Source organism: Saimiri boliviensis, chromosome 11, assembly GCF_048565385.1.
Source record: "Saimiri boliviensis isolate mSaiBol1 chromosome 11, mSaiBol1.pri, whole genome shotgun sequence".
Classification (NCBI taxonomy): domain Eukaryota; kingdom Metazoa; phylum Chordata; class Mammalia; order Primates; family Cebidae; genus Saimiri; species Saimiri boliviensis.
Window position 1 is genome coordinate 8180204 of NC_133459.1, and position 141418 is coordinate 8321621.

At 53.4% G+C, this 141418-nt stretch overlaps 1 protein-coding gene across 3 annotated transcripts; it reads left to right on the plus strand.

Annotated features, from left to right (window-relative positions):
* Window positions 1-12003: 12003 nt before the first annotated feature.
* Window positions 12004-91576, plus strand: SPSB1 (splA/ryanodine receptor domain and SOCS box containing 1). 3 transcript variants are annotated; one of them, XM_039474430.2, is made up of 3 exons: window positions 12004-12204; window positions 78616-79456; window positions 91164-91576. In XM_039474430.2, the coding sequence occupies exons 2-3, from the start codon at window positions 78763-78765 to the stop codon at window positions 91289-91291; spliced, it is 822 nt and encodes a 273-aa protein (XP_039330364.1). In that variant the 5' UTR covers window positions 12004-12204; window positions 78616-78762; the 3' UTR covers window positions 91292-91576. The 3 variants fall into 3 exon arrangements, with proteins under 3 accessions (XP_039330364.1, XP_074236124.1, XP_003927968.1); XM_074380023.1 differs by lacking the exon at window positions 12004-12204 and adding an exon at window positions 36242-36322; XM_003927919.4 differs by lacking the exon at window positions 12004-12204 and adding an exon at window positions 59363-59774.
* Window positions 91577-141418: the final 49842 nt, after the last annotated feature.

Genomic DNA, 141418 nt, shown 5'->3' on the forward strand with positions numbered 1-141418 from the left:
CCTGGCAGGGGCACTGCCCACCCTGGGGATCAGCACAGAACGTCCTGATGGAAAAGATGCTTTGGCTGGGAGCAGAAAGGTTAGGAAAGCGCTGCTGTGTGGCATAGGGCCAGCTGCTGCTCCTCTCTGGGCCTCGGTCTCCTCACCCACAAGCAGAGGAACTTGGAGCTCTGCTCTCTCAGGTTCCAGTGGCTCTGATGGGATGTGATGCCTGTGACATTCCCAGGGTCCAAGAGGAACTACGGCTACTTGACAACCTGGAAGCCTTCTGGAAGTTCGGGGCTCTCTCAATGCAGAAATCAAGGCTCACGGAGGCAGTTAGCAGCAACCCAGCCCCAGGCCAGGACCTGCTCAGTGTGCCCCCTCCGCCCTGGCATTGTGCCCTCCACACTGGCATTGCCGCCTCTGCACTGGCATTGCCCCCTCTGCACTGGCCTTGCCTCCTCCACCCTGGCATTGCCCCCTCCGCACTGGCATTGCCCCCTCTGCACTGGCATTGCTGCCTCTGCACTGGCATTGCCACCTCTGCACTGGCATTGCCCCCTCCGCACTGGCATTGCCTCCTCTGCACTGGCATTGTCCCCTCCGTGCTGGCATTGCCCCCTCCGAGCTGGCCTTGCCTCCTCCACACTGGCATTGCCGCCTCCACACTGGCATCATCCCCTTCGCACTGGGCACTGGCATCGCCCCCTCCGCACTGGCATTGCCTGCCAGCCCGGGTCCCACCACCACTGCACACTCCCGCCTCCCAGCCCAAGCCCCGGGGCCCTCTGGGAGGAGGCGGCACTTCCCTCGGGGTCTTCGCTGCAGCTCTGCACCCTCCCTAGCTGCCCCAGGAGCCAGATGACCCTGCCAAGCTGCGGAACCACCGTGCACCTCCTCAGGCCGACCGGAGGAGCACAGGCGGATGGGCAGATGCAGCTTCCAGACAGGGCTCAGCCCTCTCTCGGGAAGTGCCAGCTGCCTGGGTGGTCTGGTATCGGAATGAAATCCAGAGGCCAGAAGGAGCCCAGGGTTCAAATTGCCACCAATTTCCTGAAAGTTCCTCTAGAGCTCCAGGCAAACCCAGCAGTTGAGTGCGGAAAAATAACAGACCCTCACTTAAAACCAGATGTCAGCCTCTGTCTTGAACCAGCCCAGGGAGACAGAGGGCCCGTGCTCCCTCCTTTTCCTCCTCCTCCCGCTCTTCCTCCCGGTCCTCCACCTCCCAGTCTTCTCCTCCTCCCCTCCCCCTCCGTTCCCCCTCCCCCCAACCCCCCTCCTCCCCTCCCCCCCACCCCCCACCACTTCCTTCTCCTCCTCTTCTCCCCATCCCCACTCTGCAACCAGGTCAGCCACCACCTCTGGCCACACAACAGACCCTCTGCAAAGGAAACAACTTCTTAGCTGGCACCTAAAAATATTGACTGCTTTTCTTTAAATAGAAAGGAAAATCAGCTCACTCCACCCCAGTGCTGCTCTTTCTGGATTCTGAGTGGGCACCCTGGGACCTCACCCAGACTTAGCCGCCCCCTCGCTGAGCCACTGTGGCTTGGAGGGATGGAGCCATGTCAGGATGGAGGAGGGAGGGGGGCTTGCCAGCTCCTGAGAGAGGTCCCCTCGCAGGGTGGGAGTGGAGCTGACCGGATCTCCCAAAGCCCCATTCATCCAGAGAGGGATGGCCTCTGATCAAGGACTGGGGTGTCTCTGTGGCACATATATATCAGAGGACAAGGCAGTCATGGCTACCAGATGGCCCACAAAACAAGAAAAGTGACAGGGGCCAGGAACAGTGGCTCACGCCTGGAATCCCAACGCTTTGGGAGGCCGAGGCAGGAGGATTGCTTGAGGCCAAGAGTTTGAGAATAGCCTGGGCAACATAGAGAGACCCTATCTCTACCAAAAAAAAAAAAAGAAAAGAAAAAAAGAAAAAGACAAAGCTAGCTGGGCATGATGGCATGTGCCTGTAATCTACAGGCACTGATTGGGGAGGCTGAGGCAGGAGGATCGATTGAGCCCAGGAATTGGAGGCTGCAGTGAGCTAGGATTATACCACTGCACTGCAACCTGCCTCTAAAAAAAAGAAAGAAAAGCAAGGGGGTGACAGGGAGACTCTGATGCCTCAAGTAGCCAGGCCTGGCCCGGATGCCCTGGGTTGACGGAGCTTCCCCCGCTCCAGGTCCCCACTTGGACCTGCCTGAAAAGCAGTCGGTGGACAGTGGCTGGGGCAGGAGCATCTCCTTCTGGGTTGGGTGCCAAGGCTGTGAGCTCCGCATGAGAGGAGAGGCCCCTGGGCCCAGTGGCTCTGCTCCCATGTCTGTGGCTGGCCTCATGAGGGCCCTTGAGGCACATGGGAAAGAGCTCACGCAGGCCCCTGCAGCTGGGAACCCCAGCTTGATAATGAGGCGCCGCCATGCAATGGGAACTGGGGAGAGACCCCAACGCCCTGGCAGGAGCCATCTCAAACTCAGACTGTTAGGGGAGAGAGGAAAGAGGGAGCCCCGGGTTTGGTGTGCAGCACCCACGTTGGAGAGCACAGATGGGTCTGAAGTTTCTGGGCGATGATGCCCAGGAAGCTGGTGAGAGGGTGGCCACTGGGGCGGGAAACGGGGATTCCTTTTATACTGTCGGAATTTCCCTTTCTCGATTTCGTTTGTGTTTTAATCCAATAATACATGCTGCTCAGGTCTGAATGTTTGTGTTCCCCACCCCCCACCCCCCCAAATTCCTCTGCTGAAATCCTCATCCCCAAGGTGGTGGTATTAGGAGGTGGGACCTTTGGGGGGTGATGAGGTCATTTTGGTGGAGCTCTTAGCATGGGATTTAGTGCTCTTGGCCCCAGAGAGCTCCCTCGATCCTTGAACACACAAAATTACAGCAAAAAAGAAGCCAGACCACAAGGAACACCAAATCTGCCAGCACCTTCATCTTGGACTTCCCAGCCTCCAGAACGGCGAGAAATAAAATTTCTGTTGATTTCTCTTTTGCTTATAAGCTACCCAGTTGATGGTATTTTGTTACAGCAGCCTGGATGGACTAAGACACATGTGAATAGTTTTTAAAATGTCACAGTGCTACAGGTAAACAAACAACAAAACCCAACCACGTCCTACCCCACCCCTTCACACACCCAGCTGCCACACCCAAGAGGGGACTTTTCTTTTTAGCTATTTACTGCTGTGTTTCTCAGTAGCCTGCTTATGCTTCTGTTTCATAATCTTTTCATTTTTGGCATCACCTAAATGTCTAAAATCTAACAGACCACATAGAATAATGGTGAAGATGCTGACTTCTGACCCAGATTACCTGGGTTCAATTCCAGGCACTGCCACTTACTAACTGTGCAACTCTGAACAAGTCACTAATCCGTGCCTCAGTTTTCTTATTTATGACACAGGATCGTAGTATCTACACCATAGGGCTCATGTGAGGATTAAAGGAGTTGACACATGTAAGTACTTATTCTGTGCTTGGAATATAATAAGTTCTCAACTAACTGTTGGTGCTATTATTATTATTGCTATTAACTTCCATGTATGAGAGATGAGGAGTCACATTCTTCTTCCAACTTCATGGTATGGTTGTATTACAACTTTTGGTTAAATAAATATTCATTGTATTATTATGAGTATATAAATATCGTTTACAGCTGAGCCATGTAGTATACTATGATTACATTTCCTTTCTAGTTTATTTTTTATTTTGTTTTTTTTTTTCTGTATTTAATTATTGCCTTACCTTTTAATTTCCTAACATGAGTTTTTCCCTCTGAATCCCTGACAAAATTGTGACTTTTCTGTCAATATAGCCAAAATATAAGATCACCCGTTGATTCCACTTCTGGAGCCTGTTGACCTCCTCCTCCTCCCCAGTGTGGTGCCTCTTTGAGCAGGGCTCTAGCATGGCCAAGGGCCAGTCTGAACGGGCACCCAGATCCTGGGTTTCAAATATCTCTCTCCAATAACAGGAATCAGGGCTCCCTGGGAAAATGGCAGGTTCCAGGACTCGGGCAGGGAAAGGATAAAATGAGCCTGGAACATCTTGCTGTGTAGAAAAGGAAATGCACAGAGAATAGTGGAGACTTGTCAAAAGGACGTGACAAAAGTCAGCTGAAAGGGACTCCCACTTTTAAAGTGGGCACAGTTTGAGCATTAAAATAAGTGATGATGGGAATGGACTATAATCCTGTGAAGTAGGAGGGCAAAGGTTTGCTCGCGTGGGTGCTAATCACCCAGTACCTCTGGGCTGCCCATGCACGGGTGCTAACGAGGGTCCCACGGTTTCCCAAGTGTCAGTTTCTACAGGAAGGTTAGAGAAGCACCCCCAGGTCACACCTGCGGGAACACAGCCAGCGTTCCTGCAGCGCAGGGGGACTGTGGTCAGTGACATCTGGGCCAGGAGATCGGAAAGGCCAAAGAGGGGTTTGCTATGGGTGCTCTCCCTTCTTACCTCATTTTACAGATGAGAAGTTTGAGGTACAGAGTGATTAGTGACTCCTGAAGTCCTGGTGGAGCTGGAATTGGACCCCGGTGTTCAATGCCTGAGTCCACTTAGCCGCCCTGCCTGTGAGTTACCTGCATGGAAGAAATCATAACCAAAATAATGGACTCCCGTAGGGGCTGGGGGCTGAGTTTAAAAAATGTCTTTACAACTGTGGGACGTGCAGGATCCAAAAAGTGAGAGTGTTTGACAGGGAACCTAGTCTCACTAAGGCAAAGGGCAGATCAGCAAAGGTTACGTGAAAAAGGGATATTTAAGCTGTGACCTCGATGAGTCGAAATTACCCAGGTTAGAAGGTGGTACAGAGTCTAAATACAGAGCAAAGAGAAAGCACTGGATCAGAGCAGCGTGGTATGAAGGCTCAGCCGGGAATCAGTGGATCAGAGCAGCGTGGTATGACGGATCAGCTGGGAATCAGTGGATCAGAGCAGCGTGGTATGAAGGATCAGCCGGGAATCAGTGGATCAGAGCAGCGTGGTATGAAGGATCAGCTGGGAATCAGAGGATCCCAGGTAGAAAGGTGTGTGACTCGGGGTGATAGAGGAGAGCCCAGGGAAGCCATGAGGAGAGTGAGCAGCAGACAGTCCTGTCCCAGGGTCCCCTTCTGTGGCCAGGGCAGGGCCAGCATGTCACCCCATGGTAAGGTGGACAGGCACTCGTACACCCTTCCACGGGAGCCTAATGCTAACCTTGGCAGGGTCCTCCGGAGACATTTTCCTGAAGGCCACCTTGGGGGTCAGACCTCCAAACTCACAAGCTTTCATTCCTCCAAGTTCTTCACCTGCTGACTCTTCATTTCCCCTTGACCAAGTTTGCGCAAGCAATGTCCCCATTTGCTCAACAAATACTGTTTTGGGACAGTGGAAGACGACATTATTGTTCAAATATTTACTGTCCCCCCGGCCCAGTGAGCAGCATCCTTCTCTACCCCATTGCCCGGGGCTCGACCATGGGACTTGTTTTGCAAAGCCACTGGGAAGTGAACAGATGAGACAGAAGCAGACTTGAAATGCACTCGCTCCCACGAGCTTTCCTTCTCCTCCTCTACCCTCACTGGCAGAGCTTCTAGGCTTCCCACTGCCCTTCCGCCCAAACCCCAGGACAAGCACATGCAGAGCCGCTCTGTGTGTCAAGCCCAGGCAGCGCCTACATGCCAAAGCAGCCACCCAGTCAAGCCCAGGGAGACCAGCTCAGCCCTCTCCAGCAACCCTGCAGAAATGAAAGTGAGAACAAATGATTTAAAGCCACTGAGTTTGGGGATGCTTGTTACACAGCAATGAATGACTGATACAAGGGACTACCATGGATTGAGGTCCCACCCAGCTAAGCCTTGGGAGTTCAGCAGGAAGCAAAGGCAGACCCTCATGAAATGAAGTCTGGCGAGAGGCAGATTAATGAAAGAATCAGACAAGTAAGTGTGAAAATCACCCCCGTGATGAGTGTAATGAGGGGGGGTCCATGGGAGAGCGTGCCAGGAGCAGTGAGCAAGTCAGACCGCAGAGAGGCTGTGGCCACATAAGGTTTTTGGACTCTATTTTAAGAGCAGTGAGTAGGGGTCCAAGTGATTTTGTAAAGATCATTTCTGCTGCGGAGTGGGGAACAGATTGGGAGGAACCGTGAATGCTAGGAGGTGGGTGAGGAGGCACGGCGGTCAACCAGGTGGCACGCGGCTGACAAGGTCACGCTGAAGGTGTGGGCGGGTCTGTGCTCTCTGCGAAGCCTCTAGGGGAGGAGGCTTCCTTGCCACTTTGAGCTTCTGATGGCTGTTGACGATCGCTGGCATTCTTTAGCTTGTAATGCGTCACTCCAATCTCTGCTTCTCACCTCTGTGCTTCTATGTTCGAATCTCCCTCCCCTTACAAGAAGGACACCTGTCATTAGATTAAGGCCTGCCCTAATCCAGCATGGCCTCATCTTAACTTGGTTATGTCTGCAGATACTGTATTTCAAATAAGGTCGTATTCACGGTTTCCAGGTGGACATGAATTTTGGGGACACACTCTTCAACCCAGTACAGAGTAGCGTGGGGTGGGGGGCAGAGGGGGTGACAGGGCGGGCAAGTGTTGGGGGTTACTTAGGGGGAGAATGAAGGCAATGTGGGTGGGGAGCCACTGGTGGGCCACCTGGTGCCCTGTTCTTTTCTTGACCACCTCTGACCCCTCTGTCTGACCACAGAGCCGCTCCTTAGAGCCGCTGTCTGCTCATTTCTTTGCTGTGTGGTCAGGCTCGTCCCTGACTTGCACAGATCTTTTCTTTGGCTATTGCTCTGCCTATGACCCTCACAGGGGCTGTGAAGGCAGCACCTAGCCTTTTCTTTACCACTTGGTACTCCTGGGTGCTCTGCCTCCAGAAGAGTGACGATCTGACCCAGGCCAATGTGCAGTCTGGGCTTTGAGTTCAGGGGTTCAAGTCCTGGCCCTACCACTTACTGGCTTGGCAACTTAGGGAAATCTGTAAATGCTTTGTGTCTCGGTTTCCACACCGTAGAGTGGAGATAATCACAGAACCCACCTCTTCGGAGGGTCCATGAGATGTTCCCTGTACCATACAGAGCACGGTGCTTGGCACATAGCACTCAATGAAGTTTAGCTTTAAAAACATCTATTGTCATTCTATGCGTTTGGATGCCTTAATTATTTCTTTTTCCAGCCTGATATACCCTGAAAAGAAAGATTCAGGACATCCCCACTGAAGAAGCCCTCCCAGAGCTGGAGTCACTAGGCTCTCAGCTGGAATGTGCCAAGCTCTGTGCAGAAGGGTGGCAGGAGAGGCTGGGTGTGGTGGTGGCTCACACCTGTAATTCCAACACTTTGGGAGGCTAAGGCAGGCAGCTCACTTGAGCTCAGGAATTCGAGACCAGCCTGGCCAACATAGTGAAACTCCATCTGTAGTAAAAATACAAAAATTAGCCAGGCATGGTGGCAGGTGCCTGTAGTCCCAGCTACTAAGGAGGCTGAGGCAGGAGAATCTCTTGAACCTGGGAGGTGGAGGTTGCTGTGAGCTGAGATCATGCCACTGCACTCCAGGCTAGGCGACAGAGTGAGACTCCATCTCAAAAAAGATGGGGTGGCAGTACTGATGCTCCAAGCTCCTGGGGGCATTTTTCCAGGAGTGAGGCAGAATAGGAGCTGACTCACTGTCCTTCTCCAACCCGGTCCCTCGTGGGATCAACGCTAACTTTAAAACCTCCCAGCACAGAGCAGGTCATACAACTTACAACTTACACCCAATAAATGCTTGCTGAATGAATGAGGGAGTTGACCCTCTGGCTGGGGACGGGGGCATCCTGAGATGAAGAAGGAACAGAGAAACTGGACCTGTCAGTTTGGACTCTGCCAAGGTGTTGACCAAACACAGCAAGCCCTGTGGTGGGGAACAGGAGGGTGAGGGGTGTCCATGACTATTGGAAGTCTCTGATCTGTTATTTGAGACGGAAAGGTGACCTTTCTAGAATATTTATACAGAGTCTTAAGGTTTGAACTGAAGCCACTGAATGTAGGTCTCTATCCCTCTCTCTCTAAGTTTAAAAAAAAAATAGACCACAGGGTAAACTTATGTAAAATGATGATTTGTTAACACTGTTACCCTCTGGAATGATCTCAATTATTGTTTACTATTGGTCTCTTGCAGTGAAATGGAAATTCTCTAAGGCCCATAGCCTGGTCTATATTGTTCACCGCGCTCTCTCTAGCATGCGGAACAGCACTGTTCCATATTTATTCATTAGGTTCCTAAATTTGTAATAAAAATTAATACTGGGGGACCAAATAATAAATACTTGGAAGGGTTTTACTTTGACTGTTTAACGGAGTTTTAGTATATTAATACTACTAAAACTAATTAATTATAATGTATATTTAAGATATCCCATGGATAAAAAATACTGAAATGCTGTTAAAAACAACTGGTGAAGATTTAAGATAGGCACCAATATCACAGCCTGCTCATTATTATTTCGCTGTTTCTGAAGAACTTCGCAGTAGTCATTGTCACAAACCCACGATCATTTCTTTATTAATTTTTTCTCAAGGTCATAGAAATTCTTTCCAAGCCTGTTTATCATCTAACTGTTCATTTAAATCTTCCCACAACTTTGCTCTGAATCTTATCCTTTATTCATGGTTAACGTCTGATAGAGCTATAGCGCAATACCATGCTTTGCCAGCAGGTGTCGCTGTCTGACAAGCTGTGATCTGGTGTGAGCCCTACAGTAGGTTAGACCAAATAATCTCTGAAATGACTCAAAGCACTAAATTAGGGAATATTGTGAGATCAAAATTCTTTAAGAAGTCAGGTGTGATGGCTCATGCCTATAATCCTAGTATTCTGGAAGGCCGAGGCAGAAGGATCACTTGAGCCCAGGAGTTCAAGACCAGCCTGGGCAACATAGTAAGACCTCGTCTCTACTTTTTGTTTTTAAATTCCGTAACATACAAAGCACTCTACTTCCATTTTCCTTCATGAGATAACTAAGGATGCATAATACACGCAAATTGTATTAATATGCTCCAGTGTTCTTTATGGTAGAACTTGCTACAATTCTGTGTTGCAAATCCCAGGTTTTTGGTTTTTGTTTTCATCTACTATCTTGACAGGTCTCAAAATCCTTGATTTCATTATAGCACAATTAATTAATTGTGCTCAATTAATGTTTGTTGAATGATTGCAACCACCTCCCCAAATTCTGGGGAAACATGTAGAACAGTTCTACAGATGAGAACAGGACATCTCAGAAAGGTTAAGTAACTTGATCAAGGTCACACAGCTGATGAATGGCATAGCTGGGGGTTGCACTGAGTTTGTCTATTACCAAACCTTTACACATTTGCTCCAATTAGCAAAAGGGACTCAGAGAAGATGGGATCCCTAACCCTCGTGAGGGCAGCAGAATTCTGCTCTTAAGCTCAAGGCTCAGAACCATCATCAGAAAAAATAGTTGCCAAGTCACCTTCTAACAATTTCTCCTCACCATTTCCATGACACAGATTAAAGACATGAGCAAACTGTGCTCATGGAAGTGATGAAATGTGTGTGGGGGTGGAGTTGGGGGTACTGGGGGTGGCACCACTGGGAGCCCAGAGCCACCTCCCTCCCGACTCACCCCTGCAGTACACAGATCCTTGTAGAAGTCCTGAGTCACCCTTCTGATTTTTGGATAGTATCTATTAGCTTATGCCACAGTGTTGCAAGATTATGTATCTTTTTTTTTTTTTTTTTTTAAGAAACAATAGTATCAGAATCTAGGGCGATTATGGGCCCTTCCAACTCACAACCTGGCCTCCAGCATTGCTCAACACTGCCCCAGGCCACAGCAGTCACTGCCGGCTACCAGCTTTCTATCATCCAGTCAAACTGCCCAGCATCCTGGAGGAGAGGAGGCCCACTCCCCGGGGTTTCTTTTGGAAAATTTAGGTCAGCAGGATCTAATTATTCAACTGGATCAAAGCTGAGATTTCAATATTAAAGCCAAAGGCGGTGGGGTTGGGGTGCTGAAGCCTTTTTGTCGGGAGCTCCTTCAGGGCCCTCACATCAAAGCCGGGTCTCTAGCTCCAACGTGTCCCAGTCTGGCCTGGAAGCTTCCCACATGCAAGAGGTGGGGCCTGGAGGAGTCCCCCTTAGGAAAGCTGGCAACACCATGGCCCCAGGCCACGTGGCCGTAGCCCCATGAGATGACAGTGCCTGGTAGAGGTCACACACACAGTAAATAACCCACCAAACAGTGCTTCTCTTCCAAGGAGGAGAAATGAAGCCATCAGAGGCAGCTGTGATTTGCAGCAATGACTGCCCTGGAGCGCACCCCATGGGCCTCTCCCAGAGTCTGTCCCAGGTCTCCCAAGTCAACAACAGTTCTCAAAATGCAGAGTGGCTGGAGGGGTCATGTGCTCTTTTAAAATTATTAGTAGTACTTTTTTGTTGTTATTTTGGAGACGGGGTCTCACTCTATGACGCAGGCTGGAGTGCAGTAGTGTGATATTGGCTCACTGAAACCCCCGCCTCCTGGGTTCAAGTGATTCTCCTGCCTCAGCCTCCGGAGTAGCTGCAATCACAAGCATACACCACTACACTTGGCTAATTTTTCTATTTTCAGTAGAGACGGAGTTTTGCCATGTTGGCTGGGCTGGTCTTGAATTTCTGAGCTCAGGTGATCCACCCACCTCTGCCTCCCAAAGCGCTGGGATTACAGGCATGAGCCACTGTACCCAGCCAGTTATTATTATTATTATTAATTATTTTTGTGCAGAATCTGTCTTGCTGTTGCCCAGGCTGGTCTTGAACTCCTGGGCTTAAGTGATCTGCCTGCCTCGGCCACCCAAAGTGTGGGGATTACAGGGATGAGAGCCACTACATCCGGCCTCAAGTGCTGTTTTAAATGGGACGCACCCCTGAGCTGCTGGCCGTGGCTACCACCTGACCAGTCTGGATTCAACGTTCCTAAACCGCTGGAACCTGGAAAGTCAGAATGCCCACCCAGGCCCACCCAGCTCAGGGAAGTCGTGGAGTCTCCATATGCCTATTCTGGGTTCAAACAAAGCTAAACTAAACTGATTTTCAGCATCGTAAGATGGGAAGACATCAAACTTTGTAATCTCACAGTTTAGTTGGGTTCCAAGCTCTGGCCAGCTGGCCTCGGGCCAATCACCATTCCCGCACCTTTACAGCGAGTGTGACATGAGTCCCACCCTCACCGTGTTGGGTTATAGTAAAGATCCAATAACTACGGAAGCTTCCCCAGAAAGGCTAACTACTCACTCATTTCAATGGACTTCACACAGCGAGAGGTGGGGAAGGCAAGGGGATTTCGCTCTCAAAACAGTCATTTCTTTAAAATCTTCCCGGTCCCAAGTGATTGTTCGGGGAAGGGGAAGGAAAATTCCTCGGACGAGCTAGAGCCACAGGACAAGTCCTCAGAGGCCTGGACCTGCTCAGGGAGCGGCCCCGAGTATGCCAGGCGCCAGCGCCCTCAGGGGCTCGAGGTCCGAGGCCCCCCTTCCCCGGGAAACCGAAACGCGCGGTGCCCAAACAGCGCTGCGGGGAGGCTCCGGGGACCACCGGCGGCTGTCCACCCGTCCCCGCTGGGCATTTCACAGGAGGCCGACGAGGCCTTGCTCCGGGGCTACTGGGACCCACTCCCTCAGTCTCCGTGAAGATTTCTCCTCCTAGGAAACCCCCGCCCCCACTCCAGCCTCCCGCGGCTGCCACCCAGGCCCCGGGCCACGCGTTTCCCAAAGACGCCTCCGCAGGGACCGGAGCTTCGGGCCAGCAACGCCAGGGCGGCCGCTCCGGAGACGGCGGTGGACGCAGGGGACAGAGGGGGCGGCCGAGCGAGTGCCGGACACGTGACGCGCTCAGTCCCGGCACCCCGGCGCCCCCAGCGCCCCGCGCAACCCCCGCCGCCCCTGCAGGGCTGAGTGGTCCGCGCACCCGGGGCGGGGGCGGGGGCGGGGCGGGGGCGGGGCGGGGGCGGGGGCGGGGCGGGGCAGGGTAGGGCCGGCCCCGCCCACCGGCGCGCTCCTCTTTTTTCACTTTAAAGCCGTCGGTGGCTTTTTCTCCTCCGCACAGAAGTCGCGCTCGGGCAGCGCGCACGCTCGCAGCAGGAACCAGGCTCCAGGCGCCGGCGCCGGGGCCGCGGGGAGGAGGCGACTTCGCTCCCTGCGGCGGGCGCGGCCCGGGCGCCCAAGCCTCATCGGCCTCGGAGAGCGGCGGCGGCGGCGGTCCCCAGGCGCGGTAGGCGGCGCGGGCCACCTGGGACCCGGCGGGTGGGCGCGGGAGGCCGGGCGGGGCGGACGCGGGGATCGCGGCGCCGGGGGACCGAGTGGGTGGCGCAGGGCCGGGCGCGGGGAGCGGGTGGGGTCCGGGGTGAGGACTCGGGGCGCGGCCCCTCCCGCGGTGGCTCCGGGCGCGCCTCCCTCGCCGCGGCTCCCGGGGGAGGGGCCCGGCCTGCCCCGCGCTGTCGCCGCTGCAGGACGCGGGGTCCCGGGGCGAGGCGCGGCGGGGGGTCTCGGGGCGCGGAGACGGTCGCGCCGAGTTGCGGTCCCGAGGAGGGGCCGGGGCGCTCCGGGGCCGCCGATCCACCTCGCTGAGCCCGGGGGCCGCGGGACGCCGCTCGACTGAGTTAGTTTCGCTTTTCCCGACAGTCCCTGTCGGGATCGGCGGCCCGGCCCAGTCGCCCCTCAGGGCGCCCCCCACCCTCCTGCAGCGCCTCCCGCAGGGAGCCCGCCGGGGACCCCCGAGTGCCGCCCTCCCCGCCGCCCCGGAGCCGCAGCGGCTGCTGCCAGCAGCGGCGGGAGAGCCGGAGGGTTGTCAGGAAATCGATTAAATCAGAAAAACAAGCGCGGCCTGGGCCCGTGGGCGGAACCGCGGGTGGGTCGCCGTCCCGGCGTGTGCGGGGCTCGCGGGCGTCCAGGTTCCGGCGAGGACTGGACGGGACGTCCCGAGGGCAGGGTGCGGGTCTGCAGGAAGAGCGGGTGTCTGTGAGCCGGTCTGCGTGTGTGTGTGCGCGTGTCTTTGTGAATATGTGTCTGCGTCTGACTAGTGTGTCTGTGTATGTGTGTCTATCTCTGAGTGAGTCTGTGTGTCTTTGTCAATGTGTGCCTGTGTGTCTGTGTGTGACTAATGTGTGTGTGTCTATGTGTCTCTCTGTGTATGTCCTCGTGAGTGTGTGTGGTTATATGTCTTTCGGTGTGTGTCTCTGCACTTTGTGTCTCTGAGTGTGTCTGTGTGTCTGTCTCTACAAATGTGTGTCTTTGTGTATGTGTGTGCTGCCGTGCCTTTGTGTGTCTGCAAATGTGTGTCTGTGCATGCCTCTCAGTGTTCTTGTGTGTTTCTCTGGTGTCTTTGTGTGTATGTGTGGGTATCTGAGTGTGTGCGTGTGTCTCTGTGTGTGTCTGCAAGTGTGTGTGTCTTTGTGTGACTCAGTGTGTTTTTGTGTGTCTCTGAGTGTATCTGTGAGTGTGTCTGTGTCTCTGTGTGTGTCTGTGAGTGTGTTTATGTGTTTCTGTGAGTGTATCTTTGGGTATGTGTGTCTGTGAGTGTATGTGTCTCTGTGGGTGTCTCTGTGAGTGTGTCTTTGGGTGTGTGTGTCTGGGTCTGTGTGTCTCTGTCTTTGTGTGTGTGTCTCTGTGTGTGTGTCTGTGAGTGTGTGTCTCTGAGTGTGTCTCTGTGGGTGTCTCTGTGAGTGTGTCATTGGGTGTGTGTGTCTGTGTCTGTGTGTATGTATCTCTGTGTCTTTGTGTGTGTGTGTCTCTGTGAGTGTGTGTAGACCATCCAGGAGGGTCGCTGGTTCCTGGGTACTGCTGCTCATGGTGATTTCTTTGCTTGGTTCTGGAAAGCCAGCTATGTGGGGCCACGGACACCCCACTAGGGAAGCCCTGCTGTGTCCCCGAGGAGAGCACAGGCTCCTTCTTCCTCTCTCCATTTCTCTGAAAATGAACTGCATGGTTTGGGGGTGAGTTGGCAGGGGCTGCTTCCTGAGTGAGTAACAGTTAATTAAACACTCCAGTCTGTAGCATCAGAAACTGGTCATAAGTTGAGTTTTAACAGGTGTTCGTGGTAAAAACGCCATCCCTGATGGCTAAGGTTTGGTGTCCTTGGAAGCATTTTCTCGTTGGGGGGGCTGGGCCCACAACTTCATCCGGCATTGTGAGATGTGAGGAGAGCAGTAACCAAGGAAGGGCCGTGAGGGCCTCTCCCTTCTGCCCTGTCTCCCTCTTCAGACCCCCCTCCCCAGTGATGGAAAGCCCTGGTGTAAGCATGAGCAGCACAGGGGGTCTCTCCCCACTGAGGAATCTTGGAGTCAGGGAAGCTCTGTCTTACTGTCTAGGCAAACCTGTCCTTTCCTAGCAGAAGCCCAGAGAGGGTGGTTGACTTACCTAGATTGCACAGCCAGGGCTGTAGACCAAGACTCCCTAGTCCTGAAACTGTTGCTGTTGGTTACTGTCCCCAGCGCTGAGGTCATGGGCCAGGCGCTTCTCGTCTCCCCAGCTGTGAAGTGATGGGCTGGATTAGATCATTTCAAGCGTTCCTCCTGCTCTCTTGCGGCTGCTTTTCTTCTGCAGGGAACACTTTAGACCAGGCGTCCCCAAACTTTTTACACAGGGAGCCAGTTCACTGTCCCTCAGACCGTTTGGGGGGGGGGGCCCACATTCTGTGCTCCTCTCACTGACCACCAATGAAAGAGGTGCCCCTTCCTCAAGTGCGGCGGGCCAGATAAATGGCCTCAGGGGGCCGCATGCGGCCATAGTTTGGGGACGCCTGCTTTAGACTAATGCAATCACTTTACAAGTCTTCCTCTCCTGGCCTGGCTACCACCCTAGCAGCAGAGAAAACAAAAGCGGTAGCACATTGACCCTGTGGCTCAGACAGCCCCAGTCAGGGAGCAGGCCCAGTGCGGGCTGCAGAGAGGCCAGGTCCTGGGGAGAATCCGTGGATTTCAGCGCTTGTAGGAAGGAGTGGTCCTGCCTGGGGCCCTGGTGAGGTCACTTTGGAGCTGGGTGAGGCCATTTCTTGGGCTGTTCCAGTAAGGCTGGATCCGCCCTTCAGTGGGTTCCTCTGGGCTGCTGCAAAAAACTCACCCCCTTGGAATCAGCACAGATGTTTAATTTCTCCACCAGAGCTGGGGAATGGGGCAGGGGCCCAGCTCGTAAAGGCCAGCGCGGTCCTCCCACCCCATGGGGCGTGCAGTACTCCCTTCCTGCACCTGCCCCTCCTGGGTGGATGGAAACTTGCCTGCAGACACATTTTCAAATTTAGCAAAACCTCTGATTCTTGTGGTGTCATGAGTTTGTCTGGGCATTTTGCATTAATTTTTCTCAAGAAATAGGTTGTGGCTGGTGTGTATGATTCAGTTTATCTTTTTTTTTTTTTTTTTTTTTTTTTTGAGATGGAATCTCACTCTGTTACCCAGGGTGCAGGGCAATGGCACGCTCTTGGCTCACTGCAACCTTTGCCTCCCAGGTTCAAGCAATTCTCCTGCCTCAACCTCTCAAGTAGCTGGGATTACAGGCGCCTACCACTACTCCCAGCTAATTTTTGTATTTTTAGTAGAGATGGAGTTTCACCATGTTAGTCAGGCTGGTCTTGAACTGCTGACCTCAGGTGATCCGCCGCCTCAGCCTCCCAAAGTGCTGGGATGACAGGTGTGAGCCACCTTGCCCAGCTCAATTTATCTTTTTCTCCAGAAGAGTTTTATCAGATGAAAGCACAAGGTCAGGTACGGGTGTGCCTCAGTCTGCCCAGGGGTGTATTATCCTCTCCCCAACCCCCAATACTAGATCCATGAAATCCAGATTCTAAGAGACTTTGATTTTGGACTTTCAGTGAGTGCTCTCCCCTCCCTCAGTTATCTGATAGCATCTCTCCCAGTCTAGAGTTCAAGTTCCACTGGCAGCCAGGTGCCAGGCTCTGTGCTACAGAGTGCTTTATGAATGTGACTTTGTTTGAGTTCTAAGCATAATAACAGTGGGAAATGGTTTCATGGTTTTGCGGTGCACGTGGGTACTGGCTCTGATCTGAGTCCTTGACGCATTGACTCATGGGCTTCCTGAGGACCCTGGGAAGTGGATTCTGCCTCCGTGCACATTCTCATGAGGCTTGGAACGGGCAGGCAACTTGGCTAAGGTCTTGCTGCAAGGGAACGGTAGGACCAAAACTTGGATCAGATTTGGCACCCAAGCCTTTCACCAGTCAGTTTGTCACCTTAGCCTTTTCTTCAAGAAGCATGTGCTTGCCGGGCGCGGTGGCTCAAGCCCGTAATCCCAGCACTTTGGGAGGCCGAGGCGGGTGGATCACGAGGTCAAGAGATCGAGACCGTCCTGGTCAATATGGTGAAACCCCGTCTCTACTAAAAAATACAAAAAAAAGTAGCCGGGCATGGTGGCACATGCCTGTAATCCGAGCTATTCAGGAGGCTAAGGCAGGAGAATTGCCTGAACCCAGGAGGCGGAGGTTGCAGTGAGCCGAGATCGCGCCATTGCACTCCAGCCTGGGTAACAAGAGCGAAACTCCGTCTCAAAAAAAAAAAAAAGAAGCATGTGCTCATTTTTTTTTTTAATGAATTTTTTTTTTTTTTTTTTTTTTTGAGACAGAATCTCGCTCCGTCGCCAGGTGCCAGGCTGGAGTGCAGTGACGCGATCTTGGCTCACTGCAACCTCCGCCTCACGGGTTCAAGCAGTTCTCCTGCCTCAGCCTCCTGAGTAGCTGGAACTACAGGCATGTGCCACCACGCCCAGCTAATTTTTGTATTTTTAGTAGAGACTGGGTTTCACCATGTTGGCCAGGATGGTCTCGATCTCTTGACCTCCTGATCCTCCCGCCTTGGCCTCCCAAAGTGCTGGGATTACAGGCGTGAGCCACCGCGCCCGGCCATGACATTTTTTATAATTATGAAAAATGTCAAACAGATCAAAGTCAGAAGCACAGTATAATGAGCCCCCAAGTTTCCTCACCTTGCAGACACACACATACACATACTCACATGTGCACATATCTGCTCATGCTCACAGAATACATGTGCATGTGTATGCACACATATACACACATGTCCATGCACACATACACATGCACACGCATATGTGCACACATACACAAATGCACACCCTACATATACACACACACACATGCTGGATTATTTTGAAGCAAATCCAAATGTCAAGTCATCTGCAGCTTCTTCCTAAGAAGCGTCAAGTCTCAGAGAGATTGACTGTGGCTCTCTGTGGGGCCAGAGTTGGGAGAAGCACATCCCTTCTGACTTGGGCTCGAGGCTCCTTCCTTGCCCGGACAAAGGGAGGCTAGCAAAACCCAACAGCTTATTGGGGGATCTGTCCTTCTGCCAACCCCCTAGAACCTCTGGGAAGCTGCTTGCTTGCTTTGTGTTTTAAAAGCTCTGTTCATTGCCCAACATTAAAAATAAATGAGTCCAGTGATCATGAGACAGACCACATCAACAACAGGCTTAGGCTCTTGGGGCCTTTCTTGGAGATGGGAAGGAGAATCCGCCAAGGCACAGCCCAGCCTTGCCCGCCTTTGAGGTCCAGACCTTGTGCAATGCACGCGTGGAATTTGTGGCAGGGCTGGGTGTTGGGGGCTGTGGCTGTGAGAACGGTTTGTCAGCAAGCGCTGGATCTGACCTGAAGCTGAGCCTGACTCTCTTGAATTTACTGCGTAGGCGATGGGTAGAGGAGTCCGAGAGCTTCTGCCACCCTTGGGCTTTCCTTGGAAAACCAAGGAGGTGTTGGGTGATTTTAGCCCAAGATGAAGAAAGTATTAGGATGCAAACTCCACACTTGAGAAATGACTGCTGAGTAGGAATACGGGATTCCAGGGTGGGAAAACCAACCTGTGACAAGGGCTTCACAGGTGCCCCGGTTGTGAGCACCCTTTGCCAGATGGTCTTGAGTGTGGCCGATCTGGTCACACCCTTTCCGAGGTCAGAGTGAGGGGTTGCACTCCACTCCAAGAGAACCACCTGAGTTTTCTAATCTCTACAAGCAGACACCAAGGAAACATGTTGGAGTGGATATTAGGATGTGAAAAAATGGTGGAAGGAACACGAAGTTGGATCTGGCTGAATTTACTGATAACAGGGCCACTAAGCAGAGATTCTGCACTTAATGCTGTAGCTCAGGGAGTTAAGAAAGGATCTGTTTGATTGGTTGGCTGAGACATGGATCAAAAGATGACCCACTGTGAGTGAGTTGGAGTTGCTGGGTCTCCTTTGGTTTAATGTAGAGTTAGGGATTCATAGGCTTAGGTTTAATGTAGCGTTAGGGATTCATAGGCTTAGGGACATTAGGATGTTGGAGTGGGTTTATCACTTCAAAGCTGCTCACCCACAGTGGGAAGATTCAGAGGACAGACGTTTCACCAATACTTTGAGAAACAGATTTGTGAGGGGGCCCCGTGATCCCTGAAGAGCTCTGTGATCCAGCCCTTACAGCAGGAGCTGCAGTCACTCAACTGGAAAACTCAAATGCAATAGGAATAATTGCATCTGGGAGTGCAGGGGCCAAGTGGCAGTACTCAGCCATCCACAGCAAGGTGAGTGTGGTTACCTAGTGGACAGCAGAGGCGAAGCTGCAATCAGAATAGTCTGACTTGCGTGGATCTGTGGCATTGGATAGTTAATCATGGTGTTCCTAGAAGTGAAATAGACAGGAACCCTATGAAATTCTTACTTGATCTGTATAAGCAGAAAACTTACAGGTCAAATGAAAAAAAAAAAAAAGTCCAACTAGAATAATTAAAAGAGAAAATCACAGCCCTCAATCAACTTCCCAGACTTGAGCCAGTTTACACAACTAAGCCCTTGAATTAATTAATTAATGAATTGGGGGCTGGGTTCCCTTGAAGAAGGAGCTCAGTACACTACAGAAAATGAGTGCTATTAGTCTTCCTCCTAGCCTTCCCCAAAGGGACCTGTGGCCTTTTACCAGAGAGAATATGCATTGAGGAAAGGGAAATAATTGGACTTTTCAGAAATGGCAGGACACTGAACTGACATTGATTCCAGGAAACCAAAAACATCACTGTGGCCCACCCGTCAAAGGAGGGGGCTCATGGAGGTCAGGTGATGAGTGGAGTTTTAGTGTCTGACTCGTGATGGCTCCAGTGGATCCCTGAACCCATCCTGTGGTTATTTCCTGGTTCCAGATGCGTAATTGACACACTTAGCACCTAGCAGAATGCCCACACTGGTTCTGTAACTTGTACAGTGAGGGCGATTATGGTGGGAAAGGCCAAATGGAAAGCATTAGAGTTGCCTCTGCCTAGGAAAATAGTACATCAAAAGCAACATTGCATCCCTGGGGGAGACTGCAGAGATTAGCGCCACCATCAAGGAGTTGGAGGATGCAGGGGGTGGTGATCCCACCACATTCCATACTCAACCCTCCCATTAGGCCTGTGCAGAAGACAGATGGACTTTGGAAACTGATCGTGGATTATTGTAAGCTTACCCAAGTGGTGACTCCAAAAATTAACACATCTCTGGTCCCTGGTACTGCATGCAGCTATTGATCTGGCAAATGCCTTTCTCTTTATACCCGTCCATAAGGCCTACCAGAAGCAGTTTGCTTTCAGCTGGCAAGGCCAGCAGTGCACCTTGATGATCTTGGCTCACGGGTTATCAGCTCTCCAGCCCTATGTCACAGTTTAGTTCACAGCCATCTTGATTACCTTTCCCTTCCCCAGATATCATGCTGGCGCTGGGTGCGGTGGCTCACACCTGTAATCCTAGCACTTCTAGCATTTCAGGAGGCTGAGGCAGGAGGATCACTTGAGCTCAGGAGTTTTGAGACCAGCCTGGGCAACACAGTGAGACATTATCTCTACATTTTTTGAGACAGAGTCTCGCTTGATCTTGACTAACTGCAACCTCTGCCTCCTGGGCTTAAGTGATTCTCATGCTTCAGCTTCAGTAGCTGGGACTACAAGTGTGTGCCAATTTTTGTATTTTTCTTTTTTTTTAGTAGAGAGAGACGAGGTATCACCATCTGTATAAAATTTTTTTTTAAATGCCAGACATGATGGTGCATGCCTGTGGTCCCAGATGCTTGGGTGGCTGAGGTGGGAGGATTGCTTGAGCCCAGGAGGTCAAGACTTGCAGTGAGCAGTGATTGTGCTCCTTTACTACATCCTGGGCAACAGAGCAAGACCCTGTCCCCTCCCCCCACCCCACAAAAAAATAGATATTTTATACTGGTCTATGACATTGATGTCATTATGCCGATTGGACCTAGTAAGCAAGAAGTAGCAACCACTCTGGACTTCTTGGGAAGACATTTACGTGTCAAGTGATGGGAAATAAATTCTACTGAAACTTAGGGGCTTTCTCCCTTAGTGAAATTTCTCAGGGGCTGGTAGTGTCAGGCCTGTCAAGGTATCCCCTGTAAAGTGAAGGATAAATTGTTACAGCTTTCCTCCTACAAGCAAGAAAGAGGCAGGATGCCTAGTGGGCCTGTTTGGGTTTTGTAGGCAACACGTTCCTCGTTTGGGTGTGTTACTCCAGCCCATTTGCTAAGTCACCCTCACGCTTCTAGTTCCGAGCAGGGCCCGTAGCAGAAGACTCTGCAGCAGGTCCGGGCTGCTGTGCAGGCTGCTCTGCCACTTGGGCCCCCAGCAGATTCAAGGGTGCTTGAGGTCGGTGGCAGACAGGGAGGCTGCTGAAAGCCTTCGGCCGCCCCCTGTAGGCGAATCGCAGTGCAGGCCTTTGGGAAGTTGGTCCTGCCGTCATCCGCAAATCACTTCATTCCTAGCACAAACGTAACGTTTGACCATCGGCTGTGAAGTTTCCCTGTGACCTGAGCTGCCCATCATGAAATGGGTGTTATCGACGATCTGACCCACCAAACCATACGCTGGGCATGTACAGCAGAATGTTCAACATCATCGAGTGGAAGTGGTACATATGGGATCAGGTCTGAGTAGGTCCCAAAGGCACCAATAAGTGACATGAGGAAGTGGTCCAAAGGCCCATGGCTCTTACTTTTGCCCACTGCCTTCTCTCTCCAGCCTGTACCTATTGTCTCATGGGGAGTTCCTTATGATCGGTTGACAGTAGAAGACTCAGCCTGGTTTACAGATAGCTACGATGCTTCTGCACCATATGTGGGCACCACCCAAAGGTGGACAGCTGCAGCACTGCAGCCCATTGCTGGGACACCTCTGAAGGACAAGGGTGAAGGGAAATCCCCCCGGGCGGAGATTCAGGCAGTGCACCTGCCTGTGCACTTTGCTCAGAGGAGAGATGGCCAGATGAGGGATGATACACTGATTCATAGGCTGCGCCCGATGATTTGGCTGGATGGTCAGGGACTTGGGGACTTGAAAAGAATGTGATTGAAAATTGGTGACAAAGAAGTCTGGGGGCCTGGCATAGTGGCTCACACCTGTAATTCCAGCACTTTGGGAGGCCAAGGTGGGAGGATCGCTTGAGCCCAAGGAGTTTAAGACCAGCCTGGGCAACATAGTGAGACCCCTCCTCATCTCTACAAAAATAAAAAATTAGCTGGGCATGGTGACTCCCAGCGACTTGGGAGGCTGAGGTGGGAGGATCACTTGAGCTTGGGAGGTTGAGGCTGCAGTGAGCTGTGATTGCGCTAGCCTGGGCAACAGAATGAGACCCTGTATCAAGAAATCCAACCAAACAAAAAAGAGATTGGGGGAAGAGGTATGTGGATAGACCTCCTGAGCGGGCAGAGGACATGTGTGTGGGTAGGATGACCGAGGTGGGCACTAGTCAGCCTCTTTCCTCCCACCCCTGTCATCACCTGATGGGCTAGGAACAGAGTGGTCGTGGTGGCAGAGACAGAGGCGATGTGTGGGCTCCGCAGTGTGGACTGCCACTCACCGGAGCCAGCCTGGCTATGGCTGCCACTGGGTACCACTCTCCCAGCAGCAGAGACTAACACCGAGCTCCAGTATGGCTCCATTCCCCAGGGTGATCACTTCACCTGGTGGAAGGCATGTTGGATGCCTTCTGTTTTGGAAAGGGCAGCGTTTTGTCCTCACTGGAACAGGTACTTGTTCTGGATATAGACTCATCCTCCCCGCACACGGTGTTTCTGCCGAAATCACCGTCCACGGATTCCCAGAACACCTTACCATGCTGTCCACATAGCACCGCCTCCAAGGAGCTCACTTCACAACCACGGAAGTGTGGCCATGGGCTCATGCGCAGGGAATTGGCTGGTGAGCACGAGCCTGCTGATTTCACCTCTCATGCTAAGTGGAACTAGGCCCTTGTTATTGCCTTTATTTGGAAATTAAATCTATTGAAGAAGATGCCAGCAGATGCCTATGGGTGCCAGTTGATAACGGGTGAACTCGTGATGATTGATTTTGGATGTCAACTTGACTAGATTAAGGAATACCCACACAGCTGGCAAAGCACTGATTGTTCTCCATGCTTCAGCACACACTGAGCCCGTCCCTTTTCTGCTGAAGGGGAAACCCAGTGGTTTGACATTGCATGGAATGATCTGGCTGCCCCAGGTGTGTCTGTGAGGGTGTTTTCAGAGGACACTGGCATTTGAGTCACTCAGCTGGATGGGGAGGTCTGCCCTCCATGGGGGCAGACACTGTCCAATCAGCCGGGGGCCTGGATGAAACGAATAGCTGGAGGAAGGGCAAATCCCGGCTCTCTGTCCCGGAGCTGGGACGCTCTTCTCCTCCTGCGCTTTGATGTCCGAACCCCAGGTTCTCTGGCCTGTAGACTCTGGGACTCGTACTAGTGGCCCCCCAGGTGGTCTCTGGCCTGGGACTGAGAATGACCATGATCCCCACCATCCAAAGCAGCTGACTTGAAAGAGGAGCACTGGAATCTTTTGAAGTTCAATTACAACAGCAGCTAAGTGACAGTAATACTAAGTGACAGTACTTTGTAGGACTGGGGGCAGGCGTCTTCCGAAGGCTGTATGTAGTCTGTATCAGCATCCAGTATTTGGTGCTGGTTTCTTCCATAGCCAGGATTCACGGGTCCAGGAATCAAGGGGAGGAAATGGGGGCGGCATCACATATCCTCACCCCTAGGAACCCACTAGCAAAATGTTTGCTTCCTGTTCCTGTGACTTTGTGCTCTGCTGGCCTAGAGGTCTTGGTTCCAAAGGGAGGAATACTTCCACCAGGAGACACACAACAGTTAGTCCACTGAACTGGGGGCAAGGCTGCCACCTGGCCAGTTTGGGCTCCCTGTGCCTCTGGGTCAGCAGGCCGAGAACGGCGTGATAGCGTTGGCTGGGGAGATTGATCTGGACTGGCAAAGGGAAATTGATCTGGCCTGCTCTGCAGTGGGGGTAAGGAAGAGTTGTCTGGATTACAGCATAGCCCTTAGGGCATCTCTTAGTATCACCGTGCCCCGTGATTAAGTCAATGGGAAGTGACAAGGGTATAATCCAGGCAGGACTGTGAATGACTCAGACCCTTCAGAGATGAATGTTTGGGTCACTCTGCCACTTAAAGAACCACAGCCAGCTAGGATGCTTGTTGCAGAGGAAAGGAACACAGAACAGGAGTAGAGGGAGGTGGTTATAATAAATACCAGCTACAACCCTGTGACCAGCTACAGAAACGAGGGCTGGAATTGCCGGGAGTATTTCCTCCCTATCTTGTTCAGAATATAGTTGTCTGCGTTTACATGTATATTAGGCAAATGTCTGTTTTCTTACCTCTCTTACTCCTTATTCTTAGAACGTGTGTTGAGTTTATAGCAGTGTTTAAGCATTCATTTTACATCATAGTATTTCAGTTATCGAACACTGGGGAGAGAGGTGTGAACCCTGGAGGACCGTACCTCCTCTCTGGAGAAGGGATCCGTGTGTCTTTGGTGGGATGAAGGACAGTAGTATCATGCTAGGCGGAACTGTGACCTTATTGCCTTGGAGGTTAAGTATGGTTTAAGGAGATGCCAGTGGGTGCCTACGGGTGCCAGTTGTTAAGGGGTGGACCTGCAATGATTGATTTTGGATGTCAACTTGACTACTAGATTAGGGAATACCCAGAGAGATGGTAAAGCATTGATCATTCTCAATGCTTAGTACACACTGAGCCCTTCCCTTTTCTGCTGAAAGGGAAACCCGGTGGCTTGGCATTTGCGTAGAGTGATCGGGCTGCCCCAGGTGTGTCTGTGAGGGTGTTTTCAGAGGACACTGGCATTTGAATCACTTGACCGGGTGGGGAGGATCTGCCCTCCATGGGGGCAGGCACCGTCCAATCAGCCCACGGCCTTGATGGAACAAAAAGTTGGAGGAAGGATGAATCCTAGTTCTCTGTCCCAGAGGTGGGACGCCCTTCTTCTCCTGTGCTCGGATGTCAGAATGAATCCATCCCTTCTCATCTCTCTCTCTCTCTCTCTCTATTCTATGAGTTTATGTCTCTGGAGAACCCTGGCTAATGCAGTTATGGATGCCTTAAGAATCTAGTGGGGAGGAGGCTGGAGCTGGAAGGCCAGAGAGGTGGCGGTTCGCATCCCTGACCTGCCAGTTGGGATGGGAGCTGGTGGCATCTCCAATGTGGGGTGATAGGCTTTGGTAACTAGTTGAACGTGAGGTGCAGAGAAGGGTGAAGAATTGCAGGTGTCTCGGGTTCCCAGCTAGTTTGAGGGTCATCATGAATGATGACTTACAGGCTGGGGGACTGGGTCCACGGAGGTGCTTTGAACCTGTCCCAAGTGGAAGTAGTTTGAGTGGACGTGTCTGGATGGCAAAGGGCCTCAACGCTCAAGCATCCTCCCACCTCAGCCTCCCTAGTACCTGGGACTATTGGTGCACACCAGCATGCCCAGCTAATTTTAAAATTTCTCTTAGAGACAGGGAATATATTTCTCTGTATTTCCCAGGCTGGTCTTGAACTCCTGGGTCCAAGCGACCCTCCCAAAGTGATAGGATCGTGGGCGTGCGCCATGCACTCACTCTCTATCACTTTGGTGCTGTCCTCCCATCCCAGCTTCCAAAGCTCTGGCCACTCCCTGGGCTGCGCCTGCCCGCTGCACCGGACCCATCTGGCTTTGTCTTCCCCGCAGAGGCCTCTCCCACCTCTCCCTCCCACCCTCGTGGCCCATCTGCCCCCTCAGGAGCGTCCCTCTCCTCCCTTGTAGCCTCAGCCACTGTCACCTGTTTTCTGCTGACGCTGCCTCACACATTCTTCGTGCTGCCCGGTCCCTCCTCGGCTGGCCCGTTCCCACCAGCTGACCTGCGTCCCTCTCATTTCACTTTCCAGAAACGGATCCCCTCACACCTCCCCTCTTCCCAGGGGTGTCCCCATCAGCAGGCAGCCCTGCCATCCACCGTCCATCCTGTCACCCCAACATGTCTACCCTCAGCCATGCCAGGGACACCTGCTGTTGTGGGCAGCCCAATGACCCGCAGGCTCCAAGAGGGCAGGACCCAGCCACGTGGCTGTTGTTCACCGCTGAGTCCCCGGTAGTTAGGGCCACAGTGGGTTGTCCCACGCCTGTTGGATGAGGGAGCAACAGCAAGGCTGGTGGCTTAGTGGATCCCAGCAGGGTCTGGGAGAGTTCGATGTGGGCCCGGGTGTGAGTGCTGGGGGTGGGGATTTCCCGTCACAGAACTAGACTGCCAGGTGTTCGTTCTCAGACCAGACTTCTTTCGTGACCCTGTAGGAGGTCAGGAACTCCGAACAAGCTTCATTCTCAGGAGCTGTTACTGGACCACATGGCATTCATGCGTTCATTCAAACATGTGCTAAGCACCTACTATATGCAGCCAGTCTGCTGGGGCCGAGGATATAAAGAATGAGGAAGGTTTTGTTGTCTAGTGGGTGAGACAGGCCCGTCTCTGCTGATGACAGCGCTCAGGGCATCAGAGGACATTGGTGGTGGGGTGGCCAGGTGGGAAAGGCGGGATGGGTGCTGGGATGTGGCCAGAGTAAGCGCAGAGAGGCAGGAGGGCCCACAGATGTGGCGACATTTGTGCGACTACAAGTAACATGGGAGAAGGGTTTGTGGTTTAGGGAACGAAGTCGTGTTGGGGACAGAGCAGTGGTTTTGGGGAATCAGCCACCAGGCTGGGTCCCAGCCGTGCTCCTGCAGGGGAGGGACCAAGCCATGGGGGCTCCTAAAGGGTGAGCCTTGCCCTTGGCCCCATGGGGCAGGGACTGAGGGCACCCGGGCGATTGCCTGTTGCCATCGACCGCCTTCACCCTTTTCAGCCATGTGGAGGGATGGCCAGGCCCTGGTCCTTCCTTGCCGCATCCTGCAGCGGTCGGCTTTTCTACTCCATGGTTTTCTGCTCCACAGACAGCATTTGGGGCACAGCAGAGCTGGGGTGGGAGGCCATTTGTGATGCCCAGCCTGGGGGAGGTGGGGATGGATGGAGCAGAGGGGGCCGTGGGAGATGCATGGACTGGGGTCTTTCTGTAGTGGGGTCAGTGACAACAGCCACCAACCTGACATGGCGTATCTGAGCACGCTTCCAGGTCCTGTGCATGCATGAAGTCATTCAGTCCCCATAATGTCAGTGATACCTACAGGGTAGGAACTACCCATGTTACAGATGAAAAAACTAGGATGGGCTGTGCTTACCCCTGGCTCATGCCTGTAATCCCAGCACCTTGGGGGGCTGAGGCAGGCGGATTACCTAAGGTCAGGAGTTCGAGACCAGCCTGACCAACATGGAGAAACTCCATCTCTACTAAAAATAGAAAATTAGCCAGGCACGGTGGTGCATGCCTGTAATCCCAGCTACTCGGGAGGCTAAGGCAGGAGAATCACTTGAACCCAGGAGGTGGAGGTTGCGGTGAGCCAAGATTGTGTCATTGCACTTCAGCCTGGGCAACAAGAGCAAAACTCTGTCTCAAACAAACTAGAATGACTCTAAGGGAAGAGCTGTAAGCTGAGCCCCAGCAGCCTGGCTCCTGGTCTTACGCTTCACCACCATTCCCTGCCACAAAGAAAGAGCAAGGAAGAAATGAGTGACCCAAGAGACAGGTCAGCAGAGCAGATGTCACTGTGGCCGGGTAAATAAGATACAGGGGGCTGTTGAGAGTCAGAGTGGTCCCGGGTATATGGGGATTGGTGTCTGAACTAAATGGAGAGAAAGTAGAGTCAGTTCGAAGATGTTCTGGATATACAGATGTGCTCTGTGACATTGGCTAATTAGGGTATCTTTTTTTTTTTTTTAAATGGAGTCTCGCTCTGTCACCCAACTTGGAGTGCAGTGTCCCAGTGTCAGCTCACTGCAGCCTCTGCCTCCCAGATTCCAGTAATTCTCGCACCTCAGCCTCCCGGGTAGCTGGAATTGCAGGCACATACCACCATGCACGGCTAATTTTTGTATTTTCAGTAGAGATGGGGTTTCACCATGTTGGCTAGGCTGGTCTCGAACTCCTGACCTCAGGTGATCCGCCTGCCTCGGCCTCCCAAAGTGCTGGGATTGCAGGCATGAGCCATCACGCCCAGCTGTCTTTCTTCAGTTGAAGTGAAATTCACATAATATAAATGAGCCATTTTAAAGTGAACAGTTCAGGAGGGTTTCGTACATTCACAGTGTTGCGCAATTATCCTCTCTGTCTAGTTCCAAAATGTCTTCATCCTCCCTAAAGGAAACCCCCTCCATATTAGCCATCACCCCCCATCCTCCCTCCGCAGCCCCTGGGAACCAGTCTGTGTTCTGACTCAAGGCTTTGCCTGTGCTGGACAGTTCGTACAAATGGAACTATACATTGTGCAGCCTTCTGCGTCTGACTTCTGGCTAATTAAGTTTGGCGTGGAAGATGGAAGCATCTCCTAAGTGGAAGCTGGATTTCCTGTCCTGGATTCGTCGTAGGCCATATGAAGGTGGGATGGAAGAGTCAGATCCAAACAGCTTGTCTAAGAGGTTGGCTGGGAAACACGGGCATCTGTCTTTTTCTCCATATCCCTCGTCACCAGAGACTCAGCCATCATCCTCTTGCTGCCAGCGATCTTGTTGTTTATTTTTAATTTTTTCCTATCGATCTTTTTAAAATGACACCTGTTGTCAGCTCCCTTCTGGAGCCCATCAGCAGTTCCATTGCTCTTACGGTGACGTGGTCTTTGGGGTGCGTGTGGCCTCCTCCCAGGCCCACCCTGCGCCACCCCCTCCTCCCCAGGGTCCACCTCAACTGTGGTGCCAGATGTGTCCCCATGGGGACCGACCCTGAGGCTGGGGGTCTGTAACTCATGCTCCTCCTTCTCTTGTGGGAGCAGGAGCTGTTTCCAGGAATGGTTGCTGACAGTGTTGGCCATTTGGTGCCACTTCCAAACCCTGTTAACCCATCTGGGACCAGAACTTCAGCTTTAGCAAGGCAATCTCTTAATTCCTTTCCTTCCGATGTTTTCCAAGACGTATCAGACTCCAAAGGGGGTGGCCTGCCTCTCACTGAACACAGTGTGGCAGAAGTGTGCTTAGGAGCTTCCTGCCAGTGCTCTCAGGGTAGTGATGCAGTTGCCCTGACTGGTGGCACCTAGCAAGGGGGCCGTTTACCCTGCACCCACTCTTGGTAGGGTCATGGGCACTCCAGCAGTGGGTCCTCCATGCCCGGGGTCCCCTGGAGCCACAGTGCCCTGACCGTGGGTGGGGGAAAGGAGATGGGGGGTTGCCCCAGGCATGGGAGAAAACCTAAGCTGTCATCCGCTGAGGGACGACTGGCCCCTTCCTTGCTGGAGCTCCCGACAACTTGTTCCTGCCCTTTCCCTCCCATGCTGGGGCCGGCGTTTAGTTTAGGGTGTCTCAGATCCCATCTGCTGTGAGTGTGATTTCTGCCCAAAATAGTCCTCACATGTATTGACAGGCACTCTGCTTGCCACCGCAGATGGGTTTTTAACCCCTTCAACAATCCTGTGAGTTAGATGTTACCTCTCAGTTTACAGATGAGAAAGAAGAACTTTTTTTGAGAGAAGTTTTCTGCATTTCCGGAGGTGGCGTGTCTCCCTGGATGCTGGAAGGTGGGCCTGACCCCACCGCCTGGGTTTTTCCTACTCTGACAGTGGAGCATGCCAGCCCTGTTGATTGGGCACCTGCTATTGCCACACACAGCCTGGGAGGTGTGTGACGCACCTCTAGGTCCCTGAGAGCCTATGGCCCAGCAGGTGTGTGCAGTAAACATGAGCTCACTGCCAGGGGCTGGGCGGGCACCAGACCATCGTGGGTACAGAGGGCCTCCTGGGGCCATCAGGAGCGTTCGTTCTAGACTGGGGGGGTTCATGGTAGGGGCCAGGAGACTGGCTGCTCCGAGGAGGACCGGGAGAAGGCTTCAGAGCTGTGTAGCAGGGAGGGCATCGAATACCAAGCCCAGGGGTCGTGGGCACAGGGTGTCTTCGCACTTCCACACCAATCACCTCCTGAGTTGTTAATGAGATGTTCAGATAAGCTAGACTTCCCCCCTCAATTCCTGTGTGCCCCCCTGCAGTGTGTGTGTGTGTGTGTGTGTGTGTGTGTGTGTGTGTGTGTGTATGAGAGAGAGAGAGAGACAGACAGACAGACAGACAGACAGACAGGGTCTCTCTGTCACCCAGGCTGGCGTGCAGTGGTGTAGTCACAGCTCACTGCAGCCTTGAACTCCTGGGCTCAAGCAATCCTCCCACCTCAGCATTCTGAGTAGCTAGTATCATAGGTACGTGTCACCATACCTGGCTAATTTTGAAAATTTTTCGTACAGACAAGGTCTTGCCATGTTACACAGGCTCTCCCTTGCATTTAAAACATGGTAACCAGGCCTTGCACAGTGACTCATGCCTGTAATCACAGCACTTGGGGATACCAAGGCAGGTGGATCACCTGAGGTCAGGAGTTGGAGACCAGCCAGGTGTTGGTGCATGCCCGTAATCCCAGCTACTTAGGAGGCTGAGATAGGAGAATCGCTTGAACCCAGAAACAGAGGTTGCGGTGAGCCAAGTTCATGCCATTGCACTCCATCCAGCCTGGGCAACAGGAGCAAAACTCCATCTTTAAGGAAATAAATAAAAACACAAAAATTAGCTGGGCGTGATGGTGCATGCCTGTAATTGCAGCTACTTGGGAGACTGAAGCAGGAGAATCGCTTGAACCCAGGAGGCAGAGGTTGTAGTAAGCCAAGATCGCACCATTGCACTCCACCGTGGGCAGTAGAGTGAGACTGTCTCAAAAACAAGCAAGCAGACAAAAACAACTAGAAAATGTGGTCACTGGGGCCCTGGCTAGTCTCCTTGGGGACTGATTCAGCTTCCTAATCCTTTTGTTTGGTTGTGCCTGGGGCTTCCCTGTCCCGACTACTATCTGTCGTCTTGGGGATATGGCTGTGGGTCTGCCCGAGGTCCGGAGCTTCTGGCTGGGGTGATATTGCCTGTGGCCCTGAATCTCTCCTCCGGTGGGGATGGTGAGGGTCCCTGTGATGATGCTGCTGCACCTGCCATGGGAAGGCCAGAGTCTAGGGCCATGCTGATAGGTCTTACCTCTTGAGTCGATCCCAGGAAGCCTCATGCAAACTCAAGATTAAGCACAGGATTCAGGCAATGGTGGTTTTTGTGAGGGCAAGGCATCTCATGTCAGGTTCCTGGGGCACCTTCCTGGATTTCTAAGGGTTGAGCTCCTGGATAGATCAAGAAGACCTGAGGGGCTGGGCACAGTAGCTTGTACCTGTAATCCCAGCACTTTAGGAGGTAGGGGCAGGTAGATCACTTGAGGCCAGGAGTTCGAGACCAGCCTGGGCAACATGGTAAAACCTCATCTCTACTAAAAAGACAAAAAAAAATTAGCTGGGTGTGATGGTGCATGCCTGTGGTCCCAGCTGTTCTGGAGGCCAAGGCAGGAGGATCACGTGAGTTTGGGAGGTTGAGGCTGCAGTGAGTTGTGATCGCACCGCAGCACCCCAGCCTGGGCAATGGGAGTCAGACCTTGGCTCAAAAAAAAAAAAAAGACCTGGGCAGCAGCATAACTTTGTCGCCTCATTCTTCTGCAGATAGGGTTCGGGGGAGATTCTCAAGCCTTTCCCCTGTGCAAGGGTCTTCTCATTTGGAGATTTTAAGAAAATGCCAATGAGAAAGGTCGCCTTGCATTTTTGAAGCTTGGAGAAGTCATCCTAAGGGAGCAACAGCGTCCTTAATTTATTCTAATTCTGTCATATATAAATTATATGTAAATGTCAGGGATCTTCTAAAAACACTTCTCCATCTTTGGAAAAATGGAATGTTCAAGAAGATCTTTCCCCTCTTCTTGGCCGGGCGCGGTGGCTCACGCCTATAATCGCAGCACTTTGGACGGCCAAGGTGGGCGGATCACGAGATTGGGAGTTCAAGACCAGCCTGACCAACATGGTAAAACCCCATCTCTATTAAAAATACAAAAATTAGCCAGGTGTGGTGGCGTGCGCCTGTAATCCCAGTTACTCAAGAGGCTGAGGCAGGAGAATTGCTTGAACCTGGGAGGTGGAGGTTACAGCGAGCCAAGATTGTGCCACTGTACTCCAGCCTGGGTGACAGAGCGAGACTCTGTCTCAAAAAAAAAAAAAATCTATATATATTCCCCCCGCCTTCTTCTGGTTGCATCCTATCAGGCCAGTTTTGAGCTGTTCACTGTGAACAGATCCTTTCTTTCCCCACTTGTAACCTCCCAGGCTCCCTGGAAGCCACATCCCCCGGACCCCCATGCCACTCTCAGGGGCGTCTAGACAGCTCGGGATAAAGGTTGTTTTTTTTTTTTTTTTTTAGTGCCTTCACCATTCAGCCAGTATTCCCTGAATGCCCGCTCTGTCCTGGCTGTCCCGGTGCCCGCGCTGAGAGAGCCATGCCCAGACGGCCTACCCAGGAGGCCGCGTCTGAGCCGAGTGCTGATCCATGACTGGGGTTTCTTTCTTCCCCGTCGTGAGTCTCGGCATGGCTGAGGCTTTGCTTTGCTGTCCGCATTCATGGAGATTTTTGTAATGGAAAATTTCAAACACAGGCCAGAGTAGAGACAGTGGTATCCTGAACCCCATGCCCCACTTTACCCAGCATCAGCAGTTATTCATTCCTCTCAACACGCACGGGATGTCGTCTTTTCTGGAAGGACTGAATCGGGCTTAGAAATAACATCACAGTCCTGGAAAAGGGTCGGACTTGAACCAACCCTTGAACCAGGGCACTTTTACTTTTATCTTTTGGCTTTTTTTTGTGTGCGGGGCAGGGGAGCATTCTGTGTAGGATTTAACTGCGCTGCTTCTGGTGAACAGCGGGAATAGATCGGGGTTGGCACCCAGGATGTTTCTGCCATGATTGCCGAGTGGTAGACATGAAACGTGGCTTTATCCACCACGCTTTGTGTGTTTGGAAGGGGACCTCTGTTTTCTTCCTGGAAAGGTGGGTTTGGTGCATCCATGGGGGGTATGAGTTTTCTTGGTGGCACTGAGCCCCGTTTCAACCCTGCCAGATGAAATAGCTCTGCTCAGACAAAGCAGAAAAATGGGACTGGTTTCCTCTCCTTATGCCAGTGGCCAAGTATTGAGATACAGGAGCCCTCATGCGGATGATGTTTTTCTCTTGGTGTAACCATTCGCCCTGCCTGTCTCTGTCACCCAGGCTGGAGTGTGGTGGCATGATCATAGCTCACTGCACCTCAACCTCCTCAGGCAATCCTCCTTTCTCAGCCTCCTGAGTAGCTGGGACCATAGACGTACACCACCGTGCTCAGCTAATTTTTATTTTATTTTATTTTTATAATTTTTTTCAAGACAGAGTCTTGCTCTGTCACCCAGGCTGGAGTGCAATGGCATGATCTCAGCTCACTGCAGCCTCTGCCTCCTGGGTTCAAGCGATTCTCCTATTTTATTTTTTAGAGCTGAGGTCTCACTGTGTTGCCCAAGTTGGTCTCAAACTCCTCCTGGGCTCAAGCAGTCTTCCCACCCTGCCTCCCAAAGCTCTGGGATTACAGGCATGAGCCACTGTGCCCGGCCTCTTTTATGAGACAGAGCAGGGAGTCCCTGACCTGCCTGAGTCTTGTAGTCAGGGAAAGCTAACAGGGTGCTTCCCTAACGGCCCTGTGGAGGTGTTATTCACATGCTACGTGGTTCACCTGTTGTAAATGCGATCCCGATGATTGGTGCACACATGTGTTCAGGCAGCCACGGACACCGTCCTGGAATTCATTTCTTCTCCCTACCTCAGCATACTCTGCAGGCGGGGACTGGGGGAGGGCCACATTCTCCCAAGCTCCCTGAGTGCTGATGGTAACACAGGCATGTGCCAGCATGGAGTTTTGTTGGGTGAGCAGCTCATGAGCTGAATTTTGCGATGATTGGGTGACATGCATGGGCTCATTAAAGTGGCACAGTTTTGGATTTCTTCGTTTTTGTTTTGTTTTTTATTTTTTTTATTTATTTCAGCCTGGTCAGTCTTCCTGCAAGTGCACCGTTTTGGAAGGCACCTAGGGAAGGCTCTCTGGTTGGAATTTGGAGCTCCACCTCCAAGGTGGACGTAAGGTTACCACAGGCAGTGTGTGCCGACCGTCCAGAGTCGGGCCCAAGGCCATGTGTCCACCACAGACACATCTGACTGCTGCACAGAACCCTGTGGAATGGGGATTATCATGCCCATTTTACAGATGGAAAAACCAATGTTAAAAAAAAGTCGAATGTCTTGCCCAGGGCCGCACAGCAAGAAGTCAAGCTGGATGCAGACCCAGGCAGTCTGGGCTCCGAACCACTGCCCGCGTGGCCTCTGAGTGGGAACAGGCTCCTAATCTGGGGTGGGGGGGATGCTGGGGTCTAAGTTCTGGGAAGGGGGGCCCAGGTTGCTCGGGAGAATTTTCTGATGGAGAAAAGCCTCAGCCAGGCAAAGGAGAGGGCATGGGAGGGTGTCCGGGGAGGGAGGGAGTGAGCTCAGGCAGGAAGGTGACATCGAACATTCTCATGAAGCTGCAGCAGGGGCCAAGGCCTGGCCAGTCCAGCCTGCCCGCTGTCCTTCAAGGGCTAGCCCTTAGCAGGTGCTCAGTGAAGGCTGAATGAACGGAGGAGTGTTATTGGAGAGGCAAGATGGCTGGGGATCTCTAATCTCATGCTTTTCACTATAGGAGCAAACAGGACAATTGGCTGGGCATGGTGGCCCACACCTGTAATCCCAGCATTTTGGGAGGCTGAGGTGGGCAGATCACTTGAGGTCAGGAGTTTGAGACCAGCCTGGCCAACGTGATAAAATCCTGTTTCCACTAAAAATACAAAAATTGGCCAGGTGTGGTGGCAGGTACCTGCATGTAATTCCAGCTACTTGGGAGTCTAAGGCAGGAGAATCGCTTGAACCAGGCGGTGTGGGGTTGCGGGGGTGGAGGTTGCAGTGAGCTGAGATCACACCACTGCATTCCAGCCTGGGCGATAGGGTGAAACTCCATCTCAAAAAAAAAAGTGGACAAGACAACTGGCAAATGCCTCCAAATGCCCACCTGGCATTTTCAGTGTCTCTGCTGGGCTGGGAGTAGATCTGGCTGCTGAATCCTTCCTCCCTCCCACCCCCAAGTATGCAAGGCAGCTGCCTGGCTCGAAAGCTGGAGGGCCCTCTGTTCTGTGGGCAGCTGTCCTGGTACCTTCCTGATGGGAAGACGGGCACCGGGCTGCCCGCTTGTGAGCATCTAGACCCTGACTGCCCACCGGCCTTATGCGGATCCAGTGGGCTGAAATCTACACAATGAGGCCGCCTGGTTCATCATCAAATGGAAAGAGAGGCAGGTTAGCGAAAGGGAGGGCAGGACCCCAGATATTTGCCTCTGCTCTTTGTCTAGTAAATCACACAAAGAATTGCAGAAAGTGACAGTCTCATCCCTGAGTTTCCCTCGGCCAGCTGGGGCGAAGGTCTTCTTACACTGTCTTGTTTTTCTCCGGGAAAAATGAGCCTTAAGTGTCAGACTTGAATTACCTTCCCAAGGGACATTTCCTGTGGCTATTTCTAGTGGCAAGTGGCTGACGTTATGCCCCTAAATAAAATTAGGATTTTAAACTGGATCACAAACTCGGATGCTCCCAGGGGTTGGGAAGGAGGCACAAATGGGGGAAGCAGCTAGTGGGAGGCTACAGGGCAGGGAGAAGACTGCGGCAGAGGAGAGCGGCGTGTCCTGCATGCGGGGTGGCCTCTCTTACCTGGGGGACTGGAGCCCTTGGCACTGTAGTATCCCTTTTGAAGCCAAGAATCCAGACTTTTTAAAATGCTGGCAGATAATTCAGTGGGTTTTTTGTTTGTTTTTAAAGACACAGCATTGCACTGGTTTAAAATGAAACATCTGTGGGATGAATGTCCGCTCTCTGTAGAGATGAGGAGGCCGAGGCTGAGCAGCACAGTGGGAGTCACTCAGTCAGTAGGGCTGGGACGAGAGCTCTACCTGCCGGCACCCGGCCTGGCCCTCTGTCTGACTCCTTATGCCGCATCTCGGGCAAAGCAGCAGGGCTAGGAACCAACACAGCAGACTCCACAGCAACAAGAGGCCCCATGTTGGCTCCAAGGGACATGGCCCCATGCCAGTCGTGCCCACCCACCTCAGCTCTCCCACAGGAGGGCATCTCACCAGCAGCCAGGACTTGGTGGCTGCCTTTTGGGTGCCAGGTACAAAGCACCTTGTGTCATCTCTTGGAGTCCTTACAACACCACACACACACCTGGTGGCTTCTGCTCTCCCCATTTCACAGATGAGGAAACAGAGACCTGAACAGGTTCCGGTCACATGAGGGGGTGGGAGTTGAATGTGAACGTGACTCCAGAGCCACGGTTTCTAACCAGCGAGTGATTCACACTCGGAGGCCCAGGCGAGATGTGCGTGGCACCGTCGACCTGAGGCCAGTGACCTTGCCCTCCGTCCGTGGGATGCAGCCTCATTTTGACCCTCTACCAAGGTGTCACGTGCAGCAAAGAGCACTGAGTGGGGAGTCGTTGGGGGCTTCAGGAGCACAGGCAGCCCCACCTCCAGAGGGACTGCGCTGCTCACAAGGTTGCTGACTAATTCTCTTCGCAAACGGTTCAGTTTCACATGCTTGAGTTTCCAGTAACTACGTGGGTGGATTTGTTTCATTTAAGGGGAAAACAAAACAAAACAAAACATGGAGTTTTCTTTCCCAAGAAGAAGGCTTGCCAATTATGGGTTTCACGCGTGCGGCTCCGGGCATCCTGGTGCAGTTCCGCAGCCAGCCGGGCCTCTTGGCAGATGGGCTCGGAGGTGGAAATCGCTTAGTCATTTGCAAGCCAGGACCAGGTGCCCAAGGTCAGGGAGGTGGTGGGGCCGCAGCGGCACGGGGATCCCCGGGTCCTGCTGCAGGAACCGCGGCAGTCCTGTGTTCTTAACTGACCCAGGCCTGCCCTGGGCTGGCAGGGGATGGGGACCTGGGCAAAGAGGAAGGTATCAGGTCACACAGGCAACCCTCCCTGCCGGCTAGTCGCCTGCTTCGGGTGAGTTGGAGATGGGGGTGTCCCTTGGCATGTGCCAGACTGTGCTAAGGGAAGGGTGAGGGACAGCTTCCGGGGGACGAGGGCAGGGTGTGTGTGCACATGTATTTATGTGTGCGTGCATGCGTGTGTGCATGCATGCGTGTGTGTGTGTGTGGGGGTGTGTGTGTGTGTCCAAACAGGCCCAACCAGGGGATACTGGCACTCAGCAAGCAGAGCAGACTTTGATGGGCACGTAGAGCAGGGTCCTAGGGTGCCACTGCTGTGCCAGGCATCATCCCTTGAGGTACCGGGTGGTGAGGGGTTGGGAATGATCGAAGTGGGTTGGGGGGCTGCCATTTACAAAAGGCTGGAGCATTTTGCTGCCTTAGGGCCCACCTGTTCTTGCCGCCTCGGGCACAGGTACAGGCAGCCGCCCGTGACTCTTGGATTCCCATGGAGCAGTGCAGGCCTTTTTCAGCACTGCGGCTGCTTCTCCAGAGGAGACCCACCCGGAAGCGGCATTGGGTCTGGGTCTGCGGGCCGGAGCAGCTTCAAGCCCAGCTGGGGAGGTGGCTGGCCTTCTGTCTCAGTACTCCCGACTCCCGTGTCCTGGCCGGGCCATGTGACCTCCGAGCTTCAGTCTCCATCTGCGAAAAGGGGGTGTGAGTGCCCGGGGGGGGGAGAGAGTTCTCCTGATCACACTCTCAGAGATACCAGGCCTGTGGTGGGGCCAGGCCTTATGTCCGATGCTCCTTTCTGCTTCCGAGTGGAAACACGCTGTGGAATTGAGAATCCTTAACCTGACCTGTGAGGGTGTGCTTCCTGCGCTCTCTGGAAGGAAAGACAGAACTATCACATAATATATCCTACTAGGCAGAGGGTGGTAAAGGTGATTAGAGACCAGCAAGGTTCTGGCCTTGGGGATCAGGGTTTACTCTCAGCAGGTGAATCTGGGAAGACTTCCTGGATGAAGTGATGCCAAAATTGGGCCTTAGGATGTGTGAGCACTGGAGAGGGAGGAGGAGGGGAAGAAAAGAAGGAATGTCACTGGTGGAAGGTGACATGTGTGTGCAAAGCCACCCAGAGCTTTGATGATACCTGGAATATACTAAGTGCCTGTTAAAAGTCATCACAAAGTCAGTCCGACTCTAGGATTTGGGTTAGGTATCCGGAAGAAGGGATGTGTGGGGGGACGTGATAGAGAATTTCAGACCACCAGGCGAGAACGGACAGGTTTATTTGTTTGTTTGTTTGTTTTTGAGACAGGGTCTTGCTTTGTCACCCAGGCTGGGGACAAAGATCACTGCAGCTTCTGCCTCCCAGGATCGAGGATCATCAGACCTTAGCCTCTTGAGTAGCTGGGACCCCAGGTGTGCCCTGCCACACCCAGCTAATTCTATTTTATTTTATTTTTTGTAGAGACGGGTTTTGCCATGTTGCCAGGCTGCTCTCAAACTCCTAAGCTTAAGCAACCCACCCTCCTTGGCCTCCCAAAGTGCCGGGATGACAGGTATGAGTCACTGCGCCTGGCAAGAAAAGACAGTTTCAGAGCCTTATGTAGGTGATTTCTGGTGGCGAGGGAACCGAGTTTTGTTTTTTTTGTTTTTTTTGAGCCCCTGCAGATTGGCTGGTCGCTTCAGTGGGAGTGTCTTGCTTCCTTGGCCTTCCATTCCCTTGGCCAGTTTGTTACAGGCCGCTGTGTGCCAGGCTCGGCCCGAGCATCCGTGGAGCCAGAGGAAGCTGGGCGGACAGTGTCGCAGCAGGTGGGGAGAGGAAGCAGCTTCCCTCACTCCCCCTGCTGTGCAGGTCAGGGAAGCTCGGTGATTGTTCTGGGAAGCTGCAGCTTGGTGAGAGATCACGTTTCCTGTGGCCCAGTGAGGGCGGGGCCCTGGGGTCTGGGCTGACAGCGGGCAGTGGTAGAAGGTGGGCGTGGGCACCCGGAGGCCTGTGATGCCCCCAGATCCTCCCCTAGGGACGCAGCCGGCAGCAGAGCAGTGACAGGTCCCCTGCCGCTTGGGTCTCTGCCCGCCCACGCCTCCCTCGCTGGTCGTTCTCTCTGGCCAGTGCCTTCTTGCTCATTCTTGGCAGACACTATAGAACCCTGCCTGAAGCGCAGCATCCAGGCTGCCTTGGGGACAGACAGAATGGGGACAGCATCCTGTCCTAATGCCCATGGAGCCACCCTGCCATGTTCTTCCTTGTCCCCAAGGCCACCCTCCTTCCTCCACGCCCAGGTTTCTAGCATCCAGGGAAGACCTGCGTTTGGAGTCTGGCTTCCGACCTGGATCCTGGACAAATTACTCAGCCTCTTTGCACCTCAGTTTCCACCTATGAGAGTGAGAGTGAGCCATCTGTAAGAATGGGCGTGAGAATTACCTTGCAGAATCGTGCAGGATGGACCAAAGCCAGATAGTGTGGCTGGTGCCTCGAGGCAGCTGTTCCCACCATTCAGAGGATTGCTCTTCTGTCTGTTCAGCAATTCAGGCAGCTCACTCAGATCAGGGCCTCTGCCACTACCAGTGACGTAAATTCAAAATCCCCCATGAGGAAACAAAAATGTGCAGCCACCCTCCAGTCACCTTCAAAATGAAGGCTCTGGACACACAGCAGGACAGGGTCCCTATCCCCAAGGACTGACTGCGTATAGTGGGGGACTATGAGCCATGAGCTGGTGAGTATAACACAGGGTGCCAAAGGAGGAGCCCAGCCTGGGGTGTCCTGCAGCGAGTCCTAAAGATGAGGCAGGGCTGGGCATGGTGGCTCACACCTGTAATCCCAGCACTTTGAGACTTTGAGGCTAGAGGATTACCTGAGGTCAGGAGTTCGAGACCAGACTGGGCAACATGGCAAAACCCTGTCTCTACTAAAAATACAAAAAATTAGCCAGGTGTGGTGGCACGCACCTGTAATCCCAGCCACTCGGAGGCTGAGGCGGGAGAATTGCTTGAACCTGGGAGGAGTCGGAGGTTGCAGGGAGCTGAGATCGCACCACTGCACTCCAGCCTGGGCGACAGAGTGAGACTCTGTCTCAAAAAAAAAAAAAAAAACAAACAGCAACAACAACAGAGAAGGTAGGACCTGGGAGGTGAGAGGGCCAGGGGGTGGCACAGGGAGGGCACCAAGACAGGCAGTGTTGCGAGCTGCGGGTCAGTGTGCGGACATGTGCGCCGCCTTGGCCATGCCATGTTGCTCGCTGAGGCGGGGCACACCCCCAGTCCGGCTCAGGTCAGGTGCTTTGCTCCTCCTCCTCCTCCTTCTTCTCCCTCCCTCCTCCCCTCTCCTCCCTCTGCGATCTCGAAGTACCGGGGTGGGAGGAGAGGCCCCTAGGCTCTGCTGTCCCCATGCCCTCCTCGTGGGACTCCTCGGCCACTGCTGTTCCCCCTGAAGTCAAGTGGAAGAGGTGAGGAGCGCGTGGGTCTGGCTCTCCGGCCTCACGTGTGCCGTGTCTCCTGGTAGCTGATGTTCCTTTCTGGCTGATGCAGAGGATGCTGCAGGAGGCCAAGCCTGCCCGTCTGGCCTGTCCGGCCCATCCAGATCTGCAACGCGGAGCAGCCCTCAAAGGTCCACTGCAGTGAGGGGAGGGCATTGCAAGGAGTTGGCCTGGGGTGGCGGGGTGACTGGTTCGATGAGCCTTTGGGTGAGCACTCACATCCACACCTACTGTTCCTGTGGCCACTGGAGCTGCTGGCCCAGCCACCCTCTACCTGGTCCAGGTGGGAAGCAGCCTCCTCGGACCTGCCGTGTGCCCAAGCATCTAGCTCCAGACCTCCTGGGAGGACCATGGCTGGCCCCTGAGCTGGCCACCCACAGATCTGGTCCCTGGGGTCAGAGGCAGGACCCTTGACTTCTCAGAGGGGTGGAGGGGAGTCCATGCTTTGAACCCACTGGGCCAGGTGACTCCTGCTGTGTGTGCAGCCAGACTCACCTGCTCAGGGCCGGCAGCCAGGGACCCTAGGTGTCTAAGCGTCTGCTTCTCACCAGCCCCACCCCCCAGCTATAGTTTCTTTTGCTTTCCTCCTAAATTTGCATGGCAGAAACTTCCTTCTACAAATATTTGCGGAGCGCCCACTGTGTGCCAAGCATTGTTCTAGGCAGGGGTTGTTCAAGACAGACCGCAGGGCGGCCAGCAGCCATGACTGCGACTTGGACCAGGACTGCCCTCTGTGTCTGCGTCACCTCCTCCTCCCCAGCCAGATGGCTTAAAGCTCCAGGGGGCTTTGCCTCCTTTCACCTTTCCTCCCCCTGCCCTGCCCCAGGTGTGTGCAGATGTGGGGTGACCCCATTGCCCCATTTGATTGGGAAACCACTTGCCCCACATATCTAGTCGTTTCCTAGACATTGCTGTATCCTGGTGACTTAGGGTCCTGACTGCACCCTGGGCTCACCTCTCTGGGCTCTGGCTGGCACGACCTTCCTTTTGAAGGTGCCTGGAAGGTGGCCCCGCGTTTTGTTTCCTCGCGGGGGATTTTGCATTTATGTCACTGGTGGTGGTTTGGAAGCCACAGCGTCCTGTGCCGGGTTTAGCAGGATAGAGTTAGAGTGAGCTCTGGCCATAAGAGGCTGGCCTGGGCCGGGCACGGTGGCTTTCGCCTGTAATCCCAGCACTTTGGGAGGCCGAGGTGGGTGGATCCCAAAGGCAGGAGTTCAAGACTGGCCTGGCCAGCATGGTGAAACCCCCATCTCTACTAAAAATATAAAAAATTAGCCAGGCGTGGCGGCGTGCCTGTAATCCCAGCTACTTGGGAGGCTGAGGCAGGAGAATTGCTTGAACCCGGGAGGTGGAGGTTGCAGTGAGCCAGGATTGCCCCACTGCACTCCAGCCTGGACGACAGAGTAAGACTCTGTCTCAAAAAAAAAAAAAAAGAAAGAAAGGCTAGCCGGATGGGGAGCCTCTCCCCAGGCTCCAGTGGAAGGCCCCCCCCCCGCTTCTCAAAATGCTCCTGAGTCCCTGGTTGCCACTCTCCGGGCCAAGGCAGTGGGAGGTGCTCTGCGGGGGATTCTGGCTGGAAAAAGCAGCCGTGTAATTACAGGTACTGCAAATAGTGCTGTTTCCCTTTCAGCCTTTTCCTCCTCTCCCCGCCACCCCCAAAGAAAACAACCACCAAAAAATCCCCCAAAAATACAAAGCTGGAAAAAGCTCTTAAACCTTCTTAGTTTAGTCTGCCGAGGCGTCCCAGGCGGTGGGCCTGAAACATTGACATTCTTTGGGCTTAGCTGACTCCGGCGAGCGTCGAGTTTCTGGGTTGGTGGCACATTCAGGGTGAAGTAAGAGCTCCTTACAGAGAAAGCACGTGTGTGTGTTGGCGCTCTAGATGGCCCGATGGCAGGGGTGGGCTCCAAGCTCCAGGGCCCTTTCTTGGGAGAGAGCAGATCCTGTGGGATTTTACATTAACTTGTCCTGACCTGTTGTTCATCACCTTGGTGCCCGATGAGAAGTGTCTCAGCAACTCTGTTCTCCAGACCTTTACTGAACACTTACTGTGTGCCAATGATTCAGCTCAGAATGGGGAAGAGGGCATTTGAGAGGCTGATGAGTCAGTGAGGGAGTCACAGCTCACTAATGCTGTGTTTCTTCACATCTGAAACCTGGCGACCGTGAGCTTCACCATCTTTTTTTTTTTTTTTTTTTTTTTTTTTTTTTTTTTTTTCTCAAATATGCTGCTGATTGTCACTGTCATGTGCCCTTGACTCCAGGACCAGCCTGATGGCAGAGATCTTAAGATGTGGATCACATGACTTCGAGCCAGCGGGGGAGGAGGACTCTGAGAGGCTGGGAGGCTGGCCGGGGGCACCGCAGAGGTCGCAGAAGCTCTTCAGTGGCAGAAGCATCTTGGGTGGTGTTTTATAGGCAGAGCGGGGCTGGGGAATATGACAGCAGTGAGGTGAATACGCAGAGGCGCCATTGACGAGTGATTCTGCTCTGGGCTCTCCAGTCACCTCTAACCTTATAGGGGACAACCACGATGTTGCTTTTACAGATGAGCCACAACACCCCCCAGTGGATGTGTACCTGGGAACCACCCTGGGCAGGTGGTATAGATCCATGCACTCCCTGAGCACCCATCCTGTAAGAGGCTTGAATGGCTCTTTATTAACCACCCCTAGTCCCGGGACTTAGCTCCTGGTGGTCGAGGCTGGCTCCCTCTTTGTCTTGGACTCCTCTCTGTGGCTTCTCTTTAACCAGCACTTAAAAATGCACCAGGCTGAGTGGGGTACCAGCATTATCTCGTCTCATCCCCACATCGTCCCACTGAGATGGGGTTAATTTTCCTGGTTTGCAGGTGGAGAAACTGAGGTTTGGAAAGTCTCTCAGGTTATAGCCAGGTAAGGGCAGAGCCGGGATTAGAACCCAGGGTTGTCAGCTCCAAAGCCTGCGCCTGTCTCTCCTTTCTGAACGTTTTCAGCAACTCTCTTTTGTTATTCCCGTCCTGAGAGACACCTGCTCACCTGCATGGCCTGTTGCCTACTGGGCTCTTGGCCAGAGGCACTGAAAGCCCTAATCTGATTGTTCATTGAGGAGAGATGGCATCATGATGAGGGCTTAGGATTTGTCGCTGATGAGTTTTCTTTTGGGCCTCTGAAAAGTGGCATCATTGCCGGACAGAGGTGGGAGATGGGCTGGGGAGAGTCAGGCCAGGACCACCTGCAGGTTCCACTGTGATTAGAATATTCTGGAGGCTCAGGAGAGCCAGCACACAAGGTGGCAGGTGTCGGAGAGGGACAGTGACTTGGAGATTGGGTCTTGCTCTGACCGATCTGATGGTCAGCGGAGGGAAGCACCGCCCTAGGTCACCAGACACCTCCAGCCCGCACCCACTCCACCGCCGGATGCTCTTCTCAGACTCTTTCTTTTGTTGTCTAGCTGCGTCAGACGTCTGGGCTCGCAGGGAGGTTCCTGAATGGGCCTTGGAAACAGGTCACTCCCTTCCCGTGCCGCCAGCACTGACCCAGATGTGACCTTCCCCGCAGTGACAGTGTCTGGCTGTCACTCTTTGATGCTGGTGGTAGACAGGCTGGGTGGCCACCCCTCCCCAGCTCTGGCCTTCGAGGACTCTGCCATCTCCACAGCCGCCTGCTGGACGTTCCTTCCCGCTGCCGTGCTGGAGAGGGGTATCCACGGGGCCTCTGTCCCAGCGCTTGGCCTTTCCGCTCTCACGGAGTGCCCTGGCTGGGCTGGCAGCTTTGAGGGTCTGGATGAAACAGACTAGTTCCTGCTGAGCCGACGGGGGCTGTGGCTCTACTGGGCCCCTCTCTGGCCCCAGCCCCTTGGCACGGCGCCCAGCAGTGGGTATGCCCTCTGTGGGGTCTCTGGGGACTTCCCACGTCGCCCCCTGGCTGGCTGTGGAGCCTCCCTCGGGGTCGTTGGCAGAGATCTCAGGGGATCTCAGGGTGCTCACCCTGGCGCTGGGTACCAAGGCTGACCTTGAAGGTCAGAAGCCAGTGGTGGACCGTGCTGCCCTCATGGCGGGGCCTGGAGCCCTGTCCACACGCAGGGGCTTCATTGGAGCTCAGTGTTTAGTCTTCATGGAATCCAGATGTGAACAAAGCGGAGAAGGGAGGATGCCAGACGCGCCTGCCCGCATGGAGACAGTCTCACCCGTGGCTGCCGGCGCATCTGCAGGCACCGAGAGCCCATGCTGGGCAGATTCTGGGGCTTTGGCCTTTGGAGGGCCTCCAGGTGACTGGCCCTCCGGGCCTCAGGGAGGCGATGCCATGTCATTCTGCTGCTAGTTTCCAGGGTGGTAAGAAGTACATTTCTACTGCTGCCGTCCACGGATGGCAGGGGCTGCATCAGGTAGGACCTTGGAACCAGGGTCTTCTCCCATTGCTTCCTCCTGGATCTGTCCTCTCTGTGGCCCATGCAAAATTCCAGGGGTCTTTTCCTGCAGGAAAGAGAGCCAGGGTGCAGGCCCCAAGGAGGTGGGACATGCGCAGGTGACTACCCAAAGCTCTCCTTGGCAGCCCAAACTCGGGCAGAGGAGCCCGTCCTGGGGGCAGCGAATGTCTCTCCGTCACAGTCACACCTCTTTTCCTTTTCTTTTTTTGAAACAGTCTCACTCTGTCTCCCAGGCTGGAGTACAGTGGCACGATCTCAGCTCACTGCAACCTCCGCCTCCCGGGTTCAACAATTTCTCTGCCTCAGCCTCCCAACTAGCTAGGACTATAGGCATGTGCCACCATGCCCGGCCTATTTTTGTATTTTTCGTAGAGACGTGGTTTCGCCATATTGGCCAGTCTGCTTTTGAACTCCTGACCTCGTGATCCTCCCGCCCCAGCCTCCCAAAGTGCTGGGATGACAGGCATGAGCCACCACACCTGGCAGTTCACACCTGTTTTTCTAGGTTTTTCAGTCCATATCTTTTTTGGATGCCAGGGTGGAGACCCATATTTCTGGTAGCTAATCACTTGTTTTTCTCATCCAGTAAGTGGGCGCCTCTGATGCAGCTGGAATGGGCCCCAGGTGGGAGGGACTTTGTCCTTACCACCACATGGAGCCAGCACATAGTGGGACTCACAGCTCTTGGCGACATCAATTAATTGTGTCCCGATTAGCTGCTGGCGGTGTGCCGTCTGCGGCTCTGCACTGCAGCGAGATCCGCCATGATCCTGTGGCGCAGCACGTGGTAGGTCCTCAGTGAGGCTGTGATGAGGACTGGGGGGCAGTGTCTGGTGCCTGGTGCAGGTCCCTTGCTGTCCTCCATGGTGTCTCTCTGTGCCCAGCCTCTGGAGGGTGGGTAGAGGGCTGTGGGTCCGGGACTCGGTGTGTCCGATGAGGAAACCAGCTTGGGTAGGGAGGGGAGTCAAGACAAAAGCCTGGTTGTGCCCTCGGAGAAAACCCAAACCTGGGTTTCCCTGAGGCTGGAACTGCCAGCGCCCGGGCTGTCTTGTTCCCATAAAGGGTACTTTGTGTGTGGCTCCTGGCGGGAGGCGGCGGCCAGCCAGCGTCTCCTGGAGCCCAGACTCTCTCTGGGAATGAGCGCAGCCACCTCCGAGCTACAGCTCGCTGTGACGAAAACCCCTGTGGCCCTGGACTTCTGACACCAGCCAGACAGTTGTGTTTGGGACAAGCTTGTTCCTCGTGCCGTGGAGCCAACATGGTCTTGTCAGATCCAGACCAGACACATTCTTTTTTGGAAAACGGAGTGGGGTGTGAGAGCGGGGACACCCGGCCTGGTGGGCTGGTGGAGCGGGGGCACTTACTCGCTGGCTGCTGCCTCCTGAAAGGACAGCCGGTGTGGGCCCAGTGGCTGCACTCGCTGGAAGCTGGGACCCCAGAGCTTAGCACGTGGAGCTAGACGAAGCTTCCTCTGCTCCCACTGCAGGCTGGGCTTCCCCCAGCCGGGGCACTGGGCCTCCAAGAAGACCTGTGCTCTGCCATCCGGCCTGAGCCAATGCCCCTGTCCCCCACTTCTGCCAGTGCAGGTGGAGAACTGTCTCCGCTCCCTGGGTCTCGCCAGCCCTGCATGCTGGGGACAGTCTGGGCTGTGTAGGATTGAGCTCTTGCCACCTCTGGGGACTGAGTTCTCAAGGAATGAAGTCCCTGGAGGGCTGACCTGGGGCAGGAGAGCTTTGGATCCAGTGGGGAAGGTTCCATAGCAGGTCGGAGACAGAGAGATGCATGCCTGCCCACCTTTTCAGGAAAGTGATGTGGGAGACCCTAGGCCCTGCTTTCATGGGAGTGGCGTTTCTGCAGAGCATGGTGGTGTGGGCAGGTGGCACCGTGGAACAGAGAGTCATTCAGCAGGCACGTACCAAGCACTGACTCTGTAAAAGGCCCCGAGACACAGAACAAGACCGAGTCCCAGCCCCTGTGCTCTCATGGGGGACGGGCCTTAAGTAGATAACCAAGTTAAAGTCACTGTAAAGTTCCGTGGGGAAGCTCAGAGTGTGGCACGGGGGCAGAGGACGTTTGCCACTTGGGCAGTATGGCTGAAAAAGGCCTTGGTGACATGGTGACCTCGGAGCAGAGCCCTGAGGGAAGTTGGGGAATGGCCACTTGGGGCCTCAGGTCCTGTGTACCCAGAACCAGGCAGAGGGCAGAGATCATGAGGCAGGATGCTCGGTAGGTGCCAGGAACAGCGGGAAGGCCGGTGGTGCAGGGGGTCATGGGGGAAGGGGCTGACAGAGTGCCCTGGGTCCTGGCCAGGAGGAATGTGGGCTCCCTGAGGTCAGAGTGACCTGTCCCACTCCACCCCTGCATGTCCGTGAGTCCATCTGTCCCCTGGAGGTTGGCTGGGCCGGCTGCTGTGTGGGGAGGTCAGGTGGAAGGCTCTCAGTGGGGCTGAGTTGACTCTTCCTGCCTTTTATTGGTTGGGGCTTTAGTGCTCCTGAGACTTTTTGAATAACAAAGAACTATCCCGCAGGACCCTGGGAAAGGTCTGCATTTCTTCCCAGCACCACCCTGAGGGCTGGGCAGGTTGCTTTTCTGATCCTCAGTCTCCCTGTGCGGCGGAGATAGAGACCCCCGGGGCCAGTCAGACCTGACCCCGTGGAAGCTCTTGGAGTCCCTGAAGGGGCCGCAGAAAAGTCAGTGGGCAGTGTCGGAGGAGTCCCCTCACACTGTCTGGGCACAGCGGCTAAAGGTGCGACCAGAGGGGACGTGGAGGCGGGAGGTTCACCTCCAGACCACCAGGGTTGCTGTCTGCATGTGGCCGAATGTTCTCCCTGGTGGTCGGGCTGGGTGGGCTCCAAGTAGGAGGTGGGGTGAGAGTCTGAGAGCCCCAAGGAACTGGGGGGCCACAGGCCTTGCGGTGGTTCCTGCGCCACCTTCCAGAAGGAAGCCACTGAGGCTAAGCCACCCTTGGTCAGCTGCCTGCAGAGAAAAACAGCCGTCTTCCCTCCCACTGGCCGAGCAGACATGAGGGAGGGAAGCTCGCTGCTTCCAAGGGGCTTCCTCGTTCCTGCAGTTTAGTCTGCGTTGGATTATTGCCTCTGAGTCAAAACACAAAAATTCCCCTGGATGCACAAGGGTGTTTGCTGCCAGGGGAGCAGCTGGCGCCTTTTTTTGTGGCGGTGGTTGGGGGGGACCCTAACACCTTCTTTCCTGCTTACAGCCCTTTCCAGTCTTCGAGATTGGAGAGGAACCTGGTCCCAAGAATCCCAGCCTCCTTGCACTGGGGGGTCACGGCTTAGGGGCAGATGCTCAGGGCGGGCATTGGGATGGTTCCTCATTCTTAAATGCATCTCCTGTCGTTTCCCGAGGAAGAGACGAGCACCACCCCCTATACCCACAAGCAGCGCTTCTGAGGGTCCCTGGTGGTCCTCTAAGCCCATAGCCTCCAGAGCGGCCACTCATAGGAAAATCCACCCCCGTGTGGGCAGAACATTGGTAGCTATTTTTATCTCATCTAGTTTCATTTCTATTTTGGGGATGTGTGTTTCGTAATGTATATAATCTATTGATACAGAAGCATGTGAGTATCACATATGCATGAGTGTGTATGTCTTCGGCGGGTACGTGCTTAAAAGTCAATCGCCAGTCACGGAATGATAGCTGCTGGAGATGAGGTTCTGGTGTGTAAAGGGAAGGGGGTGTCACCGGGGTCTGGGAAAGGCTGCACCATGGGGAATGCACCTTACAAGGCAGAGCAGGCAGACGGGGAGGGGAGGGCAGAGTTGGGCACGGGCTGGGCAGACAGCGGCATCTGGGCACTTGTCTGTGTTTGAAGAGCAGCTGGCCACCCCGGTGCACCGGATCCAAGCACTTGAGCCCCTGTAGGGCAGTCTTGGGGGAGTTTCGGGGAGGGATTTGACCCCTGTTTCTTCACCATTTCCCAGGGTCTCAAACACCGTCAGCACACTTTAAGGGCGAGACAGTAACTATTGAGGCTTGGTAGACCGCATGTGTCTGCCGAAACGACTCAGCTCAGTTTGTAACATGAAAGCAGCCACAGACAACATGTAAACCGTGAGCCTGGCTGTGTGCCAATAACGCTTCACTTCCGGAAGTAGACAGTGGGCCACGTTTGGCCTCTGGGTGTAATTTGGCCAACCCTGGTCTAGATTTAAGAGGACGGGCCCTAATGGGGCCTAGGACCAGCCTCAGTTTCTCACTGAAGTGCAGGCCCCTGACTGGATTCGTGAATGGAGTGCGCCAATCACACTTAGGCTTTGGGAGGATTTCGGGGGCATGGCGTGGACTTTTCAAGAGTTTGCTTAGCTGGAGCAGGTGATGAACAGCCATTATGTCACATGGCAAACATCTCAGCTCTGCCACACGCCTTGACACCCCCTCCTTTAGAGCCAGATGAACGTGCTGTGTGGAGGATTCTGAACAGGGGCCAGGCGAGGAGGCGGAGCCTGGCTCGTCAATAGAATCTTGAAGCCGCTGAGCCCAAAGACATTGGGAGGTCCCCCAGACTGTCATCTGTCACCGTGTTTGCAAAGATGTGCTCCAGGAAGAATGGCCCCTGTTCTTCAAGTTTGGGAACTGCTGCAGTTGAACAGAGCCCTTGAGTTTCTGCCCTGCAGGACTTCCCAGAGCCTTTAAGAGGCTGATGCGCTTTGTGACTCTCTAGAAGGGGATAAGTGTTTCCCCCGACTCAGAAATGATTTCAAGTGCTTTAAGACTCTGCCAAGGCCACTTTGGGGAAGAGCTGATTTCTTTCAAAGCTTTATTTTCTAAACAGGGACTCTAAGGCCCAGAGAGGTAAACGTCTCATTCGGGGTAACCCAGAGGCTGACGAGGGAGTTGGGATGAGCGCCGAGCTCCCGCTGACTGCCTCCCTTCTGGCCTGGGAGAGCCAGGGAGTTGACCCCGGGTTGCAGGTGCTGGGTTCTAGGTAGTGCTTCTGGGCACATGAAGATGGTTTTGTCCCAGGAATACCCTGCATCCTTTCACCTAAAGCCCACTCTGTGTTGGGGCTTCCCAGCACTGCTGTGGCACTGTGGCCATAGGACAGGGGAATTGTCCGTGTGGGGCCTGTGCCGGGCATTGCTGGGCGTTTAGCGACATCCCTGGCCCCCACCCACCCGATGCCACCCCAAAGTGTGACCACCAAACATGTCTCCAGACATTGCCAAATGTCCTGGAGTAGAGAAGGGAGGGTGGTAAAATCACCCTAGTTGAAAACCACTGCTCTGGCCAGGCGCGGTGGCTCACATCTGTAATCCTAGCATTTTGGGAGGCTGAGGCAGGCAAATCACAAGATCAGGAGATCAAGACCATCCTGGCCAACATGGTGAAACCCCATCTCTACTAAAAGTACAAAAATTAGCTGAGTGTGGTGGTGTGCGCCTGTAGTCCCAGCTACTTGGGAGGCTGAGGCAGCTGAATCAGGAGGCAGAGGTTGCAGTAAGCCGAGATGACGCCACTGCACTCCAGCCTGGTGACAGAGCGAGACCCCGTTTCTAGAAAAGAAAAGAAAACAAAACAAAACCACTGCTCTGCCCTGATAGGGGTGGACCCTGTACTTGCTGGAATTTGCCAGCCAAGGGCAGAAAGACTCGCCAGAGCTCTGGCCGATGTGGGGGGTGGGGTGGCGGGGAAGGCCTCCCAAGGGGGAGACTTGAAGACACCCGAGGGCAGTTGTATGAAGCAGTGCAGGCGGGTCAGTCTGCATGGGGCTCAGGTGCTGCCAGTTGAGGGGTTTATGGGTGGGGGGAGACGCAGCTGGAGAGGGAGGAAAGGCGAGATCCTGGATGGGTGGACAGGGGTGGGAATCTCAGTCTAGGAACTTCATGCTGAGGGCTTGAGGCAGTGATGGGGACGTCAGGGGAGGTGGCACACGGTGGTGGGTAGGTCAGGTGAGAGGGTCCCAGGAAGGGAGTAGGGGAGAGAGCATTTGGGAAGATGGGCAGGGCTGCCAGTCAAAAGATAGTGCTGGATAGCTGACCAACACGGGGAAACCCCATCTCTTAAAAAAAAATGCAAAAATTAGGCATGGTGGCACGCACCTATAGTCCCAGCTACTCAGGAGGCTGAGGCAGGAGAATCCCTCGAACCAGGATGGGGAGGTTGCAGTGAGTGGAGATCGCGCCACTGCACTCCAGCCTAGGTGACAGAGTGAGACCTCGTCTCAAAAATAACAACAGCAGCAATGACAAAGGAAGTTAGAGCTGGAGTCCGGGAGACCTCCCAGACCTCCGCCTTGGACAATGGCGGTGGACCGTGGAGATGGTGGGCCTGGGTGTGGAGGTAGAAGAAAACACTCTGTGGGTAGTGTGACTCTACAGACACTTCTCAAAACTTTGGTACTGTGAGGCTGTTGGAATCTTTTCTGGGACTGATTCCTAGAGCCCAGGGAGAAAACCGCTGTGGATCACAGGACAGTGGGTCCAGAGTGGCTCAGGAGCAGGTGACCACGCGTTTTTGCAAAGAGGAAAAGGGAACCGTGACCATCTGCATGGGTCGCTAGCCTCCATTCCGAGGACACAAGGTGTCTCTTCTCACTGTAGTTTGTTGGAGATTGGTGGCTTAAATAATTGCTAGTCCTTGCTCATCGAGAAGAATCTGAATGACACCTGATATGTACACATAAAGATGTAACAGGCCAGCATGGTGGCTCAGCCTGCAATGTTAGCACTTTGGGAGACTGAGGCGGGCAGATCACTTGAGGTCAGGAGTTGAAGACTAGCCTGGGCAGCAGGCTTAAACCCGTCTCTACTAAAAATACAAACTTAGCCAGGTGTGGTGGCGCATGCCCATAATCCCTTCTACTTGGGAGGCTGAGGCAGGAGAGTCATTTGAACCCAGGAGGCGGAGGTTGCAGCCAGCCAAGATCGTGCCACTGCACTCCAGCCTAGGCAACAAGAGCAAAACTCCATCTCAAAAGATAATAATAATTACTATTATTATTATAAAGATTTGCCAATCTCTCACTCCTACCACCGAAGGAAACCACAGTAATATCCTGCCAGCTGACCCTGTGATGCGGATATGCGTATCCCTAACTTCACGACACGTTCAGGGGAGTATTTTGGGTTTGCCTATCCCCTTCCCTTCCTCCTCTCCTTTCCCTCTCCCTTCCCAAATTGATGTCCTTCTGAAATTCCTTTAAAAATCGTGGTAACATATACAAAAACATAAAATTTACCATCTTAACCATTTAAGACATGCAGTTCAGTAGTGTTGAGTACATTGCTGGATCATTCCATCGTGAGTTTTTTGAGGAACCACCCGACTGTGTCCAGTGGCTACGCCATTTCGCATTTCCATCAATGATACGCAAAGGTTCCAGTTTCTCCACATCCTTGCCAACACTTGTAATTTTCTGGGTCTTTTTTTACATAGTTAAAAAAAAACAACAACATAAACCTTCTATGGAAGGATGATGCGTCCAGAATAATGTCACACCCCCTGCCAGCTCCGACCCATACGTCTGCATCTTGGGGATGCCACTGTTTTATTAGACTGGGCTCTCCTTTCACGTTCTCTCCTGCTCTTCCTGCTGAATGCTTGTGGAAGTGTCTCCGGGCTCACTGATGTGGTTCCACCTTTTTAATTGCTGCGTAACGATGGTTCGTGGTGCCGACGTATCAGTGCGATCCGCCTGAGTGACCTTCGGCGATGCACTTGGTTTGGAGTGGCAGGAAGTGGCCGCACCTCTATCGTAAACACCCATTGATGGATCTCCTTCTGCTACTGGTGCGCTCGTTCTTTTTTCTTTTTTTTTTTCTTTTTTGAGATGGAGTTTCACTCATTGCTCAGGCTGGAGTAGGGCAGTGGCGCCATCTCGGCTCACCGCAACCTCTGCCTCCTGGGTTCAAGCGATTCTCCTGCCACTGCCTCCTGAGTAGCTGGGATTACAGGCACACGTCACCATGCCCGGCTAATTTTTTGTATTTTTAGTAGAGACAGGATTTCTTCATATTAGCCAGGCTGGTCTCGAACTCCTGACCTCAGGTGAGCTGCCTCAGCCTCCCAAAGTGTTAAGATTAGAGGCGCGAGCCACCACGCCCGGCCGGCGCTCTTGTTCTTACAGGCTCATGCACCAGGGGTGGAGTTGCTGGATCAGTTGCCCATTCATTTCCCCAAAGCTGTGGGGTTCAGATCCCACAGCCACGAGGGTACTTGTCCTCCACTTCCTGTAGGCAGAAGACACCGTCTCTGTATTGACTGTAGCCACCGGGAGAGTGCAGCGTCCACACCATCTCACTACTGCTTTTCTTTTCTGTCCCTTTGTCTCCATGGGAGGTTGAGCTGCTTTTCCTGCAAGTTTACTTACTGTTTGTATTGACTTTTTCTCTGTATTGTCTGTTCCAATCCTCTGGCTATTGTGCAATAAAAGGACCAAAGCCAAACGTGTCAAACTGTTGACAGCTTGAATGTTAAAAATGTGTGAAGTTTTTATACATGTTTGAATTACAGATTTTCAAAATTAAACCCTCAGCCAGGCGAGTTGGCTGATGCCTATAATCCCAGCACTTCAGGAGGCCAAGGTGGGAGGACTGCTTGAGTTTGAGACTAGCCTGGGCAACAGAGTGAGACCCCACCTCTACCCCTCAAAAAAAAATCTCAATGATTTTAGGAAAACTTGTTTGAGTGTGCTGAGATGTAAGAGACTTGGAGACCCTTCCAGTGGCCTCGCCAGTGATGACTTGGGCGATGAGAGTGAAGGTGGGATTGAGCAATTATGGAGGGAGGAATTTACAACATTCGGCTAGGCACAGTGGCTCACACCTGTAATCCCAGCACTTTGGGAGGCTGAGGCAGGCGGATCATGAAGTCAGAAGATCAAGACCATCCTGGCTAACATGGTAAAACCCCGTCTCTACTAAAAATACAAAAAATTAGTCGGGTGGTGGTGTGTGCCTGTAGTCCCAGGTACTCGGGAGGCTGAGACAGGAGAATCACTTGAACCAGGGAGGCGGAGGTTGCAGTGAGCCAAGATCGCACCGCTGCACTCCAGCCTGGGTGACAGAGCGAGACTCCATCTCAACAACAACAACAACAACAGCAACAACAAAACACTGGGCACTAATGTGGGAAGCCAAGGAGGAGGAATCCAGAGAGATGAGTTTGAATCTGGGTGAACTGGAAGTCGGTGACAGAAATTGGCAGCAATGTAGAGGCTGGGAGGGGGCTGTTTAGGCTACAGGGGATGTGTGAGTCGGGGGCAGGGTCACCGCTGGGAAGATGCTATTTGATGGACGGGTCAAGTTCACAGGCAACAACCCCCGGGGTCACGAGAGCAAAGGAGCCCACGGAGGGAGGCCCCTGTACAGGGAGAGACCCCCCAAAACATCTGTTGTGTAAGGAACAGGAAGAACGGCAGAGGAGCTGCGACAGAACCTTAGAGAGTGAGTCACATACTGTCACGAAACTGGGAGCATTTCAGGTCAAGGGCATGGTATTTTCAGACACAGTCGAGAGGCAGAGAGGAAGGATGCTTGTGTTTTGGTCCCGTTCAATTGATCGATTAGGAGGTCATGATCTTGGAAGAGCATTTTTCCTGCAGGGGCCAGGTCTGAAGTCAGCTTGAGCTGGTTCTGCAGCCTGAGCGCAGAGGGTGATGGAGACCACACGAAGTGTGGTGGACGCAGGAGAGGGCATCGGCCGCGGGTGGTCCTCCGTGGGTGGTCCTGGCACCTTGGACCCATCCTGGGCTCCGTGGCTGAGGCTCGGTTTCAGTGCCCTCGTCCAGCAAGTGCTGACTGAGCTCCTGCCCTCGTGGGCTGTGTCAGGCACCAGCAAACCCCCAGGGTCCAAGAATCGGCCTCCCAGGTACAAACTGCAGAGGAAAATGGCGAAAAACATGGAACCACCTTCTTCGGTGGGAACCTTGGTCCGCCCTCTTCAGTGTCTGCTCCCAGAGGGACCAGCACAGCCCGTGCCACCTCCTAGACAGCAGCCCTTCCGCACTTCTTAGCCATTTAGGGCTTGCTCTTATTTGCATTTATCTCCTTTTTCAAGTCCACCTCTACTTCCAGCTTCTTTTTTTTTTTCTTTCTTTTTTTCTTTTTCTTTTTTTTTTTTTTTGAGATGGAGTCTTGCTCTGCCGCTCAGGCTGGAGTGCAGCGTTGCAATCTCTGCTCACCGCAACCTCCACCTCCCGAGTTCAGGCAATTCTTTTGCCTCAGCCTCCCAAATAGCTGGGACTGCAGGTGCATGCCACCATGTCTGGCTACTTTTTGTATTTTTAGTACGGACGGGGTTTCGCCATGTTGGCCAGGATGGTCTCAAACTCCTGACCTCAGGTGATCTGCCCGCCTCAGCCTCCCAAGGTGCTGGGATTACAGGCATGAGCCACCATCCCCAGCCCTCCCTGTCAGCTTCCTGAAGCCTGCTGTGCACAGCCTCCTCCCGTGTAGGCTGACCCTCAAAGCGGCCCGGGGAAGAGCACAGTCTTTTTTTATTCCAATGGTAAGGAAAGAGGTTGGCAAAGAGGCCCAAGGAGCCTACGAGCCAAATAAATAGTGACATTCTCCCTCTGCCCAGCTAGTTTTCTTCTGCAGCGTGGCTCCTGGGGAAACAGCTCAAGGTGGAGAGGACCTGGCTGCTGGCCAGCTTAGAGGCGGGGGGGCCTGGCGGGGGTGCTCGGCTGCATTCCTTCACACTTTTCCGCATTTGTCCCAGTAGCGTCAGGACAGAGGGACTCCTTTCATCACCTCATCTTCATGCCTTGGGTTTTTATTTTTTTAATAAAACAAAGCATTTTCAATTGTAGCAAATATATATAACATCAAATTAACATTTTATTTTATTTTTTAATTTTGTAAGACAGCCTTGCTCTGTTGCTCAGGCCGAGTGTGGCGTGTGGCGTTGGCTCACGGCAACTTCCGCCTCCGGGACTCAAGCCATTCTCCTGCCTCAGCCTCCCAAGGTGCTGGGATTGCAGGTGCCTCCCACCACACCCAGCTCATTTTTATATTTTTGGTAGAGACGGGGTGGTTTCACCACATTGGCCAGGCTGTCATCTCTAGAACCTCCTTATCTTCCCCACTGGAAACTCTGCTTGTTAGTCACTCCCTCCCCGTTCCTGCTCCCCATGGCCCCTGGCAACCACCATTCAACTTTCTGTCTCTGTGGATCTGATCGGCTTAGGCACCTCACGTAAGTGGAATCATGTAGTATTTGTCTTTTTGTGACTGGCTGACTTTGCTTCGTGTAACATGTTCAAGGTTCACTCATCTAGCATGTCAAAACGTCCTTCCGTTTGAAGGCTAATAGTTCATCGAGGGACGGGCCCCATGCTGCTTCTCCGTTTGTCTGTCCATGGACACAGGTTGCTTCTACCGTTCAGCCAGCGTGAACATGCTGCTATGAACGTGGCTGTACAAATGTCTGTTCAAGGCCCTGCTTTGCATTTATTTGAGCGTATACTCAGAAGGGGCTTGACTGGGTCATATGGGTGATTCCGTCTTGAGTATTTTGCCATATTGTTTTCTACAGGGCCTATAAAACGCACCATTTTGTAAAATGGTAGATTTTCATTGGGTAATAATCTTTAAGGTATCTTTGTGCTTTAAAAGAATGTTGTGGAGCCAGGAGTGGTGGCTCACCCCTGTAATCCCAGCACTTTGTGGGGCTGAGACGGGCAGATTCACCTGAGGTCGGGAGTTCACGACCAGCCTGACCAACGTGGTGAAACCATGTCTCTACTAAAAATACAAACATCAGCCAGGCGTGGTGGTGAACACCTGTAATCCCAGTTACTCGGGAGGCTGAGACAGGAGAATCACTTAAACCTCAGCCTGGGAGGCGGAGGTTGCAGTGAGCCGAAATTGCACCACTGCACGCCAGCCTGCGTAACAGAGCGAGACTCTGTTTTAAAAAGAAAAAGAAAAGAGAGAGAGTGTTTTGGGGCCCGGTGCAGTGGCTCATGCCTATAAACTCAGCTCTTTGGGAGGCCAACCCTCCAAGGTGGGAGGGTTGCTTTAGCCCAGGAGGTCAAGACCAGCCTGGGTGAGATCCCATCTCTACAAAAACTAAAAAACTAGCAGGGCATAGTGGTGCATGCCTGTAGTCTCAGGTACTTGGGAGGCTGAGGCAGGAAGATCACTCGAGCTCTTAAGCCCAGGAGGTTAAGGCTGCAGTGAGCCATGATCGTGCCACTGCACTCCAGCGTGGGTGACAGGGAGGGACCCTGTCTGTAAAAAACAAGAGAGAAAGAATGTTGTGGTTCTCTGGTCCCTTGGTCGGTAGCTGGAAGATGATCATTGGAGTTAAGACTTTACCCTCCAAAGGCCGGGCGCGGTGGCTCAAGTCGGTAATCCCAGCACTTTGGGAGGCCAAGGCGGGTGGATCACAAGGTCAAGAGATCGAGACCATCCTGGTCAACATGGTGAAACCCCGTCTCTACTAAAAATACAAAAAATTAGCTGGGCATGGTGGTGCGTGCCTGTAATCCCAGCTACTCAGGAGGCTGAGGCGGGAGAATTGCCTGAACCCAGGGGGCGGAGGTTGCGGTGAGCCGAGATCGCGCCATTGCACTCCAGCCTGGGTGACAAGAGCGAAACTCCGTCTCAAAAAAAAAAAAAAAAAAAAAAGAATTTACCCTCCAAATGTCATGTGTGCAGTAATAATAGCCACCCCTAATGCATTAATACATATCAAGTACAGAGTACTCAGAGGTATCCCATGCAGAGCGAGAGCTGCATAAACATCGGCACGGTTTGAGGACCTACTGTGTGCTGGGAACTGTAGACTCTTTGTGTGTATTCATTATCTTCTTTGATGCTCTGCAGGGTAGGCGTTTATTGTTCTTGTCTCTGCAGGTGAAAAATGAGCAACGCTGTCTCATGCTCTTGGTTTGAAGTGTTATTTCTTGGGTTGTTAACTCACTTTGAATTTTCTATTTACTTAAAACAAATTGTCTAATTTTTCCTCCTGGTTCTTTACCTACTTCCCCCAAAGCAAAAGAAAGTACGAGGAGTGAGGGATCATCTGTCTGTGTGCATTCAAGGGAGAGTCTGGGGCCGGGCAGGGGCAGGAGGCCACTGCCTGAGTTCACCTGCAGCGCTGGGCTGGTGAGGACGCAACTTCTGGCCGACTCGGGCAGGTCCCTCACTCTGAGACGATAAAAGGGCATCAGTTGCTGTGTTCAGGGAACCACTGCCCTCGCTGCCTTTTTATTAGGTGGTGACACTTCACTGCTCCCTGGAAAGAGGGGGGGCCAGCTCTCCATCTCCATCTATGGTTCTTTCTGTAGTCCCCATCCAGAGACCCAGGGTGGTGCAGGTGAGTTTGGGGAAAGAGCCTTCCGACCCGCCACCTCCCCATCTGGTGCCCACTGGTCCCCCGGAGGGGCTGCTTGGCAGCGCTGGGGCCTGACTCCCTATCGTGGCATCAAGGCCCTTGGCATCCGGCCGCAGACCCTGCTTCTCGCTCTCTCTCACGTCATTGTCCCAGGTGCTCCTGGCATTCTAAGAAACTCCTCCATCAGTTCTGCTTGTCCTAGTGGGAAGAGGTGACGAGGGGCCTACGTGAGAGGGGAAGGGGGCTTTTCTGGTCGTTTCCATCTGGTTATCCCAGAAATGATCCATTTACATTCCCAGCACATGGAAGTCAGGATCTGAGCCTCTAATCCCTTGTATGAGCTCCAGCTCCGCGGCCTCACCCCTCTGCGGCCGAGGCAGAGTAGAGGGCAGGAGTTGGCCCTGACGTCCCTCTAAGAGGACAAGGATGGAGGGGGGCTCAGCAGGGGGAAGGAGAGGGCTCCCCACAATCAGGGGAGGGGTGTGGCCAGGGCAGGCACGTCACACCTGGCCAGCCACCTGCCCACCTAGTCAGTGAACCTGTTCACTTGTTTTAACTTTAAAGCCTCTATGGTTTGGGGACAGGAAGCCCTCTTTGAGGGGATGGGAGAACAAGGCCAGGATTGGGGTGGGGGAGAGGTGCAGCCCAACCTCACGCCCCAGCCCTCTGCAGGCTTTTCTCCCCTTCGGCTGTGAGTGCTGCGCCTCCAGCCTTGCTGGGCTGGGGTCCCCACTTAGGTGCCTCTCTGGGGGTAGCACCTGCTCAGAGCCTCAGGCCACCCTCCTGATGGGGACACCCTGGCCACGAGGGCCCTGAGCCAACAGCCATGGAGGCTGCGGAGCCGCCAGTGAGGATGAACCTTCCCCTCCCTGCTCCGTTCCTTCTCTTCTTGCTCCACCGCTCTGTCTCTGTCTCTCTCCTGGAAGGGCCCCTGAAGCCAGCATGGGGAAAACGGGCCCAAGAGTGCCTTTAGAGGCAGGGTGGGGTGACTTAAGAGAGGGACCTGGCGCCTCTTCCTGTGCATAGTGCTGTGGATCTGCTACCAACACTGTCCAGGTCAGCAGCCTGTCTCTCAAAAAAGGCAGGGATGGAGACACTCCCACCTCCCCAGCTGTGGTGCAGGGAAGAGAGAGCATGGCTTGAATTGGCGCCTAGAAGACACTGAGTCCTCAGAGGTGGGAGGGGCCAGCATCTCTCCCTGTAGGTCCCTTGTCCCCTCTCTCCTCCCCCACCCCAGACCTGGATACATGGAGGTAGGTGGGTGGGGTGGGTGGGGGTGTGTCACTCTGCTCTTTCCTACCCTGTTTCCTCAAGCTTCTGCTCATGGAGACCTGGGACACAGCCAAGGCCCTGGCTGTGGGCTCCCCCGGACCCCTTTCTGGGGTGTCCCTGCCCAGGGGAGACCCTGTCCCGAGAGAGGAGGTTGGTGACTCTCTGGGGGCTCTGGGTGTGCTGTGACAGGAGGCATTTGGAGATCCATCTCCAGGCTATCCTGGCTGTGCCTAAGCCCCGCCCCCCCCGCCACCCCCCACCCAGGACAGCACTTGCAGGGGGCAGGGGGCACAGCCAGATGCTGCTCGGCCGCTCTCCCGCCAGCGCGGCCTCGCCCAGGAGAAGTGTACTTTCTCCTTTGCTGGTGAGTTTCTGTTCATTTCAGGACAAGTTGCCTGGGAACTAGAGAGTCGGTCACAGCTGGAAAAGGGGCTGGGAAGGGAATCGGGCCGCCTTTGCCTTCGAGTCTGGCCCTGCAGGCAGGGCTGGGGTCTTCAGTGCCCCCTTTTGAGGTCTGAGGTGGTGTCACCTCCTCTGCTGGACTTCGTGGCCGTGAAATGTGGGTGGCGTGGGCCACGATTCTGCCTTTGGGGGGCTCCCGCCTTGCTCTGCTGTGCTTTCCTGACTGGGACGAGGGGGTCTTGGGGTTTGGGGGAGGGTGCAGCAGCCGCAGGGCAGGAATGCATATACCCTGGCCCCGTTCTGGAGGACTCTGGAAAACCCGGCCGATTACCTTGTAATTGTTCCCAGCAGCGAGGAGCGCGTCTGGGCCGGGAGCGGCCTTCAGTGTTTGTTTTGCCTTCTGTGTTCTCCAGGCCAGTGGTAACCAAGGGCCGCTTCCCCTTGGAGACGGCGGAGCTCGCTCGGGCCAGGGCTGACCCAGCCTGGGCAAGGCAGGCCTGGGGACCCGGCAGGGAGGCCGCCCTACAGCAGGGGCTCCGGAGGTGCTGCCCGCGCTCCTCTTCTGTCATTGTCCCCCCAGCGGCGAGGACCTGAGGGGCTTCTCTCCTGGGTCTTTTCCCAGGCGGTTGCCTGGAACACTCGAGGACTCCGGATCCTCTGGTAGGTACCCGGGAGACGGTGAGAATGCGCACTGCCCAGCTACATGTGGGTGGTCTCGGGCAGGTCGTGGACTCGGGGCCGTGACTGATCGCCAGGCCAGATTCTGGCAGGACCCAGGGTCCCGAGGTCATTCCGGGGCAGGTTTGGAGCTGAAGGAGAGGTGCTCTGAGACGGCCGCAACGGAGGCCCACCTGGGAAGGCTCCGTGGAGGAGGGGGTCCTGGAAGATCCCACACAGATGGGATTCCCATCAGATGGGATTGTTGGAAGTGAAAAGAATGTCGTTATAACGCGTGTGGCTCTTAAGGACTAGCGGGGCTGGTGTGGCTCCTGGTGTCTAAGGGACTTTTGGAGCAGCTGAGAGGGCCTGTCCGGGGCTTGGAGGGTGGAGAGCGGGGAGCCTGTGAGGAAAGGAGGGGCCTCCAGCAGGGTGGCCCTACCCTCTTCCCAGCAGGGACTTCCCAGACCCCGAGGGCTTCTACAAGGGCTGGGCTAGGGGATCAGCAGCCCCGCCCCCCCGCTCTGGTGGCCCTGGCACAGGACGGGAGGCTGTCCCCTCCTTCCATGACACAGGTCGGCCTCTAGACGTGGTTGATTGAAGTCAGTCGTGTTTCGGGATTGGCTCGGAGAGGGATGGAAACCCCTCGGCCTTCTCCTGTGTTTTCTCCAGCCCCCACCTTGGGAGGATCCCCACCGACAGCCCTGACCCACCTGGTCATGTGGGTCACCCGGGGGTCTGGGGCTGGTGCCCTTTGGGGGCAGTAGCCTGAGACTCTGCATTTCCAGCAAGCTCCCGGGTGATGGTCTGTGGGATGCACTAGGGTTACCGTGCACGGGGCACTCAGGGTGACAGGTTCCCTCACCTTGAGAACGGGAGCTGTTCTCAAGAAAGGAAACGGACTCTCCCCGGGCAGGCGCTCACTCCTGTCTGGTTTTCCGTTTGGGGGCCTAGAGAAGAGGTGCTGTCAATCAGCAGAGGAGGGGATCGGGGGCAGGGCAGGGACACTGGTGTATGGGGACTGGCCCGGGCCCCACAGTCTGACTTTCACACGGATTCCTGCCACCAGCCCAGCTGCCGATACAATTAAACCTCAGTGATTCACTGCAGTGCGTTCTGAGGCAAGGCGCTGTGTCGTGAAAACACAGGTCCCAGTGGCTTGCTTTGTTGGCAGGTCTTGCTGCCTCAGCAGAAAAGAGGCGCTTTTGATATGGGAACGGAAACTTGGGACCGCGTTAGAAATGGTTAGTGTGTTCGTTGGAGAGGACCCTGGTCCTCCTCCAGCTGTGGAAACTCCACGCCTGGCGGGAAGACGTGCGGCTGGGGAGGGGTCCCCTCAGCACCGGGGTCTGTGGTCTGAGCCGCCTGTGCTGTGATGTGGCCGGCCTTGCTTGCTGCTGAGGGGCGTGGGACGCACTAGTCCCCTGCTGGCCCCTCTGCCTGCAAAGGTAACATGCTGCTGTTTTCATTTTATGGAAAGTCCGGCTCGCAGAGGAAATACCTTTCTCAGCGCAGCCTGTCCGATGTCCCAGAGCAGCTCTGCCCAGCAAGGCGAACACATGAAATGCGCATTTGTAGTCCTCGCGAGTACCTGGCCACAGCGGGGGAGGCAGAGCAGGAAGGGGAGAGGACTGGGCTAGCTCGAAAGGCCAGTCCTGGCTGTAGTTTCCAACACTGGACTGACTGCTGGGACAAGCAAGTGTCCCGGTCTCGTCTCTTCCTCCGTGGCCCTCATTGCTGTCCCGGACTAGCCCGTTCGATGGATATTGGGCCAATTTCCCTTTTTTCCACTTCCCCTTTTTCTCCTCTTGTTCTCAAAATGTGGTAAGCGGAATAGGCGAAACCCAGATCCAAGTTGCTTTCCTGAGAAACTTCCCAAAGTGGTTAGGTCCTGGCCCCCTGGCCTCAGAAGAGAGAAGCAGGGTGCACACACCCCGCCCCACCTGGACATCACAGACCCACGGCCCAGCTGCCACCCTGCCCCAAGGGCGTGATTACTGGGGGAGGGACTGGGAGAGGGTTTGAAGATGCAGGCAGAACCTCTGCCAGCAGCCGCTTCCCCTGAAGCTTACACTCATTGTTCAAATGATTGGGTGTGGCCAGCCTCCCCCCACTAGACTATAAGCTCCCTGAGGGCAGCAAGTTCTGGCTGTTCTGTGTATCCAGTAGGTGCTTCATACTTTTAGAATGAATTCCGGCCCCTGAGGCACATTATTTGGACTTGGATGTTGTCCCACTGTTCACCAGCTGAACATTGCCAGACCATCTCTTGGGTTGGGTCACTTTTTCCTGTGACATCTTGTCCACGTGGCTCATTCTTTCCAGCTTCCCTTGGGGAAGATGTTTTCTAGCAAGTGGAAGGCCTGTTCTCCCTGAACACTGACCACTTGGCCTGTGTTTGTGAATCGGCCGCCTTGTTGAGGCACTCGGGGGCTGAGAAACAAAGCAAGGTCTTGAGAGGCTCGTTTGAACCCGTCTCGGGGCCTCGCGGGTCCTCGTGGGATGAGTGAGCAAGCAGCTCAGAACACAGGCCTCACACGTCGCATTGGCCCACTCCCTATGTTCCACGTGAGCACACCTGGCCAAGAGAGGATCCGTGGGCACTGGCAGCACCCGGCATGAGACGCCTGGGCTGTGCCAGGTCTGTGAGTGATGATCCCTCTACATGAGAAGGCAGAAATACAACCCATGTGAAGAGGTTTGCATGTGCGACAAGTCCAGAGACGCTGTGCATCAGCCGGGGGCACCCCTAGCTGTGGGCAGAAGCTCCATGGTGCAGCGCCCAGTGGCAGTCAGGCCCCAGTGACATCTGTGGAAGAGCAGGGAGGATCCCAGTGGTTGGGCGATGGCCTGATAGCTGAAGGCAGGGCCTTGGTCGGTTTGGAGCTGCCTCAGGGTGTCGACTTGCTCAGTGGGAAAGTAGGCACCTGGGAATCCAAACGTCCCTCTCCTGCCTCATCCTGCCTCGTTCCCAGAGTAGGGATCGCCCCGACACAGGTTGTTCCATGTCCTTATCCCCCACCAGCCCGCAGGGTCATCTGCTCCCCAGACCACAGTTTGGGCCCAGGCATGGAGATGCAGGCACACATCCCGTACTCCTTGGGAGAAACTCGATCCACAGGTGCTGTCTCGGGGCGGCAAAGGCTGCCAAACCACAGCCCTGTGCTTTTTCCTTTGGATAACAGAAAGGGGAGGCGGCAGAGGCCTGGATTGCAACAATTCTGCTCTCGAAGGCGCTTCACTCCCCACATCTGAGCATCGTTAACCGTGTCCTTTTGTGTAACCCTGGCTAACAAGCCTTGTCCAGCCAGCCAGGCCTCTGTAAGCTCTGTGCTTCGCTCTGCCCTGCCCTCCCCTCCACACCCGCCCCCTCTCTGTGTGGATCTTGGCATGGTGGACATTTTGCATCCATTTATGGTTTGTTTTTTTTTTTAATTGAGGTGAAATTCACATAACATTCACCTTTTTAAGAGTACACTTCTATGGCATTCAGTTCATTCACAATATGATTTGGTATGCTACTACCTCTGTCCTGTTCCAAAACATTTTCTTCACCCCTAAAAGAGACCTCTGTCACTTCCCGTCCCCCTACTTCCCATCCCCAGGCAAGCACCAGTCGGCTTTCTGTTTCTGTGGATTTGTTGATCCTGGTCATTTCATCAAAAGGGAATCATACAATATGTGACCTTTTATATCTGGCTTCCTTCACTTAATATAAGTGATTCATTCACATAGTAGCAGGCACTAGTACTTTATTCCTTTTTTTTTTTGAGATGGAGTCTTGCTCTGTTGCCAGGCTGGAGTGCAGGGGCACAAACTTGGCTCACTGCAGCCTCCACCTCCCAGGTTCAAGTGATTCTCCTGCCTCAGCCTCCCAAATAGCCAGGACTACAGGCGCCTGCCACCACACCCGGCTAAATTTTTTTGTATTTTTAGTAGAGACGGTATCACCATGTTGGCCAGGATGATCTCGATCTTCTGACCTTGTGATCCACCCACCTCAGCCTCCCAAAATGCTGGGATTACAGGCTTCAGCCACCTCACCTGGTCATTTTATTCCTTTTTACGACTGAATAATATTCCACTGAATGTGTATACCACAATTTCTTTATCCACGCATCCATCAATGGACATTTGGGCTCATCCATTTATGTTTTTGCAACAATAACAACAGTAAAGAAATTGAAAAGGGAGGGAATTCATAAGCTCATTGCTCTAAGCACAGCAACCTTTTCATTCCTCTGGGCTCCTTTCTGCCTCTGTCCTGAGTGGGCCAATACAGTTTCTTCCAGGTTTTAGTCCCGACGTAGATGTAGTTGTGCCTTTTTTTTCACTTGGCATAGCAAACCCTTTCCCTTGCCCTCTCGTACAGAGATCCTTCCCATTCGCTGTTTTGTTTTGTTTTGTTTTTGTTTTTTTTTTAAGATGGAGTCTCACTCCATGCCCAGGCTGGAGTGCAGTGGCACAATCTTGGCTCACTGCAGCCTCAACTGGGCTCAAGCAATCCTCCCACCTCAGCCTCCCAAGTAGCTGAGACTATAGGCATCTACTGCTACACCAGCTAATTTTTGTATTTTTTGTAGAGATGAGGTTTCCCTATGTTATCCGGGCTGGTGATCTTGAACTCCTGGGTTCAAGAGATCTGCCCATCTCAGCATGCCAAAGTGCTGGGATTACAGGTGTGAGCCACTGCACCCAGCCCCCGTTAGCATTTTTGACAGGTAATACTCCACTGATGTGCTGACTGGGAAGGTCACTTCCACACTCTTTGCCTTATCTTATAAGTGATGCCCGGTTCCATGCCATTCTGCCCCCCACCCCAGGCTCTTCTGCTTGCCTGGGAAGTTTAGGGTGAATTTATTCACTGCCTTTGAACTTGCTGGGCCCTCCCTTCTTGAGCGTTGGTCTGTGTGTTCCAGATTGATGGAATTGGGAGAGGAAGGCCACTGGCATATAGGAGGAGGAAGTGCCTGAAGGTTGATGTGGCCTGAAAGTATGTTGAAGGCCTTTTTTTTTTCACCTGCCTGGGAGGCCTTGGGATTTACCCCTCCCTCAGCATCCTGTTGAGTTCCGTGAAATCCCACATGGGGAATGGTGATTGGGTTGCACAAGCAGGTGCACAGCCCAGTTCTTTTCAGAATCCTCTCAAGTTCATTGGCCAAGATCCAGTGGAGGTCCCGCTGAGACACCTCCAGTCTAGTGATCTCCACATACACTCTCCCCAACCCAGGGCTCGCCTCAGTTGCAAAAATCAGGAACCTGGAGGTAGGTTACTTGGACACTTGATTTTCTTCTTCTAAAAGTGGATAGTGGAGCAGATGGCCCTGAGGTCCAATACTTTTTTTTTTTTTTTTTTTTTTTTTAAGACGGAATCTCACTCTGTCGCTCAGGCTGAAGCGCAGTAGCACAGTGGCAAGATCTCAGCTCACAACAACTTCTGCCTCCCGGGTTCAGGCGATTCTCCTGCCTCAGCCTCCTGAGTAGCTGGGATTATAGGCACAGACCCCCACGCCTGGTTAATTTTTGTATTTTTGGTAGAGGCAGGGTTTCACCATGTTGGTCAAGCTGGTCTTGAACTCCTCACCTCGTGACCTGCCTGCCTCGGCCTCCCAAAGAGCTGGGATTGCAAGTGTGAGCCACCACACCCGGTCAAGGTCCAAGATTTTGAGAGTGATAGGAGGAGAGGTGACCGTGAACTAAATTTTAAAAAGCTGGTCTAAGGCCATCCTGTTAAGGAGAAATAATTGCCTCCCCACACATGCCTATGATTAGTCAATCAACCTAGATGTCCATCTGGGGGAACGTCACCAAAATTATGATAATAGCACACAATAGGATATTATGCAGCCATTAACATAAAATTGATGGAGGAGCTAATATGACGGGAAAAGCAAACTGTGGATCAGTGTCTGGGGTGCGATCTTTTGCTGTAAAGAGACTATTCTCATAGGCACCAGAATGTTCTCGAATGTTCTGCCTTGTTCGAGGGAAGGACACACACGCTTCTGTGCTCCCTGGGCAGTGGAAGAGAGGAAACACTTTACATTTTTGTATTGAGATTTCTTATGAGAATGTCTAACATTTGAAATATATCGAGATAGAACATGAGTTTTAAAAACTTCCTGTTCTAAGTGTAATCCCAATGGTTTTCATTTAATAGGGATCTGAGAGTCTAAACTGTCCAGCCATGATTACTTGAAGTTAGTGGTTCTCAATCTCTAGCCTCATCCTAGTGCACTGGAGGGCTCGTTAGAATGCAGGCTGCCCGGCTGAGTTTCTAATTCTGAAAGCCTAACGGGGTCAAGAATTGGCATCTCTGAGTTTCCAAGTGATACTGATGTTGCTGGTTGGGACATGACTTTGAGAACTACTCCTGTAAAACAGGGCCTTTCTCCACGAGCAGTGGCTTATGCCTGTAATCCCAGCACTTTAGGAGGCCAAGGCGGGCGGATCACCTGAGGTCGGGAGTTCAAGACCAGCCTGACCAACATGGAGAAATCCCATCGCTGCTAAAAATACAAAATTAGCTGGACATAGTGATGCATACCTGTAGTCCCAGCTACTCGAGAGGCTGAGGCAGGAGAATCGCTTGAACCCCTGAGGCAGAAGTTGCGGTGAGCCAAGATCGTGCCATTGCACTCCAGCCTGGACAGCAAAAGTGAAACTCCGTCTCAAAAAAAAAAAAAAACAGTTACATTGTAAATCTTATCACAATCATGTTGCCTTTTCCCACTGCCTTTCCCCACCACTGTATTATAGAGGGAGGCCTGTGGTCTCATGACGGGTTCAAGCAATTTGGGTCACCCACACGAGCCATAGGACTGGCATCTGCCATGGCATTCCCCAGCTGAGCGCTTTCCTGCACTTGGCATTCAAGATTCCAAGCTCTCAGGTATCCCCTGATAGCCGCAGGTGTGGAGAGGTGGCAGGAGGAAGGCAGGAGCGGCAGATATTAAGCTCCTACTTTGTGCCTAGAGCTTTGGTTAGGCGATTCTATGCTGAAATCATGAACGCCGCCCTTCCCCCTTCTTATTCCTCCAGGTGGTTTGAGGGCAGCCACTTGGGCCTCGGGGGGGATGAGTGGATGCCCGCCCCCCGACTCTCACACAGGCTGGGTGGTAACCCCTGAAACCTCTCTGGGTTGATGCTTCCTGAGTCCTCAGATCTTCTCCCTGGCTCTCCCTGGTCACCCTCCTGCTCACTGTCCCTGGAGGGACATGAGGGTGACCCAAGGGCCGCTCCCAGAGGTGACCTTTGCCAGCTGGCACATCCCATGGAGAGAGGTCAGAGTGTCACCAGCTCCCATTTGGGCCTTGGCACTCTGAAAGCCTGGGTTTGGATGGATACCCTGTGTCCAGGAAGCTGCCTTGTTCGAGGGAAGTGGCAGACTCCAGACGCGCTCCAGCCTCCCCTCTCAGGCCAGGCAGCCCTGAACTCTGGAGTTTCACGGGAGGCTGGGCTGGAGTGAGCCCTTCAGGAGAACCTGCTTCTCGGCAGAACCTCCTCCTGGGAGTGACCTCCCTGGGCCCCCGACCCACCCTGCTTCAAGCCCCCATCTCCTGCCTTCGAGGGGAGCTGCTGAGGTCGTCAGAGGGCAAGGAGCACTAGGTTCTCAGAGCCTGTCCCTGTGGGTGCCCTGTTGGTGGCTCTACTGGGATGGCCATGGGGCTGCTTTCAGGCCTGCCTTCCTACTTCTACTCTTTGGGGCGCCCCCACCTCCTGTGTGAACAAGATGGGCCCAGTGTGTGACCCTCCCCCGCCAGGCTGGGTGGTGTCGGGGTTCCATAGTGTACGTCTTATCCCCGTTGTCGCGGGAGGGCTCGTCTGCTGCTGTCTGGGTCACCTTTCAGGAAGGCTGCTATGTGTCACTGGGGTCCCTCAAGAACTGGCTTCTCTTCTGCACCAGGCACAGTCCATTGTCCTCACCACCCTGACTAGGCTACAGCTACAGTGTCTTGTAATTTTCAGTCTCTGTATGAATATCATGCTGGTTTCCCAATTTATTGTAATTTTCAGTCTCTGTATGAATATCATGCTGATTTCTCAGGGCTGTGGCTCCACTGATTCGAGCCCTTTCTGAAAGTGCTGTGAGTCATCTGGGCCTTTCCATAGGTGTTTACAGCAGGTGCATTTTGGGTCTTTTGAGGTCAGGGACTAGAGCTCTGGACCGTGTGGGATTTTCTCTCCAAAATCCCTTGTCAGAACTTCTCAGAAGGATCTGGTTCTTTCTGTTGATTCTAGGGGCACAGACTTATTTTTATGTCCCTGCTTAAGGGGTCCCTCCTCAAGTTGGCTGTTGGCAGGGTGGGAGGTGGAGGGTGGTGACCACATGTCACAAATCCCACTGGTGGTGGCCCTTTTGCCAGGGGTTTCATGGCCTGGCTGGCACAGAGCATGCCCTGAGCCCTTCCACCACCAAGAGCGTCCCCGCCACTCATGTTCAGCATGCCGAAAGGAGCTCGAACCCCAATTAGCAGGCAACGGCAGTTGAGCCAGGCTACAGAGGTTGCATTCTGATAAAATAGCAGATCGTTCCAGGCGTGTTTCTCTTGCAAAATCCTGGGCTGCCACCACTGATGTGTGAGATGGGGCGGCAGAGGGAGGGAACTTACGTGATCTTCAGGTGAAAGGAGGCTTTATAAATAGGTCACCTTGTTCCACATCCTGAATTTCATTCTTTCCCTACCTTGGGGCAAAACAATGGTTTTACTGTTCTGGGGTCAGTCGGGCGCTGCAGGGGAACTGGGCGTAGGAGGTGGGTGAATGTCTGCCGCTCCCTGGTGACCGACCCACCTCTGTGCATCCCTTACCTGCCCTTTCTGTCTGCTTGTCCCCAGTCACCTGGGCTACATCCCCGAAAAGGGTATAGCCGCTCCTTCAGGAGACCTTTTCCTAAACACCACCACAAGCAGGTAATTTTTAGTGGAAGTGAGGCTCCAGGGCAGTTGATCTGACAGCGCTTTTGGGGAAGGTGGGGGCTGCGGGATTGTGGCTTTCACTGAAACACCATCACAGGGTTGCAGGCAGGTGCTGTGCGGTCTGCCCTGTCTCAGCCTCCCCCAGGGTGGGCTCTGAGATCCTCATTCCTTCTCAACTCCCTCTCTTCCCTGGAGTTGGCCTGTCAGTGGCTGTTTTGTTTCTGATGGGGCCACCTCACCTGGCCTTTGCCACATGCAGAGCTGCAGTGCAGCTGCCACCTGGCTGGGGATGGGGACGGACCAGCTGTTCTCTTCTTGTGTTCTGGGTCAGTAGAGAGAGACAGCTGCCCCATTTTTACTGGGCTAATTAAAATCTGTAATTTTGAGACAGTGTAATTGGAAGTCTTGGGATAGATCACTATAGAAATAATATCCCTCTTTGGGATGGCCCCAAAGCTTCCCTGGGATTCTCATCCTTTATTGGAATACCCTTCTGCTAGGCTGGGCGTGGTGGTGCCTCACGCCTGTAATCTGAGCACTTTGGGTGGCTGAGAGAGGAGAATTGCTTGAGCCCAGTAGTTGGAGACCAGCCTGGGCAACATAGTGAGACCCTGTCTCTTTAAAAGAAAAAAAAACATTTTAAATGCCCTTCTGCCAGTTACAGATCCTTAGCACGTCCCTTCATGGGTAAAGCATCCAGGACAATAGCGCTTACCCATTACGCTGGGCTTGCTTTATAAAAGCAACACAGCTGCAGCACCTGTAGGAATCGCTTTGGGGATAATCTGTTCTTGCAAACATAGTGTGTGAAATCATTGTTTCTCAGCCTGTGACTCTCTTTTCATCTGCCTAAAAATCATTTTAGTTTTAAAAGTAACACGTGCATTTTTTAAAAATTCAAAAAGCATTTTCAGTGAGCAGTGTCTTTCTTCCCGGGATTAACCGTTGTGAAAGGTTTGGACGTTTATCCCTCTAGACCCTGTTCTGTACCTACAAACAGATAAATGTGCACAGAGAGGATCTCTTTAAATTCTGTTCTTTCAGAAATGGCATCATGATCTGCATATTGTCCAACGATTTGCTTTTAAAAGTGTAACAGCATCACGGTCCGTTTTCTGTGGTGTCGGCACTTTGGAGAGGCTGCCTCCTCTCTCCAGGGCTGCATGGAGTTCCGTGGTCTGGACAAGGTGGGACTCGTGCCGCCTCCACCATCCTCATCCACATGGCCCTGTGCAGGCCTATAGGGATTCCTAGACAAGAGCCTGGAAGGGCCATTGCTAGGGCGTTTTGCACGTGGACAGGGACTGCCTTGTTGCACCTGCACACCTAGAAGGCTGGCCCAGTTTGGGGTCCGTCTCCCTTCAACATACACCCACAGTCATGTAGGAGTAGCCTTTCCCCACATCCTTTGCAGTTCCCACAAATTTTTGTTGTTGTTGTTGTTTTGAGACAGAATCTCACTGTGTCACCCAGGCTGGAGTGCAGTGGCGCAATCTCGGCTCGCTGCAACCTCCACCTCCTGGGTTCAAGCCATTCTCCTGCTTCAGCCTCCCAAGTAGCTGGGATTACAGGCCTGTGCCACCATGCCCAGCTAATTTTTGTATTTTTAGTAGAAATGGGGTTTCACACCATGTTGGCCAGGCTGGTCTCAAACTGCTGACCTCAGGTGATCTGCCCACTTCGGCCTCACAAAGTGCTGGGATTACAGGTGTGAACCACTGCTCGGCAGCTTTTAACCCTGTGCATCCCACAGCACTGTCTTGCTCCTGTCTCAGCGGTAGTGCTGTGCCCGGCATCACAGTCCTCTGAGCCTTGCGTAATGAAAGCAAACCGTGTCTGCATCCAGAAGGTACTCTCCGACCACCAGGACCTGCCTTCCCTCTCCTGCCCCTCTAGGCTCCCTCAGCCTACAGAGAGAATGGCTGCCTTAGAAACAGGTGCCGTTCACCTGTCCCGGGTCTAGGACTTCCAAACAGTGAGCTTCTGGGATGCTTTCAACTCCTCTCCACTCCAGGGGATCAGCATCCATTTCCCTCTGTATCTGCAGACCTGGCTGCCCCTACCTGGAGGAGCCCACAAAACTGGAGGATTTGTGAGATTCTTTTCTTCCTTCCTTCTTTCTAAGATCTGTGGCCCCCAGCAAATCCTCTCCAAAGCTGGCCTCGTCCCTGGACCCACGCCACCTTAAATGGCTGTTTGAAGCTGGCCAAGGGAGGAGGGGGCTTTCAGAAGCTCATCGGCTTAGAGCCCAGGCTGCCACTGGGAAATACAGTGGGGACACGTGGCTCTGGTGGGTGTCTGGAACCCCAGCCCACCCCCGTCCCATGGCTGCTGTGGCGACACTGGGTTGAGGGGTTTTGCCCTCAGAGGGTATAAGGGACATCCCCTTTCACCCGCTCAAGGATTTTGTGTGTGTGTGTGAGTGAGTGTGTGTGTGTGTGTGTGTGTGGCAGTGGTTGGGGGGATTCCTTCTGCTGAGGGAAGAAGTTGAGTGAAGTTAAACCCCAGCGCTTCTCGCCATCTGGTGTCCATGCAAGCAGCCCTCCCCCTCCTCCAGAGCTTTGAATGGCCTTCACTCTGTTGTAGGAAAGGCGGAATCTCCTCCAGGGTATGTGTCCCCCTGCCAGGGAAGCCAAGGTGACTCCAGGGCCCGTGGCTGCTGTCTGGCTCTGAGGGTCCAGGTGCTGGTTCCTGCCTTCATCACGTCTTGCACTCCTCTCTGCTCCCCCTAGCCCAGCCCTCCCCCCGTGCATGATACAGGTGCTCCCGCCGCAGCCTTGACTTTGATATTGGTGATGTGTCCTCTCCCTTTATCCCCCACCTGCTCATGGCACAGTGGGACCAGCGCCGTTCCAGGCCAGGACTGGGGATAGGTGAGTGTGGGTCAGGGGACTGTCCCAGCTGAGCTCAACCAGAGAGGCCGAGGGACATGGAACACGAGAGGCAGGTGCAGCTGAGAGGCCGAGGCCTTGGCGCCAGCGCCGTCAATGCTCTCAGATTTGACAGCGGATCTCTGACAAAAGACATGCAGGTGCGTGGGTGGGTGGGCAGCCTGCCTGCCTTCCTCGGGAGGAAGCTCTCCACGGGACACGTCCTGAGCAAGTGTCGGGGAACTCACCCACACACGATCCGCCACCAGCGTCAGCTCTTCCACCCAGATAAGTTGTCTTCCGTGACTCAGGGCCTCTGGGACGGTTGTGAGGAAGGTCCTTTCATGAGCTGCCAGCCCACCCTTTTATGGCTGTTTTTCTCTCTTGACCCTTGTGATCTTACCTTTAATTTGATTTTACTTATGAGAAAATGTTGCTAGGAGTTCCCGACCCAGAATGACTGGTGAGCTCACCAAGGAGGGCCCTGCAGTCAGACCTCTTGCACACACACACACACACACACATACACGCATACACACACATGCACACACACACGTAGACATGCTCCACCCACAGACACACATGCAGACACATGACACGTGTACATACATGCACACACATGCATGCATGCACAGCACACACACGCATGCAGACACACCATACACATTCAGACACACCACATGCACAAATACATACATGCCTCACATAGCTACACATATGCACACCACACATACATGCAAACACATACACACACATTCTTTCTCCTGGTGGAAATTCCTCATGGCATTCGTACCTGTGACAGGGTAACAGCCTGGTCTTCAGGAAGCACCAGGCCCTGGGGCTGTGCGTGTGACAGCCTGAGGACAGCAGAAGTGAGAACTCATAATTTACAGGGAGTAGAGTTTGGTGGGACAGAAGAGGTACAGACCAGGAACGTGTTTGTTGTGGGGCCTGACTGAGACAGCCGTGAGGAGGAGGAGGCAGGTGCAGTCCTGGTGACACACTAGCTAATGCGACAGTGGCCTTTGGGGGTGAAAACTTCCACTAAGGGAATGGAGAGCAGGTGCCCCCGGCCATGACGCTGCCTGGACTGTCACGCCTCCGTCCTGTTCATTCGTCTAGGCTGCTGCTGTTGCTCTTGGTGTGCAGGCACACAAGTGTGCACCTGTGTATGGGTGTGTGTATAGGTGTGTGCGAGTGTGCGTGTGGTGTGTGCACATGCGCGGGTGTGTGCATGTGTGGGGTGTGCAAGTGTGTGGGGTGTGTATGGGTGTGTACGTGTGTATGGCTGTGTGTGAGTGTGTGTATGGGTGTGTGCACATGCATGGGGATGTGCAAGTGTGTGTATGGGGGCGTGCATGTGTGGGGGTATGGGTGTGTATGTGTATGGGTCTAAGTGTGTTTGGGTGTGTGTGCATGTGTGGGTATAGGTGTGTGCATATGTGTGGGTGTATGCGCGTGTTTACGGGTGTGTGCACGTGTGTGTGGGTGTGTGCCTGTAGGCACACATGCACAGTGTGTGGTGGGTGGTGGCGGCAGCAGCAGGGCCACATCTGTCCTCTGATGTCCCGTTCCAGCCCTGCAGGGTAGCACAAGTCACGCCCTTTGCGTCTTTGCTCCTCCTGGATGGGGATGAAGGCTGAGTCCTCCCACCTCCTGGAAAGTCACCAGTTGCTCAGCAATCCCAGGCCCTAATGCTTCTGTGGCACTGCAGGACCCCACAAGGCCTAGGCATCTGCATTTGCTTCTCAGAGCAGCAGTAAGTGGGGTGGACCCAGAACAGGGGGCCTGTGCTGTTCTCTCAGCTCCTGCCTGAAGTGTGGCACCCAGTGCTGGACGCCCTCCTGGCCCCCAGGGATGTCTGCCATGGTCCAGTGTTCACAGGAGCCATCCCAGCACCTGCGGATGTTTGTTACTTGGCACCTGTGGGTGTCCCCACCCCCCATCCTGAGTGCCATATCCAGGAATTTTGGTGATGGTAGTAGCAGTTTTGCTAATACCATTCGAACAGGGGCATTCCTGTTTGAATACCCTGTGGCCCAGGACCCATAATTTGTCTGTTTTTGTAAATAAAGTTTTATTGAAACATACCTATGCCTATTCATTTACTTATTATCTGGAGAGCCTTAAACAGTTACTATCTGGCCGCTTATGGAGGGAGTTTGCCGACCCCTGGTTTAGAAGGAGCCTTAAACTTGATCTGCTCTAGCCCAGCCTTCCAAGCCTTTGAGTCTTGGCCCAAAGGCAGCATCCATCTAGAGGGCCAGATGTGGCCAGGAAGACAGGAGAGCAGTGATCTTTGTTCAATGAATGGAGAACGGGCTGGGAAATAAACAAAAGTGGAAATGGCAGTGGCACCAGCCCCCCCAGAACACTGTCTCCACTGAATTTTAAGTAAGTGTGTGAGAGATGAGTGTGCAGAAGCTTGGAGAAGCTCAGGCTGGATCTTCGTGGCCGGAGTTGCTGTCTGTGTGTGTGAGCTCGGAAGCCCCAGGAAGCGGGGCTGGGGAAGCGCCCATCAGGCTGCAGTCCCAGGGGAAGCAGCTTGTCCAGCTCCTGGGGACCCGCAGGAAGGGTGGATCTGTGCAGCCGCATTTTAAAATAGAAGAAGGCAGGCAGATGATGGCTTTAGTGTTCTTGCACCGCAAGGAGGTGGCTAGGTGTGAACAACAGGAAGTCGGGAAGGCAGTGTCGTCTTTAACCATAGCCTGGACACAGGGCGGGTGACAGATGAGTCATGAGTAGCCCTAGGGTCACCACAGTGATTGACCACCTGGGAGGTGACTCAGATGGCAGAAGCGGCCAGGTGGGTGGCCCACATTCCCTGGCTAGGCCCTGGGGTGCCCTTGCGAGGGAGTCACCCCACAGTCCTGGAGGCTCCTTTACCTGCCCACCCTGCCCAGGGAAAACGCCCCACACTGTGTCCCCAGCCTCCCTCCTCCCAGGCCCTCCCTCCCACCAACTCCCACGTCTCACAGCATTGTGGTCCAAGGCCTGGGCTGGGGTACAGGGGAAGGTGGGTGGAGGTGACGGGGTGGTGGTTAGGGTTAGGGATAGGGATAGAGTTAGGGATAGGTTTAGGGTGAGGGACAGGGTCAGGGATAGGGGTAGGGGTAGGGTTAGGGAGGTTTAGGGTTAGGGTTAGGGAGCTCAGCCCAGCATCAATGTTGAGGACTTGCTGGCATCTCAGAACTGGGAGAGCTTGTGGAGCCAACCTGGGCAGACAGACAGTGGATGTCCCACGTTGGGGTGAAGCCATCCTTTCTGGTGACTCTTTCTGGGACGGGGCTGGGCACTCCCTCCCACCACCCAGCTAATGCCTGCTGCAGCCCCACGGGGCTGTGTCTTAAGTGGAGACGAGGCAGGACGGCCTGGTCTAACTTGGGCTGGTGGAGCCTGGGCCAGCCTGTCCTTTATAAATAAAGTTTTCTGGAACTCAGCCACGTGAGTTTATTTATGTCCCGTCTGTGGCTGCTTTTGTGCAACAACAGCAGAGACTGTCTGGCCCTCAAAGCCAGACATTTACTATCTCGCCCATTGCAGAAAAAGCCTGCCGATCTCTGTCTCGCTGAGACAGGCGTTCTGTGTGTTCAGGCCTGGGTTCATTAGCCTGAGTGTTCCCTCCCTGTCCCTCCCTTCCCTCCCTGTCTCACCCCATATCACCCTTTCTCCCACTCTGAGGTGTCCCCCTTGCCCTACCCCACTCAACCTCCCTGGTATAGTCCCTCCCAGCATTTTCTTCCTTTTTTTTTTTTTTTTTTTTTTCCACCTGCTCAGGGCTTGGTTTTGACCTCTTAGCATTTTCTTTTTCTTTTTTTTTTTTTTTTTTTTTTTAGACAAAGTTTCACTCTTGTTACCCAGGCTGGAGTGCAGTGGCGCGATCTCGGCCCACCGCAACCTCCGCCTCCTGGGTTCAGGCAATTCTCCTGCCTCAGCCTCCCGAGTATCTGGGATTACAGGCACGTGCCACCATGCCCAGCTAATTTTTTGTATTTTTAGTAGAGACGGGGTTTCACCATGTTGACCAGGAGGGTCTCGATCTCTTGACCTTGTGATCTGCCCGCCTTGGCCTCCCAAAGTGCTGGGATTACAGGCTTGAGCCACCGCACCCGGCCCTCTCCTAGCATTTTCAATTACCCTGCTAGGGGACCCCTCCCTGCCACCTTCCCACCCACGCACCCACCCCTCCCCCAGCCTCCTCCTCACTCTTCCCACCTGTTCCCACGGGTGGAGGGAGGGCGGATCTTCCATGACAGATGAGATTCCAGGAGAAAAGTGCGTCCAGCTGCAACAGTTGAGCAGCAGAGGGGCTGTGGGGGAGCTACGCTGCCGGAAGCGTGCCGTGAACTCTTAGAATGTAACTCCCGCCCTGTCCTCTCAGGGTGCTGAACTCTGTGCCCACAGGACCCTGCGGAATTGAGAATACGGAGAGGTCTCTGGGCACCAAGCTGGAGGGGGTGTCCAGACAGAGATGGGGAGTACTCTGCGCCCCCACTCCATGCAGCTCTGACCTCAAGAGCTGCCTCGGGCCGGCCTTCCTACAGCTCAGAAAATGCTCCAATGGAGGTGGGGGAAGAGGGGAATTCAGGGAAGGCCACACCCCAGCCACACCAGGCCAGCTCTCTCTGCCTCCTGCAGCTTGAGGTGCAGGCCCCAAAGCCACGGGGTGCCCTCTGCAGCCACATAGAGGGAGTCCTAGAGGTTTCGGTGGCTCCCAGGAGAGGAAATGGGAATGAAAGCTTGAAAATAGGATTTTCCTGGGAGATCGTGAATGTGAGATCACAGTATTCACAGAACCTTCTGGAACCAGGGTGGTCCTCCAGGCTGCAGAGAACACCTCAGCTCTGTAATGGCTTTGCACACACTGGACACAAGAAGACCTGCCCTGTCTCTGAAGAGATGACCATGTCTCTGAGATCAGAACCCTCTGTCTATGGCTGGGTGCAGTGGCTCATGCCTGTAATCCCAGCACTTTGGGAGGCCAAGGTGGAAGGATCCTCAGAGGTCAGGAGTTCAAGACCAGCCTGGCCAACATGGTGAAACCCTGCCTCTACCAAACACAAAAAATTAGCTGGGTGTGATGGTGTGCACCTATAATCCCACCTACCTGGGAGGCTGAGCCAGGAGAATTGCTCGAACCCAGGAAGCAGAAGTTGCAGTGAGACGAGACAGCACCACTGCACTCTAGCCTGGGCAACAAGAGCAAAACTCCATCTCAAAAAAAAAAGAACCCTCTGACATCAGAAAGGGGAGGTCAAAAAACATGACCTGGCCCCTGAGATAAGGGGGCCGGGGCACCATGTATTCCCATGTGGAAAGGTTCTGCCAGAACCAAACCTCCAGGGCACCTGGCCAACCTGCGGACGGGGTCTCATGGGGCCTCTTACCAGCTGAGAGGGAGCTCTAGGCCAGCCCCTTGCACGGCCTGGCCCTGGCTGGCCCCACACTGAAGGGGAGGCCAGTGCTCTGAGGTCCCTGGGTTTCCCTGTGTCTGGAAGCCTGCAGCCTCCCACACCCCTGGTTCCTTTGGGTTCTCTTTGTCCCCTTTACTCGGGCACCCTAGTAACAAGCAGCCCAGAGTGACTCTCCCGGCAGCCAAGGCTCCGATGACCTCCCACCCACTCATCCCCACAGGCTCCTTTAGTTCCGTTTCTTCAGCCTGGAGCCTGCCCTGCCCCTGCCCTGGTTGATCCTAGGAGCCTGACGCCAAACCAGGCTGCTCTCCCTGGCCTCTCTGGTCCCTTCCAGAGGCCAAGGGGGTTCTTGATGGCAGAAAGAAACTTCTCTGTTGAACAAGGCTCGACTCTTCCGCCTCCTCCTCCTCCTCCTTGGTTAGAACTCTTCCTGGTCAGCACTTGGGAAGGCCGAGGCAGGTGGATCACTTGAGGTCAGGAGTTCAAGACCAGCCTGGCCAACATGGTAAAACCCCATCTCTACTGAAAATACAAAAATTAGCCAGGCATGGTGGTGGGTACCTGTAATCTTAGCTACTTGGGAGGCTGAGGCAGGAGAAGTACTTGAACCCGGGAGGAGGTGGAGGTTGCAGTGAGCCAAGATCATGCCACTGCAATTCCAGCCTGGGTGACAGAGCAAGACTCGATCCAAAAAAAAAAAAAAAAAAAAAAAAAAAATTCTTCCTGGGCTGCCAGTGGAGAGGATGGCGTAGATGCAGTGAGATCTCTCTCCCAACCTAAGTCCCTGTTCTTCCTCCCTGAATGACCCAGGGGATGGTAGCCAGAGAGGGAACAAGGCATCTGAGTGTCGAACTTCCTCCACAGATGTGCTGTTGAGCCCCAGAGGGCAAAACCCTGGCTTCTAGTTGAAGGGCGTGGGCAGGAAAAAGAGGTGATCGGTCAGATAAGAACTCCTTGGGGTCAGGGGATGAGCTCCCCATGCTGTCTGAATCGGGGCCTGCCCTTGAGAAGCATGTTGCTGGCGGAGGAGGCTCCTGGGGCCCTTCCTGCCAGGCGCACACAGACCCCTGAGTTGAGCTGTTCTTCTGCACCGGAGGGCTCTTCTCTGGAGTGACTTGGTGGTGCATCTGCTGGAGGTCGCTGTGCCAGAGACGGGGAAGAGGAGCTGGGATTGGCATCCTCAGCAACCTCTGCTGCTACCCGGGCTTCCCTTCCCCTCTGAACAGCAAGGCAAGGGCCATCTACCTCCCTCTGTTTTGACCACGAAAATGCCCATCGTGTCATGGCTGAGACCCGGTTCTGTGGCACCGTGGCCTTCTGCCCTGTGGGACCCTGATGAGGTATTTGGTGGGCATCAGCCGTGCGTCTGCACCTAACACAGATGAGGGTGACACCCAACCCCCAAGCCCACCGCTCCACATAGTCTGCCCGGTGGACAGACAGCCCCTTTCCTCTGTGACAGCCTAGCCAGGGAACAGGGCATTTCATTCTATGCCAAGGCTCCAGCCTGCCCATGTCAGGCCTGACGGAGCCCGGGCGCAGACTGCCAGGATTTGCCGGTGTGGTCACCTCGCCCTCCGGGTTAACTCTCCCCTTCACCCCACAGCCCTGCTCACTGGCTGTTTGTCTTTCTATCCATTAGGCAATACCAAACACCGCAGCTTGCAGAGGTCTCCTGGCAGCCCTCCTTGGGAATTCTGCCTGGCCCCGATCAGAATACTGGAGGCGAGACCGCGAGATTGATGAGTTTGCCTTGGGAGTCGGTGAGAAGGTGAAACCAGGGGCGAACATGGGTCAGAAGGTCACTGGAGGGATCAAGACTGTGGACATGAGGGACCCCACGTACCGGCCCCTGAAGCAGGAGCTCCAGGGTCTGGATTACTGCAAGCCCACGCGGCTGGACCTGCTACTGGACATGCCCCCTGTGTCCTACGACGTTCAGCTGCTGCATTCATGGAACAACAACGACCGTTCGCTCAATGTCTTCGTGAAGGAGGATGACAAGCTCATCTTTCACCGGCATCCGGTGGCCCAGAGCACAGACGCTATCAGAGGCAAGGTCGGGTATACCCGCGGGCTGCACGTGTGGCAGATCACGTGGGCCATGAGACAGCGGGGCACGCACGCTGTGGTGGGCGTGGCGACGGCAGATGCCCCCCTGCACTCTGTCGGGTACACGACCCTCGTGGGGAATAACCACGAGTCCTGGGGCTGGGACTTGGGGCGCAACCGGCTCTACCACGATGGCAAGAACCAGCCAAGTAAAACATACCCGGCCTTTCTGGAACCAGATGAGACGTTCATTGTCCCTGACTCCTTCCTGGTAGCCCTAGACATGGACGACGGGACACTGAGCTTCATTGTGGATGGACAGTACATGGGAGTGGCTTTTCGGGGACTCAAGGGCAAAAAACTGTATCCTGTAGTGAGTGCCGTCTGGGGCCACTGTGAGATCCGAATGCGCTACTTGAACGGACTCGATCGTAAGTGTGCCCTGTGCTCTCAGAGGCAGTGCCCTCCCTCTGTCCCCACCGTCCTGGCTGGGCTCAGGGCAAAAGTTTCTACAGTCATCGAAACTAAAGTGTTTTGAAGTTGATATCCCAGTGTATTCAGACCCTCAGGCAACTTTTGCCTGCATCTGGTTAAGTGAGGAATTCTAGCCAGAGTCTGCTAGATTACCTAAATTCACTCATGAATGAATGGACAGATGGATAGATGGATGGATGACGGATGATGAATGAATGGATGGATGAACGATTGGTTGGATGGATGGATAGATGAGTGGATCATGAATTGATGGATGGATGTTTGGATTAATAGATGGATGAGTGGTTGAGTGGATGGATGGATGGATGGGTGGGTGGGTGGGTGGAGGACTGTTTAGACTGACGGATGGATGAGTGGATGAATAAGTGGATGGATAAATGAACACTGGATGAGTGGATGGATGGATGGGTGTGTGGGTGGATGAGTGAGGGATGGATGGATGGATGGATAGCTGGGTGGATGAGTGTTGGATGGATGGATGGATGGATGGATGGATAGCTGGGTGGATGAGTGTTTAGATTGATGGATGGATGGATGATAGGTGGGTGGATGAGTGTTTGATTGATGGATGAGTGGATGGATGACTAGATGGACAGATGAGGGAATGGATGGATGAGTAGATGGATAAGCAGATAGACTAATGAATTGATGGATACGTGGATAGAGGGATACATTAATGAGTAGGTGATCTTTGTTTCTCTGGGTGACCTGCCTCCAGGTTTGATCCTCAGTTGACCAAATTCTAGCCCAGTTGCCAGCATGTGATCGAGCTGGGGTTTGCAACCTTGGGGATACTGGGGCCTCTCAGGTAAATGAATGCTAGTGGCCTCTCTCACTCATTACACAGGCTGAGTCTTTCTCTTCTGCTGGAGGCTTCTGAGTGGGCTCCTTTGAGATGCAGTCCCGAGGGACTTGTTTGGTCATGAAGTTGTGGGGGAGTGCATGAATCAGAAGCAGGCTGAGTCAGCAGTGATGTCCACCTGTCCCTTTGGGAAGGGGAGTGGCCTTTCTCAGACTGTGTGAATGAGCCCATGCGTAGGGGCACCGTGCCGGTGTGGGAGGTGGAGGCTCCATGGCAGCCCCGCTGGGAGCCCACTGTAGCAGGAGGGCCTGGCATTGCAGAACGGCTCACTGCGTGCGTGGCCCTCTCTCAAGCCCCCTGCCTGCATGGGTCCCTTCTACTACCTGCAGGTCCCACCGCGGGAAGCGAGTGGGCTGAAAAGCGCCATCCACCCATGAGCTGACTGTCTTAAAGGGGCAGGTTTGGCTCAGCACCGTGAGTTCTAACTCCACCCTGCAGGCCAGGCAAGAGGTGGCAGGGGCTGGGGAGGCAGCGGGGGCCAGGGAGGCCCCCACCTGGAGGTCAGGAATACAGATGCTGACTCTCTCTTGAAGTCCCCAAACCTGCAGCTTCTCCCGGTCCTCCTGCTCCTCCTCTCCCTGCCTCAGCCTCTGAAAGATACTGGAGAAAGTGTCGGGTGGTCAGGCATGAGCAAACGCTTACACGTTTCTCTTTGGAAGCCTCCACCACCCCTCTTCCTCCTGGTCCTCTGCTCTGACTGTGACCCTGATGGCAGTGAGTTGACAGCCACACGTGGTGTCTGTGGTACAGGCTTCCAGGCCTGCTGGGTCCTCACCTGTGCAGCCCGGTGCCCCCAGGTCATGGGATTCCTGGAAGAGGTGGGTGGCCAGGTCTGCATCCAGCAGGTAACCTCCCTAGGGAAGTCACCTCGGAACTGGACGAGGGAACCAGCAGAGTGAGTTCTGTGTCTGTCTTCCCCGGGCGACAGAAATAGGTGGCACCAAATCCACAGCCAACTCTGCCTCAAGCAGGGATGGGTGCAGATTGGGAGCCCTGGGCACATCCTGCCAGGACCTAGGATCTTGGGGAGCCCTGGCCCTCAGCCCTTCCCCCCTCCTCCCAGCCAAGGAGTGACCATGGAGCCAGGGAGGTTAACATCCATTCCTTGCAGACAGACAGGTGAGAGCACCGCCAGGCCTGCTATTGTTGCCTGGCCACTGGGACCGTGGGGCTCCGTGAGATTTCCAGCCCTGTCTCCTCCAGGAACAAGCCCCCTGATACTCTCATGAGCTCTGTAGGTTTGCACAGATTCATGGTTATGTATTCTAGCTCCAGTACGGAGCCCTGGAGCGGCTGGGAGGGCACTGGGGCTTATTTGAACAGAGGGTTCTGCCCACCCAGTCCTGAAGTGCAGACGCATGTCCTGTGAATAGGCGGTGCCTTGCTTGGTTAGCTCTGCATGAGACAGGAGGTTGGATACTTTCATAATTTTCCTTGTTTGGAAAATCCTGAAGGTGTTGGGTGAGTGGGGCATACGAGAATGGGAATCGGTATTTGGGAAACGCTATCTGTGAGCTGGAAACTAGATGGCCACTCAGAGCGTCACATCAGGGCACTGTTAGTCAATGACAAGGACCCTTTTCCTCTCCACCAGAATCAGATACGCAGCAATGCCAGGACCCCTTGGCTTCTCAACTTCCTCAATCCTGGTCAGCCATGAATGGGCCCTGGGGTATGTGGACAGTTGACTTGAGAGGATCCAGATTGGAAAACAGATGTGGTCATTCCTGGTTCTCGGAGCAAAAAAATCCAAGGGTGGGGCAGTGTCACAGCTCTGCTGCGGGGTGGGGGTAGGATGGGGCATGGGTGTTCGTCACCAGCCTCAACCTGATTAGCCCGACACCTCCAGGCCCTTATTGAGGCAGCATCTTGTGTCATTGAAGTGTCATCTTATGTCATAGAAGTGTCATTCTACAGCCAGGCGTGGTGACTCAGGCCTGTAATCACGGCCCTTTGGGAGGCTGAGGCAGGTGGATCACAAAGGTCAGGAGTTAGAGACCAACCTGGACAACATGGGGAAACCCTGTCTCTACTAGAAATGCAAAAATTAGCCAGGTGTGGTGGAGTCTGCCCGTAATCCCAGCTACTTGGGAGGCTGAGGCAGGAGAATTGCTTGAACCCAGGCAGTGGAGGTTGCAGTGAGCCAAGATCGTGCTGCTGCACTCCACCCTGTCTTGAAAAAAAAGAAGTATCATTCTGGCTGCTCTATAGAGGTGCAAGAGTGGCCTCTGAGAGGCCAGGCCAGGGAGGAGCCAGGCTTGTCCTGTGAGAGGTGATGGGGGCTTGGGCCAGGATGGAAGCCGCAGAGGTGGAGAGGGCTGGCCCAGTCCTGGGACTCTGGAACAGGCTCATCCATGGATTGGATGTGACGAGAAAGGGAAATGTCAAGGTGACTCCAGGTGTTTGGGTTGAGCAGGTGGAAGGCGGAGGCCGCTGACCCGAGATGGGAAAGCCCGAAGGAGGAGCAGATGTTAAATTTGAGCATCTTCTTCGACACATCCCAGCAGCCCTGCAAGCCTCGAGTCTGGGAAAGCTGTGAGTGGGGGAGTTGTCCACACACGGACAGCTTTAGAGCCGCCACCCTGGTGAGGTCACCGCGAGTGGGGGCTGGAGAGCGAGGAGAAGAGGGCTGAGCCTGAACCCTGCTTAGAGGCCAGGAGGGCGGGGGCCGAGGGCACCCAGTAGATTGCTGTCCTGGATGCCAGGTGAGGAAGGGGCTTTCAGAAGGGCAAAGTACGGGCAGGTCAAGAACATGGATGGCTAAGAGCTGTCCATCAGTTTTGGCAACAAGGAATTCACAGTTGACCCTGACGAGAGTCATCTGAGTCCAGGGGCCGTGGGAGCCTGATGGAGTGGTTGGAGGAAGATGGACGGGGTGTTCGTGTCCACGGCTGCTGTACACATGACCAGGAGCAGGACCCGTTAAAACAGCAGAAGCGCTGAGGCCAGGTGTCTGCGATCAGAATGACAGCAGGCTCGGCTGCCTCCGAGCTCTGAGACGGAGCCCACCCCAGGCCTCCCCTCACTCCTGGGGACTGCTGGGAATCCTTGGCGTCCCTGTGTCTGTAGATGCTTTCCCGAGTCCCTGCCTCTGCTTGCGCAAGGGTGGTCCACCTGCGTGTGTCTCTCTGTGCACCCCCCTCCTTAGAAGGACACCAGCCATTGGATTCAAGGCCCCCCATCCCCATCCAGTGTGTCCTTATCATAACACAGTACATCTGCAAAGGCTGTGTTTCCAGATAAGGCTCCACTCTGAGGTTCCAGGTGAATGTGAATTGGGGGACACTGCTCAACCCACTCCAGATGTGGAGGCAGCCAGTGTAGACCATGTCCACGAGGCCTTCCTCTCCCTGTGCCGCCACCTGGGAGGGGGGGTGACAGATGAGCCCGGTGCTCCCTCCCCTTCTGCCACCCCCACCGATGCTGGGGTGCCCATGGTGAGGTCAGAGGCGACCCAAGTCCCCTGTCCCAGGAGAGTTGGCTTTGCCTTCCAAGGCACCTAAAGAAGGTGGGTGTCCTGGTGAGGCCAAATCCCAGGATCCTCCTGGGAGCAGAGCATGTCAGGTGGAGGCTCTGGCCAGGCCTGGCTAGATTTGTCATCTTTTTTTTTCTTAGAGATCAGGGTCTCACTATGTTGCTTAGGCTAGTCTCAAACTCCTGGGCTCAAGTGATCCATCTGCCTCTGTCTCCCAAAGTGCTGGGATCACAGGCGTGAGCCATGCTGCCTGGCCGGATCTGTTTTCTTGGTATCAGGCTGATCCAGGGCTTTGCTGTCTCCGTCTTGGAGGTGGAGGTAGTTCCGCTCCCCCGAAGTCTGGAGAGGCATCGGTGCCCACCCCTCACACCCGGTCCGACTTTGGTGAGGGCAGCTGTTTGTTTGTAGGGCAGCTGTTTGTTTGTAGGGCAGCTCAGACAGTTGCCCTGCATGTGCCTTCCCGGGGATCTCCAGCCCACTGTTCCTGTGACCTCTTTCCTGCATGCCAGGCAGACCCCCCCCAGCAGAGTCCCTGCTTCCATGCTGGGGCTAGGTCCGTGGTCAGGCAGAAGCAGGGACAGTGAGGTCTCGATGTTTCCCTGTGTGGCCTCTCCGCTGTCTAGCCAGCTGGGGCCACAGGCCCTGGACTCTGATTCTTCCTCAAGGCTCGAGGCTCAAGGCCTTGTGCTGAGGATGCAGCCAGAGAGGCTGCGGGGTCACCTTCCCTGTCTTTCCTGGGGCAAGAGTGGAGATGGCCATTGTTGAGTGGGGAGACGGGGCCTGGCCTGACCCCAGACCTGCCCGCCACCCTCCCTGGAGATGCAGAAGGGCCTGTCTGCAAGCAGCAGGTGGGCAGCAGTCCAGGGAGCGCCCCTGACCTCATGGGTCCTCTGGCCACACCCACACTGCTTTAAAGACGTCTCCCACTGAGGAGGCATCTTCCATGCAGTTCCACATTTTAGAATTTTCTTCAACAGCTCCCAGATGGGTTTGGTGTGGTTTGTCATGGTTGAAGGTTCAGGGAAGGTCAGCTCTTTTCCTCAAGATCCGCGCCTCCTCCCGGGTGCCTCCTGCCCGCACTCCACTCCAGCCTGGCTCTTCGAGGAGCTACTCATCAGGAGACTGATACCCCGAGACACCAGGGGCTTCCCTCCTTCCTATGTGGGGGAGGGGTTGTTCCAGACGCTATTCCCCCCCCACCCCCCCAGGAAGTCTGGTCATATTCGGACTGCGGGCTCTCAGAGTCGGTGGGGGTAGGGGATAGGGGACCAAGGATGTCTCATCACCTAGATGGATCTCAGGCATCCTTCCCCAGTTGACAAGGACAAAGGCTCCATGTTTCGTTTGGCTCTGCTCTTTTGTAAAAACTACTTATGGCCAGGCGTGGTGGCTCACGCCTGTAATCCCAGCACTTTAGGAGGCCGAAGCAGGCAGATCATGAGGTTAAGAGATCGAGACCATCCTGGCCAACATGGTGGAATCCCTTCTCTACTAAAAATACAAAAATTAGCTGGACATGGTGACGCACACCTGTAGTCCCAGCTTCTCAGGAGGCTGAAGCAGCAGAATCGCTTGAACCCGGGAGGTAGAGGTTGCAGTGAGCCAAGATCACACCACTGCACTCCAGTCTGGTGGTAGAGTGAGACTCTGTCTCAAAAAAAAAAAAAAAAAAAAGAAAGAACTGCTTAATGTAGAGGAAAACACACACACACATCCTATGATGGCCGCCCCCACCGTGATATTCTAGAATCCATGTCCTGTAGCATGATCCCCACAGGGCTCTTGCAGGGCCAGCCACAGGAGCCGTGACAGCCATCGGTGAGGACGTTAAGGAAGCTGGGGCATTCTCCCAGGCGGAACGTTTTTCCTTGACCTCATTGCTCTGCAGCTCATTCATTCAGCCTGTGAACCAGGCACAGCACCACACTCTTCAGGCTTGAGTTGGGTTGAAAACAGCCGCGGGTCGGGGCTCTGGGGCCATGCGTGTCCACGATGGCCCCCAGATAGTCCTTACCACAGAACGGTCGAAGCTGATGCACCGTCTCTTCCAGTTCCTTAGCCTTCTGCTCCCAGAAATAGCACCTGATCGACTTCCTGATTTCTTTGCTGCTCATTCAGCATTGCACTCTCTCATTCATAGAAATTATTTAAATGAATGCGTGCCTAAGCTTCCCGGGGATGGGCACAGCAGCCAAAGGCCCCAGGCCACGGGACGGGTGCCCACCCACTCAGTGGGTTTCAGCAGGCACCTGGGTTTGTGGCCGGAACTGGGTGCAAAGCCGGCAGCCCCCAGTCAAGAGTGTGGAGGTTGGGGAGAACTCCCGAGTCCCGGTAGTAACCAGCTGAAATGGGGGCATTCTTGGTCTTTGAGAAGCGGGTTAGGCCGGGCGTGGTGACTCAAGCCTGTAATCCCAGCACTTTGGGAGGCCAAGGCGGGTGGATCACGAGGTCAAGAGATCGAGACCATCCCGGTCAACATGGTGAAACCCCGTCTCTACTAAAAATACAAAAAATCAGCTGGGCATGGTGGCGCGTGCCTGTAATCCCAGCTACTCAGGAGGCTGAGGCAGGAGAATTGCCTGAACCCAGGAGGCGGAGGATGCGTTGAGCTGAGATCGCGCCATTGCACTCCAGCCTGGGTAACAAGAGTGAAACTCCGTCTCAAAAAAAAAAAAAAAAGCGGTTAGACCCGGGCCCTCTTCGCCATCAGTTTCCTCCTGCAAGAGCAAGAAGGCGTGACCTGCTTATGTGCTTGAGGCCCCAGAGAATAGACCCATTCACAGGATGCCTGGGTGACTCTGGTCCTATTTTCAGCTCATAAGGCATCACTGCAGCCATTCCCTGCCGCTTCTGTAGCCCATTTTGGTGGATCCCCTGACCCGCCCCTAAGTGGGTTATTCAGTGGGATCCAAAGATGGCCAGGCAGTGGCAGGTCCTTCACGCCGCACGGCTGCTTTCACAGAGGGTGGATTGCAGTAGCTGGAAGGCCTCATCCCTTTGGAGTCTGTGGCTCTCAGGCCTTGAACCCCTGACTGTCACCTCCCCGAGCCCATCTTCCCATCTGTAGGTTGGAGTCACGGTCCTCACCAGGCACATGGCTGGTACCCCACAGGCCATGGCTGGAGCTGGGGCTGAAGCGTCAGCCACCCAAAGTAAGGCGCTGGATAGAACTGGGGGCTCATGTGGGCCTCTGTGGTTTAGAAACTTTTTTTTTTTCTTATTTTTGGAGATGGAGTCTTGTTCTGTTGCCCAGGCTGGAACGCAGTGGCGCAATCTCGGCTCACTGCAACCTCCACCTCCCGGGTTCGAGCAATCCTTCTGCCTCAAACGCCCAAGTAGCTGGGACTGCAGACATGCACCCACACCCGGCTCATTTCTGTAATTTGTAGAAACGGGGTTTCGCCATGTTGGCCAGGCTGGTCTGGAACTCCTGACCTCAGGTGATCACCCACCTCGGCCTCCCAAAGTGCTAGGATTACGTGAGCCACTGTGCCCAGCCTAGAAATGTTTCTTCATGAGTTGATTTGAAACACTTGACACCAAGAGGGTAGTGATGGGAACTCCCTCTCAGCCCTCACTGCCGTAGCCTGGCAGGGCTCTTGGGCCACGTTCATTGGCTCTTGGAGCTTTCTCAAGGGCCTTCCAGCCTCCAGGGAGAGCCCCTCCACCTTCTGGTGAGGGCTAAGCCCCATCCTCAAGGGAGGGAGCTCAGGGCAGCCCCGATGAAGGCCGGATGCAGGAGAGCTTCTGAGCAGAGAAGAGCGCACACCCCCAAATTGATAGCCTGGTCAGGCCGAGAGTTGGGATAATCGCTCCGGCCTTCAGGATCTTGGCTGCATGAGGCTTTGGGGAGAATCTGGTCTGGATTCCTTATCTTACAGATGGGGAAACAAGTCCAGGCACACAGAGGGATCTGCTCCAGGTCAGGCTTTGGGGCAGGGTCTGGAGTGGCCAGGGTGGGTGCTTTACCCGAGCGAAACCCAACACTGTGAGTGGCTGGGTGGGTGGAACCCAGTCCCACCCCATCCACAAGGGATTGTGGGATCCTCGACCTTAAAGGACACCGGTTATTTTCTTCTTCCTTCTGTCCCCAAGCAGAGCTCCTCTTAATCATCCTAAGCTGTCCGCGAAAGGCTCCATTTCAAAATTCTCCATGAAAAGCACTGACCATTTCCATTCCCTGTCAGAAGCTGTGACTGTCCATGGGGGGTAAAGAGCAGTGATCCTTCCTCTTTTGTGTTTTTCTTTCTTTTTTCAGTTTTGGGTTTTGTTTTGTTTTTTGTTGGTTTGTTTTTCTGAAATGAAGTCTCACTCTGTCACCCAGGCTGGAGTGCAGTGGCACAATCTTGGGTCGCTGCAGCCTCCACCTCCCAGGTTCCAGTGCTTCTACTGCCTCAGCCTCCCAAGTAGCTGGGATTACAGGCGGGTTCCACCACGCCTGGCTAATTTTTTGTATTTTTAGGGTAGAGACAGGGTTTCACCATATCGGCCAGGCTGGTCTCGAACTTCTGACCCCAGGTGATCTGCCCACCTTGGCCTCCCAAAGTGCTGGGATTACAGGCATGAGCCACCACGCCCAGCCTGCCTTTTTTATTTTTGAGACAAAGTTTCTGTTGCCCAGGCTGGAATACAATGGTGTGATCACAGCTCGCTGCAGCCCTGACCTCCTGGGCTCAACTGACCCTCTCACCTCAGTTTCCCAAATAGCCAGGACCCAAATACATGCACCACCTGCCCCCCGCCCCAGCTAATTTTTATTTTTCGTTGAGATAAGGTCTCCTCTCTTAGGCTAATCTCAAAACTCCTGGGCTCAAGCAGTCTTCCCTCCTTGGCTTCCCAGAGTACTGGGATTACAGGTGTGAGCCACTGTGCCTGGCCTGGTCCCTCTTCTTTTAAAGTTTAGGGTTTAATATATTTTTAGTAGAGATGGGGTTTCACCATGTTGGCCAGGCTGGTCTCAAACTCCTGACCTCAGCTGGTCCGCCTGCCTCAGTTCATTATCAAACTTAAGGTTCATTCTTTTATTTTATAACAGCTTTATTGAGCCGTAATTCATATACCATACAGTTCACCCATTAAAGTGTTCAATTTGTGGCCTCTCGTGTGGTGAGATCTGGGCAACCATCACAATTTTAGAACATTTTCATCACCCGAAAAGGAAACCCTGTACCCATAAGCAACCTCTCTCCATTTTGCCATGCCCCACCCATAGCGTTTGGTCTTCAGTCATTGATTTTCATATTTTTGAGACACATTGGTGAATATTAAGGAACTTTAATCCACTTTTTACTGGTAGGATGGAGTTTTGTAGGTTTTCATTTTGGGGGCTGACTTTATTTTGCTCACGAAGGAGTCTCAAAGTCAAGAGGAGACCATGGATAAAGCTGCAGGTCCATTGGCCTCAGGGCTTTCCATCTGCAGAACAGCGTGGCTGGCTCCACAAAGGTCCACGTGTGCTCACTCACACCTGGTTTCAGGAAAGAAAGCAGAGAGGGGTCTGCTCTGGGGTGAGCAGGGCTGCTGTGCACTCCCCACCCCCACACAGCCTCCCAACACTCAGAAATCTTGGAAGGCGTGAGTTTCAGACTCCTGAGATCTGGAGCAGACAGCTCATCTGAGATGCAGCTGAATGAACACAGCCTCCTTTGTAAGAGGGCAAGGCCAGGCGCTCTGGGAACACAGGACAGAGGTGTCCTGAAGGCTGCAGCTGGAAGCGCTCTGTAACCCTGGGGCCTGACGCAGCTCTGCCCACATTCCCTGGCTGTGAGAGGGCCCCATGTGCCTGGGGCAGTGGCAGGGAGAAGGCCCAGGCAGCTCTGGGGATCAGCTGCAGCTGGGCTGGCATTTCCAGTTTCCCGAGGCTTGAGCTTGGCCTGGGCCCTCGGCCTCACTGTCAGACAGACAGAAGCAGAGATACTCAGGGTTTCTCTGGCTCCGTGTGGTACAGAAACGACACCTTCAGACCGTGGGGCCAGCCAGGCCTGTCACGTGTGATTAAGGACCTGGGTTTGTCATGTCTTCATTTGCAGCACAGTTAGTGGCGAAGGGCGTGGACGCTGGGCCCAGGCTGCCTGCATTCAGGTCCCAGCCTTTAACCTGGGCACACTGGGTGTCCTCTCTGTGCCTGTATATCCTCAACTCTTTTTTTTTTTTTTTTTTTTTTTGGACAGAATCTCGCTCTGTCACCCAGGCTGGAGTGCAGTGGTGTGATCTCAGCCCACTGCAGCCTCCACCTCTTGAGTTGAAGTGATTCTCCTGCCTCAGACTCCCAAGTAGCTGGGACTACAGGCATGGGCCTCTGTGCCCAGCTAATTTGTGCGTTTTTAGTAGAGATGGGGTTTCACCATGTTTGCCAGGCTGATCTTGAACTCCTGGCCTCAAGTGATCCGCCCACCTCGGCTTCCCAAAGTGCTAGGATTACAGATACGAGCCACCATCCCCAACTGCTCTTCAACTTTAAAACAGACATTGAGAACAGTATCTGAGAGCAGCTGGTAACAGAAAATGACTCCCTTCCTGAAGCCTGCATGGGGTCTGGTGCTGGGGGTTCGTGCCAGGAAGAGCTGGCTCCCACGTGCTCTGACTGACGGGCCCCAATGCAGCTGCTTGCCGGGACAGGCAGTTACCAGTGGAGAAGAGCAGGAATGGCCTGGGTTCGAATCCTAGCTCTGTCTCCTGCCAGCAGGGCAACCCCTGGCAAGTCGTTTAGACTCTGTCCCTCAGTTTTCTCATCTGTAAAATGGGGTTGAAGGTAATGGTGTCTCTGTGACTATTCAGTCGTTCATCAGAAACCACAGTGAGGATTAAATGAATGAGTTTTAGCAGAGGGCTTGCCCAGGTGCCCAGCCCAGAGTGGGCTCCCGGTGGTGGCTATTCACATGCTAAATTTAAAATGAAAATCAAAGCATTGCATTTTTAATTGGTTGGTTGGTTTGTTTCTGAGACGGAGTCTCACCCCATCCAGGCTGGAGTGAAGTGGCGCTGTCTCTGCTCACTGCAACCTCCGCCTCCCAGGTTCAAGCAATTCTCCTGCCTCAGCCTGCCAAGTAGCTGGGATTACAAGCTCACGCCACCACGCCCGGCTAATTTTTCTGTATCTTTAGTAGAGATGGTGTTTCACCCTGCTGGCCAGGCTTAGTCTCGAACTCCTGACCTCGCGATCCACCCACCTCGGCTTCCCAAAGAATTGTTTCTTTACTGATTTGAATGAATACTAATGAGTGATCACGTTGCCACCATGGTTAGCGTCGTTTTCCGAACACCCACCAAGCTGCGCTGACCTGCGTTTCTCCCTCTATTTCCCCAGCTGAGCCGCTGCCACTCATGGATTTGTGCCGTCGCTCGGTGCGCCTGGCCCTGGGGAAGGAGCGCCTGGGGGAGATCCACACGCTGCCGCTGCCGGCTTCCCTCAAGGCCTACCTCCTCTACCAGTGACGTTCGTCGTCAGACCGCCAGCTCGACAACCACCTGGTGCCACCTCACTGAGCCGCCCGCTGCTGGGGCCACCACACCCTGCACCTGGGACTGGCATCCACAGCCATAGTCAGAGGTCCCCGGTCTTCCCCTCATCCTCCGTGGCTGCCTCCATGGGACAAGGACCGATTCCAACACAGACTCCTTCCCCCTTCCCAACAGCGGCAGAAGGCAGCGTCCCTGCATGCCGTCCATATACCGCCCCTCCCTGAAAAAAGACACAGAGAATAAACTCCTATGAAAGTCCTACGTGAGCTCCGATCTGCTCTCGGGGTGGGACGGGTGCTCCCCGCATCTCCAGGAGAAGGCTGCAGCCACCTGGGGCTTCCAGGGTGGTGGAGGTGGCAGAGGGGGTACCACAGCTCTGAGAGCAGATGCCAGGGGTACTAAGAGGTGCTTAGATAAGGCTGGTGCCCGGCCACAGGTGCCCAGCCCAGTGGGGGCTTGCCGCGGCAGATAAAGCTCAGGACGCCAGAAACTCACCATGGACACCAAGGCAGAAACCAAGGACCGTCCGCAGGCAAAGAAGCACCCAGCATCCATCCCAGCTGTCGGTGCCCCGTACCCTGTATTTATTCTTTTAACAATAACAAAAGCCATTTATTTATTCCATCTAGAAAGGAAATGTTGTTTCAGTCACCTCTCTCCGGCTGTTCTGTGACTTTCCTCCCATCCCTGGGATGGGTGGCCATGCGTGAGGCACATGTGCACACGTGCCCAGGCACAAGTGTGTTTTTGGGCCCCCTGCCCCGCAGTTTCCAGGGGGCTCTGCTCCAAGTTCCCTAGCAGGCCCCTCAGGGAGAAAGAGCCTCACATGCAATCTGGGTGTCCTCGGGGCCCGTCTGGCAGTGCCCTGCTTCTCCAGGTAGCCACTTACCTCCTGGGCTCAGACGTCTTTGCACATGGCTGTATTTCTTTAGTCTTCTCTGGGTCTTTTGGTGTGGGTTTGATTTTGCTTTTGCTTTTCTGACTGACATTTCCCAAGTGCATCCTCAGAAGCTCTGGGTGTGCCAGAGGACCCCCAGAACCAAGAAGGGAGGGCGAGCACATCCCCATTCCCTGAGAAGTCGGGGGCAGGGTGGGACAGGGAGGCCAGGAGCAGAGTCGAGCCTCACAGAAGCCAGCACGGGTCTCTGCTCAGCACGCCTGCTGGGGCTCCAGGCCCAGGGAAACAGCCCCAGTTCATCCCAACCCTTCCCAGAGCCTCAAGAAGGGTGACTCGGCTGCCGGCAAGAGAGGGGTGCCCTGTCCCTGCAGCCCCTCCATGTAGCATGCCCAGCACCTGCCACCACCTTCGCCATTTCTTTGAGCTTGAAGTTAACTCTCTGAGAGTCTAACTTTGGTTCATTTCTGCACAGGTACAATAGATGACTTTATTTGTTTAAAATGTTTAATATATACACATATATATATATATATATATTTGTCTGTAAGAATTGTTTTAAACAGCTGCTGTAGGGTACTGTTTTTTAAGTAAATCTTCCAGTGGAGTATATTTTTTAAAGCACAATGTTGGTGCCAAGTCTGGGTGAGAAATGTCTATTACTCCCTTATTATTCTGAGAGGTTTTTTTTATTTTTGGGGGGCAGGGAACCTTACCTGTAAGACTTTTTAAAGATTCTCCTCCCTCCTGTTTGAGGTGGGTCACATTCTGATGAATGTTTCACTTGTACAGATCCCAGCTTATGGCCTTGACCCAGCTGTCCCCACGGACACCGGGTGACTCGAGTTCTCTCTGCATCTCCCACCTCCTGATGCCCTGGGACCCTCGACCCCCACCCCCCACCTTCTTTCCTACCAGCCCAGAGCCTTGTGGCTTGTACAGTTTTGAAACTTCCGTTCTATTTTATGATGGTTGATAATAGTAACCTAATAAAGGAACGTTTGTTAAAATATCAAACCACTTTGGAGTTCCTCGTTTGTGCCTCAGGGGAGGGGAAAGAGGCATATGACTGACCGCCTCCGCCTCCACTGAGTCCAGCCAGCTCCACGGCCCACAGTTTTCAGCAGATGATGGGCCGACTCCTGCCACCCCTTGGCAGAGGTTGGGATGCCAGGCGAAGCCCCAGGCGGAGGAGGAGGAGAGTCCTAGAGGGATGACCCCAGAACGTCCTCATCCCCATTGCAGAAATCCCTAAGCTTGGCAGCCCAAGCTGCAGAAACTCGCTGAACTAACAAAGTGATTCTGCACATTCATGAGCGGATCAGGTTGGCTTGTGGGGTTGTAGAACTTGAGTTGACCGTGGGCTTTTTAGGAGCAGAGTGTGAGCTATTGTAGGCATCCTCAGAGTCCAGGCTCTCGGGGAAGGAGCAGGTCCCTCATTCGTCTTTGGGCCCCCTGGGGCCGAACGCATGGTGATGTTTGCTGAACTGTTGCTGAGTGAACTTACTCTGCTGGCCACGTGGGCAGAGCCCCCAACAGAAAGGACAGGAAACTCTGGCTTAGTTAGAGGATCAGTAGGTGATAAAATGACAAAAAGAAATTGACTAAGGCTGGGCGAGGTGGCTCGCGCCTGTAATCCTAGCACTTTGGGAGGCTGAGGCAGGTGGATCTCCTGAGGTCAGGAGTTTGAGACCAGCCTGACCAACATGGCAAAACCCTGTCTCTACTAAAAACACAAAAATTAGCCAGGCGTGATGGTGGGTGCCTGTAATCCCAGCTACTCGGGAGGCTGAGGCAGGAGAATCGCTTGAACCTGGGAGGCGGAGGTTGCAGTGAGCCAAGATCGCGCCATTGCCCTCCAGTCTGGGCAATGGAGCAAGACTCTGTCTCAAAAAAAAAAAAAAGAAAGAAATTTACTAAGATGTGATCACATGTCACGGCTAGTTTCCAAAGAATTAGCAAGAGCACATTTAGCTTGCGGTGGGGACACTTCATTCTCAAGGTGTGTTGGGATCTGATAGTGCCGTGAAAAGTGCCTGGCCTGAGAGTCCAAGATCCCTGGGCCCAAAGTCCCCTGTTCCTTTCTCTAAGAGCCTCCTGACCAGCTGTCCACAGTGTGACCAGACTACACACATCAGCAGCACCTGGGAAGAGTTTGTAAAAATGAAGATTGTGGCCGGGCACGGTGGCTCAAACCTGTAATCCCAGCACTTTGGGAGGCTGAGGCGGGTGGATCACGAGGTCAAGAGATCGAGACCATCCTGGTCAACATGGTGAAACCCCGTCTCTACGAAAAATACAAAAAATTAGCTGGGCATGGTGGCGCGTGCCTGTAATCCCAGCTACTCAGGAGGCTGAGGCAGGAGAATTGCCTGAACCCGGGAGGCAGAGGTTGTGGTGAGCCAAGATCGCACCATTGCACTCCAGCCTGGGTAACAAGAGTAAAACTTTGTCTCAAAAAAAAAAAAAAAATGAAGATTGCAGGGTCCCACCTGAGAGGTACCAAGTCAGCACTTCTGGAGCCAGGCCCAGGAATACGCATTTCCTGAACTCCCTAGGTGACCTTGCCTAAGAGAGTTTGGACACTACTACTTGTGACAGTGTCAGCTGTTTTGCAGTTGCTGGGTAAAGGGAAATTAATTCCATGGTGTCGGTGGGTTGACCCAATGAGGAGCGCATGCACTCCTGAGTCAGACCTGGATTCAAATATTGGCTTTGTGGCCTTGGCTGAGCCTCTGGAAAACAGCAGTCACCACAGTGTAGTACCTGCCTCACAGGAGGATAGCGAGGGCACACTGGCTCTCCCAATGAGCCTGGTATCTTAGTGAGTGTGCAAGCAAATGCTTTCAAAGCTCCTGCATTTCTGGAAAATGGCAGTTTCTGGGTTGTGACTTTGTCTTTAAGAATGGACCAGACGGCCCGGCAGGGTGGCTGACCCTGTGATCCCAGCACTTTGGGAGACCTAGGTGGGTAGATCACGAGATTGAGACCGTCCTGACCAACAAGGTAAAACCCCATCTACTAAAAATACAAAAATTTGCTAGGTGTGGTGGCAGACACCTGTAATTCCAGCTACTCAGGAGGCTGAGGCAGGAGAATTGCTTGACCCTGGGAGGCGGAGGTTATAGTGAGCGGAGATCTCACCACTGCACTCCAGCCTGGTCAACAAAGCAAGATTCCATCCAAAAAAAAAAAAAAAAAGAATGGCCCAGACATTTCTTTTTTTTTTTTTTTTGAGACGGAGTTTCGCTCTTGTTACCCAGGCTGGAGTGCAATGGCGCGATCTCGGCTCACCACAACCTCCGCCTCCTGGGTTCAGGCAATTCTCCTGCCTCAGCCTCCTAAGTAACTGGGATTACAGGCACGCACCACCATGCCCAGCTAATTTTTTGTATTTTTAGTAGAGACGGGGTTTCACCATGTTGACCGGGATGGTCTCGATCTCTTGACCTCGTGATCCACCCGCCTCGGCCTCCCAAAGTGCTGGGATTACAGGCGTGAGCCACCGCGCCCGGCGGCCCAGACATTTCTAAACCAACTTACCGATAATCTTCCTTCTCAGGTAAAGTTTCCAAAGGTGGGTATTGGGAAGAAGGACCCCTGGATCCCTTTCCCAGAGGCAGTTGGAGAAAAGGGGGGGTCTACAATTATTTTTAGGTTGGAGTTCATGTCTGGGTTGCAGTTGGAACTCCCCTTCCTTTGAAGGGGGCGGCAGGGGAGGAGTGGGGCTGGGGTCAGGCGCTGGGGGCTGGAGGGGAGGGGAGGCACAGGGAAAATCAGGGCATGCGTTGCCAGGAGACTTCTGGGGGAGCAGGGCTTTGTGCTGAAGGGAGTGGTATTAATAAAACCATCTGTGCAGACTTGGCCCATGTGGTTGTAATTAATCCCCTGCCTTCAAGCAGGTAGCAGACTCTCAGGGCTTGGCCATAGATGGGAAGAGTCCTACCGTCCCCACCCTTCAGCACGCGGCTTCCCTCCCGCCGTCTCCGCTACTCGGCAAGATGAGGAATGTGGACTTTACTGAACCATAAACTATGCCGGGGAGCTGGGGAGGGGGCCGAAGACAGAGCAATTAGTTCATGCTCCAGTCCAGACACCCAAACATGGTTGGATTCCAGCTGCAAGGAATATTTGAAATAAATGAGCTGGCCAGGGCCAGGAGTTTGCTGTGTTTTCTGTACGGGACCATGGCAACCAGGGAGGAAATCGTGAGCTAGGGACTGAGCCCTAGAGTCAACAAATGATGTCCTGGCCCGGCAAATGCAGAGGAAGCTGCTCCTGGCTCGCCTTGGGTTTCTCAGGACTCAGCTGCTGGCAGGCCGGACCCAGGCCGGCCATCCCCCTGGTGCACTCAGACTGTGGTGTTCTCTCCTGGGTTCTGATTTTTTTTTTTTTTTTTTTGGTAAGAAAAAAGAAAACTAACTCTTCTCTGGAACCTTTCTTCTTGGGCCAGACAACAGCTGCTGCTGTTGCTGCCGGCCTGATAATTGTTTTCCTGGGTAGAGGAATATTCTCCGTGGAGCAGCTCAGGCTGAGGGTGGCTGGCTAGACAGAGGTGGCACTGACCTTGTGCGGGGTGTGTCTTCCCCCTTCGCCCCAATTGTAGCCTCTACGGGGTCTGCTTTATAGGCAGAAAAGGCAAAGGTGTCCTTCAGCTCCGTTCCCAGGTGACGTTTCGTTTGAGGGTGAACCTTGTAGCCGTCCCCAAGGATGTGTCGTATAAATGCATGTGAGTACCAGGACCTAGCTGGGGATTTCACCCTGAAGTTCACAGATGCCTCCTGCATCTGAATCACCCAGAGGAACCTGGGTAGGGAGGGGTAGCAGAATCCTGGTAAGCTTGATATACAATCAGATGGGCCTGAGGATATGCGTCCTTGAACACCCTTAGATGACTCAGATAACATCGCCCTGAAGGTTGCTGGGGTGCCAGAGTTACGTGCAGCCCTCTCTGCTGTCACCCCATGATCCTTCAGAGTCCTGCCAGGAGCTGAGACCCAGAGAAGCTTGGAGACCGCGAGTATAGAGGATTCTGTTCGAGTGGCCCTCCAGCTCTCTGCTCTGTGTATCAGCACACAGGCACTCCGAGAGCTGCAGATCAATGCGTCCATGCCAGGCACAAAAACTTCTCAACCAGGCACAAAGGCGCTCATCTTAGGAACGAACAAAGTAGGTACAAGGGAGAAATACAAGAGTCCAGGCAGGGAAACCTCAGCCCTGGGCTCTATCCTTTAGCTTAGTTTCCCCAAGGAAATTAGACCCTGGAAAGTTGAACCAGGAGGTTGGAGACAACATTCAGTTCTCCAAGCTACAGCCCACGCAAGACCCTTCCAGCAGGGCCATCCCCCGACGGGGGCTGCTCACGAGTGTTTCCCACAACCTCAGCAGAGCATGTAGGGACAAGGGCCTTGTCAACCCAGGATGGTGTCTTCTTCTCTTTTTACAGCCTAAGAAGCAAACATTTGGGCCGGGCGTGGTGGCTCATGCCTGATCTCAGCACTTTGGGAGGCCGAGGCAGGCCGATCACGAGGTCAGGAGTTGGAGACCAGCCTGGTCAACATGGTGAAACCCCATCTCTACTAAAAATACAAAAAATTAGCCGGGCGTGGTGGTGCGCACCTGTAGTCCCAGCTGCTCAGGAGCCTGAGGCAGGAGAATCCCTTGAACCCGGGAAGGAGGCAGAGGTTGCAGTGAGCCGAGATCGTGCCACTGCCACTGTACTTCAGCCTGGGCGACAGAGCAAGACTTCGTCTCAAAAAAAAAAAAAAAAGCAAACATTTGAATCCCCCTCCCACCTACATCCCTGGGCCCTACCTTTCGAAAAATGTTCAGCTTTGCCAATGATTTCTATTAAGCAAAGTGAGGCTGCCAGGGTTTCCGATGTCTACAGGTATAATCAACTCCAGTGAAGAAACCTCACCTTCCAGGCTAGCCATGCATGGTGGCTGCGTAACTGGAGAGAAGGGGCCTGGCTTCAGGAGTCAGCACAGCCTGGGACTGATGCCGGCTTCCTCCTCCCTGCCCAGGATGGTATCTTTAAAGCCTGGAGCCTTGCCATCTCCATCTGTGAAATGGGAATAGCACTTTCCTCCCGGCGGGGCCGCTGAGACCCATATGCTTAGAGCTGTGCGAATCGGGGCCTGAGCCCAGGGTATTCCTATCTCAGCCTTTTATTTGTAATTAAGGTGAAATTCACATAACATCAAATTGACCGTTTTAAAGTATGCACATCAGTGTGGCGTGTAGGACGTTCACAATGTTGTCCGACTGTCACCTCTATCTAGTTCAAAACATTATCATCACCCCCAGTGGGGACCTCACACCCGTTAGGCAGCCACTCCCATTCCCCTCCCCCAGCCTCTGGCAACCACTAATCTACTTTCTGACTCGATTTGCCTATGCTGGGCATTTCGAATCAACGGGATCAAACAATAGGTGACCCCCTGTGTCTGGCGTCGTTCATTTCCAATTGGCTTTTTAAGGAGCTGCCCCTCGGCCCCCCACCGTTACTTCCCTGTGTCTTCTGTTGCCTCATTTTGTCAAATGGGTGAACATTTTCTCTTCTTAGGGTTGTTGTGAGAATTAAGTGAGCCATGTATGTAATAAAGTGCTTAGAACGCTGGTAGGAAGCAACCAATAAAAAGAGCTAGTATAATTACTCCTCCACCCCCCAGGGCACCCAGAGACCCTTGTTTATTCTCCTAAGCTCACTGAAGTCCCCTCCGCCATGAATGACGCTTTCCTAGAGGGCACCTTGCAGGGAAATTGCCTGGGCCAACCCTCAGTTTATCAGATCCGGTTTTCTAAAAATCAGTCTGGTCGGGCCAGGCACAGTGGCTCACGCCGTTAATAACAGCACTTTACGGAGGCCGAGGCAGGCAGATCATCTGAAGTAAGGAGTTCAAGACTAACTTGGCCAACATGGTGAAAACCCCATCCCTGCTAATACAAAAATTAGCCAGGTGTGGTGGCGGGCACCTGTAATCCCAGCTACTTGGGAGGCTGAGGCAGGAGAATTGCTTGAACCCTGAAGGCAGAAGTTGCAGTGAGCTGAGATCGAGCCACTGCACTCCAGCCTGAGCAACAGAGAGAGACTCTGTCTAAAAAGAAAAAAACCAGTCTGGTCACCAGGACTAGCAGATAATTGGGTGGTTAAGAGCTCCCGGGCCTAGTTTCCTGGGGCTGCTGTAACCAAGTACCATACTCGAGGTGACTTAAAACAATGCACATTTATTCACTCCCAGCTATGGAGGCCAGAAGTCCAAAATCGAGGTGTGGGCAGGGCTGCGCTCCCTCCAGAAGTTCTAGCAGAAGATCCGGCCTATGGCCAGGTGCGGTGGCTCACACCTGTAATCCCAGCACTTTGGAAGGCCAAGTTGGGTGGATCACTTGAGGCCGGGAGCTCGAGATCAGCCTGGCCCACATGGTGAAACCTCATCTCTACGAAAAATACAAAAAACTAGCCAGGCATGATGGCACGCGCCTATAATCCCAGCTACTCAGAAGGCTGAGGCACAAGAATCACTTTAACCTAGGAGGCAGAGGTTGTAGTAAGCTGAGATTGCACCACTGCACTCCAGCCTGGGAAACAGAGTGAGACTCTGTCTGAATATAATAATAATAATAATAATAAATGTGATTAAAAAAAAAAAAAAAGGCTGGGTGCAGTGGTTCATGCCTGTCATCCCGGCACTTTGGGAGGCCAAGGCAGGCAGATCACCTGAGCTTAGGAGTTCGAGACTAGCCTGGCCAACATGGTGAAACCCCATCTCTACAAAAATACAAAAATTAGTCGAGCATGATGGCAGGCGCCTGTAATCCCAGCTACTCGGGAGGCTGAGGTGGAATAACCGCTTGAACCCGGGAGGCAGAGGTTACAGTGAGCCGAGATCATGCCATTGCTCTCTAGCCTTGTCGACAGAGCAAGACTCTGTCTCAAAAAAAAAAAAAAAAAAAAAGGTCTGTCCTGGCTTCTTCCAGCTCCTGGCGGCTCCAGACCGCACGGCTTGTGGCTTGTGGCTGCGTGGCTCCACTCTCTGCCTCTGTTCGCACGGCCTCCTCCCCTGTGTCTCTGTCTGTCTTCTAAGAACACTTGTCATTGGATTCAGGGCCCACCCAGATAATCTGGGATGATCTCATCTCAAGAACCTTAAATCAATGACATCTGCCAAAACCCTTTCTCCAAATAAAGTCACATTCACAGTTTTCAGGATTAGGACAAGACATACCTGTGGAGTCCTAATTAGGGAAAAGGAGTCAGGCTGGCGGGACCAGGGGAAAAGCAAAAGGAGAAAGCACATAAGCTGGAAATCTGCCTTTCTTCTGGTCCAGGACACACAGCCCTCCCGCACAGACAACTCTCAATCTTCCGCCGGGTGCGGTGGCTCAAGCCTGTAATCCCAGCACTTTGGGAGGCCGAGGCGGGTAGATCACGAGGTCAAGAGATCGAGACCATCCTGGTCAACATGGTGAAACCCCATCTCTACTAAAAATACAAAAAGGTAGCTGGGCATGGTGGCACGTGCCTGTAATCCCAGCTACTCAGGAGGCTGAGGCAGGAGAATTGCCTGAACCCAGGAGGCGGAGGTTGCGGTGAGCCAAGATCATGCCATTGCACTCCAGCCTGGGTAACAAGAGCGAAACTCTGTCTCAAAAAAAAAAAAAAAACCAAAAAACTCTCAATCTTCCAATGCCCAACCATCACCAGCCCCTCAGCTGATAGGAAAATACAGGTGAGCTCACTGCGACCTTGGCATTCTCAGTACTTCACAAAGCCCTCTTGAGCACGCAGCACAAGCACCATCCCGTGAAATCCCCAGCAAGCCTCTGTCTCATTACAGTCAGCTCCTCTCTTGCTGATCCGCCCTTTGCACCCCTGCAGCGTATTTTCATATTTTCTTTAATAAATGTGCCTTTCTTTACCTACAACAGTCTTGGTAAATTCTTCTTACCCCCACGCCACCAGCTCCAGAGAGTCACTGACCACCTGTGACAATACCTTTTGGGGAAGCACCATGCAACCTTCCACACACACCTTCAGAGCAGAGTGCATAATAGCACCCACTGCTGGAGCGGCCATGAAGACTGATCAAACCTTGCAAAGAGAAAAGAGCCTAGCACCTGGCCAGTGGTGGGTGCTGCCCGGCAGGCAACGACTCCTCTCCTTACTCGCGACATGCCGTCTCCCTCCTGCCCTGGTCTCTTGCAGCCAGTCTCAGGAAACCAGCTTTGCTCCAGAATTAACTGGTCGATGTTCTAAGTGGTGACGACCCAGGGCTTGCTTAGAAGCCACAGGACCAGGCTCAGACCAGAAACTTGTTGGACAGAGGACTTGGACAGCTCTTGCTCTCTCCTCTGACAGGCTACAAGGAGTGGGTCCTGGGCCCTGTGAAGAGTGGGCATTGCCCAGCAGTCACTGATGGACACAGGGGTTGAGCTCAAGACACTGTGCCCCAAGCACCAGGCATCGCCTCCCTCTGTCTTTCTCTGAGACAGTCGGATGAAGCTTGCATCCCCGAAGCGTCTGCAGCCAGGCCTGCTCTGAATTCATCGTACAAGGAAATGGAATGTGAACCCCAGGCTATTTAAAGAACCGGGAGGCTGGGGGCTCGACGGGGGCCCAGCCAAGCCAGGGTGCCTCGGGTCGGCACAGGGCTCCTCTGTGCACATGGTTTGATTTACAGGAGGGCTTCGAGCGACTCCAACTTCAGACAGAGAACTATTTGAAGCAGCTGCCAGATGTTGTGTCTGAATTGGGATTTTACAACTTGCTTACTGGTTAGCAGCCTGCCTCCCGCCAGAGTTCATCTTGCCCCGGAGGGTTCAGGGCCCTGGCAGCGGCCCACAAGCCTCCTCTCGGCATCCTGACCCTCCCGCTCAGTCGAGCCTGTTCTGCCTCGAGGGCAGCGGGGCGGGTGCCTGGTTTCCGAAGCATCCCACCTTCCTGAGGTGGTGGTGTGGCCCCGATTTCAGGACATCTTTCAGGCACCCTAAGAATGCTCTGGAATGTTCTGTCTGAGCTCTCTGCAGGACCCTCTGGGAGAGGCAGAAATTTCACAAACAGCTTTGCAATGGGGTAACCCGTGGAGCAGATTCGCCACAGCAGGGCTGTTTCCAGCCCCTGGGGCATGGCCTGGGCGGTGTGGCGGACTGGCAGGTCCTGTTCCTCCCTCCTGGCCCCTCCCACGCATTTCACTTTGGCTGATGCCAGCCTCTTTAATTGGGCTGTGCAAGGCCACAGGGGAGCAGGGCTGGGACCCCAGCTCAGCCAGGGGCTTCTGGAAGGATCCCAATCCTCTGGAAATCCCAGTGAACCAGGGAAGTGCCAGGCCGGCACCAGTGAAACCAACCTGTGGACAGAGGCCACTGTGTCCACGCCAGACCCACCTGCCGGGATAGGTGGGATTTCTCCAAGCGAGACTCCTGGGGTTCACTTGGAGTTGGAGGGTGTTTCTTAGCTCCTCCCCACTCTGGAAGGCCTGTGTCAAGAGGCACATGACTCAGTGTTCACATCCTGAGGCCACTTGGAATGGACATCTCGGAAGGTTTGCTTGGGAGCAAAGCGGGTAACCAGGGAATGGGGTGGGGCAGGGGGTGGGGCAGGCAAGGCGCAGGAGGGAGGAGGTTGTGTAATCAATCTTGTTGCATGTGAAAGCACACTTGTGTCCGTCCAGGAATCCCGAACGCGCCAAAGTGGACAGAGTGTTCAGTCCCCTCCCGAAAGCGCCAGAAATGTTTTGTCCACTGGGAAGGAAAACATCCTCTGCTTGTGCGCTCGAATTTGGCTCTCCCTCGCAAGAGACACCTCGGAGAGCCCCTCATCCGAGCCGCGGCCAGTGGCTGCAGGGCGGGGTATGGGGGGCGTGCAGCCAGCCTTGAGCACCCTGCCTCCCTGCGGGGCAAGAGAAGACCCTTCCAGTCTGTGATTTTGGCAGCCCTAAGGAACTCTTTCTGCACCACCCAACCCCAGCCCTTGCTCCCCCTTTTTTTTTTTTTTTTTTTTTTTTTTCCTTCTGAATCCTTCTGAGAATCAGAAAGAGAGGAGATCGTGAGCAGGACGCCCTCTCTCAAGAGCCCAGAAACGGTGAGGGAACTTAGCAAGTTCCCAGGCTGGCCTGCCACAGGGGTGAAGGCTGCGGCTGCAGGAGGGCACAGGAACGCAGGCCAGGGCCCAGATGGCCTGAGGTTTGGACTCAGAACACAAGCCACTGCCGATCCCAGGACCCTGGACTAGTCGCCACCTTAGGGAGCCTCAATATCCTCTGCCTTCAAGTGGGAATAATGACCCCTTCCAGCCAAGCTTGTGGCATTGCAAAGATCAAATGGGATCTGTGTACCGGGCAATTCCTTGGGAGGCTTCAAAGCCCACGCTGCCCAAGGTTTTTTTTCTTTTAATTTTTTTTGGACACAGTTTCACTCTGTCGCCCAGGCTGGAGTGCAGTTGTACAATCTAGGCTCGCTGCAAAGTCCACCTCCCGGGTTCAAGAGATTCTCATGCTTCATCCTCCTGAGTAGCTGGAGTGACAGGTGTCCTCCACCACACCTAGCAAATTTTTGTATTGTTAGTAGACGTGGGATTTTGCCGTGTTGGCTAGGCTGGTCTCCAACTGACCTCAAGCAATCTGCCCATCTGGCCTCCCAAAGTGCTGGGATTACAGGTGTGAGCCGCTACACCCAGCCCCAAGGTCTTCATCTAACAGGATTTGTTGGCCAGGCACGGTGGCTCACACCTGTAATCCCAGCACTTTGGGAGGCAGAGGCGGGTGGATTGCCTGAGTTCAGGAATTTGAGACCAGCCTGGGCAACACAGTGAAACCTCATCTCTACTAAAATACAAAAAATTAGCTGGATGCGGTGGCATGCGCCAGTATTCCCGGCTACTTGGGACACCGAGGCAGGACAGTTGCTTGAACTCAGGAGGTGAAGGTTGCAGTGAGCCAAGATTATGCCACTACACTCCAACCCGGGGTGACAGAGCGAGACTCCATCTCAAAAATAACAATAATAAAAAAAAATAATATTTATTTATGAGAAAGAGGGAAAGAAAAGCATCCCTAGGAATGCCTGTCCTTCCTGGAGAGACCCCTCCCTTTAGCCCAATGGCTTCTCCTCCTGGGTCTTCTGCAGCCGTCCCTGGATGCTGGGGGCCCTTCTGAACAACCCCACCCCTAGCTTACTGGAAGGATGAGCTGGGGATGCTGTTTCTCCCCGGGGAGGCCCCAAGGCTGAGGCAGCAGCCCAGCCCAGACACCGCTTTGGAGGACGGGCCCTTGAGCACATCCTGGCCACTTACGAGCCAGTAAGCAGCCTTTCCCTTTTGGGAGCTAGCCCCTGAGTACGAGAGGTCCTGTCAGGGTGAGGAACACAGGGGCTGCTGTAAACCCAATCGCCATCGTCCCATTTGGCAAATATATCATGACCCTTTTGTCTGTGCCAGATACATGTGCACATCAAGATTCAGACTCAGGTCAGGCGTGGTAGCACACAACTATAATCCCAGCACTTTGGGAGGCTGAGGCAGGAGAATCACTTGAACCCGGGAGACAGAGGTTGCAGTGAGCCGACATCGCGCCACGGCACTCCAGCCTGGGCAACAAGAGCAAAACTCTGTCTCAAAAAACGCTGGGCTTTGCCAAAGATGAAGGCTGAGGAGGCCGGGGGCTGTGCTGGTTCCTGGGGGAAGCGCTGTCTCCCGACCAAATCTGGCCCCTCTTGGAGCTGCCCAGGCAGTGTCCACACAGAAGCCTTCCCTGCAGCTGCTTGGCCCAACTGGAAGGGCTGGGTCAAGGCCACCGTTGCTGCCTCCTCTTCCTTTTCTTTCCCAGGAATTGACTTTTCTGTTTGGAGCTGAGAAACAGGTCCCCTGAGGATGCCTGCAGCGAAGGGATCTTCCCAGCCGACCGCCTCTCATGCTGCTCATGCAGGCAGAGACTGCTTTGGGCTCATCCCCCAGGGATCATGCTGGGAGCCAGGCTCTGAAAGTAGAAGGAAGCGTGACGGAGGGAAAGGCAGGGAGCTGGTCACACTGGCTGGCATCAGTGACGCCCTTGTGTGTGCCGGCACTGCCTAACCTCCTTTACCCCTCATCCCTGCAGTTCTAACACCGAGACGGAGGGTCTACACTCATCTCCACTTCATGGATGAAGACACCGGGGCTCAGGGCAGCTAAATGCTCATGGAGGCCACAGGTCAAGCCCAAGTCCATGGGCTCACACACACGCTGTGTTCAGCCCTACAGTCCTTGCCTCCCGAGAACTCCAAGAAAAGGAGGGAGACACAGAGTCACCACAGCCCATGGGCTTCCAGGACCCCGGCCTGGGGTGCCAGCTGCCAGGGCTTCCCCGAGGGGGGACTCTGAGATGGGTTTCTGGAGGGGGTGCCTGGGGAGACCCCATGCAGAGCTGATGGAGCAGGGGCTCCAAGGAGGGGAAGGTGGGCCCTGGGGAGGGAGGAATGCCATCTCCAGGCTCGGGGGTGCAGACCAGAGGGGCGAGAACTGGCAAGCGGGGAGGCTGGCAGCAAGGAGGCCCAGGGTGCCCCCGTCTCTCACAGGCATCGGGCAGCTCTTTCACTAGGAGAGTATAGCCTGGGCAACATAGGGAGACCCTGTCTCTACAAAAAAACAGAAAGTCAGGCCAGGAGCAGTGACTCACACCTAAAATCCCAGCACTTTGGGAGGCCGAGGAGGGAGGATGGCTTGAGCCCAGGAGTTCAAGACCAGCCTGAGCAACATGGTAAAACCCCATGTCTACTAAAAATACAAAAATTAGCCAGGCATGATGGTGCATGCCCGTAGTCCCAGCTACTCGAGAAGCTGAGGCGAGAGGATCACGTGAGCCTGGGAGGCAGAGGTTGCAGTAAGCCAAGATCGCACCACTCCATTCCAGCCTGGGCAGCAGAGTAAGACTTTGTCTCCAAAACAATAAAGATAAAAGTGAAAAAAAAAAAAAAAAAAAAAAAAAAACTAAGAGAGTGACACCCAGATTTGGGCATCTCCAGTATTTCTCACTGGGACCCCCCTCTCCGACCCACCCACCCACACACACAAACACCTTTTTTTTTGAGACAGGGTCTCACTCTGTCCCCAGGCTGCAGTGCAGTGGTACAGTTGCGGCTCACTGTAGCCTCTGCCTCTGAGGCTCAAGCGATCCTCCCACTCAGCCTCCCAGAGGGCTGGGATCACGGGTGTGAGCCACCACGTGAGGCCAGTCTGTTTTCACTCCCCCTTCCCCATGTCCGTCTGGAAGCCTCTGCCTTGCACCTTGTGAGCGCTCAGTACGTATTTGTAGACTGATTGGGCCAAAGAAAGAGCAAGTGAGTGGATAGATGAACCAAATGGAAAGTTGACTAGGACGCAAGGACTCCTTGATCAATCCCCAGGGCCCAGCTCCCCCATGGAGCCCAGATAACTGGGGTAGCCAGCAATGGCCTCTGTGCCAAGGGCAGGAGCCCAGGGAGAGGGTGGCAGCTGCTCACCCTGGCTCCCAGGCCATCAAGTCTGAGCTGCTCTGGATGGCCTGTCCCAGGCAAGGTGGCCCCTCCATCCCACCCTCCTCCCCCTCCCACACGTGTGTCTCTGCAGAGGGGGCACCAGCAGGCCTGTGCTGGCTTTCCCAGGGCCACGTCTCTCCTTGTTTTCTCTGAAAACATTCCCGTGTCCAAAACAAATGAGGACAATTGACCTAGCCGAGGCTACCTCGGTCTTCCTGGCCCAGTGTCGGTTCCCAGCTTATTTTTACGAGCTGTTTAATCTGCACACTGTCCTCTGTTCTCAGTAAATGAGGCTGCACATTCCAGGATGGCCTCGAATGATAACACCAGCCGTCTAGACGGAGGCCGGCCCACTGACACTATCATCAATAAAAATAGCTTTGTGTTCCAGTCTCTCGCCAGAGCCCGGGAGGGGCCGGCACATTCCCCGCAGGCTGGCTGTGCCAGGGCTCACCCAGTCTCCCTGCCTGGCTCTGCCCCGCATCCCACACCCAGGGGAGCCTGGAAGAGCCGGCACCGCCTGTGGGCAGGAGGGAGGAGGTGGGTGTTCCCGGAGTGGCCCGCTGGGGCCATGTTGGTGAAGCATGCCCCGACCCCTCCTGGACGCTCCCCACCCCACGTGGCCTGGGGAAGCTGCTTGGGCAGTGGATACCCAGGCGGTCATATGGGGCTTTACTTTGTTTTTGTTTTCTAAGGCAGATTCTCACTCTGTTGCCCAGGCTGGAGTGTAATGGCGTGATCTCAGCTCATTGCAGCCTCCAGTTCCCGGGTTCAAGCAATTCTCGTGCCTCAGTCTCCCAAGTAGCTGGAACTTGAGGTGTGCAACACCACGCCCAGATAATTTTTTTTTTTTTTTTTTTTTTTTTTTTGAGACGGAGTTTCGCTCTTGTTACCCAGGCTGGAGTGCAATGGCGCGATCTCGGCTCACCGCAACCTCCGCCTCCTGGGTTCAGGCAATTCTCCTGCCTCAGCCTCCTGAGTAGCTGGGATTACAGGCACGCACCACTATGCCCAGCTAATTTTTTTTGTATTTTTAGTAGAGACAGGGTTTTGCCGTGTTGCCTAGCTGGTCTCAAATCCCTGGACTCAAGTGATCCACCCGCTTCAGCCTCCCAAGGTGCTGGGATTGCAGGCGTGAGTCATTGCCCCCGGTCTAGGGACTTTAACTTTCAACTCCAAAGTCAGGGCTCTACCTACGGCTTCCTGAGCTCGGGCCTGCCCTGCGACAGGCTGCAGGACGCAGACCCAGGACTGCCTGGGGTTACACCCAAGACAAGAGCTGCTCAGCCAAGAAACCAAGGCCCGCAGTGGGGAGTTTCGGGTGCTCGTCCTCCTCCCATGGTCCTCTGCTCCACGTGCTCCTCGCTCGCTCCATCGCTCGTTCACTGACTGCTCCTTTACCTGCTCCTTGAGCATGGAATCCCTGCCCGTGAGGAGCCGGACAGGGTGGGCTCAGGTCCCAGAGCAGCAGATGGGTGGAGGGAGCTGGGGTGTCCCCTGAGCTCAGTGGGCGTGGTGCCACTGCACACGTTATGTGGGTGTGCCAGGGTGTGCTGGCATCTCCCTGTGTGTCCAGGCCAGGCCCCAGGAACAAGGCCAAGTCTCCACACTCACCCACATGCTCTCAATAGATCTGTTTACATCTACACTGAGAATGGTGCCCTGGTAGGTGAGCTACCCTAGTGCAGTAGACAACCTGGACCCCTGGGCAAGGCAGCCCTGTCCTGCCTTGCCTCCCTTCCCCATTCGGATTGAGTCTCGGGAACAAAAACCCTTGGTCCTCTTTGGGTCGGTAGAGTCTTCCTTTTAGCCTCTTATATGGGTGTGGGGAGCCACAAGGGACAGTGGTGAGCAGGAGAATTACAGAGCACGAAGAGGATTCTGTAAGATGGACCCGGCTGAGGGGTGGGGAACGGGGCCATGGGCTGGATGTGACCCAGCACACCGTATGTGCCCTATAGATGGGGCGGAGCTTCTGTTTTCATTATGTGTGACCAGGGGACCAGGTCCCTCCCATGCAGGCTCCTAATCCAGCGCTCTGGCCCATCCTGGAGGGGAGGGCTTCCCGGGTGGCATCTGCCAATGCCATGCTGAGGCTCCACAGCCCTGAGACTCTCCAAACCCTGCCCCTTCATCTGCAGAGAGCCGGGCCCTTGAGAGCTGAGCCAGAGGAAAATGGGGGCCACGGGCTGACCCTCGGAGGGTCAGCACCAGGACAGCATGTCCCGAGAAGCACCTGGGCCCCTCCCGGACTCAACAGCAGCCTGGAGGACGCAGGCGTCCTTCTGTCAGGATCTCTGCTGACCTTCTTTATCTAAATAGCAGCTTTATTCTTATTTTTATTTTTTTGAGATGGAGTCTCTCTCTGTAGCCCAGACTAGAATGCAGTGGCGCAATCTCAGGTCACTGCAACCTCCACTTCCTGGGTTCAAGCGATTATCCCGTCTCAGCCTCCTGAGTAGCTGGGACTGCAGGCATGTGCCACCGTGCCCAGCTAATTTTTGTATTTTTCATAGAGGCAAGTTTTCACCATGTTGGCCAGGCGGGTCTCGAACTCCTGACCTCAGGTGGTCCACCCACCTCAGCCTCCCAAAGTGCCGGGATTACAGGTGGGAGCCACCGTACCTGACCTAAATGGAATCTTTAGACCTGAATGTTCAGGAAGGAATTCCCAAAATCATGCCAAGCGGATCTGCCATGGGGAGGGGTCATCCCTCCAGTTCCCGGCTCAGGACAGGGTTCTTCAGATGGAGGGTTCCTGCGGCCTTCAGGAAAGGGGCCACACATGTCGGAGAGGCTTCTCCTTTCTCTCCCTCTCTCCCCTTACACCAACAGTGCAGAGCCGGGCGCGGTGGCTCACACCTGTAATCCCAGCACTTTGGGAGGCCAAGGCGGGGGGATCACGAGGTCAGGAGTTGGAGACCAGCCTGACCAACATGGTGAAACCCCATCTCTACTAAAAAATATAAAAATTAGCAGGGCATGGTGGCGGGCTCCTGTTATCCCAGCTACTCAGAAGGCTGAGGTAGGAGAATCGCTTGAACCCAGGAGGTGGAGGTTGCAGTGAGCTGAGAGATCACACCACTGCCCTCCAGCCTGGGCAACAGAGGGAGATTCAGTATATTAAAAAGAACAAAACAAAAAAACACAGTGCACAAAGCAAAGAAAACGCCTCTCTGCCCAAGTATTCAATAGTACCGATGTCAGAAGAGGAGCGTGAGTGCTCCTGTGGCCCCAGCTTATACCCTCGTCATGACATAGAGACTGACACCAGGCCAGGTGATCCCTCACCTTCTAGGGCCGTGGAACTGGCTTCGCTGTGCCCCCAACTCTCTGCCCCCGCAGATGTCTCCCGGTCCCAGCCGCAAGGAAGGGATTCAGCGAAAACACTGGGAGACGGAAGGGGGAACAAGGAAGGGTGAAGAAAAGAAGGGAAGACCAGCCGCTCATCTCCTCCCCAGGGACAGGGTCGGCAGGAAGAACGGGGGTGAAGATGGCCCATCTAGAAAGGACCAGGCCCAGGGCAGGACAAAACTGCCAGGTCCCTTGGCTTGTCACCAACCCTCCTTCCCCAACACGTAGGAGGAGCTAAAACAGGGGCAGAGGGAAGAATGAAGAGTCCAGAGAGTTTCAATGCACAGACCTATGCATTTTACATTTGAAAATGACAGGGGCGAGGCGCAGTGGCTCACACCTGTAATCCCAGAACTTTGGGAGGCCGAGGCGGGCGGATCACTTGAGGTCAGGCGTTCAAGACTGGCCTGGCCAACATGGTAAAACCCCAACTCCACTAAAAATACACAAAAAAAAATTAGCTGGGCATGATGGCATACGCTTGTAATCCCAGCTACCAGGGAGGCTGAGGCATGAGAATCACTTGAACCTAAGAGACAGAGGTTGTAGTCAGCCGAGATTGCACCACTGCACTCCAGCCTGGGTGACAGAGTGAGACTTTGTCCAAAAAAAAAAGAAAGAAAGAGAGAAAAAGAGAAAGAACGAAAGAGAGAGAGAAAGAAAGAGAAAATGATAGGAAAATCTGTGAGTCAAAGGCCAGGGAAGAGTCGTTTGACCTTGCACAGCTGGCAGGGACTGGAGGAAAAATCCAAGGCCTCCAGGGCCATTCCAGAAACCAGCTCCGAAAGCCCGTGCAAAGCCCCCCAGAGCACCCCACCTCGTTCAACGCTGGCAGCGCTCCTACAAGGTTGGATTTCTGTCCTCTTTTTACAGAGGAGGCAACTGAGGCACAAAAGAGGAAAGGCTCGACCGAAGTGTGACTCACAGCTGGCAGGAGGCAGGGCCAGCGTGCACACAGAGACTGCTCTGACTTCAAGCCGGGCCTCGTCCCCCTCGGCCTCTCCGTGCCCGGCACTGCCTGGCACTGCGTTAGCTCAAGACGTGTTTACTCAATGCACGATCTGGAGTAGACAAAGCCTCCCGTCTCGCACATCAGCCGCTGAAACAAGCATTTGTTGAGGATGTTGAGGGTGACAGAGGCAGCATCAGGCCAGCAGCCCTGACTTCATGAGTCTCCAGGCACAAGCCGGTCAGAGGGGTGACAAAAAGGGAGACGTCCACACACAGGCCCTAACTGTAGAGGGCTCGGCTCCGCTGCACCCTGGGCAGGCAGAGGCTGGGCTTTTAGATGTAGGCGTGGCACCTGCTGAATATCTTCTAAGGCCTGGGTAATCTGCTCGCATCCAAAGTCCCGCTACAGCCTCTCAAAAAAGGGGGCCCATTTTTACAGCAAGAGAAACCGAGGCCCAGAGGGTTCAAGGGCAGTCCAGGGTCACATAACCTGATTGTGGTAGGCAGGCTTCCAACAGAGCCTCTGTGGGGGGCATCTGGGGCCCCAGTGCCTGAAGCTGGAAGGGCACACTTTGAAGGAGCAGCTTGGCAGCTGCCATGCCACTGAGTCATCTGTCCCTGGAGAGGGTTTATGGTATTGAAGCCCTTGTGACCAGGGTCATCGGAGGTGAGGACTAAACTCTGACCTTTTCTCTCTCTCTCTTTTTTTTTTTTTTTGGACGGAGTCTCGCTCTGTCGCCCAAACTGGAGTGCAGTGGTGAGTTCTCGGCTCACTGCAACCTACGCCTCCTGAGTTCAAGCAATTCTCCTGCCTCAGCCTCCCAAGTAGCTGGGATTACAGGTGCCTGCCACCACGTCCAGCTAAATTTTTTTGTTTTTTGTATTTTTAGTAAAGACGGGATTTTACTATGTTGGCCAGGCTGTTCTCAACTGCCTGACCTCTTGGTCCCTCATCAGCCACTGCACTCCAGCCTGGGTGAGGGAAATTTGCATCTGTTAAAGAATCTCTATTAACATAACTAAAATGTTTCCCCCTTCCTGGCCCTCCCAATCCTGAAGAGAAAATTGAGAGTCTTGCACCATTTTAAAGGTCTGAGTAGGAAACATTGGCAATACTCTGTCTCTAAGGGTGCTCACCCAGGAGACTTCATAAGAAACTTGGTCTCAAAGGCCGGGTGTGGTGGCTCAAGCCTGTAATCCCAGCAATTTGGGAGGCCGAGGCGGGTGGATCACGAGGTCAAGAGATCGAGACCATCCTGGTCAACATGGTGAAACCCCGTCTCTACTAAAAATACAAAAATTAGCTGGGCATGGTGGCGCACGCCTGTGGTCCCAGCTACTTGGGGGGCTGAGGCAGGAGAATTGCTTGAACCCAGGAAGCGGAGGTTGCGGTGAGTCAAGATCGCGCCATTGCACTCCAGCCTGGGTAACAAGAGCGAAATTCTGTCTCAGAAAAAAAAAAAAAAAAAAAAAAAAAAAAGAAGCTTGATCTCCACAACCTCTTACCTTTCTTTCTTTCTTTCTTTTAAAGATGGGGTTTCACCATGTTGGCCAGACTGGTCTTGAACTCCTGACCTCATGATCCACCCACCTAAGCCTCCCAAAGTGCTGGGATTACAGGCATCAGCCACTGCACTCAACCACAACCCTTTATCTGAACCCAGAAACTCCTTTCTTCTGATTCCAGGTTTTTAGATAACATAACTCTTTCAACCAATTGCCAAGCAGCAAATCTTTGAATTCACTTATGACCTGTAAGCCACACCTCCACTGCCCCACACTCCCACCCTCCACATGGTCCCACCTTTCTGGACTGAACCAATGCATTCCTCACATGTGTGGCTGATGGCTGATGTCTCCCCAAAACGCATAAAACCAAGCTATAACCCAGCCACCTTGGGCACACGTTCTCAGGACCTCCTGGGCAATGTCCTCACATTTGGCTCAGAATAAATCTCTTCAAATACTTTACAGAGTTTGGCTTTTTCAGCAGGGGGACGGTTCCTATGCAGCAGCCTGGGTCTTCTCCAACCAATACACCACATCCAAGAGCTTTCGTCTCCCTCCCCAGACCTCAGCCTGGGAGGACCCCTGCTGAAACCGCCTTTGCAAAATTATGACTGAGACAGTGAACAACATCTAACGTAACCAACTCCATCTTGCTTCTAGCCTTCAAGCTGTCCTTGTTCATTCCTGGGTCTAGGCTGAACTAACGTTGGGAGAAACTTAATTTAGGGTTTAAACAAAGCCCTTTCCCAAAGCAGCCCTTCGTCTTGCCTGAGCACTAGCTTGCCTTTATAGGACTAACATTAGCCACCAGATCAGAAATGATGGTTGAGGAGTCATGTAGCTGGAGTCTGCAAGATTCTGACCCTTTCTAAACTGCTCCTAAGATCAGTGCTCGGGCCGGGCACGGTGGCTTACGCCTGTAATCCTAGCACTTTGGGAGGCTGAGGTGGGTGGATCACCTGAGGTCACGAGTTCAAGACCAGCCTGGCCATCATGGTGAAACCCCATCTAATTAATATATATATATATAAAAGATCAGTGCTTGAGGCTGGGCATGGTGGCTCACTCCTGTAATCCCAGCACTTTGGGAAGCTGAGGCGGGCAGATCACCTTCAGACAGGAGTTCAAGACCAGCCAGACATGGCAAAACCCCATCTCCACTAAAATACAAAAAGCAGCCGGGTGTGGTGGCTCACACCTGTAATCCAAGCACTTTGGAGGCCAAGGCGGGCGGATCATCTGAGGTCGGGAGTTCAAGACCAACCTGACCAACATGGTGAAATCCCATCTTAAAAAATAATAATAAATAAATAAATAAATACAAAAAGCAGCCCAATGCGGTGGCAGGTGCCTGTAAATCCCAGCTATTTGGGAGGCTGAGGCAGGAGAGTAGTTTGAACCCAGGAGTCAGAGGTTGCAGTGAGCAAGATCTTGCCACTGCACTCCAGCGTGAGCAACCAAGGAAGACTCTGTCTCAAAAAAACTAAAAATAAAAAATAAGATCAATGCCTGAGATGTTTTGCAGACCATGCACTTGATGGTGCTTATGGAGCTGGCACCACCCAGATCAATAAGCTGGCCCATCTGATCTTTCGACCCCTACCCAGGAACTGACTCAGCACAAGAAGACAGCTCTGACTCCCTATGATTTCATTTCTGACTGGTCAGCACTCCTGGCTCACTGGCTTCCCCGACCCCGCAAGTTATCCTTAAAAACTCTTTTCCCCAAATGCTCAGGGAGAATGATTTGAGTCGTAATAAAACTCTGGTCAGCACAGCCGGCTCTGCATGAATTATTCTTTATTGCAATTCCCCTGTCTTGATGAATCAGCTCTGTCTAGGCAGCGGGCAAGGGGAACCCCTTGGGTGGCTGCATCGTGATACGGAAGAAGAAGCCCCAGCGCCACGTCCACCCTCCCCTTCTCTCCCTCAGTTGACCAGTGAAGCCTCTGTCTGCCTTCCCTGGCACACTAGAGCTTCGGAGCCCAAGCTGCACCTGTTCTTCCCAGAAGTCTCAGCAGTACCCTGATTTTCCTCTGGGAAACCACCTTTCAGGCATGTGACCCAGTTCACCAGTGGCTTCCCTGAGACCCTCCCAGGTACTTTGGGGAAAGCCGCTCTCTTTCTGCTGAGACTCTGGAGCTGGTAGGATGAGGGGCCGGAGAGGCTGGGAGGCATCGTAGCCCGGCTGTCGCAGAAAGAACCAGCTCCCGGGGGAGACTGGTGCATTGACACAAGGGATGCACCTATTCCAGGCCGGCGCGCGCTCACGTGAGTCCAGAGGTGGGTCAGGCCAGTCCATCCCTAGGATCTTGAGGCACGTGAGCCAATACAGTCTCTCTTTTGCTGAAGCTAGTTGGAGCTGGGTTTCTCTCACCTGCAGCAAGGGCACCATCAGGCCCCACTCCTCCTGAAGGACCCGAAGGACCCCTCCCAGAGGCAGAACTGGCTTTCCTGGGACCCTGAGATAGGGAGGATATTGCCCATGGCAGTGACGCCCCATGGTCAAGAGCACAAGTCTTGAGGCCAACTTTGGTCCCATCTCAGCGGCAAGGCCTTGGGCAAGCACCTGGGCCTCCTGGGGCCTCTGTCCCTTCATTTCAAGTGGGAGTGACAATAATTGTGAGGACAGAAGGAGATGGAGTGGGTGCTCCATGTCAGTGACTGCAGACATCGGTGTCCCAAAAGGAAATGACAGCACCATCAGGATAATTCTAGTAGGGCTTATTTGCAAGGTGGGGCTCTAGGGGAACCCCAAAGACAGGTGGAAAGTGAAGGAACCCAGGGCTGGCAGTAGCAATGCTGTCTCCACTCCTAGGCCCAAAAGGATGATGGTTGGGAGCAATTACCCAAAACAGAATACAAGCCAGGCACAACAGGACACCCGAAGGGACACGGCCAGTCCAAGGGGCCTTGCGTCAGGTTAACGCATATCCCCAAAGAGTCACATTCACCCAGAATCTCAGAATGTGACTTTATTTGAAAATTGGTTCTAGGCTGAGCGCAGTGGCTCATGCCTGTAATCCCAGCACTTTGGGAGGCTGAGGTGGGTGGATCATCTGAGGTTGGGAGTTCAAGACCAACCTTACCAACGTGGAGAAATCCTGTCTCTACTACAAATACAAAATTAGCCAGGTATGGTGGCACATGCCTGTAATCCCAGCTACTTGGGAGGCTAAGGCAGGGGAATCACTTGAATCTGGGAGGCAGAAGTTGCAGTGAGCCGAGATCACACCATTGCACTCCAGCCTGGGCAACAAAAGTAAAACTCCGTCAAGAAAGAAAGACAGAAAGAGAGAGAGAAAGGAAGAAAGGAAAGAAAGAAAAAGAGAGAGAGAGAGAGAAAGAAAGAGAAAAAAGAAAGAGAGAGAGAAAGAAAGAAGAGAAAGGAAGGAAGGAAGGAAGAAAAGAGATTCATTTGCTGATGTAACCAGTTAAGGATCCAGAGATGAAGTCATCCTGGTTTTAGGGAGGGGCCCTAAATCTAATGACAGGTGTAGAAGAGGAGGGGACCAGGCGCAGTGGCTCATTAGCAATTTGGGAGGCCGAGGCGGGCGCATCGCTTGAGGTCAGCAGTTGGCAACCAGCCTGGCCAACATGGGGAAACCCCATCTCTACTAATAATACAAAAATTAGCCAGGCGTGGTGGTACATGCCTTCAGTCTGTCTCAGCTATTTGGGAGGCTGAGGCACGAGACTCACTTGGACCTGTGAGGCAGAGGTCGTAGTGAATAGTGAGTTGAGATTACACCACTGCACTCCAGTCTGAGCAACAGAGTGCAACTGTCTAAAAAAAAAAAAAGAAGAAGAAGAAAGGACGCAGTGGTTGGGGCGGGGGAAGGTAGAGCCAGGATCCAGAGGGGCAAGAGAAGGGCAGAAGAGAAGAGTGATGGTTGCAGTGACATCCCACCCAGATGTCCACAGGAGGTCTGTGGCTCTTCAGTCCCCACTGCATCCACAGAGACCTCCAAGACCCCTTGCCCGCCCACCTGGCTGTCATGCTGCTGCCGCTGCTGCTGAGAACATGGGCGTCTTGGTCTATTTCCTCCTTGCTGGTTATCACATGTGCATCCACAAGATTGCTCCAGAAACCCACCCTTGCTTTCTTTTCCCACATACCAATCTAGACCATCATGGAACAAAACATTAGAAAACAGGGTCTCCATTTGCAGGAGAGAGAACCGAGGATGGTGTTCACCAGGGAGGGGCAAGGCGAGGAGCCTTGTGACAGTTTTGCTTCAATCATCTTTTGCCAGCTCCTCTACAAAATACAAAACCCCAGGCCCCTCAATCACCTCCAGCCAGGGTCCCGGAGAGCAGTGAACACACCCCCAACCGGCTTCGTGATCACCCGCTCCAGTGGCTCCCGCTGAGTCCGTGCCAGGAACTGAGTTCTGCATACGTTTCCTGATTACAAATTTCCAGGAAATTTGAAAACTCTCTGGCCTCCAAAATTGCAGTTCTCCATTTTTTCCCATGCAGTAGACGTAATAGATGGAAGACATTCACGTAAGAAGTACGCTCCGATTTTTTTTTTTTTAATAATAGAGACGGGGTCTCACTGTGTTGCCCCAGCTGGAGTGCAGTGGCTATTCACAGGCGCGATCCCACTACTGATCAGCACAGGAGTTTTGACCTGCTCCATTTCTGACCTGGACAGGTTCACCGCTCCTTAGGCAACCTGGCGGTCCCCCACTCCTGGGAGGTCAACATATTGATGCCGAACTTAGTGTGGACACCTGATCTGCATAGTGCACTACAGCCCAGAACTCCTGGGCTCAAGCGATCCTCCAGCCTCAGCCTCCCAAATAGCTGGGACTGTAGGCACGTGCCACCGCACCTGGCAGTACGCTCTGATTTTAATGGAAGTTCCCAAAATAAAATTTTTCACAGAGAGGAACCATAATTCATAATTACCCCCAAAAACACTAAATGGCAGTGACTGACATAAAGACAGGCTGAGGGTCCCACACAGCTGGCTGGAACTCCACCCTCCCTCCCACCTGAGAACATGAATGGCTGGGAGTGACATTAGCGGAGGGCTTTGGGGGTTGCAAGTAACAGAATCCTCCTTCAAATGAAGGTAAGTAAAACAGGGGTGTTAGTGTTTTGGGTATCAGAAAAGCTCAAGAGCAGTTTGACTGAAGCTTGACTAGGGTGGCCGGGGAGCACCCACCCTGTCATCTCTGTCAGCTCAGGGTCCCTGGTTTTCTTGCATGGGGCCCATCAAGAGGTGGGCTCTCCCCCGACAGTGCTCAGGCAGCTGCCAGCCCCCAGGGCTTACACTGATTCTCAGCCACCTCTAAGGGAGGAGTGATTTTTTTTTTTTTTTTTTTTTTTTTTGAGACGGAGTTTCGCTCTTGTTACCCAGGCTGGAGTGCAATGGCGCGATCTCGGCTCACCGCAGCCTCCGCCTCCTGGGTTCAGGCAATTCTCCTGCCTCAGCCTCCTGAGTAGCTGGGATTACAGACACGCGCCACCACGCCCAGCTAATTTTTTTGTATTTTTAGTAGAGACGGGGTTTCACCATGTTGACCAGGATGGTCTCGATCTCTCGACCTCGTGATCCACCCGCCTCGGCCTCCCAAAGTGCTGGGATTACAGGCTTGAGCCACCGCGCCCAGCCAGGGGAGGAGTGATTTTTCTCTCCCCAACGATGTCTGCAAATGTCCCCAAACAGAGCCCTGTTGACTCCCTGGCCACCTGCACTGTGACCAGGGAGATGCCCTCTTCTGATTAATTTTCTGTCACATGCACCAAGGAGCCAGGGCATGATGGGCCAGCTCTACCCATACCCAGGACTGAGAGTAGGGAGCGGAGGTTCCCAAAAGAAGGTCCAGGAGCTGTCACCAGAAGAGAAACCAACACCGAGCAGGGCAGGCAAGACCACGGGTGGCCGCTGTGAGGTTCTTGCAGCTGCTGTAGTGAACAGCCACATAAATCAATGCTTAAAACAACACAAATGTATTAACGTACAGTTCTGGAGACCAGAAGTGCTGGAAGCAATGTGTCAGCTGGGCTAGTTCCTTTTGGAAGCTCTAAGGGAGAATCTGTTTCCTTGCACTTTCCAGCTTCTAAAGGCCACCTGCATTCCTTGGCTCTTGGCCCCATCCTCCCTCTGCAAAACCAGCAGAGCATAACATCTTCCAGTCTCTCTTCTATTCCTTTCTCTCTGTCTCTGTCTCTCTCTGACTCTGTTTTTATGTGTGTGTGTGTGTGTCTCTCTCTCATTTGTCTCTCTCTTTCTCTCCCTCTCTCTTTCTTATAAGGACCCTTGATATTAGGACTACTTGGGTAATCCCATCTCAAAGTCTTTAATTGAATCATGACTACAAAATCTCTTTTGCCATGTAAACATCTTCAGATGGTCATTATTCTATCCACCACGTCCCAGTGAGAATTAGCCTCACCTCCATCTGAATATGCTTACGGTGAAGCCCTAACTCTCACTCAGGGCAAGTTATTCGTCCCTGCCTCAGAGGGCCTTCTGGTAAGTCAGACCCCTGCAGTGGAGAAGGCTAGCCCTGACCTTTGACCTACACATGCAGGGTCTAGCATTCAGTCCAGTGGCAGACAGAGAACCTTCCCCCAGAAAGCACCAGAGGTTGCAGGCTCAGAGGCCCAGCAGCCACACACACAGGGAACTGTGTCCTTGCAGATCACTGCCCAGATCTCCAGGAAGCCATAGGAAGATAAAACCATGGAGAAGAATCCCCGTGCAGAAGAGAGAACTGCACCAGCCTCCTCGCCTCCACTTGCATGGGGTCTTGGGGCAGAATTCCAGGTTCAATACAGAGCCTTAAGGTTTATTTTAGACAGGGCACAGTGGCTCACACCTGGAATCTCAACACTTTGGGAGGCCAAGTTAGGCAGATCATTTGAGGTCAGGAGTTCAAGACCAGCCTGACCAACATGGTGAAACTCCATCTCTACTAAAAATACAAAAATTAGGAGAGATCCAAGATGGCTGATCACTAGCAGCTCGGGATTGTAGCTCCCAGTGAAAACGCAAAGAACGAGAGGACGCCACACCTTCACATGAATTCTTGTTGCTCACGCACCAGGAGATTCCCAGCGGAGGAGCCCCACGGGTCGCCAGCGCAACTCTTGTGACCGGCGAGGCGGTTTTGCCGGGGCCTCGGAGCATCAGTTCTCGGTGCAGAGTCGGAAAAGCACCATCAATCTTAACGCCGCTGATTTGGTCGGTGCAGTGGGTTGCTCAGATTTCGGCGCTGAGAATCAGTAAGTTGGACGTCCACTCAGAAACCCAATTACAAAGACGGTAATTATAAAGACCACAGATGGATAAATCTACAACGAAGGGAAGAAAACAGTCAAAAAAGGCTGAGAATACCCAAGATGAGAACGCCTCTCCCTCAGCAGGGGATCCCAGTTCCTCATCAGCAATGGAACAAGGCTTGACGGAGAACGAGTGTGTTCCAATTACAGAAGCAGGCTTCAAAATGTGGATAATAAGAAACTTCTGTGAATTAAAAGAACTTGTTCTAACACAATCTAAAGAAACTAAGAACTTTGAAAAAAGGTTTGACGAAATGTCAACAAGAATACACAATTTAGAGAGGAATATAAGTGAATTGATGTAGCTGAAAAACACAATACGAGAACTACGTGAAGTATGCACGAGTTTTAACAGCCGAATTGATCAAGCAGAAGAAAGGATATCAGAGGTCGAAGACCAACTCAATGAAATAAAACTAGAAGACAAGATTAGAGAAAAAAGGATAAAAAGGAACGAGCAAAGTCTCCAAGAAATATGGGACTATGTGAAAAGACCTAATCTACGCTTGATAGGTGTACCTGAATGTGACGAAGAGAATGAATCCAAGCTGGAAAATACGCTTCAGGATATTATTCAGGAAAATTTTCCCAACTTAGTAAGGCAGGATAATATTCAACTCCAAGTAACACAGAGAACACCGCAAAGATTTTCCTCAAGAAGAGCAACTCCAAGGCACATAATCATCAGATTCACCAGGGTTGAAATGAAGGAGAAAATACTAAGGGCAGCCAGAGAGAAAGGTCAGGTTACCCACAAAGGGAAGCCTATCAGACTTACAGCAGATCTCTCAGCAGAAACCCTACAAGCCAGAAGAGAGTGGGGACCAATATTCAACATCCTTAAAGAAAAGAATTTTCAACCAAGAATTTCACATCCAGCCAAACTAAGCTTCGTAAGTGAAGGAAAAATAAAGTTTTTTGTGAACAAGCAAGCACTCAGAGAATTCATCACCACGAGGCCTGCTTTACAAGAGCTTCTGAAAGAACCACTACACATAGAAAGGAACAAACAGTATCAGCCTTTCTAAAAAATACCAAAAAGTAAAGAACATTAATATAATGAAGAATTTATATCAACTAATGGGCAAATGGCAGTATTAAACTCACATATATCATTATTAATTCTAAATTTAAATTGACTAAATTCCCCAATTCAAAGACAGACAGGCAATTTGGACAAAAAACTAAAACTGTATGCTGCATCCAGCCCCATCTCACATTCAAGGATACACAAAGACTCAAAACAAAGGATGGAGAGAGACTTACCAACTAACCAGAGAGCAAAAATAAATAAATAAAAAGCAGAAGTTACAATTTTTGCCTCTGATAAAATAGTATTTAAAGCAACAAAGATCCAAAGAAGCAAAGAAGGACATTATATAATGATAAAAGAATCAATGCAACAACAAGAAGAGTTAAAGATCCTAAATATATACGCACCCAATACAGGAATACGCAGACATACAAGACTTATAAAGAGACTTAGACTCCCACATAATAATAGTGGGAGACTTCAACATTAATATTAGACAGATCAATGAGACAGAAAATTAACAACGATATCCAGGACTTGAACTCAGATCTGGAACAAGTAAACGTAATTAACATTTATAGAACTCTCCACTTTACACAAAATATACACTATTGTCAGTACCACATCATATCAACTTAGAAGTGTAAACGAAATGTTGGTTGGCTCCTTGTTTGTTACTCTCTTCCCTCATTTTCTTTCATGTCTCCATTATTAAGGACAATTGTAGGCATACCCATATTTAGACTGCATTCTAGCCCGGGCAACAAAGCAATACCCCTATTCTCTCTCCCTCTTCCTCTTTCTCTTTCTTCCTCTTCTTTATTCTTTTTCTTATTATTCTTTTTCTCTTTCTTAAAAAAAAAAAAAAAAGAAAGAAAAAGAAAAATTAGCCGGGTGTGGTGGTGAGCACCTGTAATCCCAGCTACTCAGGTGGCTGAGGCAGGAGAATCACTTGAACCTGGGAGGCGGAGGTTGCAGTGAGCCAAGTTCGTGTCATTGCACTCCAGCCTGGGCAACAGAGCAAGACTTTGTCTCAAGGGAAAAAAAATGTATTTTTTGGCTGGGCGTGGTGGCTAACCCCTGTAATTCCCAACACTTTGGAAGGACGAGGCAGAAGGATCACTTGAGCCAAGGAGTTCGAGAGCAGCCTGGGTCACGTAGGGAGACACCATTGTTACCAAAAAGGAAAAAAAAAAGTGTATTGTTTTTTAAAAAGGTAAATTATTTCCAGTATGAAAGGAACAGTGAATCCTGACACAGGTCACCCTTGCTGTAGTTGACAGCAACAGAAGTGACGCCCTCTCTCCATTCCAAGAAACCTGGGATCGCGGGGTCAGCAGAATTCTGGCTCCCTACCCCTGGACAGTCTGGGCCTTGGTAAAGGTGCTGTTGACAAGGTGCTGGGCCCTGCCAAGGATGTCCCAGGATGGCTTCAGCTACCCCCAGGAAGAGGAGAGAAAGGAAAATGCTGTGCAGAGAGTGTCCAGCCGGGGCGGCCCCCAACCCAGCTACCATGCCATCTGCCCTTGCTTCCGAAAGGGCCATGCCGTAAAAGCCCAGGGCCACCCTGAGTCCTGTTAACTGGACTCCGCAGGGACTGAGGCCTCACACACGCTGAGTCCCAGGCTTGGGCATGGCTCTTGTCTGTTCCCTTTCCCTCTTTCTTTCTTTCTTTCCTTCTTTCTCTCTCTCTCTTTTCCCTCTCTCTCTCTCTCTCTCTCTCTCTCTCTCTCCCCGCCTTTCTTTCTCTCTTTCTTTCTTTCAAGTGGACAGGGTCTCACTCAGTTACCCAGGCTGGAGTGCACTGGTGCAATCATAGCTCACTGCAGCCTCAACCTCCCAGGCTCAAGTGATCCTCCTGCCTCAGCCTCCTGAGTAGCTGGAACTGCAAGCACATACTATCACACCTGGCTAATTTTCGATTTTTTGTAGAGATGGGGTTTCACTGTGTTGCCCAGGCTGGTCTCGAACTCCTGGACACAAGCCCTCCTCCTGCCTCAGCCTCCCAAACTGTTGGGATTACAAGACCCGGCCTGGCCCTCGCTGTTTGTTTCCTCCAAGAGGAATAAGGGCCTTATGGGACTGGGGGCTTCCACTTCCCCAAGTGGAGACCTCAGCCTGGTCTTGGCCAGAGCTGGCTTACGAGCTAGAATCGTCCACCTGGCCAGAGATGACGGCCCAGGCCATCCCAGCGTCGGGGGCGCAAAGGGAAAAGAAGTTCAGCTCTGGTACCTCTGGCTCCCGGAAGAGGAGGTGGGCTCCTGCAGATTTCTGCCTTGGGATGGATTCTGGAGCCCAGGATCCCCTGTCCAGGCCTGGATGAGCCAGCGGTGGGAGATGCTGTAAAGATTTTTCAGTGAGGTCCGTGAGGAGCCCAGAAGCCACCCCTGTGCGTGGTGTGCAAGTCCAGGCCCTGCAGCAGCAGCTCCGTTGGCGGGAGCCTCTCGCCGGCGCCTGCCAGCCCCACCCTTGGACGGGCCAGGTTTTTCCTGAGTGGAAGCAGGGTTCAGACCGACGTGCCCTGCGGGACTGAGGAGCCCCGCAGGCTATCCGGGTCCCACAGAAAAGGTGGGGGGTTCTGGCCAGCAGCCGGGGAGGGGACGAAAGGGGATGCTGAGAAGCTTTCAGGCCGTTTCTCCACCCTCCTGAGTCACACGGGAATGTCTGAGACCAGGAGGCAGGTGGGGGGGCGGGAAGGGGCGGAGTGCTTTTCTGCAGCCTCTGCCAGGATCCCAGTGGGGGCAGGAGGAGAGACGGGCCCAGAGCTGGGCCAGGAGAGCTGGGGAGAGGCTGAGGAGGATACAGCTGCAGCCTCAAGCCCAGACACCACTTCCTCTCTCCCACCCCTCCCTCCTTTCCAGCAATGTGGCCCACCAAAGACCTCATCCTCGGGAAACGCAGGCACGCCCCACGCAGGAGGGCGGGGGCCCGGGGCTCCCCATCCCCGGCTGAGCCCAGGGCAGCACCAGGCCTGGCCTCACCTCCCTCCACTCGCCCGCCCGTGGGGGCTGCTGCCCTCACCCATGGCTTCTAGATGATCCCCTCCCCTTTCATCCCATCGTCAACACCTCGCACCAGGCATACAGCTGGAGCCTAATAAATGCCAGTTTCCCCTCCTCTGCCGCACCCCACAGAGATTTTCCAGGTCCTCACTTGGCCTGATAGACTCATCAAAGGACATGGACAAATTAGAAACTGTTTTATATATATATATTTGAGACGGAGTCTTGCTCTGTTGCCCAGGCTGCAGTGCAGAGGTGCCATGTTGGCTCACTGCAACTCACTCTGCCTCTCAGGTTCAAGCAATTCTCCTGCCACAGCCTCCCAAGTAGCTGAGATTACAGGCACTCACCACCACACCTGGCTAACTGCTGTATTTTTGTAGAGATAGGATTTCATGTTGGCCAGTCTGGGCTCGAACTCCTGGGCTCAGGTGATCTGCCCGCCTTGGCATCCCAAAGTGCTAGGATTACAGGTGTGAGCCACCATGCCCAACTATTTACTTATTTATTTATTTATAGACGGAGTCTCACTCTGTCGCCCAGCCTGGAGTGCAGTGGCGCAATCTCAGCTCATTGCTCCGCCTCCTTGGGATCAAATGATTCTCCCACCTCAGCCTCCCAGGTACCTGGGATTACAGGCACACATCACCATGCCCAGCTAATTTTTTTGTATTTTCAGTAGAGAAGGGGTTTTGCCATGTTAGCCAGGCTGATTTCGAACTCCTAGCCTCAAGTGATCCACCCACCTCAGCCTCCCAAAGTGCTGGGATTACAGGTGTGAGTCACCACACCCAGCCCAAATTAGGAACTAAATCATCAGCAAAAGCTGAGCTCTCGCCCCTGAAAGTGGCAGCTGAGGGCCAGCTAGGGTGGGAGGGGGTTGCAGGAGCGGGGCCCTTGCCCTGCTCTGCCCCAGGGAGATGCTGCTACAGACTCTGCCTCTGCTGCAACCCCAGGCTACCCTCGAACCCCCACTGCCCTCGAACCCCCACTGTGACCGAGACCCAGAGCTGCCGCTGCTTCTGCATCACGCTTGTTTGCTATTTGATGCTTCGGGCAAGCAGAGCTGTGTTTTGCCAGCTGCCGGCTGGCAGCTCAGCCTGTCCTGCAGCTGGAGGCCCAAGCAAGGAGGGGCCCAGGGAGCCCTTTGAAGTCCCTGTCTTAGCTGACAGCCCTCCCCTCTGGCCTCCCACCAGGGAATCCCACTGCCTTTGGTATGGACAAACAGCCACAAAGCTCAGAAAAGCACAGCCACCTTTCCCAAAAATATCCAGCCCGGCCCGGTCCTGCTGGAAGCCACTGCAGGTCTCTTGGGGCTGAGACCATGGCTTTCTGCAAACTGACATGACCTTTGGGTGCAGCAATGGAACCAGAGGACATCAGGGTGGCCCCAACCTAGAACCCAGGTCCCGGCCACCTCTCACACAGGCCAGGGTAGGAGAGGCGGCAGCGGAAGTTCAGTGGCAGCTGCTCCCTTTGCACCGGGAACTAGAGGCTGGACAGCTGGGATTAGTCAGAGGTTCCGCGCTGTGTCCTCCGCCAGCTCAACCATGGGGACCTCCTGCAAGTGGAAACCCCAGCCTGGGCTTGGCCAGAGCTGGCTTAAGAGCTGGAAACAGCCCTGTCCACCTGGCCGGAGATTTCAATGGCCCAGGCCACGCCAGCCTCATGGGGTCCGCAGGGGAGAGAAGTCCAGCTCAGAAATCTCTGGCTCCTGGAAGAGGAGGTGGGCACCTTCCTACCGGAGCCAGGTGACTTTAATTCAGCTACCCGCAAACCTCCCTGGTCCCTCCTCTGTGCCAAACCCAGGGCAGGTGCCAAGATACAGAGAAAGACCAAACTCAGTCCCTACCCTAGAGGAATTCACAGTCAGGTAAAATAACGGCAACCCGTGCGTCTGTGCCCATGGGGCAGAGGCCCAGAGAAGCAGCCTGGGACTGAGCTGAGCTGACCAGCTTTGCTGGAAGTGGGTGAAAGCGCTGCAGAGGCCTGGGATGCAGGCGGCCGGGCCTCTAGCGGTGGGGTTTCCTTCATTCAGCAGTCCCCTCCCAGTACCGACAGAGTGCCAGGCCCTGGGAGGGCCAACCCTGCACCCCAAAGCTGCTAAGGCCAGGAGGCGGGTGGCCGCAGCCACACCTGCCCATCCCTCAGCCAGGGGAAGTGACTCGCCTCTGAGGCTCCTGCAGGCTGGCTCCCAGGGGAGTATGCAGCAAAGAGTTTGCAGGTTTCACGGCCACTGCAGTCAGGCTCAGGCCTGAGGAGGATGCAGGCCAAGCCAGCAGGTTCTAATTAAGGGACTGGGGTCCTTGCAACCACCCAGGGGCCTGGGGGCTTCGCCAGTTTGTAGACCAGCCAGTGCTGTTTCGCACAGCGTCTCCAGAGCCAGGTACCCTGGGAGCGGTTGTGGGCAGCAGCCAGCCACACAGTCCGGGCTCATGCATTATCCCTTCCAGGTGCTTCCCCACTACCAGGCTGACGACAAAGATCCCTGCTACAGCATGGGGAGAACTGCCCTCTCCCAGCCCAGGTCAGTGCTGCCAGAACCCAAAGGAACTGGGGATAGAGGCTGGGTCTGTGCCTCCCTTCACCACCTCAGGTTGCCCTGAGTGAGCATTCTAAAACAAAAGGAGGCCGGGCACGATGGCTCAAGCCTGTAATCCCAGCACTTTGGGAGGCCAAAGTGGGTGGATCACTTGAGGTCAAGAGTTTGAGACCAGCCTGGTCAATGTGGCGAAACTCCATCTCTACTAAAACCACAAAAAATTAGCCAGGCCGGGCGTGGTGGTACGCCTCTATAGTCCCAGCTACACGGGAGGCTGAGGCACAAGAATTGCTTGAACTCAGGGGTTGCAGTGAGCTGAAATTGTGCCACTGCACTCCAGCCTGGGCGACAAAGTGAGACTGTTTCAAAATAAATAAATAAATAAAATAGGCTGGGCGAGGTGGCTCACACCTGTGATCCCAGCACTTTGGGAGGCTGAGGCAGGCAGATCACAAGGTCAGGAGTTCGAGACCAGCCTGGACAACATAGTGAAACCCCATCTACACCAAAAATACAAAAAAAATTAGCCGGGTGAGGTAGCAGATGCCTGTAATCCCAGGTACTCAGGAGGCTGAGGCAGGAGAATCGCTTGAACCCATGAAGCAGAGGTTGCAGTGAGCCGAGATCATGCATTGTACTCCAGCCAAGGCGACAGTGCAAGACTCCGTCTCAAAAAATAAAATAAAATAAAAATAAAACAAGCCAAGAACGAGTAGTGTCACCTAGTGTCTAGACAATGCTCAGCACACAGTAGGTGCTCAAAGAATGCAGGGTGAACAACCAAACTCAGTGCTTAGAAACCTGGCTGGCACACAATTCATGTGTTGAACAAATGAAGGAATGAAGTCTGTCTTCAACCCCAAGCAAGGAGTTCTAGAAAGCAGGCAGCCTGTTGTGTTCATCTTGTGTCTGCAAAGTCTGATACAGGACCCAGGACTCCCTGGGCCTGGCAAGACCCGCCCCAGCCAAGGTTCCTGGTGCTGGGGGCCAGGGAGAGGGAGGGAGGCCGGCAGGCAGCTGGTCAGGCAGTGTGAGTCTGGCCTTTGAATGCTATTCCCGGCAGTTCCTCTGATTCACAGCTGTCCCAGGAACAGTCATGGCTGTGTCAATAAATATTGGTGACTCTTAATGACCTCTCTGTCTCGCAGGGCCGTGTGGGCCTTCCTGCCCCTCCAAAGACCGTGTCCAGGCTGTTGTTTTTCTAGCCAGCGTGTAGCGCTCCCTGCCAGGGAGAGGGTGTTGGGGAGCGAATGGCCTTGGCAGGCTGGTAACTCAGAAGGCACTTTCTGCCTCTTAGCTTCGAATGCTCCTTTTCACCAGAACTCCCCAGACCTCCTGGGAATGACCCTGAGCGCTGAAGGAGGGGCAACATCGGAGGCCCTGACTCGGAAAGAGCCAGAAAGGAGCCGAAACCTTGGCCCCTGCCTGGTGTCTTGTCCCTTCTCCACGCGAGAAAAGGACATCGCATCTCAGACCGACACAGCATGCCAGGCAAAGATAAGCTGCCTTTCCTCCTTCCACACTTGACACTTCCACAGTTGGGGCCACGTTCCAGTTTCAGTTAAAACTCAACTGCAGCACCGCCAGGCACAGTGGCTCACGTCTTGTGATCCCAGCATTCTGGGAGGCTGAGACGGGTGGATCACCTGAGGTCAGGAGTTTGAGACCAGCCTGGCCCACATGGTGAAACCCTGTCTCTATTAAAAATACAAAAATTAGCCGGGTCGTGGTGGTGTGCGCCTGTAATCCCAGCTACTTGAAAGGCTAAAGTGGGAGAATTGTTTGAACCCACAAGGTGGAGGCTGCAGTGAACCAAAATAGGACCACTACCCTCCAGCCTAGGCGACAGGGTGAGACTCCATCTCAAAAAAAAAAAAAAAAAAAAAAAAAAGAAGGCCGGGTGCGGTGGCTCACGCCTGTAATCCCAGCACTTTGGGATGCTGAGGCGGGTAGATCACGAGGTCAAGAGATCAAGACTATCCTGGTTAACATGGTGAAACCCCATCTCTACTAAAAATACAAAAAATTCGCTGGGCATGGTGGCGCGTGCCTGTAATCCCAGCTACTCAGGAGGCTGAGGCAGGAGAATTGCCTGAACCCAGGAGGCGGAGGTTGCGGTGAGCCGAGATCGCGCCATTGCACTCCAGCCTGGGTAACAAGAGCGAAACTCCATCGCAAAAAAAAAAAAAAAAAGAGAGAAAAGAAAGAGAAAAAAAAGAAAAAACCACTCCACTGCAGCCCTCTTTACTGGATGGCAGATTTTATCATGGAAAGCACACAGGATTTGTGTCATCTCCTCGATTCTACTTCAGAGAATATTCACTGCATGCTTTCTGTATGTCAAGCACTCTGGGGTGGTGGAGAGGCCACTAAACCCAAGACAGGCTTGATTCTGCCCTCAAGAGCTTGCAGTCCAGAGGGAAGGTAGTCAGTGCAGCAAGCCACCGCACATGGGACCGCAGCTCCCCAGCGAGGAGTGTGGGTGCTGCCAGGGCATCATGGAGACTCAAGGGAAGGGCAGCCAAAAGCAATGTGTGATTCTTTTTGGGTTTTTTAGTTTGTTTGTTTTTCGGGTTTTGTTTGTTTTTCGGGTTTTGTTTGTTTGTTTGAGACAGTCTCCCTTTGTCGCCCAGGCTGGAGTGCGGTGGCACGATCTTGTCTCACTGCAACCTCAGCCTCCTCAGCCTCCCGGGTACCAGTTATTCTCTTGCCTCAGCCTCCTGAGTAGCTGGGATTACAAGTGTGCACCAGCATGCCTGTCTACTTTTTGTATTTTTAGTAGAGATGGGGTTTCACCACGTTGGCCAGGGTGGTCTCGAACTCCTGGCTGCAAGTCATCCACCTGCCTCAGCCTCCCAAAGTGCTGGCTTTACAAGCGTGAGCCACCGTACCTGGCCCCAGTGTGTGACTGTTGACTGGAGCCTGCATTAAAGCAAAAGAAGCAGCTGCTTTCAGGGTTTTTGGAGACTTTAATAATGGATTACACATTACATCATATCCCTGCATCAAAGCTAAATGTATAAGTATGGAAATTGACTTTTGGCCATGCAGGAGACTGTCCTTGATTTTGGAAGGTACCTGCTGAAATATTGAGAAAGGGAAGTGTCATCGTGTCTGTAACTGACTTTTGAATATTTCGGTGGTCATCCAGAAGGCAGGCTCCTACGGGCTGAGCCAGCAGCAGCCTAGTAGCAGGGAGAAGAGCATGCACAGGACCAAGGGTCGCCCGGCAAAGGCCCACGCCCAGGAACTGCTTCGGAAGACGAGGCTGGGGAGGGCCAGGTGGCGGGAGGGAGTAATCAGGCAACAAGGAAGGCACACTTGGACCCAGAGGGTGGCCATGGGTGTGGAAAGGGTTGGGAGGTATTTGGGAGGTAGAATGTGCAGGAGCAGCCAGGACGTGGGGAGAGAGGGTGAGGAAGGGGAGAGAACCGGGAGAATGAAGGGGTCACTTACAGAGGTGGGAGACCCAGTGAGCAGCAGAGCAGGAGTGGGGAAAGGTCAAGAGCTCAGTTCCAGACATGCTGGGTCTATGGAACATCTCCAGTGAGATGCCAAGAATTTGAGGGTGTGTTTGCCCCAATAACCATGGAAGCCAGTACTCTGTCCTCAGGCATGGGTGTTGGGGACGTCTCATGGCCATGCCAGCCAGGGGTGCCGGACGCCACAGAGGCGGGGCCAGGTAAGGACAGCCAGTTATGTCGTGCTCATCCTGCACTGGTTTTGCAGGCTCCTCTCTGTCTGCCTTGGAGGAACGGATCTAGACTGTTCACCCCACAGGCCCTCGACATGAGTCAGGATTCAGAGCTGCCCCCTGCGGCCACCCACCTCCTGTCACAGGCAGGACATGGGTCATGTCTGCTGGGCCGGGCTCACTCTGAGTGTGCTCCTCAATACCCCTCCCTGACCCCAACCCACGAAAAGCCACCTCGGTCCTGATCCTGCCCTTCCAACCCATTCAGTCCTGGTTAACCCAGGGTTCCTGGACCATCTGCCAAGATAGGTGGCCCCTGGACCTGCCCAAAGTAGGTGGCTCCCACCTGGGGTTCCCAGATACCTCACCTGTGTCCAGAACATGCCCATCCAAGGTATCTTCATGGGAAGGGACAGTGGGACCTCCAGGCCATGATTACAAGAACTAGTTCTGGCCAGGGGTAGCGGCTCACACCTGTAATCTCAGCACCATGGGACGCTTGAGGTGGGAGGATGGCTTGAGCCCAGGAGTTCAAGACCAGCCTGGGCAACATAATGAGACCTTGTCTCAAAATAAATAAATACATAAATAAATAAAGTAAAAGAACTCAGCCAGGCGTGGTGGCTCATGCCTATAATCCCAGCGCTGTGAGAGGCCAAGGCAAGAGGATCCCTTGAGCTCAGGAGTTAAAGACAAGCCTGGGCAACATGGTGAAAACCCGTCTCTACCAAAAATACAAAAATTAGCTGGGCATGGTGGCACACATCCCATGGTCCCAGCTCCTTGGGAAGCTGAGGCAGGAGGATTGCTTGAGCCCAGGAGGCGGAGGTTGCAGTGAGTCGAGATAGCGCAACTGCACTCCAGCCTGGGTGATAGAGTGAGACTCTAGCTCAAAAATAAATAAATAAATGAAGTAAAATAACTAGTTTCGGCCAGGTGCAGTGCTTCACGCCTGTAATCCCAGTACTTTGGGAGGCTGAGGCAGGCAGATCACAAGGTCAGGAGTTCAAGAGCAGCCTGGCCAATACGGTGAAACCCCGTCTCTACTAAAAAATACAAAAATTAGCTGGGCGTGTTGGCCTGTGCCGGTAGTCCCAGCTACTCAGAGACTGAGGCAGAAGAATTGCTTGAACCTGGGAGGCAGAGGTTGCAGTGAGCCGAGATCATGCTATTGCACTCCAGCCCGGGGGACAGAATGAGATTCCATCTCAAAAAAAAAAAAGAACTAGTTTCCATCCCAGCTCAGACACACGCAATGCCTTTCCAAAGGGCTCCAGCCACAGGGCCACCGCTGAGCCGACATTGTGGAGCTCTGTCTCTGCATTAAGAATTTTCACTTCCATGGCCACATTCTGTGCTGTGCTGGCAAATGCTGAACAACCAGCTCTCTAGGGGGCGGGGGAGAGGAGAGTGCACATACATATGTGAACATAGAGTATAAATCCTGCCACAAGTAAGTGCTTGATTTCTACTAGACCCAACAAAAATAATAGCTCATAGTATGTTGGGTTTTTTTTTTGAAACGGAGTCTCGCGCTGTGGCCCAAGCTGGGGTGAAATGGCGTGATCACTGCAACCTCCACCTCCTGGGTTAAAGACATAGCTCACAGTATGCTTTTCTTTATTGTTGTTTTCTTGTTTTTGTTTTTGTTTTTTGAGACGGAGTCTTGCTCTATGGCCCAAGCTGGAGTGCAATGGCACAATCTTGGCTCACTGCAACCTCCGCCTCCTGGGTTCAAGTGATTCTCCTGCCTCAGCCTCCCAAGTAGCTGAGATTATAGGCGTGTGCTACCACACCCAACTACTTTTTGTATTTTGAGTAGAGACAGGGTTTTGCCATGTTGGCCTGGATGGTCTCAAACTCCTGACCTCGGGTGATCTGCCCACCTCAGCCTCGAAAGCGCTGGGATTACAGGTGTGAGCCATCGTGCCCAGCCAATATTAACATTTTCTCCATTATTTTCTTTTTTCTTTTTTTTTTTTTTTTTTTTTTTTGAGATGGAGTTTCGCTCTTGTTACCCAGGCTGGAGTGCAATGGCGCGATCTCGGCTCACCGCAACCTCCGCCTCCTGGGTTCAGGCAATTCTCCTGCCTCAGCCTCCTGAGTAGCTGGGACTACAGACACGCGCCACCATGCCCGGCTAGTTTTTTTGTATTTTTAGTAGAGACAGGATTTCACTATGTTGACCAGGATGGTCTCGATCTCTTGACCTCGTGATTCACCTGCCTCGGCCTCCCAAAGTGCTGGGATTACAGGAGTAGCCACCCCACCCAGCCTAGTCTTGAGTTTTTATAGCTTTATTTTTAATATAATTTATTTAATTGTAAATGTATAGAACTTAATTGTTAATGATAGCCATATTTAACAACTGGCTCCAACGATTTCTGAAAGTTCTCAATCAACCCTCCTGAGTCAGAGCAAGTCAGTTCCACCGTGCCAGACGGCTCACCTCTTATTCCCCCATAACTCTACAGGAAAGGTCTTTTTATTTAGTTCTATTTTACAGCTCAGGAAGCTGAGGCTCAAAGGCCACATAGCAAGGCCATCAGTGCAGAAGGGCTTAATGCTGAGATGCCCTGAGTCCTGCACACATTACTTAAGTTGATAGGGTGAGCAGAAACGGAACTGCAAGTGTGTTTGGGGATTTGTGGTGTCAGGAAACACTCAGGACACTTCTCTACCAGGCTGGTCTGGCCTCCAGATAGCATAGCCCCTGCAGTATAATCCACCAGAATAAAGTTGCAACAATCGGCCTTGAGAACATAAAGTGGTGTCCCCGCCCACATTTTAAAAAAGGGAAAGAGGAGTGGTGGGACCCGCCCACCTCTCTTTCTTAACTTTTTTTTTTTAACCAGATGGAGTCTCGCTCTGTTGCCCAGGCTGGAGTCCAGTGGCGCAATTTTGGCTCACTGCAACCTCCGCCTCCCGGGTTCAAGGAATTCCCCTGCCTCGGCCTCCCGAGTAGCTGGGACTACAGGCACATGCCACCACACCCAGCTTTTGTGTGTGTATGTTTTAGTAGAGACAGGGTTTCACCTTCTTGCCAGGCTGGTCATGAACTCCTGAGCCCAGGCAATCCACCTGCCTCAGCCTCCCAATGCTCTTTTTTTTTTTCAAGACAGGGTCTCCCCTTGTTGCCCAGGCTGGAGTGCAGTGGTGCAATCTCAGTTCACTGCAACCTCTGCCTCCCGGGTTCAAGCGATCCTCCCACCTCGCCTCCCAAGTACCCTGGACTACAGGCATGATATGATTTGGCTCTGTCTCCCCACCCAAATCTCATCTTGTAACTCCCACATTCTCATGTGCTGTGGGAGGGACGCGGCAGGAGGTGATTGAATCATGGGGGCAGGGCTTTCTCGTGCTGTTCTTGTGATGCTGAATGGGTCTTACGGGATCTGATAGTTTTAAAAAGAGGAGTTCCAGCCGGGTGCGGTGGCTAAGCACTTTAGGAGGCCGAGGTGGGTGGATCACAAGGTCCAGAGATCAAGACCATCCTGGTCAACATGGTGAAACAGCATCTCTGATAAAAATACAAAAAAGTTAGCTTGGCATGTTGACACACGCCTGTGTCCCAGCTACTCAGGAAGCTGAGGCAGGAGAATCGCTTGAACCCAGGAGGTGGAGGCTGCAGTGAGGTGAGGTCGCGCCACTGCACTCCAGCCTGGTAACAGAGGGAGATTCTTTCTCAAAAAAAAGTTCCCCTCCACAAGTTCTCTCTCTCTTTGCCTGCTGCCTTCCATGTAAGATGGGACATGCTCCTCCTTGCCTTCCACCATGATTGTGAAGCTTCCCCAGCCATGTAGAGCTATAAGTCCAATAAACCTCTTTCTTTTGTAAATCCCCACTCTTGGGTTTGTCTTTATCAGCAGCATGAAAACTGACTAATACAACTTTTAATATTAAACATTAAAATAGGCCAGGCACAGTGACACACCTGTAATTGAGCACTTTGGGAGGCTGTTCACAAGGTCAGGAGTTCGAGACCAGCCTGGCCAGCAAGGTGAAATCCGGTCTCTACTAAAAATACAAAAATTAGCCAGGTGTGGTGACAGGCACCTGGCAGAGGTTGCAGTGAGCTGAGGCCATACCAATACACTCCAGCCTGGGCAATAGAGCAAGACTTGGTCTCACCAAAAAACAAACAAACAAAAACCCAATGAAAAAACAACAACAACAAAACAAAAAAAAAACATTAAAGGCAGGGTGCAGTGGCTCACATCTGTAATGCTAATAGTTTGGGAGGCTGAGGCAGGTAGATCACAAGGTCAGAAATTCGAGACTAGCCTGGCTAATATAGTGAAACCCTGGCTCTACTAAACCATACAGAAATTAGCAGCGCATGGTGGCACATGCCTATAGTCCCAGCTACTCAGGAGGCTGAGGCAGAAGAATCTCTTGAACCCAGGAGGCAGAGGTTGTGGTGAGCCAATTTCGCACTGCTGCACTCCAGCCTGGGAGACAAAGTGAGACTCCATCTCAAAAAAATTAAAATTAATGTGAGATACATATATATATATGGTTAGTTCAAAAGTAATTGCTGTTTTTGTCATGCAAAAAAACCTAATTTTTCTATTTTTTTGTCATTAAAAGCAATGTCAAAACTGCAATGACTTTTTTTTTTTTTTTTTTTTTTGAGACAAAGTCCCACTTTGTCCCCCAGGCTGGATTAAAACTGCAATGACTGGGCCGGGCGTGGTGGCTCATGCCTGTAATCCAAGCACTTTGGAGGTCAAGGTGGGCAGATCACCTGAGGTTGGGCGTTCAAGACCAACCTGACCAACACGGTGAAACCCTGTCTTTAAAAAAAAATTTTTTTTAATTTTTAAAAAAAGGAAAAAAAACTGCAATGACTTTTACACCAACCTAATAGATTAATAAAATGAGTAAGATAATTATTTGCCCAATTATTCCAGTGCAGAGTCACACGCAGACACACACGCACACACTCACTCATACTGGCCCGTGTAGATGCGCCAATTCATCTAATGTGCATGTTTGGAGGCAGGAGGAAAGCAGAGTGCCTGGAGAAAACCCACACACACGGGGAGAGCATGCAAACTCCACACACACACGTGGCCCCAGCGGGGAATTGATTTTGTTTTTATATCAACATTTCAATGAAACGATGTTATCTGAGGACCTGCTGTACTATACACCTGCTGAACGGGAGACTGAGGAACCGGAGTTTCCAGTCTCGCTTGGGAGAGAGGGAAGGGACAGATACACACACAGATGGAGCCACGGGAACAAGGAAGAATCTGTGGATACCTAGGCTGAATCTCCCAGGACCTTCAGGAGTTAGACAGCCAAGAGCTCAGTGAAGGGCAAGCCAGGCAGAAGCCACAGCGGGAATGATGTCCAGGCAAGAAGCTGAGTGTTGCTTGATGAACGTGTGAGATTCCTATCACTGTTGTAACAAATTTTACCACAAACCAAGTGGCTGAAAACAACAAGCATTTATTGTCTGACAGATCTGGAGGTGAGAAGTCCAATACGGGTCTCACGGGGCCAAAGTCAAGATGTCGGGAAGGCCTTGTTCCTTCCGGAGGCTCCAGGAGAGAAGCCAATGTCTTACCTTTTACAGCATCCAGATGCAACCTGCATTCCTTGTCTCGTGGCCCCTTTCTTGAGCCACTTTGGCCTCTGGTCCCTTTGTCACATCTCCTCTGATTCTGACTCTCCTGCTTCAACTCTTATAAGGATTCTAGAGATAACACTGACCCCACACGGGAGATCCGGGATAGCCTCTCCAGCTCAAGGCCCTCCGCTCTAATGACACCTGCAAAATCCTTCTTGCATGTAAGGTCAAGTTCAAAGGCTCTGGGGACTAGGATGTAGGCATCTTGAGATAGTCATTAGTCTGTCTGCCACATTGAGTTCAGCCAAAGAGAAGCTTGTGTGTGAGTGTGGGTGTGTTAGGGACTCAAGGAGCCAGGAGAACCCAGAGTCTGGGGTTGTTATGGGATCTCTGGGGTGTCGATTTTCTTCCTAAGAACCTCTGTGGCCGGTGGCACCTTTGCCTAAGTTTTTGTCTTTCATCCAGGAAGAATGAGGGATGCAGACAAGTGAAGGGTGAAGAAGATGAAAAGCAGCTTTATTTGGTGTTAGAACAGCTCAGAGGAGACCTGCTGGGTAGTTCCTCTCTGTAGGCAGGTCATCCTGACAGTATTCAGCTCTCAGCAGAGAGGAGGCCCTAGAGAGGGTGGCTCCTCCCTGCCCACTGGTTGTCCTGTTGCCTGATGCCCTCAGCAGAGAAGAGGCCCTGGAGAGGGTGGCTCCCCTCCACAGGCAGGTGTTCGGATGTCTCTGCAGGTCTCTGAGCAGCTAGGGTAGCTCTTCCCTGCAGCAGGGCTTCCTGTCCTCTCACTGTCCTCTGTCCTCGGCCCTGCTCTAGCTGAGACCAGGGTTTTTATAGACCTCATAGCAGAGGAAGTACATGCTGATTGGCCCACAGATGGCCATGGCTGGGCCCAGAGGAGGCACCACAAGTCCCCACTCCAGTCCATGGGACTGGCAGTCTGACCCCCAGCCTTCAGGCCCTCCCTCACCTGAAGGCAGGCCTTACCAGGGACTGCCCCTTCCACCCAGGAATCTGTCTGTCTCCTGCCGCCTGTCATTCATGGCCCCAGGCCTCAACCCCAACTCTGCTCCAAGAGTGGAGGGGCACCAGGAGAGGAGAGAGGACAGGCAATGGGAGCAGACACCCGCAAGCCAGCAAGGACAGGGAGAGGCCTTCCTGGGCCCCTGAGGATGCAGGCTGCAGAGATGCCCGGGTCCTGTCCCTGGGAGGGTGGCCGTAGCTGCACCCAGGGAGCTCCTGCCCCACTAACTTGAAAGGGATGGGGTTCTTGCTTGCCCCTGGCTCCAGCCTGCTCCGTGGAGTGGGAGGCCCAGGTCTGCAACCACAGGTCAGGCGGCTGCAGCCACACCCAGAAAGGCAGATCCTGCCTGCTCCCAGCTCCCACCAAGAGTACAGGAAGGCTGGGATTCATGGCCGCAGTCTGGGCAGCTGTAGCTCTGCTCAGGAGAGTGTGGCTCTTGCCTGCTTCGCAGAATAGGAGGTCTGGGTCTGCAGCTGCTGTTTGGGTGGCTGCAGTGGCGCCTGGGGAGCTACCACCCCAACTAAGAAGGGATGGGGCTCCCACCTGCTCCATGGAGTATACAGCCCCTGCTGCGGCCCACAGGATGGCAGCAGCCACTGCCGTCAGGGTCCAGCCACGAAGGACTTCATATACTGTGCCTAGGTTTAAAAAATCAATTCTAGCTGGATGCAGTGACTTCTGCCTGTAATCCCAGAGCTTTGGGAGGTCATAGCAGGAGGACCGCATGAGACCAGCTTGGGCATTGCAGCAGGACCTCCGTCTCTACAAAAATTAGCTGGGTATAGTGGCACAGGCCCAAAGTCCCAGTTACTTGGGAGGCCGAGGTGTGAGGATCGCTTGAACCCAGGAGGCAGAGGTTGCAGTGTAAGATCACACCACTGCACTCAGCCTGGGCGACAGAGCAAGACCTTGTCTCAAAAAAAAAAAAACAACAACGATAAAAACTCTGCTCCCCCTGAGGACCTGGGGAGACCAGCAGCTACAAACTCCATGGGGTGGTCTTTTACTTAATAGTGCCAGAAACCCAATTCATACCAGTGGAAGCGGGGGAAAGCCTATTGTTTTGGATCTGGAAAGTTCACAGATGCTGGCCACCGTCAGCTTCAGGTACATGAAGATCCAGGAGTTCACGTGTTGTCACCAGGTCTCCATCTTTCTCCATCTCTCTAAGATAATGTCTTCCCTATCAGCGGAGCCGGAGGATCATCTGAAACCCAAAGCTTGCCATCTCTGTGGCTCAGCAGCCCCCAACCTCCCACCCAGAAAAGAGAGCCGCTGCCCGGCAACCCTGGCAGAAAACTGCCTGGGAGTATTCTGATTGGCCAGCTTGAGTCATGTGCTTATTCCCCAGCCAATCACTGCAGTCACAAGTGTGGGTGGGAACCTTGAGTGGCAGAGAGAGGGAGGCGTGATCTTGGAAATGCTGGGACAGGTTTCCTGCAGCAGGGTGCTGGGCCCGTGGCAACGGCCGTGTCCCCTGGTTAGGGTCCTTCTCGCCTTTTGCTTCACGTTTATCCTTCCAGCGGCCTCTCAGTCTCTGAGGAAACCTCTAGTGATTGTTTCTGTCCCTGAACTAGGAGGAGTGAGACTGTAACGCAAGTGGAGAGGCCAGGCACGGTGGCTCACACCTGTAATCCCAGCACTTTGGGAGGACGAGGCAGGCGGATCACCTGAGGTCAGGAGCTCAAGACCAACCTGGGCAACGTGACGAAACCCTGTCTCTACTAAAAATCCAAAAATTAGCCAGGCGTGGTGGTGGGTGCCTGTAGTCCCAGCTACTCGGGAGGCTGAGGCAGGAGAATCGCTGGAACCCAGGAAACGGAGGTTGGGGTGAGCTTAGATCATGCCACTGCACTCCAGCCTGGGTGACAGAGCAAAACTCAAAAAAAAAAAAAAAAAGGTGGGGGTGGGGGGGTGGGGGGGTGGGGGTGGCCCAGGCCTTCTTTGCAAGCAGTCAGCTTATGGGTTCAGCCATCAATTCTGGGGCACCTTGGTGTCTGAGGCGTCCTCAAACCATTAACAATGGCTTTAAAAGTACCATCTCAACCTAAAATAAATGTCTAATGGATTCAAGGGTACCTTGCTAAAGAAGGTCGTCTTACATTCCAACACACCACGCGGTCGGAAGGCCAGGTCTGCAAAATGTTACCCTCCTCCCCGGTGGAGCTGGGGCTTCATACTCGAGAGAGACGGCAACAAAGTCTGGGGCGGCGGGTGAGGGACCCGGTGACCAAAAAAAGTACATATTCCGCACACAGTGGATGTTTAGCAGATGTTTTTTGGATAGACTGAAGCTTTTAGACAATGAAACAAAAATAATTCTTCCCATCATCACAAAATAAAAATGTGACCACATCCCTCTACCATGTCCCCTCGGGACCTGGGAAGCGCGTCTGTCCCATAAATCCTCCAAAGAGCCTTCTGTGTGCCAGGCACTGTACTGGGCACTGGAGCACACTTACAAGGGCAGCTCCTGGGCACGTGCTCCTGGTCCCCAGCCCAGCTCCCCCCGCCCAGCCCCATCCTCACCCTGACCCAGCAGGGAGGGCCTCCTGACCTGTTTTACCTTCTAAGTGGAAACAAGCCGCTGAGCTTCAAGGGAAAGTCGGCTCTGGGCAGAACCCAGTGACTCTCGGCTCAGGCTCACCTCTGACCAAGAAAGAAACACAGCTGTGGTTATCAGAAAGCGGCTGAGAGCTCAGGATGGTGGGGGTGGGGCGGAGCTGGGAGGGGGAGGTGGGGTGGGGGGAATGGAGAAGTTCTGAATCACAGAATCTTATTCAGGGGCAGATGTGGCCACATGCTGGGACGGGATGGGGTGGGAAGAGGGAGTCTTATCGCCGCAGTGTGCATGGCATTTCTTAGGAAGAGCAGAGAGCCCCCTGAGCCTGGGAAGGGTGAGCTGGCCTGGCCTGTGGGGGTGAATGAGTCGCCGGCCCTGCAGGGCCACTTGAGCGCTGCCAACAGATTCCCAGGGGCCCAGGGCGACCAGCGCTGGCACAGCCTGGTAGCAAGTATCCCCACCTGAGCAGGGCGAGGCCAGGCATGGCCCAGCAGGCCCCCCGCCCCGCCAAACCTCCGAGGCCAAACCGGCTGCTGATTGGCCAACCCATGGAACCGAAATGGAAAATCCCCCACCCGTGGCCAACGACTGCCAAAACCACTTGAAAGAGGCAAGTCTCCCACGGCTTGAGATGTTGCAAAGGTCAGGATCCATTAGCAAGTTGGTTGCTTAGAGGTCCCTGGAAAGGGAGGCAAGAGGCAGGACCAGGACCTGGAGAAGTTGGGATCACCGAGGGGCAGCGTTCTGCTGGAGGGTGGTGAGGTGACGGGCTCCCCCGGCCCAAGATTCTCGGAGCAGGGAGCAGCTCTTACCCCACAGGCCTGGGCCAGCCGCCCAGCGCTTCCCAGAGCCGCAGGGAACTTCCAGGGAACGGAGACCTCCAAGCTCAGAGAGAATGCCTCCAAAATTCCTTGGGATTTTTCTTCCCTCGTCAAAAGCCTGTCTATTTATAGATGTGGAAATATTTGTGGAGAAAGGACTGGAAGGAAATACATGAAATGTTAACATGTTTATTTTCTTCTTCTCCTTATTCATATTGTTTTACAAAAAATAAACATGAATTTCAAGATAAGAAAAAAGATACTTTTAAAGTAGAATTAATCTTGAGATGTTATTCATATTGGTTTTTTTTTTTTTTAATTGTACTTTAGGTTCTGGGGTACATGTGCAGATCATGCAGGAGTGTTGCATAGGTACACACGTGGCAATGTGGCTTGCTGCCTCCATCCCCCCATCACCTACATCTGGCATTTCTCCCCATGATATCCCTCCCTGACCTCCCCACCCTGCTGCTGTCCCTTCCTTGCCCCCCCCAGCAGACCCCCATGTGTGATGCTCCCCTCCCTGTGTCCCTGTGTTCTCATTGTTCATCACCCGCCTATGAGTGAGAACATGCGGTGTTTGATTTCCTGTTCTTGTGTCAGTTTGCTGAGAATTGTGGTTTCCAGATTCATCCATGTCCCCACAAAGGACACGAACTCATCATCTTTTATAGCTGCATAGTATTCCACGGTGATAAGTGCCCCATTTTCATGTTGTTACAGAAAAGCGGAACATTGAGCTCACACCCAGTGCTGTTAACCACTAACATTTTGCTGTGTTTTCTCTCTTTCTTTCTTTTTTCCTCCTTCCTTCCTTTCTCTTTCCTTCTTTTTCTTTCTTTCTTTCTTTTCTTCCTCTCTTTCTCTCTTTCTTTCTCTTTTTTTTTTTTTTCGAGACGGAGTTTCGCTCTTGTTACCCAGGTTGGAGTGCAATGGCGCGATCTCGGCTCACCGCAACCTCCGCCTCCTGGGCTCAGGCAATTCTCTTGCCTCAGCCTCCTGAGTAGCTGGGATTACAGGCACGCGCCACCATGCCCAGCTAATTTTTTGTATTTTTAGTAGAGACGGGGTTTCACCATGTTGACCAGGATGGTCTCGATCTCTTGACCTCGTGATCCACCCGCCTCGGCCTCCCAAAGTGCTGGGATTACAGGCTTGAGCCATGTGCCCGGCCCTCTTTCTCTTTCTTTCTTGACAGGGTCTTGCTCTGTTGCCCAGGCTGGAGGACAGTGGTGCAATCTCGGCTCACTGCAACCTCTGCCTCCTTGACTCAAACGCTCCACCTGCCTTGGCCTCCCAAAGTGCTGGGATAACACACTTTGCCTGGCCTGCTGTGTTTTCTTTT

Excerpts from the sequence above, each read along its gene's own strand:
- SPSB1 (XM_039474430.2), top strand. The coding sequence starts at position 78,763 with ATGGGTCAGAAGGTCACTGGAGGGATCAAGACTGTGGACATGAGGGAC. Across the intron at positions 79,457-91,163 it reads CTACTTGAACGGACTCGATC|CTGAGCCGCTGCCACTCATG; the intron begins GTAAGTGTGCCC and ends CTATTTCCCCAG.